Source organism: Scomber scombrus, chromosome 18 (assembly GCF_963691925.1).
Source record: "Scomber scombrus chromosome 18, fScoSco1.1, whole genome shotgun sequence".
NCBI classification, from domain to species: Eukaryota; Metazoa; Chordata; class Actinopteri; order Scombriformes; family Scombridae; genus Scomber; species Scomber scombrus.
In genome coordinates, this window is record NC_084987.1 from 8,191,308 (window position 1) to 8,328,920 (window position 137,613).

Here is a 137,613-nt window from a genome sequence, read left to right on the forward strand (position 1 = left end):
AAGTTGTAATTGAATACATTCTTTACTTTACCTGTTTTAGGTCTTTATTATTTGATTATAAATTAATTTAAATGTGGAATTATGTGATTTTAGTTCAGTTTTCGTCATACACCTGTTTCTCCTGTATGATCAATGACTGTGTTCGCTTGTTGCGTTTATAGTCTAGGTAGCCTGTAGAGTAAAAATGTAAACGAGCTAACATGAGTTTCCACATCATAAGAGTAATGAGAAACAGTGGAAACCTGATGGGTAACTTGGCCGACACTGCAGTTTTCAGGCTTTTGTGGAGGCCTGACTGCAGACTTTCTGTAGTTTCAGCTGCAGCCCGAGTGAATGCCTACCATCTAGTGGCCAGTTTAGAGAAAACATCAGAAACGCCAAAGAAAGACAATTCAACTGGTCGCATAACTTCCTTTAATAAACTGAACCGAGAAAACACATATTACAAAATATTCTTTTCTTTTTACAGACACGTGAAACTACTTTCTCCTCCCTTTTCTTTTCCAAAGAAAAAAAAAGAATGGAAACAGAATCATGGACCATCAATTTTTTTTTTTTAAGCGTGTATCATTTTCTTTATGTAGAAAATAACTGCACCAAAAAAAGAAAAAAAGCTTTTGATGCACAAGTCGGCAGGAAGGCGGAGGGGTGGGGTGGGGGGAGGGAGGGTAGACATGTTAGATGAAGCTTTCATAGCCCACCAGGAAGAGCCGGAAAAGTCTTGTTTCTTTGTGTATGTGTGTGTATATGTGTGTATGTATACTTCAACTAGCAGAATAGCGTGTGTATTATGGAGCAGTTGGGTCATTAAGTGGTGGTTTAATCCATATTTGAGAGACAGGAACATGAGCACTACAGGCTTAGGCTTGATACTACACAGAGGATTACTGTACTGTATGTAAAGGAAGTAAAACCTTCAAGTGGGCAGAGAACACATCGCAGTTCAGGTGGATTGTTGACTGCTAATATAATATGGAACCGCCTTTGAGTAAAATTAAAAAGAAAACAAAGAAAAACAACCCTGCCATCCAAAGCAGAAACTTTACCTACACTTCCCCCACTTAAGAGCTCATTCAGGGGTCGCTGGGGTCACAAGGAGGCATAAGGCTGAAAACAGGGGAGCTAGCCAGCGTTTAAAGTTCATCAGCAAACTTACAGTTCAACAGTGTTCTTATCAGTGCCTCAAATCTATCCATACACAACACCTTAGCCTCGCCATATCCTCCAGGGCTTTTCATCACAGAGTGGAGGATTTGATTTTCCAAAACACTGATAACCTTGTTAGAAGTGGGCACTGCAGTGGACATGACAATCATTTGTTTTGGGGAGGGAGAAAAAAAAAAAAAAAAAAGACAAATCACAGCTGCTTTCAAAGTTGAGTGTGAGTTGCATGGCGCTCAATTTGGAAGCCAACCTTCATTCAAGTCAAGGGCCTTCGGAGGACAGGAAAGAGTAAGGGAATGCAGGTGGCGAATGTCTTGTTTAAGGTCAGACCGACCAGTCTTAACACTGCCACCAAAGCAACACGTTACGGCTTGTTGAGAGTAGTGATGTTCATGACCATACCTGAAAAAGCCCTTAACCTCTTTCTTTTCAGTCCATCACAAAGTGACATTCATTTTCAAAATCTTTGATTCAACTTTCACTACCTGCTTATGGTCCAGTTAGTCATAATCTGTGGAAGTGCCTCTGCATTCTCCGTCTGCCTTTTCCATTCAGGCGAGGATTGCTGGAGCTGTCCCACGATACCCGGGTCTGTCTCACCAGGGGATCGAGGGGTCAGCGGGCAGCTCCGTGGGAAAAGCGTAGGTCCTGGTCCTTAGGGAACTGTACTGCGGAGGCAGGAGCAGCAGTCACCAGTCCTGCTGGAGCCTCAGCTGCAGCCGAAGACTTAGGCGGAGAGTCTGCCACCCAGGGTGGAGGGGGCTGTCCCCGGGCTGGAGTGTCCACAGACGGAGAGGGGTTTTTGCTGCGCTGAGAGGCCCCAGCTTCAGAGTCCTGCTGAGAGATGAGCTGGAGCAAAGCGGCTGCCACGGCAGGGCTGATGTCCTGGCTGGGTTGGACTTCTGACCCAGCCTGCTGGGCGTCTCCGAGAGCTGACGGAGGCGGCCCGGGGGGAGAGGGTGGACGCTGCTCACCAGATGGAGGCACCTGGTTGGCCCCAAGCTGTTTCCTTTTTGGCACTGCAACATCTGAAAGGGGCCAAACAGGACAAGGACTAGGTGTTAGATATGAAAACATGTATAACACAAAGCATTTCACTAGAAACATGGACATAAAGACAACATGTAATCTTATTTGTCATCTTCTACATCCACTTTGCAATTAAAGTAAATATACATTAACTGAAGCACCCTGCACCATGTTGACATTCCTACCTTCACCACAAGAGGGAGAGCACAGCACCTTAAGTTGCATCTTCACATCAAGTACAGAATCAGCACCATTTCAGTTCATCTGTACTTTTTGTATAGTTGTAATCACTTAACTTTATCGACCTACATAATTATGTAGATAATGTACAAATGCTTAAAATATTGAGACTTAAAACAAAATGTCTGATGTTTATCATGCATCTATTCAAGTATGTGAATCAAAGTTGATAATGGAAAAAAGTGCTGTTTTTGTACCTTTTAAGTGACTTATCACTGTCAAATAATTTTTATTAAACACAGTAAAACATTTTTTTTTCCACTGTATGTAGGTAAAACCAAATAATGTATATACACAACAGATGCTGCTGTATTTTCCCCTAAACAACCCCAAAAAATGAAAAGAATAATGCAGGAACTAGGTGAGAAAACATTAGGAAGGGCATGTACAGTTGGATGAACAGAGAGGGTGACTCTGAGTAGGAGGATTTTTAGTATTACAAAGGGCAGGAAAAGATTACTAAACCAGGTTGGTCTCTTTTTTGTTTTTGTATCCATTATAGGCAAGGCAATCCAGGCTACAAGTATTTGAGAGGCCTTGACAGCAGAAATAACCAGAAGAAAACAGGACTATTACCATTCCAGTGCCAGCAGCATAGTCAACTGTTTTATTCAAATAACTAATCACATTTTTTTGAACTAATATCTGAGTCAAAGTGAACAGTTAAAAACAAAAATAAAACAAAAAATAATGTGTGACAAACAAAAGTTAAAGGAAACACATGCAGGTGAGGTCTAAAGATTCAAAACATTTATTTTCACTTGATAATTTATTAGACTTTCTTCATAAAAAGGCTGACATTACAGACTGTTTAGAGCAACATATCTTCCTGTGAAGGATCCTCGACACCTGTTTTATGATGAAAATGAAGTGAGGAAGAAAAAACACGTGTGGAAATGGGACAGATACAGAAACAAAGACCGTGAGAAAAGAAACAAGGGAAGAGAAACGTAGGAAACGTGGAAGTGAACAATACAGTGTGAACCTTTCTTTTCAAAACAAATAACGTTATACTTCCTCCTGGTTTATTGAGTACACCATTGGGACACGTCCATGTACAACAAACCTTTTTGCCTGGTTATCCAGGGTCACATGACAACAAATGCTAGACAGGCATTTTGCCAGGGTTTTTTAAAATTATATATATATATATATATATATATATATATATATATATATATATTTATATATATGTGTGTGTGTAATGGGTGGTAAATGGGGACAATGGTTTATGTGAGTTTTAGGAATGTCAGGGATAAAGGAAGGGGTGGGGTGGGGAGGGGGGATGCATGATAGGCCTAATTGCCCAATTCATTTTCTTAATTGATCATTTTGTCGATTTCATCAGGTAGACTAAAGTAATTATTTAGATAATAGAAAGGAGTTTTGAGAATCAAAACTCAGTCAGCTTTTTTTTTTGTTCTCTTCTGCATTGCTCTCCTCATTCTTGCAGTCCCCAGTGACTTCCAACTGACCCTGGCTGCCTCTTTTTTTCAACTTCTAGAGACTAAACCCAGACTTGCCCTTGCGGTCAGTAGTAGAGGCGGACGAACCGCGTGTAAGTGCCTCCTCTGATTGGACGCCATTGCTCTCATCGCCTTGCTCCTCGGTTTGTGGCTTGATAATGTGGCCCAGAATGAGAGCCAGCAGGTTGGCCTGATCTTCCTGGATGTGGGGGGGTTCCCCTGATGTCGGCGATAGCTCCTGGGGTTCGGGAGGCTGGTCTGGGGGCTGAGGCCGGGCAGCAGACTGGGCCTGGTCCTCTGAAGACCCCTGGTGGTCAGAGGCCTCGCTGAGCGCAGACAGCGACTGGCTGAGAGCCTCAGGATTGGAGAGGTTAAGGAGCTGGGCCACCTGGGGCAGGCTGAGGTCCGTCTGTCCCTGGAGGAGGTTCAGCAGGACCGCCAACTCTGTCTGGTTCAACTGCTCTGCAGCAGCTCCCAGACCTGAACGCACACATTCAGACACCAGAATTAAAAAAAAAAAAAAGCATTGCTGTGTAGTCCATGGACATTTCTGCAAAATCATACTAAATGAGCTTTTTCTAGCAGGCAGTGCATACCTGGCAACACAATGTGGGTTTATGGATTCATTAGTAATAGGGACAACCAAAAAATATGAGTAAAATAAATATGACATTCCTTAATTGGGTGATCATTCCATCAGTGTTACCCACCAAAAGTAACAGTTTGCTTTGACTTGGAAATCAGAATATTATGTCAAAGTGCATTTCTGCTAAAATACTTGAGGCAGCTGTTACCTGACAACTCGCTCTCTGAGATGGCTGCCGCCGGTGGTTTTCCTGGTGGAGGAGGCGGGGCTCCAGCCGGGCTGGCTTGGGGCCGACTATTCTCTCCGCTCGAGGTCCCTGTCGCATCGTTACGGGGCCTTTTGGCTGCAGCTACATCCTCAGCCTGCCCGCTCTGACGTGCACGTCGCCTCTTCTTACTCCACAGCTCGTGGCAGTCCTGATGGTGAGGAAGACTGGAAACAAAGTGGGCATACATGGACAAAATTAGAAGAGATAAAAAGAATTATAGCACAGCACAGAAGTGCTGTACATTTTTTTTTTTTTTAAAGAACTCGAGCAACAAAATGGTATTCACAATGAACATGTACTCTACACACTATTGCTAACAAATGAGAGAAAAGGTCTAAATATGAGACTTCTTCAGGAGCTGTGAAGCATAATTTTAACATTCTGATACTGAGGAAGGTGAAATGGAGCTACTGACTCTGGCGGTGGCATCTTGCTGGGCTCCACGTCACACAGGAAGTCGCAGTGAAGAGCCTGCTCTGATGTGCAGCGCCGTGCAGGGTCAAGGGTCAGCATTCGGTCCAGCAGATCCAGGGCAGTAGCAGGTAAGCTGTGCAGAAGGGGAGACATTTTTCAACTGTAGAAACAGACCAAAACTTAATTCGCTGCAACTTTGAGGCAGTGCAGGACAGCTACATACAAAGAAAACTCCTCCCGCAGTCGCCGTCTGTACTGCTTCTTAGGCTTCATGGTGTTGAAGAGTGGAAGTTTAATGACGTCAGGCCAGGCTGCAGGGCAGGGGCTTCCGCACAGACGGCTGCAGGAAATGACAAGAGGGAGGCAAAGATGGGGTCAGTGGTGAGGACACATGAAGGTTGCAACAGAAGTTATTACTTGAGATGTTGTGTTCGAGCAAGGGCATCCTACCTGATGAGCTCCAGCTGTAGAAGCTCCTGGTTAGCCTGAAAGATGGGCTTCTTAGTGAAGAGTTCTCCCAGAATGCACCTGAGCCACAACACGCAACAGGTTAGAAAATATATTCTCCCAATACATATTTGCTGTTGTGCATATTAACAAAAAAAAACCCAAAAGCTAAAAACACAATGTTAAAATGTGAATGTCTGATCCCTGTCAGACCCGGTTATGACCGTGACCAATAAAGATTGTTTTTGAATGAAGATACATTTCCAATAGTGCGTATTAAGTTACATTAACATGAGTTAACACACCAAAGAGTGGCGAAAAGCGGCCTGTGGCGAGTTGCAATGCAATCTCTATGTAAAATCGCGGCGGACAGCGACAGTGGTGGCGAAGAGTTCGGCCACCACAAGTTTACATAGACATTGCATCGTCATGAAGTTTATTTTTGGCCTAAATACATACTACTAAAAAACAGGACTGATTTACATGAAATGGACTCCTGCTATGAACCAAGCTAGAAAATTTGGCAGCAGAGCACAAAGGCAAAGAGAACATCGGGTATCTCATGCCTGACTGGGTTAAATTCGCCTCTTGATGCCCCCGGTGTTTAAGGATGAAAAAACTAACAGACTCAGTGTGCTGCAAACATCCAGTCTGCTCATAATGTTGCAAACACATTTGCTTACATAGCATTAAAAAAAAAAGATACTTTCAATACATCTGTTATTTATTTAGTCCTGTGTCACGTTTAATCTGCTTCCATTCCATAAAAAAATATCACAATGCATATCTGCTTTGGTGCATTTACTATGGTGGGAGGGACACTTTCATCTAGTTAAAGGATACTGAACCAGCAGAGGTGCAGCTTTGAGGGTGTTTTTTTACTCCTCTGCTTATGGCCATATTAGGTATATTTGAGATGAAACAATGAGTCAAATTTGACTAATTTTCCATGATTGGGTTGGTGTTTTTGAGTCTTCATTTCCCTTATTAATCCACTGGCAATCAAAACCATTTGCTCAAAGTCTGTTTATACTATGTGAGGAAAAATGCAGAATGGATGAGAACAATAAAAAATGTGGATGAACAAAGAGAAGTTTATCATGATTTTCAGGGTCATACTCACCCACAACTCCATACGTCTATGGCAGGAGAGTATCTCTCCTCTCCCAATAGGAGCTCAGGGGGTCGGTACCATAGTGTGATTACTTTATTAGTGTAAGGCCGACTGAGGGAAAGGAAAGAGAGAGGATGGTGAGACTCAGCAAACATTCATAGAACATCTCTGCCCCCAAGTGTCCAAACAAATATTTCAGCTTTAAATAAATGGGATCCCTCAGCACCATCTAGTGGAGAATCATTGTTAATGAAGAGGAAAATCTAAACTCAGTGTGAGGTTTAATAACTGTCTCAATCATTATAAACACAGTCATACATGTAAATCAGATCTGATACTCATGAAACAGAGCACAAGCAAGAAGATGGGTTATTTTATATGCAGATAACACTCCTCTCCTCTTACCTTTCCTCTGAACTGTACAGCCGGGCCAAACCAAAGTCAGCCAGTTTGATTTGACCTCTGAACAAAGAAACGCATAACAAAAACAATCTGTGATTAGGAGCAACACCACCAAGTATGAGAAAAAATGCTCTGTCCAATTGAGAAGAAGTAACAAACTCTGACACACAAAATACAACTCAACTCATCTGCCTGAGCCAGACAGGTTATTTTGGATAAATCTTCAGGGGATATGTAAATCTATCTACTCTAATCTTTGTGTGATTCTGTTCACTAAAAACTGATACCATATAGAAGTGCACTACATGATGACTGAAAAATGTTGCACTTTGAGAAAGTAAATCAAACCAAATCAACATAATGATTAGCCAAACTCAGCAGTTCTATGGTGCAAATGTCCAAACTCCACCTCTATTTACAGTCAGTTGTACAATTGCATGGCAGTGACTAAGAGCAGACTAATGTGAGGCTCTTAACACTGCATTTCACAACAAAACCCACATTCTAACCTCTTTTTTTTATTAGAATCGTAGTTTTTACAACTCGTTTAACTTGTTTTTGCACCCGTCATGTAATGTTTGCAGACTGGATGCAGAACTTTACTGAGCAGCCATCTGTGAGGACTTGCTGTACTCCTTCATTGTGGTTATTTGAAGCGCCCAATTCAATTAGCAGTACTGGAATTAGCTTTGCTGCTGATGCGCCGCCAAACACTTAGATTGCGATCATTACAATTAGCATTCGACTGGTTCAGGTCTTGAGTCTACAATAGTTACAGACTGCAGCTGCATTTAAACAAACTTAAGAAAAGTTTAATGATGTGGATGATGAAATTTTAGCACATACATAAAAGACAGAGCTAACAACCTGAAACGGCTTCTAGTTTGCTACTCAGACTGGTTAACACCTAACTGCTACTGCAAATGAATCACACCTTATTCTTCTCATTACTACATCCCACTCCTGTAGTCTGTGTCCACTGTTTCTTACCTGTTGTTGAGCAGTATGTTGGAGCATTTGATGTCTCTGTGCAAGAAGTTGTTCTTATGGCAGTAGTCCAGACCCTCCATCAGCTGGCGCATGAAGCTGCGGACATGCTCGTGAGAGAACTGGACCAGGCCCGACTCCAGCAGGCCCATCAGGTCATGGTCCATGTACTCAAACACCAAGTAAAAAGCACCTGAACAGAAAGGGAAGATGTATTCAGAAAAAGTCACCAAAAAAATCCACAATTATACACACATAAGTCACAATTTCAGAGGTTAGAGAGGTGGGCATGAGGTGAGAAAGTCCCGATGTACTTTGACCGCCTTGGATATAATAATAAATCCTCTCTTGACTTGATGATTTCTTTGAGGGGTTAACAACGCACTGTTTCACATTAGGCTTCTTGGCAGCTTAGGGTACTCAAGCGATTTTACTCAAACAGTGGAACAGTTGTGTTCAGTTGCAAGTGCGTGACTAGCTACAGTACAATATAAATTTGTCAAAATTAGTAGGGCATAATTTTCATACAGCTCTGCTTTCTGTGGTTGGAAACTTTAGAGAAGCCAGTTAGACATGACTATAACCCCCATGAATTCACATGAGGCCAAATAACCAAACCAACTGCAATAATTGTATTCGTCCTGGTTTAAATTATTAGATGTGTATAAAGAGTGAGCTGAAATAATATTAAACCACTAAATGGTTTCTAAAGCTGCAAATAATTGGTTTGCATTCGTTATGTTTGTTTAAAAAGATAAGTACATAACAGGCCTATACTTTACATTTTCCACCCATTAGTCAATCTTATCAATTATGTGTAACTTTATGTCTATCCCTCTCAGAAATCAATATTCAATTCCTGTTTTCAAACACGGTCTGCGAGCTGAAACAGAGCGATTAAAAATTGATGGCATACAGAGCAATTTGCCTAAAATTCAATGTTATGAAGCCTAGGTTTAATGCAATTTGACATTCTAACTGTACATGAATATAATCTCTAACTTTGAGAGCCTGTAGCCAAATAAAACACGAAAAACAACTTCTAACAAAAGGCCCCCTAAAAATTTCTAGTGCTACATTAGCAGTAGTGATTTATGTGCAGTTGGGGTTGAGATGCACAGGAAACAAACACCTGGACAAGTTCTGGCATATTTCCACAGGTCTGTCATTTAATTGATAAATGAGTGAGTGTGTGTTTACTCATTTTCATGCAATAATTCCTCCTGTGTTTATTACTGCAGCCTCGAGTTTTGTGCACAACAAAAGAGAGAAAATCCACACCATGCTCTTAAATAATGCATTTTAATTTTTAACCCTCTTACCTTTGTCCTTTTTAAAGTCGAGTGCATCCTGCTTGTCAGTGACGATCTCCTTCATGTTGACAACACTGCGGTGTTTGAGCTGCCGCAAGATCTTGATCTCTCTGATGGCTGTGATGGGGAAACCCTCTTTTTCATTGTCTAAACGCACTTTCTTCAGAGCCACCAGTTCACCTGGCATGACAGAGAGAAAAATATTAGAATTACATATCTGACTGCTTTAATATAAAACTGATTAATCATGTGAGTGCAGATTTCATTCCCTTACCAGTGTCTTTGTCCTTGGCCTTATACACTTGGCCGTAAGTGCCTTCCCCTATGATGCCGATTATATCGAATTTATCTACACAGCGTTTACCCCAGTCACTCTGGGTTTGTTTGCGCTCACCATATCGGGGGCAGCAAATCCTAGAAACAACAAAATGACAAAAAAAACAATATGAATGAATAAATTAATCAATAAAACCAGAAAACACTACAAGCCTTTATATACCAGGGGCTGATTTTTTTCAGCGATTCATTTGCACATCAATATATTTTTTCCAACTATAGTTTTTGTAATGAGTACTTTAACACAGAATGCAAATATTATGTGGCAAAAAACAACTTTTTGTTTTTCTGAGCTTTTACACTGCAAATAAAGGCATCACATTGTGCAAAATGGAGGTCAGAACTCCTAATGCCAATGGTGAACCTGTTGACCGTGTTTGTTAGCACCCTGTATTGTATTAAAAAAGGACACAGCATCTTTTAATGCTCCAAGTCTGCCTAACATTTAGTCACATTTAGTGAAGTGTAATCTGCAGTTTAAATCACACAAATATCCTGCTGTATGGGTGTTTTGAACTTATTTAACATATCTACATGGATTAATCAAGGATCCCAGCATGTCTGTGAACGTGTCTGTTTGGCTAGGGACTTACAAATCAATGAATAAATAAATACAAACACTGTCTATTCCTTCCCATAGAGCCAACATGAAAACCGTTTTGATTCACTACATTTCTGCTGTCAGTCAGTCTGGTGAAGGCAGTTTGACTGGCCGCTGTCCTCTCAGCTGACAGACAGCTGTTTCTGCAGACAGAGACACTGAAAGTATGTCAGAGTGTGGACTGAACGGACAGAACTATCTCCTCTTTTGTCAAATGAGGAGGAGGACAGGATCATCATCACTGGATGATGTTGAATCCATCATTTTTGTTGCAAATGTGTGTTTCTGTCTTACACGCTTATATCGCTGCTGTTATGAATAGTTTAGATGCAAAATATTAGCAGGCAAGTATTTTGCATTTCCCTGTTGTTTACTCTTCATGTCCCCCAGTGTGTAAAGGCATTTATAATGGGGTTAAGTTCATAAAGACTGGAAGTGGGTGAGTGATGAAGGAAACTGACTTTGGTCTCTTCTTAAGGGCTTGCTGGAGTAGTGGAGGAACCTGGCGGATAGGTGACTGCGGGGGTGAAGAGTCAACTCCGTGCAGGGTGGGCGGTAGAGGGAGATCGATGAGTGATGGCCGGCTGCGAACTTCCTTCTCTTTCCTGGGAGGCCTCTGAGAATGGGTGGACTTCTTTGGACTGATGGTACAAAATACAGAGTTTTAGAAATAAAGAAGTGGCATTTATTGAAGAGACAGAAGATACTAAGCCATTAGATTTTTACTCTGAGGCAGGCTTTTTAATTGTGTAACCCCAATGTGTATTTTTGCCTAGTTCACTGTTCAAAGAAACAACTAGTATTTGGAGAAACGGGTGACTCAAGGGAAAGGGTTTAGAAGAGTGTGAGCAACAAGAGATTTGTACAAGTGATCATTTATAATAAATTTAATTGACAGAAATAACTTAAATATTCAAGTTATTTTCATTTCTCATGTAACAACGTATGTAAACTGCATTGAACTTCATCAAATGCCTTTAAATCTGTGTTTAGTTTGTCCACAGGGGCTTGCAATACAGGAATTAGGGGTACAGCAAGCCGTAAGGGACACTGAAGCAAATCACAGAATATAAACTGAAAAGAGACGATATTAACTCCCGTATAAAAAAGTGTGATACACTGTCATCATTCTTGTTTGGGACATAACAACCAAATCTCAAATAAGGCAGGTTAGGACTGTGGTTGATGCATTTATAGTTGCAGGAAAGTGAAAATGGTGCCCACGAATAAATTATGACTTGCATTAACAACCACAAAAGGTTATGACTTTAGTGGTGTGTTAATGTATCACACCAGTGAGCAGTGTCATATATGTGTGTCCATGTTGGGAGATCCTCACCTGTCCTGAGCGTTTCCCAGCAGTAGGGGTGGTAAAGGCAAAGGAGGCAGAGTCGACGTCTTGTGGAGCGCGGTCTGTCGGACGGGGCTGCGTGTAGGAAGCGGAGCTGGCGATTTGGCCTGGGATGAGGCTGAGGGTGGGGGAGGCTGAATATTTGAGTCTGCCTGAGGTGGCGGTGGTGGAACCAGCGTGGGTGGACCGGGTGGCACAGGAGGAGAAGGCTGAGGGGGAGGTGGTGCTGGAGAGGAGGTGGAAGAGGAAGGTGGAGGTGCAGTAACCTGATCTTCGCCGCCGGGAGCGTCCTGTGATAACTGCGCAGGCGGCGGGGGCTGAGTTTCTGCTGCTGTCGCTGAGTCTCTTTCTGACTGTGAAGCATCAGCTTTAGTTGATCGTGAGGAGGTGGAGGAACCTGTTGCTTTGCGTGCAGGTACACTAGGTGAAGCACCACTGCTGGCACGAGCAGCCGCCTCAGCAGCCTGTCGCTCCTTCTTCCTGCGGGTCAGCTCCGCTCCCAGGCTGGAGTTAAGTGGGAGGCGGGAGGGGCTGGGTGGTCGGCTGCTGTGGGAGCCGCCCCCTGCCCCAGCAGAAGAAGTATGCCTCTTGCTACGAGAACGAGAAGAAGAGCGACGAGAGGAGTAAAGCAAAGGGGAGCGACTCCTGGAGCGGCCTGACCGTCTGAAAAGCAAAAAAAAAGACAATGTGAGAAATATTTCCTAAAAATCTAAAAACATGACACAACATTTTAGGTTCCATTTTGAAAAGTTTTAAAAAGCAAACTGAGTGGGTAGTGAGTGAAACAACTTTTTTCCACCACAAGACAAACGGGTATGTCTGAATCAAATCATACTGAGAACAAAACCAACGGGGCTTTTAGATTTGGAAGTGAAATACAGTAAAATGAAGGTATAAAACCTGTTTGAGACTTCTGCTTTGACTCCATTCAACTCCCCAATATCAGAAACTGAAATTTTACATTCAGAGACATTTCCAAACTTCAAGACACGGCCATGCACTTTCAGCCAAAGGTGGCACCTGGAAATGATGTCTCTCTTGGGTGTGGGGAAAGTATTAAAACTTGATTATATGTTAAAAAAAGATAACTAAATACAATAACAGACACTAATAATATCTACTTTGATAATTTGTCTACTAAATGAGCAGGTAAATAGGTCATTCTGGGTTTGCCACTCCTGTTTAAATGAAATAATACTTTGTGGATCCTATCTTATTGTATGATAATTTTGCTGAAAAAAGGAAGGGAAAAGGATAGAAAAATCTTTGAGGAGTTTGGAAATGTCCTAAAAACAACGCTAAGGGCTCACACCATCTGACGCTTTATTTTTAAATGTGTATGTGCCTTTAAGGACGACCCTGTATCTACTTTATGACTCAAACATAATCCACAATGTAAAAGTTGCTGCTTCCAAACCCACCCCCCCGTCCCCCCAACATAACCACAGCTCAATGTTTCCTGACATCTTGCAGTGCAAAAAATAAAATGGCTGAATTGTGCCACTGCATGCCTGTCTTGACACCACCTCCATTAGTTTTTTTTCTCACTCTCAGGCCTTAGTCTGTGTTATGCAGGGGGGAAAACCTAAGCATTAAAAAACATCTACATCCTGACTCAGACTCATACAGTTGGCTTCCTTTAAACCGCAGTTTGCTAAATGGAGAAAAGCTCTTCAGGTTTGACAGGTCTGCCTTACTTTATATACACATACATAATTTACATAATGTAGGTTGCTTCTGTCTGATTAAATTAACAACCCAATATGTAGTTTCCTGGTCATGGTGTGTGTCAGGATGAAGCAAAAAAAAAAATACTACCAGATATGGCTTGATAAGGTGATTTGAACCTTTATACTAAGAAATATTTAACATATTTTGGTATTCTAAACCTCTCCTATGAACACGTGTGCCTGAGTTTAGGTGTCAGCTTTGGACCCTCTCAGATCACGTTTCCAGGGTTTTGTGGGGGGCATATATACTCATATATACACTCACCTAGACATGGGGCTGGTGCTGGAGGACCTGCGAGTACCATAGGGACTGATGGAACGTCTCCGTGAGTAGGGGCTGCTGTCTCTCTCAAAGCTGGAGGACCTGTGTCTGCTGCCATGGGGGCTGTCTGACCTCTGCCTGCTGCGGCGAGACATATCTCCATAAGGACTGGGGCTCTGTTGGGCCGTCCTGCGCCTGCCGTAGCTGTCATCCCCCTGCTGGCCATACCCACCGCCCAGTGGGCTCTCGCTGCCAGCCCCTCTTCTGGGACTGGGCGACAGAGCAGAGCTGGTGCCCTTCCTGCGAGGACTTCCCCTACTTGAAGACTTGCCTTTAGGGCTTGACTTGAGGCTCTTGGAGGACTTGCGGTGGCTCCTATCAGTCCTGCTTCTCTGTGAGGATGTGCGGCTGCCCTCCCCTCGACCTTCTCTCCTCTGCTGCTTGTCTTTGCGAGACTTCCCTGAGCGGCTGCTCTCCTTGCTGCGAGATGAAGATGTGGAGGAGGTGGTGCTGCCTACACTGGTTGCAGGTTGTACCTGGGAGGAGGGCATCAGCTCCCCTCGTTTAGACTCAGCCTCCAGCTGCACCTGGCGTTTGGATGAGGAGCTTGATGAAGATGATGCAGCCTTCTCCTTGCTCTTTCCAGAAGTCCCTTTCTCACGGTCTTTGCTGCTCTTTTTCTTGTAGCCACGCTCCCCATTACCAGGATCTTTAACTTTATTGGGGTCCTTGGACTTTTTTCGGGAGTGTCTATGCCCCTTGTTCTCTCTACCGTCAGCTGCTCCGCCGATATCGTCCCTGTCGTAGTCTGGTGATGGCTCGAGTCGGTCCCCGCCCCCCCTCTCAGAGGGCCTGGAGGACGGCGGGTCCGAGAAAGTGTCCGAGTCGGAGCTAATATCATCGTACTCCACCAGAGGCTTCACCGTGTTGACACCAGGAGGCGCAGTATCGCCGAGGGTAACATCGTCGGTTCCCGGTGCCGCCGAGCAATCCCGATTATGTTTGGTTGATTTATGTCGTTTGCGTTTGGCGGTGGAAGAGGACATTGGAGGTTTCAACTTGCCGTCTTTGCTAGTCATGTCTCCTGCAGAGGTATGAGACGAGGCCTGGGTCTGGTGTGGCGCACAGCTGATGCTTGGATCCGGCTTCTTCTTGGTCCCATGGTGTCGGTCCGACCCAGGCATCCCTCACGCCGGCGTCGGTACCTCTCCCGCGACTAGGCCTCGGTGCTGCAGGCAATGCATTCACGGGAGAACAGTGTTGCTAACTCCAAAAAAAAAAGCCAAATACTGAAGTGTTACTAAGCAGAAACAAGGAGGAGGGGGGGAAAGAAAATACACAAAATAAACACACACCAGGCCGCTCACGTCCAGTCCTCTTCAGCGCCGATTCATTCCTGTGAGATCGCCAACATTGCAGGAAAAATGCCAAGTTGATTTTCCAGTATTTACTTTGAATGAGTCAGTGAATAAAAGAAGATCCCAACCAAAGAGCGGAGCATTGTGCTGTCGTCTCCGTCTCAATTTTTTTTTTTTTAGCTAGCACCGCTGGCTAATGCTCGGCAGCTAGCGAGCCGACTCGTAAAAAAAAGGAGAAAAAAGTCCCTTTGTGAAAAGCTGCTGTCCTTGTCCGGTGCCAAGTTAAGTAAAGGTGTTTTTATTCCACAGATTTACGGTCTTAGCATTCAGAAACAAGCAAACGCCTTCATTAAAAGACGCTCGTTTCTCGAACAAAATGAAAACTTGACCAGGTTGGTACTGTTTACATGTTCCCTTTAATGTAAGTTTTATCCCCTATAAATTCAATATTGAATAGAAATCATAGTTTTTTCGTGTGCAGTAGATGTTCCAGTTTATTATCAATGGCTCTGGGAGTCAACCAGGCCTATATTTAGGGCGATGCTAGTGGATTTAATAACATCCACAGCCCTGTCTGAAGGAGACTACAAACGCCATTGTGGCTCCTGCGACCAGCAGCTTCTGCGCACAGAGGAACATACCGGAAGCCGGAACACTGTCAATCTTGGATGTATCTTAGCAACGGCCAATCACAAACAAATGGCCCGCCTACTGTGCTCGTCGTGGCGCGGCAGCGACGCAAAACTGATCACTTTGATCGATCAGTCTGTACAAGTAAAATGTTGTTTTGATCAGTGAATTATGAGGTTATTATTATGGATTTTCAGCTAATTCATTTCAGATTAATAATGGACACACACGGCTGCTTTTTCACAGTATCATGGCGATTTAAATTTAAACATGATAATAATAATACGCTTTATAGCCTAGCACCTTTTAAAAATGGGTTTACAAAGTGCTTCAGAAACATAAAAACAAAAATACATAATAATTTCACTACAATCAAGAAATAAATATAAGATAAGATACTCCTTTATTAGTCCCACCAAGGGGAAATTTACAGTATTGCAGCAGCAACGTGGACAGTAAATAGCTATAGAAGAGCATCAATTTAAAAAAAAAAAAAAGAATAAAGAACAATAAATATTAAGTACAAAAGCAACAAAAACAATAGTTGTAAAAAATATAATAAAATAATTGTGACATTATGTACAAAAGACAATGAATAAATTGACGTAAAGAACAATAATAAAAGCATAGGTTGGATATAACTCAATAGTTGAAAGCCAACCTATAAAAATAAGTATTTAGGAGAGTTTTAAAAGAGGACACTGAGGTAGCTTGTCTGATTTGCAATGTAAGTACATTCCATAATTGTGGAGCCATTACAGCAGATGCCCTACTTTCCTCTTTCTCAAGCCTTGTTCAGGGGTCCAAGGGCAACAGCTGGTCAGCAGATCTGAGAGTGTGACAAGTGTAAGGGGTGAGAGAAGGTCATTTATGTAGGATGGGGCAAGACCGTTTAGTGATTTAAAAACAAGCAGTAAAATGTTAAGATAAATCCTGAACACCACAGGTAACCAATGCAATGAGGCAAGAATAGGGGAGTTGTTATCATATGTTAACATTAAAGGAGGTAATATTTACTGATATGTTATTGGACACATGATTCCTAAAGCAAAAATCTGCTCTTTAGTCAGTCTTAAATCTCGAGACACACATCATATCTTTTGTCTAGTAGAAATTAGCTAGTTAAGTCAGACAGAGCACCAATACAACAAATTAAACACACATTAGCTACACACATGGTGAATTAGGGTAATGTGGAACACCTTTTGCTATTATGACTTGTTTACCATATTTAAAAATGAATCCAATACATAATATCAACATCAAATATCATGAAATCCCCAAGATGTTTCCTTGTTAAATCAGAAGGCAATTTTTAGATTTTGTACTCAGTCTTAAACATTGAGACATATGTCATGTCTTTGGTCTGGTAAAAAGACGGAGCACCAATAGCTAGTTAATGAATTAATAAACACACATTAGCTGCAAACATCCGTGTACACAAAGTAATATACAATAGCCAGCCAACAAAGCTTTGTGTCGATTTTCAAAGCTCAGAATATTCACACCCACAAACACAGACAGAAGTGCTATCCAACTAAAATTTAGATTTAGTGTAGGCATCGAATGCCCTGCCTCTTCAGAAGTCAGTGACGTCCTTCCTCCTCTACATCCCAACCTTTTTGGCTTGATACCCTTAGAGCAAATGAATGTCTACTTTTGATCTTTCATTACAAGTTTTAGCCTGTATGTGGACATGAATTGAAAGCAGCTCAACCAGGCAGGCTTTTCCTTCTCAAATGTGTTATTTCAGAAGCATGCAGAGGTAATAATATACAGTACTTTACAAGAAAAGGAAAACATTAGAAGATTTTGTGTCACCGAAGTTTTATTTTTGTGTCATCATGTTCCTTTAGTCACCTTGTGAGCCCCCAGATTTATCTCCTGACCCAGCTGGTGGGTATTAACCCCTGCAGGTCAGGAACCACTGCCCAAAATACTCAGAACAGTGAGTCAAGTGTCAAGTTAATACAATGGTGACTGGAGTCAAACTTGGGTTCAAATCATATGAAATTAAAGTTTTCACGCCTGTTCCTCTAACAATGGATATGTGTAGTTTCAACTTGGGCCATATATAACATAGACAAAAGTCATTTTTACACACAGTCTAGTGAAACTGACAGCTGCAGGAGATTTATCTTCATGATTTATTAAAAAGAAATATTCAACCATTAGATAGGTTGACAACACACTGGTTCATATTACACTGTTTGCATAGATTTTTTTTCTCTAACTCAGCATTTATCATCATTTCACATGCTGACAGTAATTACTTTAAGTAGGTTATCATCAAAAAGCATTTGAATTACACATCAGGCTTTCCAAAAGGCGAGAAAAGCGAGATGGGGATCACTGTGATTATCAGTTCTGCTTTGAAGTCTCAGTTATTCCAAATTTTAATCCAAGTTTAGTCTTATAAATGTTTGGTTTTATTTCATACTCTTTCATGCATATAGGAGAATAAAACGATTACTGTGGCACTTCGAACAACTTTGAACCATTGTCTCTCTCTCTCTCTCTCTCTCTCTCTCTCTCTCTCTCTCTCTCTCTCTCTCTCTCTCTCATTTTTTTTAATACACTGCCTTATTGAATCAAGTAGGCTGTACAACAGGTTTACAGTACTTGTGTCCTCAAATATGCCTGGGGGAATAAAGGTTGTAATAAAAAAAGTTAAATAAATATATTGTTAAGCTTTCAGCATTTATACATTTAAACTGCTTTTGTTTGTACATGCAGATAGTTGAAGAAATGTCTTGTTTGATATGGACAGGCAGCTCAATATAGCCTGCATTTTTTCCAGAGTAATATTAAGTGAGGGTAGATATGATCAGCAATAAATTGTGACAATTTACTCCATAGTTGTTTTGTATGAGGGCCAAAGACCAAAATAACTTTTAACCAACTTACATCAATATCTTATATTATATATTATGTATCTTATATTATATCTTATATTATCTTATATAATATCTGTAACATGTGACTCATTTTAAAGATATCTGTTTGACTTTGTTAGTCAAACAAAACTTATGTGGCAATAGCCAAACTCTTTCCCAACAAATATCTCCAACAAAAGTGGACCAATATGACATAGGTTTACCCATGATGTTTTGCTGAAAAAGCTGACAGATTACCGTATTTTTATTCAGATTTTGCCATGAAAAACAAGTTTTCCCAACTGTTGTTTTAGTTGCATCTATCATTACAGGGATTGCCATTGCCCTTAAAACCATTAAAAAGGGAAATAATGCCTGAGATGGCAGCATCAAAGATAACTGATTAATCCTTTGGTGAAACAGGGATTTCATAGTGCTGAATAGACATACCATAAATATAGAGATGACTTTGAATTGTTGCCTTTTTTCCCCTATTCTTTATTGAACAGAATATACAATAGAATACACACAAAAATACACAAGCAACCAGTCATTCCAATTGATAAATAAAACATAAATAGAAAAGATATAAATATGTTGTAATAAAAAGTAAAGGTATAAGTGACAAATATCTTCAATTTAAAAAATCTGAAGATTTTGATAATAGATGTACTTTTCTTATTTTCTTATACAATGTACAGACTCAAATTACTATTATTATTATTATTATTATTATTGTTGTTGTTGTTGTTGTAATATTAATTAATAATATATTATTTTGAATTGTTGTCTTATTTTATTTTATTTTACTTTGAATTGTTGTCAAGCGTGCGTGTTTGTCACCGTGTTGACGTAATATGACGCTCTGGACGGTGACTGGCTCTGCTGTCCCAGTGGGCGTGGTCGATGAGAAACCAGGAAGTGGTGCTTCGTTTCTGTAAAGATAATAACAAATAATTACTGTTACAAAGTCGGTTTGAGGAAAATAAATGTAATAGCACGGAGTTAATGCGCATTTAGGTAGATAAGTGTGTCATTAGTGGCCAAACCGGATGTTTATATGCTTAGTATAGCTGTATAGATCTCACTGTGACAAAATGTTGAAAACTTAAGCATTTGACAGTCTCTTTAAGTGGAAAATGATCATTAAACTTCCTCTTAATTGTTATTTTAGGTAGGCTATATGGAAAAAGCACACATATAAGTAGTCTTACAGACCCTAATTGGTCTCTTTTTGCTTTGTGTGGTGTCAAAGCTAGCATCATTTGGTGTAAAACTTTTTCTTTCTTTCTTTTTTTTGTAAATATGAGTGTTATATCTAGCCCTGACTCCTGTTGCAGTGTTACAAGCTGCCAAAAAAAGGTTGACACCCCACTTTATTTATCTTTTGCTCCTGAGCTTGTACTGCAAGCTCTAGTTAAAGGGCCAGACAACAAGTATAGGTGAGACAGTAGTTTTCAGTTTGTTTGTGTACATATATGCCTCATAATTTATAAGTTTTATTTATTATTTTTAACTGATGTAGGCGCAGTTTTAATCTGCAAAGGTCTTATTATTATTCCTGCTGGGCTATTGTGTAGATAGATGGATGGAAAGCTTTATAGAGGGGGGAGGAGGGGGAGACCTGTGAGGGCGAAGCGAGTAGATAAGGCTTATTTGCTGCTGCTGCTGGTGGTGGTGCTGCTGCTGCTGTCTATAGCCCATTGTTGTTTTTTTAAATCAGAAACTAGAGGTCTTGTCGTTTGTGTTACAGACCTAAAAAAACATCCGACATCGCACCCCTCCTGCAGAAGCTACCGAGAGGACGGTAGCATGATAGAAATAGTGGAGGGGAATCGGCAGGAAGAGGGCCCGTTTCTGCATTTCCCTGCGCCTGCACCGAGTTCACCGAGTCGGTATAACCAGCGTCCGACATGGGGAAGGAGGTAAACGGTGTTTCGCGGAGCCGGTTTGAGGTGAGCCCGAGCAATGTAAAAAAAACAAAAAAAACAGCTATTGACACACATTCAACACGAGGAAATATAGGGCCTACATGAGAACTGTCGCTGTGTTTTAGTGTATAATTACGCGTATGGTGAGGCAGCTATTGATGCAGCTTCCGCAGTCGGTGTGTTTGGGATTAGGTCAAAAACGCTTGTTGTTTTTGTCCGAGCAACAACAACATACAGCTAGGCCTGACATGGCATTTAGTTAAGGACACAATAGGTATTTTCCACTTAAGCTTGTCGTGGTGTTCATGCGTAAAATGAGTTTTTTGTTGTTGTTATTAAAGGTCTACAAATGCTTCGCTTTGAGCCGTCAAAACAAAGACAATGAGGCTGCTACATGGAGCACGCCGAGGACAGCCCCGAAACGCATTAACATATTATTCATAACGAGGCAGTTGTTGACTTTAGTTGACCGAGAACGTGTAGTCATGTTATAATTACCTTTCTACAGTACGCGTGTGTGCTTTTTTTACGACTTTAAGTGGCTTGCCTGACCAGCTGGATTGTTGTGCGTAATCGTGGCCGCTGCGGTTGTGGGGGCCTCGGGTTGTGACTGCTACATGAACCCCCATATTAGCATTGAAGTAACAACAAATAGGCCCCAGCTGTTTTCAGTGTGACACAGATCAGAAAGCTGTACTGATCTCAGGGGAGCCACCTGTACACACCTACACATGCTTACAGCGTTTGTTGTGTTGTTATATTTTAACCATAAACTTTTATGTCGCAGCCACGCAAGCGTCGCTGGATATTTTTTTTGGGTGAAAAACCTGAAACACAAATGTTACGTATCCGGCCGGTGACATTGGCCTGTGTAGCCTGAGCACTTGGTGTATGTTTAATCCCTCAGCTAGTGTGGGATTTGTGTGTGGTTTTATTTATTTTTAACGGTGCAACAGCTGACGACTCAGAAGACTCAGGCCGATACCTTCTGGCCCGACAGCTGCGGTCGAGCCGCTGCGTAAAGCTGGCTGAGGTTACAACAGGAGGAAGCTGGAAAGTGGTGCGACCTTACCTTCAAAGTAAACACTTGTAGTAATGATAATGATATTAGCTTTATTTATATAATACCTTTCATGCAATAAATGGAGCTCAAAGTGCTTTACGACAGAAAGATATGACATACACCAAGTGCTTCACATAAAAGAGATATAAAAGGAGCATAGAGCAATGTTTAAAAAAAAAGAGGAAATAAATGAAAACATTAATGTAATATAAGAATAACAATAAAAATAGTACATAGTCAAAGTAGCTAAAAAATAGAACAATATATAAAATAAAGTAAAACACAACTAATAAAAGAAGTGCAGTAGTGACTGATAGAAAAGCTAAGTAAAAGCTAAAGTGAAGAGAGAAGTTTTTAGCTGTTTCTTAAAAATAGTTAGTGAATATTTGTACACATTTTTGGTTACCAGAGCTCCTGTTGTAGGGAAGTGTGTTTCAGTCGTACTCTTTAAAAAAATAATGGGAGTAGCCTTGGTGACACCACCCATTGGTTTGTAGACTCTGGATGTATAAAGACAATGGATACGGTGTTGGCGGGGACCAATCTTTCCTATCAAAGTTGCCCGGTAGTGCGTGAAGTTGAGTTCTTGGTATAAAATTACCCAGATCTTCCATGATCGTGTGGCCCATAGATAAGGCGCACCAGATACTTCCACCAGCGGCTCAATTTAAAATAATTAGATCATGCAGCTCTTCTACCCTTTCCAAATGTTATTGGACAGAATAGAGAACATTCTGATAGTGAAACAAGTAATTTCACAGGGTTGTGAGACTCAAAATAATGTATCTGCTGATTTACAGACATCTGTTTCTCAATGTGGGAAGAAGTCTTTGTGGGTTAGTGTACATTGTGTGATGGATGTAGAACTCGTAATTACACAGTTTGGCCACTTTGTCAAATTGGCTTCATAGCCCAGTGTTCTTTCTAGGGCTTTGGCCAGAGGTGACCATATATTTAGATGAGAGGATGCAGCTACCCTTATGCTAGCCGCTAGCTTGGTTAGCGCTGTGAATTTACAGTCTAATTCTACTACTTATATAGGGTTAGGAAAAATTGTTTTAAAAGACCAGTGTGTAGGATTTAGTGTGATCCGTTGGCAGAAATGGAATATTTAAATCTGCAACCTCACTGCTAGATGCCACTAAATCCTGCTCATTAGTCCTTTAAAACATTGAACAGTGGATACCTTAGTGGGTCTTTTAGTGTAACCAAACACTAATGTTTTTGGCGACTAAAATGTTACAATTAACTTTCAGACCATGATTTACAAAATGAAAATCATGCTGTATTGAAGAGGACTTGAAACTAGCGATTGTGACCATAAAGTCATTGGGAAAATGTTTACTGAGGTAATAAATCAAGAGAGACATGCTTTCACACTTCCCCATTGGCTTCACATTCAGACTCCGAGATGGCTGCTTGGTTGCAGTCGATGGTTCAAATGGGAACGTTCACTATAGCAACTAATAATAATAGATAATGATAGATGTTTTATTTGAAACTGAATTTTTGTGTGTAAATTTCAATATCTCATATAGGTTTACAACGCTACAGCCCTCTCCGTGAGAGTATCTTATATAAACAGGTCCATTATCACGTAATGAAGTGTGTTATTTTGATTAGGCCTTGCTTTTTACAGCATTTTTTGCTTATTGTACTTGTTGATAAACTAAAGGCTATTAAAAAGCTAGCCCTGGAGGCTAATTATCACCTGTTGTCCCTTGTCAAAAGTTTTTTTTTTTTAAATAGTAAATGATTTGAATTATTGAAAACTGAGACTGAGGGCTCTAAGAAGCCTGAGACCAAAGAATTTTAACTCTAACTGTAGACAATAAAAAAACTCCATTGTCAAACATCATTGTCATGTTGTCTGACAATTAGAGTTTTATTCTGAAAGGCATGACAGGATATTTTCAGTCTTCCCTCACTGCTCTGCCTTAGTGATCTGTTGTATACCAGCCCCTAACAAAAGACTACAGCAGTCTGAAAAGTAGATGGGCACAATGCCAAAAAAAATAATTTCTCCATTTAAACAGAAAATATCAATAATAAGTGTGTGGTGAGTGACTTCACCATATATAAAAGTGGATGTGCTGGTGTAAACGCCTGCTGAAACAGTTTAAACTGTGGGATAGAAAGCAATCAGTTTATTGCTGACAGTTTATCTTTGACTCACATTATAAATCATTTGTCCTTTACTATAATTAGGGTGTTATGAAAGAAAAATGTAATATTAGTTTTGGTTTAGGCAATGATTAACCCAAAGCTTCATTGTACATCTAAATTACAAGTGTAAAACTAATCACAATTTAATCTGAGAATGGGGTCTTTTAAGAAAACTACATAAATAAAACTATTTCTCTAAAAATATGAATACTTTTTTGTTTTGCTGTGCAATGATCACTTCCTGGAGGTTACAGCTCACCCAGCTTTTTACATCCTGCCAGGCCCGCTTCACTGACTATAGCTGACCAGTGGAGAAAACATAATGCTCACATTCATGCAGCATCAGGTTCATTTTATGTTAGATTACAAAAGGGGACAGTGTATGCCCGTTGACCATGAGCATCTGGTCCTTTGGAAATGCCCATGGATTATTTGGCCAGAAAGTAGCGCTGGGGAAGGAGAGCTGTCAGATTCAATTTTCCCCATATCCAAAACGGGACATTGTCTGTCCCTTCTTACTCCCTCAAAATGTTAAATGTCTGCCGCCCCTGCATAGACATCTGTGTGTGTGTGTGTGTGTGTGTGTGTGTGCTTGTTGAGTGTGTACGTTTATCAGCGAGACATTGAGGCTTTGACCTAGAGCTGACTGGATTTTTAAAGGTCCAGTCATTAACTTCAACAGGCAGACCTGTCAGTTTGTTTTTGTGAACTGAAGAATACATTTTCTTAAGAGTGTAACGATCTCAAAATAACCTATTGTCAATGTGGTCTTAGGATATACACCCCATAATCAAAACAGCACTCGGTATACTCCTCTAGGGCCTATTACTCTTTCCTTATAAACACATTTAATTTATTTTTGGATCATGGATGGTTCATAAATAGTCGATATATTATTTTTCCACCATAAATCATCTCATGAAACCACAATAATCTTCCCCTGTTAAGGCTACAGAAGACCGATGTAAGAGCTTCTTTGAGTTTTCCAGAGCCAAGGTCAACAACTACCACTCTCTGATGTCCAGTTCTTCCTTTCTGCCGTCTCGTGTCATCAACCCTCTGTCTGGGAGTTCACCGTCTCAACTCCATTTTGCTGTCGTCAGGCAGAAACACATTTAGGAAATCCTCAGGAAGATGTACTTGTGGCCTGGACCCCATTCCCATAGAACTGCTCAAATCATACATCCTCTTTCACAGCCTCTTGATCACTCAACCTGTCAACCTCTTCCTTCAATCTAGTATTGTTCGATCTGTCACAGTCATTCACCCCCTCCTCAAGAAGCCCAAGCTCCTCTGCAGCCATGTCACACCTCAGTATCTGTCTTAAGGAGATATAGATGTGGATGATGACACATTTCCTCCACTTAATCAGCAGCAAAATGAATTCTCTCATTGTCCCCCCACACCAGATTCAGTCACACCCCATCCCTCATTTCACCTTTTACGTCCTTGTTTCCTTCTCAGTCACTAATCTGGGTGTAAGGATTAGCCCTCAACTGACTTTTGATTACCGTTCTACCATCTAGAAATCTCTCTGTGCCTTTCTAACCCTGTCAGATGCAGAGAAGCTTGTCCATGCCTTTATCTACTCAAGATTGGATTACTGAAATACACTCTTAACTGGGATCCCTGGCAGGAACATTCAGAAGCTCCAGTACATTCAGAACAACACTGCCAGGATCCCAAATCCCATAAAACAAATTCTGTTTTCCTGCCTCCCTACCTGCAGCAGCTACTCATACCACAAACTTCCACCTGCATCAAGCAGCACTGACCCCCTCTTTTTTTAAAAAGGCCTAAAAACGTAAAAAAAAGTTTCTATTCAGGAAGGCTTTTTTAATCATATTTCTTATTACCATTTTCTTTATGTTTAGTGCAAGTTTCACTGTGAGAAAAGTGAAAAGTGCAGTTTAAATTAAATGTATTATGTATACTTGTAAGGAGGTGCAAATAAGAACTTGCAAATTCCTTGTTGAACCTGTCACAGATGTTTGCCTCTTGTAAATAACGTGTTTTCCTGCACTTCTTATTTACACACCGAAGCCCCCCACCCCTCAATTACCTTGTCACTGGTTTAAATTTATCTTTCTAAATCTATGGAGGAAAATGGATTGGGCCAGATGTTGTTTCATTTGCATCGTTGTGACTGAGTGGATGCTCCCAGTCATTGTCTCAACATCTTGCATTTTACAGTCTAGTCGAATACGATCTCCCAAAAATTATGGGAACCCTGCAGTCTTCAGTTAGGGTGTATATGTGTTCGTGTATCTAAGTAGCTCGATCTTAATAAATGTAAATGCATTGTTTCTTTGTGTGGTGAGACCTTTTGTGTGGATTGTTGGCTAGCATTTGTGCTCACACAGCATGCAATTATTTGTGTGGAATTCCATTAGCTGTTTGCAGAGATGGGAGCTATTTCGTTAGTCAAAGAAGATGTATGTAACACATTTCAGTGCACATTCTCTGCATGTGCTGATGTGGAAACTCAACAGTGCAAACAATACAGGAAGTAAGGAGAGAAAATGCATGCAGAAAAGAAACATGAAAGCTGTCAGCTTTGCAGTCGACAGTACAAAGTTCTATCCTGCTGGTTTTGCTTAGAAGACACAAAATCCTCCGCTGCTTTATCTTCTGTCACCCTCCGTGTTTTCTAAGACATGACATTGAATCTATCTCAACTGATGAGATTACAATCATTTATCCTTGTTATGTGTGCTGGGGCTGTCCTTGAGTGAGTGGATGGAGGGGCCCCCGGCCATGTTGAAACAGGCTGCCGGGACTAATGTTATCTTCTGCACCTTTTTTTCAGATGTTCACAAACAGTGACGAGGCAGTCATCAATAAGAAGTTACCTAAGGAGCTGTTGCTACGGTGAGTGACATTTTGAAACACTTCAATCAGAGTCTCTGCAGGATTTTTGCAAGTAGAAATGGCATGTTGCATACCCAACACTCACCTCCTTGCCTTTTTACTCTCATCATACACAAAGGCACAACTGGCCTCTCACCACCCTCCTCCCTCTCCAAACACATGCACACATTGTGCATCTCACAATCATATACTGTATGCTCACTTGCCCTTTAGCAAATATTTCAACTAGACCAACCAAGCAACCAGCCACCAGGATGCAAATTTCTCCTCATTCCCCACCCTACTCTGCTCCCCCAATGCTAAAACTGTAATTAAAACCAGATGCTTGAGGCTATAAAACATTCAAATTGAATTCAGACAAAAAAAAAGAAAGAAAGAACTCAAGAGCCCCTGAGCAAACAGAAAATGAAGGCCATAACTCAAGCCTCGGCCTTGCCAGCCAAGCTGCCTGTGCTGCGGCTGCTGACTCTGTGCTGCTTGGCCAGGTGCAGCGCTGTGATTTGTGAGGCTGGCAGGCTGCGCTGGGACTCACTGCATCCTTGCTTCAACCCTTAACGGTGTTTTTGCTGCATTGAAGGATCTTATAGTAAGTTTCTGTTCCCTAGAAGCAGTTTGCCTATCCTCCTCCTCGCCATGACCCCACTCTGAGTAAACAAGTCTATCCTGCAAACAGGGTAAACACATCCATCGCGCTGACAGTCAAAGACAATATTAGCTGATTTACTCACACCCCTGTGCTGTGAGTGGAAGCAGACGCAGGGTTGAGGGCAGAGTCTAGTGTAAAGAGGAAGCTTCTGGCAGCGGGGATCAGGGTCTCTAAACCGTCCCTGTCTGTCTTCCAGAATCTTCTCCTTTCTGGATGTGGTGACACTCTGTCGCTGTGCCCAGGTCTCACGGGTGAGTCTGTGTTCACAAGGTGTGTGTGTGTGTGTATGCATGTTTGTGATTTAGCATTTTATTTGTGTGTCTGTGTGTGTTTATGTGTGTGTGTACATGGTACGTGTTAAGAGAAACCTTGACCCTAAATATCTGTTTTTCCCTCCCTGCTCTCAGTCCTGGAATGTTCTGGCTTTGGATGGCAGCAACTGGCAACGAATCGACCTCTTTGACTTTCAGAGGGACATTGAGGTGAGCTTGTTATGTTGATGTTGGTTGTCTACCCTTCATTTCACCCTGTTATCTGTCATTACTTTAAGATAAGGTAAAGTAGATGGAGATGCAGAAGGCTGGAGTTGCTGGATTGTGTTTGTTGCAGGGCCGCGTGGTGGAGAACATCTCAAAGCGATGTGGGGGATTCCTTAGAAAATTGAGCCTGCGGGGGTGCCTTGGTGTGGGTGACAGCGCCCTGAGGTGAGGATGACCCTGAGGAAAGAGAGAGACAGGCAAATTAAGTTTGACAGCCATTCCTTTAATGTTTTTTTCTTTTTTCTTTGTAGGACTTTCTCCCAGAACTGCAGGAACATTGAGCTGCTTAGTTTGAATGGCTGCACCAAGATCACTGACAGGTATGTGCATAGTTTCTCTAAAAGGGCTGCCAATGAATCGTAATGGACATTTTTCCTTCCAAACACTTATTGTCTTTTCTCTTCTGCAGCACGTGTAATAGCCTCAGCAAGTTCTGTCCAAAGTTGAAGCACCTGGACCTCGCTTCCTGTACCTCAATCACCAACTTGTCTCTCAAAGCTCTCAGGTGTGTAGGGCTGAGATTGTAATGTATACCTCACCAGTAATGCCACACCAACTTGTATGATTTATTCCTCTGTTAAATCTATATTGAAGACAGGATGTGTAGGTGAAGAGTGTCACAGTTTCACGGTTTGAAACGTTTTTTGCAGTTGACATGTGGGTTGCTTAAAAGATACTTTACCTTCCTCTTTTTCCTCCTCTCAGTGAGGGCTGTCCTCTGCTGGAGCAGCTTAACATCTCCTGGTGTGATCAGGTCACCAAGGATGGCATCCAAGCCCTGGTTCGTTCCTGCCCTGGACTCAAAGGCCTTTTTCTCAAGGGTTGCACACTGGTATGTATGGTTAAATGCTGAAAATTAGCTTGGGGTGCAGATTGGTGCTGATGATGTTGTTGTGTGGAGGTTTCCAAATGGTTTAATGCAACAGAAAACTCTGAAAGCACACTGGTTCGTAGCAACCTATGTTGAACCCATCAAGGATGACTTTGGTATTATGTCCTCATTGCTCAACAGTTAAGCTGGTTATGTTTTCTTGAACTTTCCCCTTAAAAGCGACTGTTACTTCTTGTGCTATCTACCAAGTTCCTTATTTTCATTCCAGATAAACCAGTTGCTGCTACCGCAAACATAATATACACACTTCCTGTGCAACTGAGAATGTTTCTGAGGAAATGCATTGTTTGCAGATGTACAAAAGTAAAAGCCCTAATATATAGTGCCATCCTGTTATATCAACAATACAGAGTGAAAAGACAACCGTGTGTGTCCATGAAAGTTTCACAGGTCATTCATTTCAAAAATGAAACAAATCGCAACATATATTTTGTCTTAAGTAGAAGTGGAAACCTATAACCTGGACTAAAAGAGGTGTGACAGATGGTAGATTGATTTCAGATGACTGTTTTCTCTTGCACAGCTAGAAGATGAGGCTCTGAAGCATATCGGGGCCAACTGTCCAGAGCTGGTCACACTCAACTTGCAGACATGTCCAGTAAGTACAGTTAACATGACTGAAAGATTAATCAAAATCAACAGAAAAACTGTATTTTATTTTTCAGTCACGCTTCATACCTATGTTTTATTATCTCATACTTCTTTGTAAACAGTGTTATAAAACCCCTCAATGATGAAGTGCTTTTGAGATTGAAGTACATGAAAGCTGTTGGTTGCTTCACAGTTTCAGGGAAAGGGATGACAGGGCACAAAGTACACGTTGTGCTTTTCAGCTCAAAGCACATTGTGGACTCACGACTTTGCCGTCCAACCCATATAACCAATAGTGTGTGATGCCAGCTCACATACTGTGGCTGTACCTGTCTCTAAAGTTTCCCTTCTTCATCAGCACCTGAACGCTCTCCCCCCTCCTTCTTCTCCTGATCTTCCTCTTGTATCTCCCTCTCATGTCACACCCCAGGAACTCAGCGTTTCATCTTGTGCCAGTTGTTCGCTCTCCTTTCTGCTCCGCTTTTCTCTCCTACACCTCCTCTGTCTCTCTCCTAGCTCACCTGTTCTCACTCTGTCTGATCTATACAGGGATTTTTCTTGAGCGATACGTGCAGGGGGAAAAAGAGATTGCTCTCATTAGCTGAGTGCTGAGGTGGTACATGAATATATGTTAAGTCTTGACATTGATTGCTGTTGATGCACAGCAACCAGTGAACACAGGAGAAGTTGGTATGTTGTCACATCACACAGTGTATGTGGATTTAAACGTTTCCCCTCCCCCCACATACACAATCACACTTTTCCTCTCTCTGTGAGCAGCAGATCACAGATGAAGGCCTCATCACAATTTGCCGGGGTTGTCACCGCCTGCAGTCTTTGTGTGTGTCGGGTTGTGCCAACATCACAGACGCCATCTTGCACGCCCTAGGACAGAATTGCCCTCGCCTCAGGTGAGTTTACTCACATCCATCTTTACTCTGAAGTCAACTGTGGACAATTTCCTAACTAAGCCATCTAGTCCTAAGGTGTAAGTAACTATCCCCTCACTGTGAGTATGAAGTGATTTCAGCTGTTTATACTGATTTCAAGAATAGTTTCTAATTGACTGACTTGATCCTGGGTGACTTATATTGTACCACAGTTTAAGAGATCTCTCTGGAATTGGTAAAACTTAGACTTTAGAACTTAGATTAGAAACACACATTTGATTGCTTTATAACAACATTGATGAATTGATGTCACTTGAGTCAGCATTGGTCGAGGCTGGAGACTACAAAATTTGAAAACTGGGGGCGTTGAGTTCGAAAGAAGTGAGGTAACCAGACCTCTTTGGCCGGCTTCTCATCTCTGCTCGAGGCTAGCAGCTCAAGGATACATTAGTCACTACTAGCTACTACATCTGAATCTTTGTTTGAACTGTTGGCAGTAACGTTCTGTGGTTCTGCTGAGTCAATTGTGATCCTCCTCTTAATAAAAACTGTCCAGCATGAGTCTGACAATGTAACGCTCTGTTCTGCAGTAAAGTTATCTCAGGTCCATTTGCTTTAAAGTCCCATCTACCCTCTGTGAGAGAGAGAGAGAGAGCGACTGACTATAAGTGTTGTTGCTATTGTGTAACCCTCTGCTCCCCTCTCTCTATCTCTCTCTCTCCTTTCAGAATATTAGAAGTGGCTCGCTGCTCTCAGCTTACAGACGTGGGTTTCACTACATTAGCGAGGGTGAGTTTGGCATCTGTCTCGTAGCTGCATACATAGACATAGAAACCAGATACTCTGAACTGAAATTCAAGTTGAGTTGAAAATGTGTTTTTACTCCAGAAAAGAAAGTATTTCAGGCATTTTTAGTTATTAAAATCTAAATGTACATTAACACCAGATGATATATTTGTGTTTAATGTCTTTCTACAGAATTGTCATGAACTTGAGAAGATGGATTTAGAAGAATGTGTGCAGGTAAAAAAAAACAACAACCAATATGAGCCACACAAACAGTCTTTCCTGTCATATGGAGCCTGCAGTTACAACATTTGTTTCTCTTTTACTTTTGCATCAGATCACAGATGGAACGCTCATCCAGCTGTCTATCTACTGCCCTCGTTTGCAAGTTCTGGTGAGCGTGCCTGCCAGTTAAACATATTTTAGTCCTGTATCATTTACAGTTAACAGTTGAGTAATGACAGTTGTACTGCTGTGTTCCTGTAGAGTTTGTCTCACTGCGAGCTGATCACAGACGACGGCATCAGACACCTCGGCAGCGGCCCCTGTGCTCACGACCGACTGGAAGTGATCGAGCTGGATAACTGCCCCCTGATCACAGACGCCTCACTGGAGCACCTGAAGAGCTGCCATAGTCTGGATCGCATCGAGCTCTACGACTGCCAGCAGATCACCCGCGCCGGCATCAAGAGACTAAGGGTGAGTTGTGTGGGCTGACAGCAGTGAGTAGTGAGGAGTCTGATTCATACAAAGAAAGTACCATAAACACCCGCACTGTGAACTCAACATATGTCATTTTAGTAAAGAATGAGTAATGAGAATAACAAATTTATACATTTTTAGTTAATGCTGAATGATGGTTATGTTGGTTTTGAACACTTACATGTAAAGCCACACCACCCTCAGCATTTCCCACTAGTTGGTGTGTTTATGTGTGATACCCTTTTGACAGCAAAGCAGTTCCTCAGTCATAGATAATTAGTAGAAGTGAACTCTGGTATACAGCTGCTGCTCTTCAGAAATGCCAACTTACCATGCTGTTCAAACTCAAAAGAATGTTAAAAATATAGACTTGCTGTAGGAAAGGTGAATTTCTTTCATTTTTGAGGCCGGGAGAGTCTAAATGAATAAAAACACAACTTGCTCAGGACTCTTAGTAATTTCCCTTTCATACAAAATTCAAGATGTTGCATCATTTCAGCAGCAATACACTTAGTGCTGCTGTTGTAGCAGCATAGACTGGTGCACTGCAGCTTTTGGCCACCATTGGCAGCTTTGAGTGTAACACTTCTGACCAGCATTACAGTCTCAAGCAAAAAGAAAGAGTCAGATTTGACCGTGATATGCAGAATTACAATCCTGGATCACAACTTTCACCAGAACATGTGCTTAAAGGATAGGTTCACAGTTTTTCAAATCTGTCATGAAGCAATAATCAGGTGCCCACATGAATATTTATTTGTTTTTCTTGCTGTAATGATTCATTCTGTTCATAATGAACTTTGTGATGGGATAAGTAAGGGTTTGGAAGCCCTCCTTTAGTGCAAACATGTATTTAAAAGTTTACTTAAAGCTGATATGAAGTTTCAGTCAAATTTATAAATTTGTCAAATGAGGTCAATATTTTAAGTTACTGTCTTTTTAGTGCCACATCCCCTCTTTTTGTAACTGTTCTTAGACTGCAGTTCAACAGGAAAACACCAAGAGGGAGTTTCAAACTAAAAGAGTGCAACTTTGGAAGATTGGCACAAATTCTAAATACATTTTTGCTCCAGATGAGGACTCTGTATTTTGTCCCCAATCACTTACATTATAAGTACATTTTTAATGGTCTGTATGAAGAGAATGAATAATTGCAGCAAGCAAAACCTGTTTCATTATTCATATGGGTACCTGAATATTGTTTCAAGACAGACTTAAAAAAAATGTAACTTTAAAACTAATGTGATGGAGATTTACTCTTATTTTGTCTTATTTGTCTCAATCAGGATGTAACAGAAGAATGAGATGCCATAGTTTCACACTTTTTCTTCAAGTTAAAGTCTGGTGTTGGTGTCACCGTTCCACCCACAAAAAGTGGTGAAACAAAACTAAAGTGTGAAATTCAAAGTGTCTACTTAAGAGGAACAGGAGAGCAGAGAAAGCTGGACTCATCATGTCTGTAATTTGATATAAATCTGGGTTGGCAAATCTGTTATTGATATGTGACAAGATTTCTGGGCAAGTTCAACATTTTCAGTATATATTTGTTGCAGCCACTGATGTAATAAGTTACCTAATCAAGCTTTTCAAGTATTTTTAAGAACCATTAACACATTTCTATCTGTTTGCCCTTCTTTCTCTCCACAGACCCATCTGCCTAACATCAAAGTGCATGCGTACTTCGCTCCCGTCACTCCACCTCCCTCTGTCGGGGGCAGCCGTCAGAGGTTTTGCCGCTGCTGTGTCCTGCTATGATGTAAAGACAACAACCCCCTTCCCTGTCCCCGAGTCCCTCGTACACGCTCCCCGCAGCCCGTCACTTGACCCCCCGACCTGCTGTCCCCCTCCCGGCCCCCTGTCAAAGAGTACATGCTGGTGTGTCCCCCCTTTTTGGAGCTGCAGAGAGAGGGAGAGAGCCAAAAAAACGCTACAGGGTCTTGGGTAACTTTCCCCCAAAACATTCCCGAATCTCCCCATCACACACACACACACACACACACACACACACGCACATGCACAGACACACGAGCTGATATGCAGACAGACTCACACACACAGATTAACTCTTAGAGAGGAATGTCAGAACATTCCTGGCCTGCGTTCAACGGACAAACCAGTATTACAAAGAGAGTAAATACGATCATGACTGTTAACAGGTTTAACAGAGAATAATGAGGCAAGATCTTAAAATCACAAACCATTGTTCTGTATTTGCGAGCAGACGCTCTTTACTTATTTAGCACTTTGAGACAGATTTGAGTGACAGCCTCTAACAAAAAAAAATTGAATAGGCTCAAAAGATCCCTCTTAATCTCACACACACACACACACAGACACACACACTTCCACACTTCCCTCGGTGTTGAAGGTTACTTAACAGCTACCTCTAGATAGAACTGCACTTGAGTATGACCTGTGTTAGCTTTGTTCTGCAGGCTCTCCGGTCCAAATAGATGTTTATTACAAAAAGGGGAAGCGTTGCAGCCGGTAAACCACCAACACTCCTCTTACTCATACATAGAAAGCAGGAGAAAGCCTATTTGTTGAATTTTAAAAAAGAAAAAAGAAAAAAACATATTTGCAGCCATTTGCACTTACAGTAAAGCAATGATGAGACACTTTACAAAGACAGGAATTTCCGAATTTTACTAACAAAAACACATTCAAATCCAAATCATCACTCACATGCATACACTGAGCTTGCTACCACTGTACCCTCGCCTCTCTCTGTCTCTGTTACAATCAGAAGCTTCAATATACTGAAGAAGAAGAAGAAAAAAAAAAAGACAAAGTTTAATATTTTTCTAAAAATGGACACCAATTAAGACTCACAAGTGGGGACTAAAGAAGATGCCAAATGTTGCATGTAACACCTCTAGTTTTTTAAAAGATCTAATTGTACATAAGTGAGGAATGTGGGAGTTCGAGAGTGGAAGCCAGCTAAACAACAGATAGGAGAGGATATGAGATGGGGCGGTGACCACTGTCAGTGGATCTCCCCGAGGAAATTACGGTGAAGCTCGCACATACTTGTCTGATGTGTGAGAACATGTGCTGGAACTTTGGAGAGTAAAAAAAAAAAGAGCCAGTACTCAATGTGGAAGAATTGATGCTGGTCTGCGAAAGATCATTTCAACAACAGAAAAGTATAAAGACATTCTTTTGACGGAAGGAAAAAAACAAATAAAACAAACGTCGGACATCACTACATGAATTCATGCGTTCAGACCAGGACATTGGAAAGAAAAAGCCAACTGAAAACAATCAAAGTACGTCTATTTTCAGTTAGTTTGATTTCATTTTAGTAGCTCTTTGTTTTCGCAATCGGCGCCGGTTCTGGTGACGAAAAACTGGTGAGTGTTGAGAGGACATCGAGGTGGCTTCGGTGACTCCTCAACTCCCATGAGGCCTTGCAGAGGATGGAGTAACGGCGTGTTACACCCTGCCACCTGTGACCCCCTCCCATCTGTCTGGGAACAGTGACGCTGCCAGAGGTTAAGACCGGATCAGACCAGTGGAGTCACTGCGAGAGGAAGTCGAATGAATCTTGAGCGCACAATTCTGGCCTGCTCAGAGCAGGCAGATATGATGGAATGATTCTGTCACAACGGAGGGCTATAACAGACTTCAACCCCCCCTCCCCTCCCCTCCTACCCCTCCCGCCCTTATGAAGTATTGAAGCCTTTTCTTATGGATTATCTTCTCCTGCACTCGCACCTGCTTTATTCTGCGTCTCTTTTGTTCCCATTTCATTTTATAATTGTCTTTTACTGCATTTCTTTTCTCTTTGACATGATTTCCTCTGGATCTCGACCTTTTTTTTTCTCTTTCTCTCTCTCTCACTCTCTCTATTTTTCTTTGCATTTCTGTTTTGGTTTGGTATGGATTGCGCCTGCGTTGTGTTTGAAGTCATGAGTTCAGTGTCTCCAAGTTGAGTTTGAGCCCTCTTCCAGTCCTCAGTTGTTTTTTTTTGATCTGATGGAGTTTGTGTTATTATTAAGAGTTTATTGTCACTAAATGTTGAGAGTGTAGCCTTTTGTCCGGGGAGGAAGTTTTGGCACCAGTGCAATTATGATAAATGTTAAATGTGAGTTGGGGTTTTTTTTATGAGTTAAGGAGGAGTTCATGATGACATGTATGTATGATGTAGGTTTTACTTATTGAATGTTTCCATCAAGAAGAAGTGTGCTTTCCTCTCTTTTTCTTAATTTGTATGCCTTGCTTTTCCAAATCCCCCCCCCCCCCTCCCTTTCCCTCCCCCCTCCCATATTGCACCCTGCCCCATCACTTCAAACAAGACAGATATTGGTAAACCCATTTTCAAAAATTGATAAATCTCAAATGTCCCCATTCCTGGTTTAAGATGCCCACTATCAGGCAAAATACTGAATGATGATTTTTATTCAGTTTGTGATTTGACAACTACGGTGGACAGGATAATGCAACCAAGAGATGAACCCAGTGTAATCCAGTCTGATCTGTTTTGTTTGAATGGGGGTTTTACGGGGGGGGGGGGGGGGGCGGATTAGGGAACAACCAAGAGTCAAAATGGTGGAAGTATCTAATGTACTTTCTCCCTGTGCTCCGGGGGGGGGGGGGGGGGCGTTAAGACAGCTGACTTGAGGAAAAAGGAAAAGTCGTAGGATTTAGAAAACAAGCCTGGTCGTAACACCTGCTTGCCCTCTTCATGCACTGTATGTGGTACAGGCTGAGTCATCAGTGCTAACAATACTCTGAATGGATTATAGGTAATAGTGCTCAACCGGCTCCTGAAGGTTTGTGTACAAAAGAAATAACCTGTCATCAGTCTTTTCACGGCGCAAAATACACTACAGGCTTCGCAAAACAAAACACCGGACTCGTTTTTTTTCCCTCACAGTATCAAACACTTTGTGTCCTTCTGTCAGACCTTCCACCAGTTTACATGGAGGACGAGCTACTTTGCTGTGGATCAGTTTGTTTCATGCACGTTCTGTCCCAAACACTGGAGTAAGGATGAGGATTAGGATAGAGGGCAAGAGGTGAATCTACAGTGTGTGTTCATGGTAGATTGACACAGGAGACATTTCAAAAACATATTTGACAATGACTGTAGTTCATATAATTACTGTAAATCTTTTCCTTTTTTTTCTTTTTTTCTTTCTTTTTTCTTTTTTTTGTACAATTAACCGATATAAATGAAAATGTACGTATGAATAAATATATACCTATATTATTAAGGCTTGTCTGTTTCTTTTCAGTGGTGTTGCACCTCACAGATAATAGATGTTTAGCATGACTGGAGCAGTAGGTGGCAGCAATGAGCCAGTTGTAATGATTCCTCTGGTTTCTGCCCTCAGCTGGTTGCAGGATTCAGGATATGATCAGCTATTCAACATGTCTAATTGATTTGCTTTAGTTAGAAGTATAAAAATGGATAAACCGCCGCTTCCCAGTCTGGAATTAATTGTTTTTCACATGTAAATGAGAAAGAAACATGGGGTTATTCTACAAGAGCCAAAACATTTTGAATTTTTGGACTGACACTGGAGCATTTGGCTATAAAACACCTGGATGATGCTCTACTTATGCAGTTTTCTGTCTTTGCAGTAAAAATTGCTGCATACCTCGATTTAGATGTGACAATTTCTTTGTTTTTCCTTAATGTAACCACATCTCATTGAGGTCCAAAATCTTTTTTCAAGGGAGAGCAGGTCAAGAAATCAGCATCAAACTACACTAACAGATATGCTACATGCTTTTTTTCTGGAAATGTAGATATTTGTTCATTGCAGTAGTGTAGGTGGAGCTACATGGGGTTTATTTATAGTGTTTTCTGAGCTTTGGCAAGCTTAAGAATCACATGGATGGATATATACACTGATTCACAACTACATCTAATCATTAAGAGCCTTATCAGATCAGGTTTAGAGTTTGACTCTTTCAGGGGTTTGTGATGTGATAGACTTCTGGAAATCATGTGACCTTGAAAGCAAAATCCAGTTTCTATATTTGTGTGCTTACGTCCACGTGAAGTGGAAGCATGGGCAAACAATCACTATCAATTTATCCCACTGGAACGAGCTGCAGTTCTGGTCCTGTGACTGCACCATGACGACCGCTGTCATGGCTGGGATCTGTCTTCCGCTGCATGGGAGTCATTTTGTTCCTCTCATCCTACTAATGTTTCCCCTTTCTCTAATTCACAGGGAGATCAATGTGTTGCCACTTCTGTTGTAATGTTCATTTTTAGCAGTAGTGTTCCGGCTCCCGGGGTGTCGCATGGAGGATGAAAAGTGGGTGGCTCAGAGGCAGAATTTTAAATATATGTGTGGTCGTGTTTCCCTCCTTCAGCAATTCCCTCAGCTGTTGTGCGTTTTCTGGGTTTGAACACAGACAGATCAGATCACAGCTCACTGCACACCCTTGCCACCAAGACAGTGTTTCTGTTTATTTTTGACAGCAAAGCCATTGTTTTAAACTAGAAAACTTTTGTTTTTGTACAGAGTGCTCCTTTCAGCAGTCACTCTGCCATCTACTGTGCCCTGGCTCTGAGTCAAGCAATAATTAATGTGGTAACAGAGGCTTTCTCACTTGGTCTTTCTTCTGTTTCTTTTCTTTAATACACCCACACCCAGTCTTTCTGACAGTTTAGAGCAAACTTTGATGTCAGGCTTAGGTAAAAATGATGTAGTGCAGACAGAAAAAACCCACTTCAATCACATTCAGAAGTCTTTCCTCCCTGCACCACCCTATGAAATGTGCCATATTAGTATAGACTGCCACAAAATACCACTCACTACCTTAAGTCTCTGTCTTTCAAGTTAATCAGGTTAATGCAAAAATCATTAGCTTTCTCGACAACCTTATTGCTTCATTGTATTTCATCTCAAATTTCTGTAAAGGGGGTAATCAATAGAAACCCACCCTGTGAGCCTGGTAAACCAGGTAAGAAATGAGCTACCAATCCACTGACTTTTTTGTAGTCGCTTCAAACGAATCACACCAACACTGATGAAGCATTAACTCAAACTCTGCGGGGTATTGCATGGCAGCCACCGTTTGGCTTTCTGTATTCTGTGCTTCAGAGGGCTGGTGGAAAATGACAGTAAATGACTGTGGTAGGTGAAAGGACAGCATCAAAGCATGGCTAAAAACTCTTCTCTCCCAACTGTTGGAGTGAAACTGAAAGTAGCCCAGTTCATCCCATATGGGTCATTTATCTGCTAGATGACTGCTGTGACTCACAGCTTCATCAAATAGGCTGCAGAAAGTTTTGTAACATCTTCCACCCACTTCTTCTTCACTTTTACATCCCTCTGGCATTGACTCACAATGACCTAATTAGATACGTGATTTTATTTTATATAATATTTTTATATGATATGGTATCACTACAATATTGCATTGTTTTTTACAGTTCTTTTAAAGCCATCTAGCCTCATGAACCAAATACAAATACAAGTCTTTATGAACACATCTGTATCTGTGGTGCCTGTAACTTTATATAATTGATGAATGGTATCACTTATTGACCTGTTGGAACTATTTCCAGTTATATAGATACAGTTATTTAAATGTTTTGGTTTACACCTGGGAACGCACAGAATTAAACAGGTGTGTTTTTCAGCTTTTGACACGCAAAAGAAAAAAGCAGGAGCTGAGCAGAAATATAAGGAAGGAACATCCTGTTTTTATGTTACACTCAGTACCTTGAAGAGAAAATCAGCTGTGTTGTTTCGTAGTTGTGACTGTCAGAGAGTTATTCTATATTTGGACTTAAATTAAGCCCCCGCCCACGGCCGTGAATCCTGACAGTCTAAATGAATCCTGGCAGAGTTGTAAAAATTGCCCCAATCATGCGCCTCAGACGCACGGGAAGGCGTGACTCGGATTGCGCTTAAATTTAAGTCTGTGCAGTGTCGGAGGGTACAGTCCGTTTTGGATTTACACCAAGCCAATGCCTTCCAGAGCACAAGCAGATGTTTATTTGGATCTTATTATACTAAGCTGACATTTTCACATCGGTGTTTAAGCCTTATTTGCAACTGGAGGACGGAATTGTGCCACATTGGAGCTGTCCGATGCGCGTCAAGGGACGATATAGTTACCCATACGCGAGGTTCAGCCTCTTCCTGAATGCTTGTCCCCGTATGGCATAGGCGAAATATAAACAGTCGGTGTGCGTAAATGTTTATGATTCCGTTAATCAACCGTACAGGCTCGCAGTTGGTGTGTGGAGAACAAATGGCCATAAGGCGTCCACCTCTTAGCGCGCACAAATCCATGTGATGTGGATCTGTCACACTTTGTCAAGCTTGTATATGGCTAAAGCTGGAGATTTTCTACTGGCAGCGCACAGTTTGAGGAGTTGAAAGTTTTTTTTTTAATTGTTCGTGTCTCGACGGACTCTTTCCATAGCCTACCAATGATGACTGAGAACAATGAGATGGAGAGCGACTCTCAGCTTCAGCGCTCTCCAAGCACCATGTCCATCCAACCCATGACGTCCAAGGCAAGTACCCACAGTTACGAGCTTTGTTCTGCACACAAGGTGCTCTCGTGTCTAATGACGAGTCCTGCAGTTCACACACCAATCTCTGTGTAGCCTCGTGTAATGAGGAGACATAACCCACCCAGATTCAACCAGTGAACTTTGTAGAGCAGTTTCCTTCACAGACTGACAGCAAAATGATTGCAGGCTGTAAATGGGGGCAGAGTATTTGATTTGTTTTTCAACCTGCAATTTGGTGTTTTTTTGTATTCTTCCATCTTCCGCCGGTTTATGTAATATTAATGTCAATACTTCACAATTGCAGTTGTATTCATCATGACTGCGTCATTAGGTGTAACATCATACGTAAGGTGTGATGTCACTGTCTCCCTCTTTCTGTCTATCCAGCTCCCACCCCCCCTTTCCCTGCACACACACGCACACTGAGGGGATTTTAAACTCATATTACGCATTTTGATGATGTGTATTAGAGGAAAGTAATTTACATAGAACAATGGTTGTGATGAACTCTTTCCAGAAATGATAGTTACTATTTAGTTATCATGACCTTTCAATCATTATTAACAAGTTCATAATTGAATTGTACACCACACTGCTGCAATCACAGTTTCTTATACAGTTTCCCATGTGCATTTTATGCCTAATATGCAGAAGTAGATTCTACTACTAGCTACAGTGAAGGGCCGCCTGAGCCTCAAGTGTCCTTACAAAGTGTCCTTATGATTCCATTTAATTTGTTGACTCCACTGTATAAACAGAGATTTCGAGGGCTGGCCTCCAAGAGCAGGAGCTGTGAAAGCTTTCTCAATGCCTGCTTTTAAATGCAAGGCGTTCAGGACACTTGATTCATTAAGCCCAGACACTTGATACAACTTTCCCTTAGCCAGGTCTTTGTCTCCACCTCATGTCTCCGCTCGCTGCCAACGCACAAACACACACGCACACGCTGCTGACATGTTTTGAAGCAAAGTGACACAGTCAGATAGGGTGAATTACAGCAATATCTGCCAAGCTAAGTTCACCTAAGCTCAAATGCATCTGTCTTTTTTTCTCTAACAAATGCTAGTGATTAAAACTGTTATCAAACTAAACCTGGGGTGTCATGTAAGTGAAATCATATGAGTCCACACATATGATGCCATAGACTGGGGCGTGGCAACCTTCCAACAGCAAATACCTTCCTATGAAGTCCAGTCAATGGTCAGTGACAAAGGATTTAGAGCAATTTAATGTTAGGAGTATACATTTGTCATAAATGAAGCAGTGTTACCAGTTGCTGTGGGTGTGTTTATTGACATACTTGTGCATCAAGATAAGCTATAATATGATGAAAACATGTTTCATATTTTTCATTTCAAATTTTCATTGTCCTACTTTAGAAAATGTGGTTTGAAATTTGGGACAGCTGGTTTTAGGTTGTGGGACAGTCGTATATGTTCTTAGTGAAATATGCATTTAAGAACATTAAATACCTATAGCTATTCAGGGGTTGTAGTCTTGTGGGCATCACCAAATGCGGGTGTGCACTTTCGCTTTGAGTGTTACTTACCAGAGAAGTTTTAATTTTATGAATTAAGGTGATTTAGACCTTTCAGCCTCCCAGTAAGTGTCTCAGATTTCAGCTGTCCCACGTTTGCACATAATCTGGGACAATTTGGGAAATATAAAAGTGTTCCTTTTATATTTGGGAACATTTTTATATATAAAGGGAACACTTTTATATTTGCAATTTCTTCTCTGTGTGTGATATTTGCTTTCTCTTTTCTGATATGATACAAAAAAAAAAACCTTAGGGGTTTCAAAATGATATTGGATGGGGATATAAGATATTGGCTTCATATCAAAATATATTGCTGAATTTCCCATTGCAGAAATTATCCCACATTACTCTAATTCACCCTACTTCAACAGCTGATTGCCTCTGTGCTCCATCTAAATATTTCATGTCACGAAATATGAAAGTCGGCATTGTTGCGAGCCCTTTTTTCACCACTCCGATGCAGTCGACTTCAATGCCTCGATCCTCACCACCTGCCGCCAAAGGGAAACTGGATGATAGTCTGTGTCAAGCAGGACTGATTGGTATTCACATGATTCACTGGCCGCTGCAGCTTCAACATATCACACCCATAAATACCAGAAACTCATCAGGCTGGCCATTCAATCACAAGCTTTCTTCCTTGTCTCTCCGTACTCTCCCAATCAATGAAGGCTGCATTGAATTCCAAGACTTTGTGTCAAATAGATTTCACTTTAACCTTTAGCCCTTGCGCTCCTGGCACAGCTTGCGGAGGGTTGATGCTCAGGTTGAAGGTTAATTATAACATCTTTTGTACTTCAGGATCAGGCTCAGGATTCAAAAGGTCCCTGCCACTGAACAGTCAATGTGAATTTGCAGCTATATAGGAGTCTGTTAAGAAATCTTGTAGGAGAATATTGGGGTTAATGTCATCTCAGCTCTGATAGGCAAAGCATGGTTTAGTCCAACAAAGACAGGTGTGGTCCCAAGAGATCTTAAAATAAAAAATTAGCTGCAGGGTCTAACTTTTTGAGGGAATCTAATCAGATGCATAACAATGTGTCCATGATGTTTTTAATTAATTAAGGATGACAGGAAGGGAGGGAGTGGCTCGTTCTGATAACAGACGCTCACCGAAATCCACCAGCAGAAAATCTTCCCACATACTGTAGATGGATATCAGAAATCAAGAACAGAGGAAAACAGTGCCAGGGGATTAAGCAGACAGGAAGCATGGTTTTTCTCCCTGACTCCCAACAATGTGCTGCGGTCTGCTGCCAAGGCTGGCAGAAATGTGAGTGGTGGAGCAGATGAGATGCCTGAGCAGCAATCATCAGCCAGTAGTGTCGCTCTTGGTTGAGAGCAGTTTGATCTCTGAGGGCTGATGATGATTCAGGAGCCTCTTCCGTGACAAGTGTACAGGTAAACCCTACAGACACGAATGTCCATGAGTGACTGAGTGACTAGCTGAGTGATGAAGGTACACCATTAGTTGGCCAAAGGTGGCTGAATAGTGGGAAAGCCACACAATACATTTTGTACAAACTGGCAATTGCAGAGATTTGGCTGATCCTAAATTCCATACAAACATGCTCTTTAGTAGGCTAAAACTAGTGTGTGAGCTTTGTTAGTATGTCGGAAACCTTAATATGAAACCAATAGTACATGAATTGCATACTATTTATGAGGAAATATCATAGTATGCAAGCACTGGACACTATACTGGCATACATATTCCACAATTCAATACAGTAGTGACAACAACAACAACAACTCCATAACAGACAATGGCTGACAGCGACCAGGGCAGCTCTGGCGTAACATCAATAATGATTCAATTTAAGTGTAAGGTTTCACTTTACTAGGCATAATATGTTTAAATTAGTAGTATGAATGCCGGTAGAGGTTAGGTCAGAGCAGGCTATTATGGTTATGTGTCTCCAACTGGCAAAGATGCTCTCAGGAAATGAGGCTATAATTACAGCAGTACATCCGAAAAGATGGTTACTACTGTTTATTTATGATAATATGCGCATTGGGTATGTGGTGCGTAGTATGTGATTTCAGTTGAGCCAGGCCAAAAGCTGTAAAGTAGCCTAATTTTCTTTGGTCACCATCTTCAGTCAAATATCCATCTCTTACAATACATCCATGGTCATGATGACTCCCCAGAAGTGAAGCCAAAACAATTCAATCGCCCCCTGGTGGCTGGCTGCAGAATAGGTAATAAATTCCACCCCCTCCACGTTAGCGTAAAATCAAAGTACAGGGCAAATACATTTTACCCAAAGATGATTTCAGTCATTTTAGGTAGTTCTTATCATGCTGATGTTTGTCCAACTGCTCATTTTTTCTGATAAGTTTATTTTTAATTAGTTAATTGAGGATAAAAAAGTGGGTGTGACATCATGATTGAAAGTTGTGATAGCCACTCTAAAACCTCCGTTAGGATGAGGGGATGTGTCCCAACTCTACTGCAAAGACTCTGGCTCCAAATGATGTCGCACAAGAAAGTTGGAAGGACTCTGAGCACAGACATAAAGACTTAGAAAAATACCTTGTAAATAAGCTTTAGCATTGGCCTGTCAGCTTGCCCATTCAGTGACAAAGACACATTCAAGATGTGCATTCAAGTCTCTTTGGATTTCTCCCCCAATTTTCTTTACCCTTCAGCGAAAACACAACCAGATGAGTGATAAAAGATGACTGAATGTGAAAGATGGAAAGGAGTTGGAACTGAACCAGGGAGGTTTCAACATGGTGTTTCAAATAAATGTGATCATTTACTGTGTTGATATGATCATACAATTACAAAATCCTGCTGATAAGATGAGTAATTTCACCCCAACTGTGTAGCAAAATGAGTATTGCTAGTCTTGTTTTACTGTACAGCAGCAATGTTTAGTCCACTAATCAATTTGTTAATTGACAGAAAATTAATTGCCAACTATTTTGATAGATTTGAGTCTTTTTTTCTTTTTCGTTTTTAAGAAAATTGGCAAAATGTTCTCGTTCTAGCTTCTTAAATTTTAATATTTTCTGATTTTCTGAACTATACACATTTAGAGAGTTTTATAAGTTTACACAGTTTTTTTACAGTTCCCCTAGCATGATACTTATCAATATCAGAACAAATAGTGACATTGTGATTTCTACATCTTATATCACTGTTTCATCAGGATGTCAAAGGTCAGTTCACAGCTATGACTTTACATTTGAAAAATGTGAGGAGCTCAGAGTCCCAAATGCAATATTTACCAAGTTATATCAAACTATTTTGACCTTTTGAAGTCTCTACTTATTCATTTTAAGATAAAGGGCAGGACCAGCTGACAAGAGCTTCAAATATAGAGATATGAAGTCTAGTAAGGCAGACAGATCGTTTATAATGAACGTTGTCAGATTTTATCATGCACACCTGTTCACACAGGACACACTGTTAATTACAGTCTACAGTCACTTAGCATAGTGAATGCTAAAGTAAACTGTTGCTAATGATCTGCAGGGTACACATGGATGATTTCTTGTGTCAACACTGTCATCTCTAAACTACAAAGTTTACCATGGAGTCAACATCTCTTTGAAGACCCACAAACACTTTTAAATTCACTTCACATCTCATTACCTGTCACCTCACTTTCCCTTCAGATATGGGAGAACGACACAGATTTGAATGATGCAAGCAGGGAAGTACGTCATAGAGGGAGGCTGAAGTGGGCCAAGGTTCTTATTAATTAATGTAACACCTTAACTACTGTGATCTTTATTGATGTGACACTCCAGGGGAAAGGTGTGAGCTGTTGAAATACTGTGCACTGGATGGTTACAAGAAGCTAGAAAAATCTGATGTGTATTTTGTGGATCTCTAACATGAGATTTTTGTTTGTCACCACCGATGCTCAATCAGAAATAGCATTTGTCTGAGACTGGCAGCCATTGTGTTGTGCTTGAGGTGTAATATGTGGACAGTGATTGGGTGAGTGAAAATGGGTGGATGATGAGTTGCCAGGGCAAAGCTGCACAGTGAGGTGTGCTTGGAATTGCACTCTGGAGAGAAAACCATTTGTAATCCACACTACTATTTTACTCCCCCCATTAAACAATAATTGTAAGGAAAAAGAGGAGAAAAGAAGTGTTTATCTGCGTGTGCAAGCAAGCATGTGACCGACTGTATGTGCTGTGTGCGCATATGTAATAGGAAAACGATGGAAGCAGCAGCAGCCTGTGATTATGCATCTCTTATCTCGTATTCAAAGCGGGAATCTGTCAGGCTGCCGTACATAATGACAATAATGGCTTCAGCCAAGCAGGGAAATGTTGGGACATGAAACTGGTTCACATACCCTGCATATGTATTGATAAAGACCAACCCTGCCTGCACACTTTTCTCAGAGAATTTATGATAATAATAGGGGGTTGCATCTCAATTTCGTTGTACAATGTACAATGACAATAAAGATCTATTCTATTCTATATATATATATATAAATATATATATATATTCTATATGTGTTCTATGTTGGGGTTTTTTAACTCTCCTTGTGATGTTAGATTTTTAGCTTATTTGTACTTCCAACCACTTATTCCTAACCACTTCAAACTATTTTCTGTCCTCCTTCCAGTTTTACATTTGAATCCACACAGTGAAGCTGTGAATAATCACATATCTAAATACATCATGTACCTGCTACTTGTAATTGAGAGTGATAATTTTCCCCTAAAACAACATAATCTGCTGATGACTTACAACTGAATTGAGCCAGGAAAGGTTGTACCAGTGTTATCCTTCTTAAAGCCCAGATGGCATTTGGCATGGCATGGCATGGCATGGCATGGCATTTTCGAGAATATCAAACTTCTGTATCGTGATGTATTTCAAAGTGAAACAGGATAGACAGGCGGGACGTAACATTGGGAGGAATTTGATTTAAACATGTCATAATGAATCTTAGCTCTCTCCCACTACAAGTTGAAGATTTATGGGAGGATGTCATGATATTATTGATTGAAATTGGTGGATTTAAGCCTTCATAAGCACATGTCATATTTTGTTTTATAGGAAGAAAACATAATTGGATTTTGACTTAAGAATAGAATTTGTTGGGATATATTGTTAAGTAGATGCACAATATGACCAGGGATGTCATCTGAAAGATGGGGAAAAAATACATTTTTCATTTCATCTAAATTTAAAATATGCTAAATATATATTTGCTAAAATATCCTCACTTCAAAAAAGGTTTTTTTTTTTTTTTTTAGAGCAGCTAGCCTCAAAGCAAAGGTGAGATATGAAGCTGGAGGATGGTTTTAAAGCTGAAATTACAGCCTGCAGAAAATAAAATACTGCACTTATAGGTGACATGTAGCTTGAAACTGTGGTGTACGGTATATCTCTTGCAGTAGCTGCTCAGAACTTGCACCCTCTGTTGCACACAACACAAAGGGGAATGGCACAGTTCAGGAGTGACACACAGATAGTGGCAGAAGAAAAACTATAACAGAAAATTTGGAGGAAAAATTTGCAATGAGATATCTGGTTTTATAACTTTTTCCTGGAAGGGTTGTGAATGTCAAACCTTTTCACTTTATTTCCAACTGTTAAAACTTTAGACAGAGTATAATTTGACTTTCACAGCCTCTAAAAGAAGGCACAGCTAGAGTTACTGGATTGGCTCTTCCATTTGAAATGCTCCGTAATGGGCCAATCATTAAAATCAGTCCACACTGAAGCATATTCTTGCCACAAGCTGCATTTATCCTGACGTTCCCAGTGGGATCAACCCTTTCTTGTTCAGTCTTGACCTCTGGGCTGGCTGTCACATCCCACATATATATTTCAGCCATTAAATTCTGACAGAGGGAGGAAGAGCCATGTATTTGGATGGAATAAAAGCTTTATCATTGAATTATGACCCTTCAAATTCTGCTGTCCCTCTATACAGGATTGATTTTCAACATTTATGTAGGGTACATGTGAGGATGGCTGTGGGATTGATCGAAGATGTGAGAATTATGGGCTTTTACAGGTCCTCTGAGACAGCCTGGCCAAATATGGTGTACAGCAGTGAGATTTGTGCTGCTTGACGAATATTGACTTTACAGGTGTGTGTAAATCTCAACAACTTTATGCATTTTGCATGCAGTTTGGAGTCATAGGTGAATCATAAATCATTTGTAGAGAGAGAAACATTGGCAAGTTAAACCCAAATGTGACTTTCAGGAAAGCATTTGCAGTTGAAAAGCATTTCTTAGTACTTGTCAGAAGTGCATTCAGTGTAGGGAAATGGAGGAGGACTGAAACAGATTCATCTTCACTCCACAGGCATTATCATGAAATTGCAGTGGATCAATAATATACACTATACTAGATCATGCATCATAACCAGGGTTTCATCTGGCAAAGGTCGCCTCTCTGACTCATCTTCATCGACATCGGCATCCAACCAGTCACAGAAATTCATGCGAGATGCCGCACATGAATAGAGACTATATGTGTTGATGACCTGAATTGAACGTGGTATCTCGCTGGCTTTGCCTCAGAAGAATGATGCTCTCAGCTAATGTTGAAATGGGAGCTAACGGGAATGCTTTTTAGGCTGACAGATGATTAGATTAGCTGTAATTGAGACATGTGCCCGAGCCGGAGCTGTTATGCCAGCACTCATCTGCTCTGATTGACTGAGGGAGGTTGACTTACCCTCCCTCAGTGAGGCTGCACAGAAAACGCAGAGACACGTGCATCAAAGCATCTTTATACCATTAACAAAACATTATTAAAAGGCAGTCTGTATGAAACATTTTCTAAGTTGTAAAAGTAAATCATTTACTAATGACTAGATCATCAATAGGAACATGTGTGTTGTCAGGTTGTGAATAATCCTTTTAGCTGATCTGCATCCTCCTCCGGCATAACTCCTCAATTCAATTCATTTCAATGGTTTATTGAAGAGGGAGAAATCTCCGACTGTTTACATATAATTATTTAACATTTACAACTGCAGAAGACCTATTTGATAAAGGCTTGAGTTTGAAGGCTTGATGGCTTATTAGAAAGTGAATAAGTCCTAAATGGCCATGAGATCATTAGAGGCTTATTACGACTCTATAAAAGTGAGACAGAACAATCGCACCACAAGGATCGTTAGCAGCTGTTCAGCTTTCAGTCGTATCTGTTATGAACACAGGAGGGACCGAAACGGGCACCGATAGGTTGGTGCGGTGAGTTTTTATAGAGGAGGATGAGGGGCTGATGGGAGTCCAGCAACAGCAGGGGTGAGTGAGTAATGGAGGAGTGTGGCAGGCGTATGTAGGAAGGAGTGAAGAGCAGCGTGGCTGGCAGAGGTAGCTTGGAGGTTAGGAGGTTGCTGGCAGACAGACAGACAAGCAGGAGGACAGGCCAGCGGGTGATGATCCTGGGGCAGGTTAGTACATGAAACGTGATGAAACTGAATCACTAAAAATTACAAGCTAAAGTTTGCCTTGCAGCGATACAGGGTAGATGTACTGCAAGTTGATGAGAGGCGGTTGAGAGGCAATGAGCCGAATGCAGGCAGGTGTGCAGGATGAGCAGAGGAGAACGAGGAAGGGAGACCACGCCCACACCAATACACACACACAAACAAAGTGAAGATGGAGAGAGAGAGACAGACACATGAGCACTGGGAACACAGGGAGGGGGAAACAGTAGTGAAACATCTGGGGACATGGCCACAGCTGTAATAGTATCACATAGTCCTGCTCAGGAGATGAAGTTTGCCCAATTTCTATTTTGATGCAAACTAAAGAACAAATTTAACTTGTTTTGTCAAGATCATTTGTTTTCAAGTTCAAAAATGAACTTTTAATTTGAACTAGTAACAACATAATAATGTCATACTTTATTGTTGCCATTGGTAAATTGTTTTGGATTTATTGTGCTGCTCTAACATATAAATAAATATGCAGTTCACACAAATTCAAGAACTATGAAAAAACACATGCATCCCTCCAATTCATATTAAAAATGCGTTCTCACAAGCAGCAGTGAAAACATATCACAGAACACTTGGATAGCCTGAAGGTAAAAACTGAAGAGAGGAGGATGAGTCACACTAACAATATTTTCTTGCCCTGTTTGTGTCATTAATGAATCCCTTAGTCACAGCTTATAAAGCCCTTACAAGGTACAAGATGCAGAGACCAACATTATTCTGTACACCAAGATCTGTAATAGCAATAGCTTGTCTTCATCAGGGTGATCTGATGAAGGGAAATTTCACGAATGTAGATTGACAGGAGGCATATGGACTCTAAAAAACTTACACTCAGTTAAACACATACAATGTTATTTCTCTTGCTCTACCTCCGTGTGTTGCTCTCTCTCCTACACACACACACTCACAGAACTCACATAGACAAACTGTTTTCATATCTTATTCCCAGACGCGCAGAGCTGTAAACAGCATGTCCCTGTAAAGTGATTATGTTTGGTGCTGAGCAAAACTAGCACAGACAGGCAGACAGACAGAGTGTGTGCACACAGAGTGTCAGTGGCCTACTGATTATCTGTCTGCTTGTCCGTCTGTGCTGATCCATTCTTCCCCTGTGACAAGGCCACGCCCTCACGCTGCTCTCTTGCTGTCACCACATGTCAGGGTGACAAATGGACACCTATCCTCCGGAAAACTAGCATCATCATCTGTACACAGAGCCGGAGGGAAATGTCAGAAAACGTGCGTTTATCAAGCCAATCAATGCGGTGTGGCTGCAGAGAGCAGAGCTCACAGGAGCTTAAGTTGCTCATGTGACGTTTTGTGGCTTTTTAAATGCAGCAACCATCCATCACATACAACTGTTTGGTCCATGCAGCTTATAAGATGCAAGCAAGACTGGTTAAGTCAATACGCCTTTGAGAGGACACATACAATTTGATACGGTTACATGTTGTAGGCATGTGAGCTTGGCCTTTTGAGCTCAGTGCAAACCTGTGGAGCAATCAATCGGGCCAATGAGCAGGCTCCATCAGATTAAGAGCCCTGAGGATAGGCTGTTGATAGACGATAAGGCTGTGTAAACTGTCTTATTTCGTTTCATCACAATAGCCCCCCTGCCACCACTACCAAGGAAATGCCACTTACACACAGCAGTCCTCAATGTATAGCCGTGGGTGTTCTCAAAGAGTGAAAGCTTATCTTGTTCAACCATGGGCTAAATTCACAAGCAGCAATTTGACTGTGCAAAGGTTTGCTTGGTTTCACTGTTGGCAACATACAGGTAGATCTTTTTAAATTGATGTCATATTTCTGTATGAGGTGATATTGCATTTCATGAGTCATACTCTTTCTCCATGGTGTACAAATCCAAGCCGAGTGTTGTGTTTATAGATGCCGGGATATTGTCTGTGCTTTCCTGAGGGTGTATTAGACATTGTTATTGCTCCCAAATGTGGCGCAGGATTCTTGCTTATCTTGTGTTTATTCTTCTTGTACCCTCTTTCTCTGTGTCTATGTCTACGTGTGTGTGTGTGTGTGTGTGTGTGTGTGTGTGTGTGTGTGTGTGTGTGTGTGTGTGTGCGTCTGTGTGTGTATGTGTGTGTGTGTTTGTGTTTGTGCAGCTCCAGAGACTAAAACGCTCGCTGTCTTTCAAGACCATGATGCGCAGCAAGAGTGTGGAGAACTTCTTCCAAAGGTCGTACAGCGATGCTCGCCTTCCCCCGGATTTCATCACAGACCCGCCGCCTCCCTCTCCTCCGCTGATGCCCGGCTCTCCTCTCATCGGCGACCGCTCACCGTCCATTTCACCGTCCCTCAGCCCCAACCCCTCCATCTCCTCCCACTCCCCTTCTCTCAGCCTTTCCCCATCTCTGTCCATCAAGCCTCCCGGACCTCAGATTACCCACTGTTTCCAGGACCATGTCTTTCGCAAGCCCACCAACTGCGAGCACTGCAAGCACATGATAGTGGGTAAGGTGCTCATTCTACTCCCAGGAACTCTCTTCCATGTTTTTGTTCAAATGGTTTCTAATCTAGTGCAAACTGAAGACCATTTTAAGTAAAGAACGTTGCCTATCATTATTATTATAAAGATGTTTATAATTGTCTTGTGACTCAAGCAGGACTGAAAGCTTAGTCATAAAGCTACTGTTGCTTGAACTTATTTGACAAAAAAACACATGAGAAAACTTTAAATGATCTCATCTCACTGGCAGATTTTTTATCTACTCCATTTAAGGAAAAATAGATACAAATTGGACAATCTGACTTCAGTGCAGCTCTCACAGTGTTTATAACTGTGAAGAAACTATTTGATTATTCACAGGAATTTCTGTGGTGCGAATGTGTGAGATGAGTGTGTTTATCCCTAATTTGCTGCGTGCATGAAATACTATCTGCTGCTAGTATTTCTGCTGAATCTACCTTCAGTCACCATGATTGATTACAGTGTCCAACCTGCTCCTCTGCATTTGTGCCTCTGCTTTTTTTCTTTTTCTTTTTTTTTGCACGCGTTGTGAATTTATTCATGTAGTGTATCACCTCGCTCCAGCTGTAACTAAAACACAGTCTGGCCTCTGATTCACTGTTAAGCTGATGAATCAATTTTTTCCTCTTAAAAGTAAAAAACAGTGTTTTCATTCTGCCGTCCAATTTGTTTGATTGTGGTTAATGCTCCATAACAGACTTGTCGATTTAATTCACATCTACTGTGTGACATATCCAGAAATGTATTATATTTGGTTTGTAGGGCACAAAATGACTCAACCATCACAAGAGGATTTTTCATTACCTAAAAAATGAGGAGAAATCACTGAAGCACCTGAAAACAGAGATGAAAAAGAGAAATGAGTCAATGGCGAATCGATTACAATTGAAAGACTACCTCCAGCTGGTTTCCAATCTCTCTGAGCTGTTCTGGAAGAGGTGCTGTTGATTATGAAGCTGTTAGTGACAGCTCTGTTAGCTGTGCCAGCTTGAAAAAAAAAACGGGGACAGCGCTTGATTACACTCTCTACCTGAGCAGAGTGAAACCTGCTCATATGATCTGAAAACCACTTTGTTTTTGTTAGCGCTCTGTAGCGAAACAGCCTGTTGTGTTTTTCTTTTTGTGGCTGCATCCATTTCCGTGTCCTCTGCTCTCATTCGCCTGTGTCTGTCCCTCTCTGCAGGAAACTCCAAACAAGCTTTGCGGTGTAAAACGTGTAAGATGGCTGCTCACCTGTGGTGCACCTCAGAACTATCGCAGCAGCCGTGTCATGGGAAGGTACGAATACACAGAAAATCATACTGGATTTTTCCCTTTGTGACTTGCATTTTTCCTAATATAGTCACTGCCTGAATGTCTTTGTTTGTTTAAGTTTTTATCTGTAATCAGTGAAGTGGCTTTCTCAAATTTGGTAACATTTTTGGTACTGAGCATTCACTGCTGTGTTGTTTTTGCACTGCACCGCACTTCAGACAGTGCGGTGCAGTGCATGATGTAATGATTGTGACTGAAACACCCCCATCAAGTCATGTCCTTAAAGTCCCCCCCTTCTCAAAATATGAGAGGAGGGTGCATTTTTGAGAGGATTTTCATTTCCAGTTTGATGTTTGAGCTTCACTGTGCAGAATGATGCATGAGAAGAGTTTGACACTATAAGGTTTTCACATTCATCTTCTCAAGGGGGAAAGTTTCTCTGTGCTCAGCTTAAAAGAAATATCCCAAAGAGGGGGAGGAATCTGAATAAAAATGAATAAAACAGTGTGTGCTCTGTGTTAGTAGGATTAGATGTTTCTTTCCAAAGGCCACTTTGACCTCCCTTTTCCAGATTTAATATCCACATTATAGAACACATCAGCAACAATAACAATTTGGATTGCAATCGTGATTTGAAACACTGTTACCATGGTAACGTTACCATAACCCTGTATTGGCTGGGTTACCTGTACTTTCAAATTCAATCTAATTGGATATGTTTTGTGGAAAAGCCTTGAGTTCAGTATCAAGGTAAAAAGAAAAATATAATTAACATTTCAATAGAAGTTTCAGGCAGCTGAGCACAGCAGAATAGAAAATTCACCTCATTCAACATCAGTTGAATCACTGTCATATGGACAGCAGCAATTTGTGTACTTAAATTAAAACGTCATTTTTTTTTTATTTTGAATTTGTGTAAAAACTACGTCACTGCACCCATCCATTGCATTAATATACAGACACACCAGCACAGGATCCCTCTTGACCTGACTCAGACTCACTCGGTATTCAAGCCATATTTGCAGATTAAGTTAAAATGCTGACAGTACACACGGACTCAAAGAGCAGAATGCTGTTTTTGCAGTCGATGTGAATTAATAGATGTGAGGTGCCAATGTGACAGACACAACATTTTTATCCCAATGCCTTCCATTGGGAGCCAAAAAAGTAAAGATATCCACATTCATAACTTGATCTTTAGCTCTATCTGGACTTGCTCTGTAGTTCACTACTGACACCTGCATGATAAAGTTAAACATTTACAGTGTGGGATTTCCATCAAAGGGTGATGTAGATGCTATGGATACTGCATTATTCATTTCATTGTGGAAATTTGTGCATTTTAAATTTGGACACCGGTTGAAGGGCAACTATGCAAGGTGAATATAGTCCACTAGGCAGAAAATTGGGGATGATTTCAGACGCTGCTTCTTTGTTTATCCTCAAGTGTGGAGAAGAGGATATTAGCATGCAGCGAGGGGCGAGACCTTCTGAGAGCCACTTGGAACATTTTTGATAGGACTGCGTTCAAAGCAGCTCAGTGCAGAGAGGAGCACCAAAGAAAATGAAGGAGAGGTTAGAGGAATGATGAGGGCAGCAAGCTGCAAAATATCAGACCAGAGGCTTGACATCTTTACAGGAACAAAGGTATCACTTATTGCCTTTGTCTGTACAGTGTCTCCTCAACATATTATGACCAAGTGAGTGGCCCATTTGCAAGTCAAGGCAAACTGATATCTCAGCTGAAACACTTACTGCGCTTAATTCAGTGTGAAATTGCAGTCGTGTGGACACACACACACAGAGAATCACATGTCCATGGATATGTGTAAGCCATGTGCACACAAGTAAGTGAATCATTGTTCTTAATTAGCAGCAGAGAAAGCCAACACTTCGCTTCAGTTTTTCTGACGCCGTAGCAGAGATCAGCGCCACTCTGTGTGTGCTCACATGTCTGTCAGTGCGTTTTGATGTGTTTCTGATTCAGTAATTTTAAAATGACCCCATTAATGTCCTGAACACAGAGCCATTTTCCCGTCAGCTCTGCCTATAAACAAGAAGTAAATGGAAACCGAAAAAAAATGAATCTGCTTTCTGCTATCCTCCATTAGTCTGGAGCGTTCAAGCGAAACTTCAGCTCGCCAATGCTTGTCAATGACCAACTAACCGTCGTCAAGGAAGTCCAGCCAAGCCAAGGTGAGCATAACTGAGTGTCTCTGTGTGTGTGTGTGTATGTGTGTGTGTGTATGTGTGTAAGAGTGAGTGCACATGTGCATTGTTTTGTTTCTGTCTCTCTCTGTGCTTTTGTTTTGTGATGCTGCTCTTGTCTGGCCTTTTTTTTTTTTTTGGTATACTTTATAGATTTTTGTGTGCTTGTGCGAGTACTGTAATAAAACCAGAAGTGTCTCCATCTCACCTGACATCCGAGGAGCATGAAGTGGAAAAAGATAAAGAGGAAGAACAAATTCAGCTTCTCTTGAAGGCTGACGGATGGCCCACACTCTGAAAGTATGTGATTAACATATTAAGCTCTAATATGTATGTTTTTATATATAATGCTTATGATTTGTACTGTTTATCCTTGGGTTGGCATGTTCTTTATGACTTTAAGACCCTACTTTTGTTGTGTAATACTGATTAACACTAATGCTGTGTTCACATCACATTATTCAAACCTTTATTTCAGTATGAGCACCCAAGTCAAAATGATTCATGTCAACTTCCAAATTGTTAATCCAAGTCTGAGACGTGCGAAAATATTTCCCACTCGATGAAAAGAATCAGTGGCAAAATGGCAGCAAGGCAACCATTGCTGGGAGTTGCATCTAACTTAAATCCAAAATAAACACCAATACAATTGATTCAGCTTATTAACCGCTAGAAATATGTAACACAGCAAAAGTAGCTAAGTTAGGCCACAAAATAGTGTGACTACAAGGCTAACCTGCAGAATGAATGCTAATTCCAGAAGTTCTTTGTGCTCTGCCAACATTGCGTGAATGCAGCATTAAACAAGCTGGTACAAGCGCTGACTGTTTTTACATCCACTGGCCTAAAAGTACCTGAATTTGTTCTTCCTTTTTACTTAATCTTTGATTAGGTGCTTATTTGCTTTCCATCAAAAGTAAAACATCACAAGTTTTCTCCAGTTCACCATCCTTTATTCACCAAGCATTTCTTTCTATCTCGCCTTCACCAGGGTGGGGAAAAAAGCCTTTCCATATACATTTGGATGAACATGTGTGTAGGTGATACAGCCCTTCATCTCACATACTGTTTGCCTCGCTGATTCAGGATTAGCACCTCATGCTGTCACTTCCTTGTACTATCCATGAATCAGGGTACAATTAACCTACAGCACCATCATCACCCCGAGCTCAGCTCCATGAGGCCTGGGACTCTGCCAGGGCCAGCTGAGAGTGTAACCTGCCAAACTCACAATCACATGTTGCAAAGTGTCCTCAGCATCATGCTAACAAAAGGCTTGGTAAAATACTGAGCTCATGTTTAGGCATGTTAGTATCAGACGCCAAATTTTCATGATGGATTTAGACTGTTATCTTCCATCCACTGTCTTTTGGCAAATCCGTTTATTGTTTTCATAATTACCTGGCAATGACACAGAAGTCTACAATGGTTTGTTTCTGTATTTGGACAAAAGCAAAAGCTGTAAGATTAATGAAGGATTTAGTTTTGGCTCAAAACCCAGTCTAAGGAATGTTTTTTATTGCTAAAATATTTGTCATTGATCAACTTTGTTGAAAATGGATGCACGTTTATTTGTTGACAGATTTCAAGCCGTACCACATGTAGAATTCAGCTTGCACTGAGAAGAAAACTGAAGGTCATAGACTGAGTGTAAAATGATTGTTTGTATAAAGAAGATGACTGAAGTCTTTGAGCACAGTTTTCTGCTGTTTGGTTTCTGCAAAGAGCAATTAATTGCTCTCTGCAGAAATGTATCCTTCATTCATGCTGCCATAACCAATTTAAAGCAGAGTGAGTTTATTGAATCCAAACACTCGGACTAGTCGTACCAAAGAAATTCTTGTTGCAGAAATTTTAGCATTCCTTTTTAATGTTTTATCTGTCTGGAAAGCACACAGGGGCTCAATATGAAACTGCAAATCACTTCATCCTGCACAGACACACACACACACACACACACACACACACACACACACACACACACACACACACACACACACACACACACACACACACACACACACACACACACACACAGCCCTACAGAAGAAATAATTCGGCCCTCCATTTGACTCGTGTGTTGAGTTGGACGGGAAAAGGAGCAGAAAATCTTATTCCTAACTTCTGAAATACTCTGATAGCACCAGGCACTGCCGTCTACATGAAATGTAGCAATGATGGCTTTCTGAGGATTTCCATATTTTAAATCACATCTCATATTCCGTTTCTACTATAGCTCCTCATATATCACAGCTATTAAAACTAACACACATCTCTTTTCAGTAAGTAATTATATAAATAAATCAATTAAATTGGAATGTCTTGATGTCTCCTTAACTTTTGGCTGCTGTCCTCTCTCAGATCTAAAGTGGGTCACTTTGGTCCAGGACTGATGGTTATATTTAGACCCACCGTTTCCTCCAGATTGGCACAAGCACAAAAGTGTAATCTCAGTGTGTAGCCTTAATTGTAGTGTGTGTGGAACTGTGTCTTTGCGTGAATAATTTGCATGTGTGTTTGTAAATGAACCGAGCGTGTATGTATGTGTGTGCGTGCGTGCGCGTGTGCGTGCACATGAGTCTTATCAATGTCTGTGTGGTTTCAGAAGCTGCGAGGATGCGTGTAGACCCTGTGTATGCCGCCTTGCGCTACGGGACGTCCTTGGCACAGATGAGCCGCTCCAGTTTTGGCAGTTTGTCAGAATCGCCAACACGCACCCTGGTATGACATCATCAGTCTGTGGCTAAGGGGTAGACGACAGCTGAATCCTGGGTGATAAAAAGTTTTGTCAATGTTGATTCATTGAGTACTTTACTTTGGGAAATATCGAAACCACAGAGCAGTGATATTTTGTGCAAACTGTTGCCAAAATTTTCTTGATAACATTAAAGACTTTATATTCAGCTTTAAAATAGTTTTCAAAAGTGAAGCCTGTTACATTTTTTCTCTCTTTTGAGGTCATGGTAGTCCTCGGCTCAAATCCAACTTGGTATCTGGTGTTACAGTTGAGCACCAGGGTATCATCTACAAAGAGTATAATGGATGACACTGGCCTCTGTGGTTCATCATTAATCATGTAGTTAAACCTGTGTGCATATCTCTCCAAAACAATTTGCATATATAAATAACAAGATAAAACAAAAGTGACTTATATCTACATTCAAGTCTTCATGAATATGTGTTTATCAGCAAATAGAAGATAGTAAATAGAAAAAACAGACATGCACACCTCTTTGCGGGTCCACTCTCAACAGTAAGAATTACTGATCTGTGTGGTATGCATTCTAAATAATTCAAAGCAGAACGAGTTTTACTCCCTATATCAAATACATCTTCTTTGACTTCCTGGTGCTAACTCATTTTTTTCCCATCTCTATTACCTTCTTTGATAAGGGGGAGGGAGATGAGGAGGACCAGGAAGGACAGTGCAGCATGGAAGAGGAGATTACTCAGGAGACAGGGGGTAAACACAGTGTGCTTGTGTTTCAATGTATCTGGATGTGCATATGTACCACGTGTGTCCGCGCCTATGTGTGTCCAATGCATATGTCGTGATTACCTGTGCATGTCCGTCTCCGTGTGAGAGAGATTTACTGTGTCTGGCTGTTGGAAATTACATGCCTGATTGCATATGTGTGGGTGTGGGCGTGTTTGGCACCTCCTAAGAACATTTCTCACCACCTCCAGACACGCCTGTCCCTGAAACAGAGATCAGCAAGGAGGAAGACGCAAGCAGTGGTCAAGCTCAGACGCCCGCAGAGGTTAGCAGTGTGTGCATACTGTCACCTTTTGTTCTTTTCCTCCTCACTCATGTATTTCTGTCTCACTGCCTCCCTTCACCCTTTCCCCTGCATCTCTCTGTGTCCAGGTGCCCAAGCGTATTGAAGTTCACTCCATCCACACTTATGTAGCGCTCTTCAAGTTTCTGCCTCAGGAACAGAACGACCTGGAACTGCAGTGAGTAAAAACAAAACAGACTGTGTACATGCAAACATTTCATAACCTTCAGAGTGCACATATTGCTCCACAATAGAGTTTTTGTTATTGAGTGCGCATGAGTGCATTTGCTTTTGTCTGTGTTTTTGTCCCGCTTTGTGTTTTGCCCCGGTCATTGTTCCTGCAGGACAAAAATGTCCCCACCATCTGCAGAGGACAGTGCCGGGGCGCCCTTAAGGACGACTAATTATAAACTTGGAGCTCATCACTGTCCCCACGTAGAACTAGCGACTGAGCTGTGTTCCCAGTAGGGGAGAGGATAAAGACACTGAGACAGTGAACAACTGAGAGATGAAAAAGCGGACAGACATGAGGGGAGACAGCATAGAGCTGAAGATTATCATAGGCAGAGAGGGAGGGAGAGAGAGAGAGAGAGAGAGAGAGAGAGAGAGAGAGAGAGAGAGGAAAGAGAAGAAAGGAAGGACATAGCAGTAAAATGAGGGCAAGATGTGTGTGTGTATGTGTGTGTGTGTGTGTGTGTGCATGATTGGGGGATAGCTATCACAAAGGTAGGTCCATGGGACTGTTATCAGCCATCTGTGCTTGGCTCTATGTGTGAGTGCACATTATATGAAGGCATCATGTGTTTCTGTGCTTCTGTCAAGGCTCTGACCACTGAAGCCAATGACTACACAATATATTTAAAAGAAGTCAAGAACAGGCAGTAGTTTGTGATGATGATAATTTAAAATTATACCATGTTTTTGTACCTGTTTGTTATTTCAGCTGACCAGCCCTGTTAAACAGTAGGAAAAGTCTTTATACATTAAAGGATAGGTTCACATTTTTCTTGTCTTAAAACAATAGTCACATACATTTCTTCATCTTTATTACTATCCGTCCACTGTGGCTTGGAATGTAAACACAAAAAAAGAGGACATTTTGCAATATAAACTGTAACTTTGGAAGACACTTTGAATAATTCAGACAGCTGAGGCCTCATATTATCCTCAGCTAAATTTAACCTTACGATGAAACTTTAATGTTTTCTATTCTTTCAAGAATTTTCATTTTCACAAAGAAAAGATGCACAATGTAGACCCTTCCATTATCAACTGGAGCTAGTGTACTGTTTCTGTTACTGTGCTGTTAGTAAACATAAACAGGACATGTCAGTTTCATGTCAGCCTCGCAATCTGAAATTAAATCTGAAAATAATGCGATGAGAAATATGTAAATTACAATATGCTGTTAGCTAATCTAGGTGTTGAAATTCTCTAACTTGGAGTAGGATTTTTTTATTTTTTAAGTATTATTTTGGAAAACTTAACCATGCGTTTACATTTTAAGAAGCTGTACTCCTGGGAGAAACTTCAAGCAAGCAGAATAATTAATATTTAATGAATATCAGCTCAGGTATATGGGTCTCACCCTAGTTGGTAAGTTTATGCTACTGTGTGCGAACTTATATGTGTGTGTGTGTGTTTGTGTGTGTGTTTGTGAGCGATGATCATATAGGGCAGTAGTGAGAGCAGACACCCCAAGAGATGCAACGTACAGAAGTGCAATTGGGACAGCAGTTTCTCCCTGTGTATCTAGGACAGTGGGTATGTGTATGTGTGTGTGTATGTGTGTGTGTGTGTGCTGGAGAGTCTCATCAAAAAACTGTTAGTATCATTAGCATGCAGCGCAGGTTGGCTGCAGATCAGGTCCAGACTTTACTGCTGCAGTAGGCGCTACAGGGTCATATTTCATGTAGACCTCATGACTTTGGTATCAGTTGCTCTGCAGAGGGACACAAAGGCTCGTCCACATTTTAACCACTGCAGCTCTGTAGCTGTGGCAGCTTGATAATGTTATCTTCAGGGCTCATGCTAAACTCTCTTTTCTTTCCGCTCTCCCTCTCTCAAACCCCTTCATCTCCCCATCATGTACCCCACTCTCGTCTCAACATCCCCTTTCCCTCTCCACCTCAATCACCTCCCCTTCACGCCCCCTCTTTTTTTCATCTCCTCTCGGGTCTTATCTCCTCCAGTCCTGGTGATCGGGTGCAGGTCACTGATGACTCTAATGAGGAGTGGTGGAAGGTGGGTAATAAATCATTTGCAAACATGCGTGTGTGTTTGTGTGTGTGCTTGCTGGTTTGTGTGGAGATGCGTACCCGTGTGAATAATGTGTATTTGAGTGTGCAGAAATGTGTGTGCGTGCATTTATTGCGTGTATGTGTTAATTCAAGTCTTTAAATCAAACCCTAAATGCATAACACCTGCTCCATTTTTTCCTGTCATAAACATGCAGGCAGCCACAGACAGAAATAGAACATCATTTCCTCCGAAAATTACAAAAAGAGTTTAACATAATGAACCTGACTAGTGTTGCAACCGCAAAGTGGTCTCTATTGAGTCTTTAATGAGCTTCACTCGCTCCCAATGGAAATAAATGTGCATCTGTGTTTGTGTGTGTGTGTGTGTGTGTGTGTGTGTGTGTGTGTGTGTGTGTGTGTGTGTGTGTGTGTGTGTGTGTGTGTGTGTGTGTGTGTGTGTATGTGTGCGTGCGTGTGTGCGTGTTTGTGTCTCAGTCAAAGAAAAAGGAAGATGCATCCAGTCTCAACTAAAGTCTGTTAATCTTCAGCGGGCCTGTATGTACCAGAATTGATGTGGCCTGAAGTAAAGCAGCAGTCAATAAACACCTTAAATCAACTGAGGAATCCTTAAATTATATATATTTGTGATATATGTGTTATGTATTCATTACCAATGCATAGTGCATGAGTCACATTACTAAACTCATCACGACCTGTTGCAGAGGATGATAAACAGTGAAATATGTTTGCATAATGAGGCTCACACAGACAGCCTTTCTTTAAATGTGTAGAAAACAATTCTATTTCATACGTGCTGCGTCCTCTAACAGGCATCGTTATTGGTTACCGTTACGTACTCCATCTAGGCACCTGACAAAAGATCTTTGCACTCATCACTGAGGTAAATGGACTGTACTTATATGGCGCTTTTCCAGTCTTTTTGACCACTCGAAAGTGCTTTTGAAGTGCTTTTACATGTCACATTCAACCATTCACACACATTCAATACACTGATGGCAGGGGCTACCACGTAGGCTGCCAATCGGCTCATCAGGAGGAAACTAACTATTCATACACATTCATAACGCTGGAATAGCCAGGAATCAAACCACCAATCTTCCGATAGGTGGACAACCACTCTACCTCCTGAGCCACAGCTGACCATGCAGCATCCTCCCACTATAAGACCCTAGGATATCTATGCTTCTTGTCTCTGTTTGAAAGCTCAGTTTCTCCATCCGGTGTTGCAGAGAAAAGATGTCTTCCAACAAGTCTTGCACTTCTTGTGCCTCGCCTATGCCGCTGGGAGATTCTTGTGAATCCTGCTTCTGTTGTCTGGGTTGGTGGCATCAGATTTAGGGTTGATCCCATCCGGCCTGCCTCACGCTCAACTAGCCTTCTGCTACCCTCTGGACGACTTGTATAGCCTGTTCGCCTCTGCTGCCTAGAGGATGACGACCCTGCTGCTTCACCTCTGACCTCCTCACCCAGCCACGTGTTCCTGCATTTATCAGTACACACAGTGCCAGTGGGACACTCCACTGTCTGCCAAGCCCCCAGTGGTGGTCTACAGGCTGTAGCCCTAGCAATTTTTTTCTGCCTTTTTGGCTGGGGCTCCCTTGTGCTCCTTCTGGCGGGACACTCCCTGCGTCCTTTCAGCATCCTTCAGACCACTGACTCCATCCCCACTGAGGCTTCTTTTTCCTGTACTTTCTGGTTCATGAGAAATCAGGGGCATGAGACTAATATTATACCTGTGCATCCTGAACAGCCACACTACACAGAGACCATTCTGCATGTTGACAGCGACTGGATGATATTGATCTGTCCAAGGTTTGCTTGCACGTTTCCATACTGCCGCGCCGCAGGAAGTACCTGTGTATCACATTGGGAAAACGAACCTTTTGAAATCACTTATCAAATACATATCAATGAAAAATAATCTGCCTCCCTTAAAAAAACAACTGATTATGACTTAATCTGGAATTCATTTATCTGTACACCAAATTCTTAATTTCTGCATCATGTCATTCATCACCTCTTTTTGCCATCATTAAGACACACATATCTGCCATTACGCACACACACCGCGATGCCTAAAGTTTTTTAATCTGACATACCCTTTCACACACAAAGGCATCACACACATACACCAAACAAACCCGCACACACTTACCCCCCCCCACCAACACCCCTCTCCCCACTCCCAGCTCCCTCTAATCTATCCCTCCCTCCATTATTTTCTCCTCTTACTCTTTCCCTCTAAACTGCTCCTGCGAAGCATCATTATTATGACTACGTGTACTTACTTCTTAGCTCAATTTTCTCTAATGCACACATTTCCCTACACTGTTTAACTTTTATTACTCTCTTCTCTCTTCCCTTTCTTTCTCCTCGTATTTCTTATTTGTATTCTATTCGTATTTCTTCTCTCATTGTCATGAATGCAATTACACAGACTGGTAGGATGAGGATTAGGATGGGATTATTGTTATTAAACAAATGCTATTAGCAGTATTGCGCAATTTATAAGACAATGATTATAATGCTGATTCATATTATTATTGAATAGATGATTATTAGTTTGTTGAGATTGAGGACGATGATGATGATGGTGGTGATGAGTAATATTATGCTTAAAATGTTTCCACTGATTATTTCTAATAGAATGATGAAGCCCAGCAGGCCCTAGTCATTTGTAGCGAGCAGCGTGGATGCTGGGGTCTTTTAGTGGAACGATAGTGTGCGTTTGCCTCCTGAATGGGTGCAAAGATCTTTTCTCAGGTGCCTAGGTGGAGTAAGAGGGCTCTGCAAATGCTCACAGACATCCAGGTAACCGCTATATCTGGCAGTAGCAATTATTACCTTCATTTCTGTGATGCCGGTGCTGTGTTTTGGTTTTATTTTATCACTGCACAGACAGAAATGTGACTAAGAGTTTGGAAGTGTTTGTTTTTCTGTCATTGCTATTCATAACAGAGATTGTTTAAACAAAAACACCTTTTTGTTTTAACTAAACGCTAAATTGATGATAACAAGTCTGAACGTTCAGCCTCTGTGGAACTCTGCTTGTCAAAACAAACACATTGTACATCTGGTGGAAATAGACTCATCATCATCTTTATATATATATATATATATATATATATATATATATATATATATAAAAAAAACAAACCAACTGAAACATTATCCAAAACAAATATGAAGGGACAGAAACAAGTGCTGCTGCGACCGAAGAATAAAACAAGCTTTGAATGAGAGAACTGAGAGCTTGTTGTGGATGCTGCAGCATGTACAATTATAGTCTCGATGGCACCCAGATAAATTCCAAACGTTAATAAATGTACTGTGCACTTTTCTTCTTCAGGGTAAAAGCGGTGACAGAGTCGGCTTCTTCCCTGCCAACTTTGTGCAGAGGGTCCGCCCAGGAGAGAGAGTGTGGCGGGTCGTCCAGGGCTCTACCGGCAACCGAGAAAGAGGACACATGGCCGTGAGGGAATCCCAGGTACCAGAATATTATCACGCTGATCTTTTTTGTTTTCATTTTTTTTCATTTTGGGAAACGTAAGTCCCCTCTACTCAGTATGTCATGACAGGATTTCATCCATCTATCTATTTCCTGTGCCTGCTTCTGCAAGGTTGCAGGGGGCTGAAGCTAATCCCAGCACACATAGGGAGAGAGGAGGAGCACATCCTGAACAGGTTGCCTGATCAAACGTTTGGCACCGAAATCATCTTAGTGTCTCTGTTTTGACGTTTTACATAAGCCTCCATTTTTTAAGACTTTCACTGAAAAAAACAGATTGTACGCAGAAGGATCATGTCACTTTCACTGAATTTTCAGAATATGTTGCTGTGCACCCAACGCTTAATGTTATTGCTTAAAGAGGACACACTGTAGTTAACATTAAGACTTTATCTTGCAATAATTAAGTCAGAAAAGCTTCTGATAATAGAAAATTGAGAGGAAATGATGAAGCTGCTGATTGTGTCCCTCTAAAATCTATTTTCACCCAAATATTGTATCATTAGGGCTCGAGCACTGACCAGTGCGAGGCCCTATTGTATCTGTCCTGATTATTATTATAGTTCCTATAAAACAAACGCCTTTTTGACAGCCTAAACATGCCCCAAAACTCACCAAAACTTGCAATCATGTCCGATCCGGCGAAAAATTTGATATTTTAAGGATCACTGAGATGGGCGATGCAAAATGGATCAATAGCGCCCCCTAGAAAATTTTAAAAAACCGAGCCCCTCGACTCAGATTGACGTAGACAAACAAAATTCAGTAAACACATGTATCGTGTAAAGCCGCACTAAAAAGTCTCTTGGACTCATGACGTCACTCCAACAGGAAGTCGGCCATTTTGAAAAATATGTGCAATTTTGCCGAACAAACTTGTCCTAGGGATTTCATCCGACCGACTTCAAATTCACTCAGAATAATCTTGAGACATTGGAGATGAAATGTTCAAAAACACGTTCTGATTAGGGATTCGGTTTGGGCGTGGCGGTGCCTTCGCCATTCCATCCTTCACCAAAAAGCAGGAAATCCTTATAACTCCTACAGACATCGTCCAATCTACACCAAATTAATCACGCGTGTAGAGGGTCCCGCCCTGAACACGTCTATGCATCAATACTGTGTCATATACACAGCACCACCTACTGGACACAGGAAGTCAGCCTCATATGACAAACATTATCCGATTTATATGAAATTTACAGGATGTGTTCTCCACGTCACATACTACAACATGACATATAATTGGTGGGTGATCTCTAGCGCCAGGCAGTGATATTTCACCACATCATGCGACGTCAAATAAAAGCCTGCGAATGAAGACGTCTACCTGTGCGCCCTCCGACCACGTCACAGCCCGACATGCATGGGGGGGCGAGGGCCCGTTCATCGCTGCTTGCAGCTTTAATTTTTATTTTTTTTGCTTTTTTACTGATTTCCACATCTTTTTTAAATATTAAAAATAAATTCTAATACATTACCTTAGAATAGAATAAAAATGGCAATATTTTTGCATACTTTTCTGAGAAAATTGATTGGTAAATCCCTGTTTATGTTCTTTAAGACCTGTTTAAGTGTTGAAATCCTTAAATTTAGATATCACTTTTGACAGGTAAAACAGGCTTTATATATTACAAAAAAGAGCAAGTCAGCTTCTTTCTCTCTGCCTCTTAGATCTGTGTGGGGAAGCGAGAAGACGGTGAGGTGTTTCTGAAGCTGAGCAGCGGGAAGAAGAGAGGGCTGGTCCCAGCTGACTCCATCGAGGAGATCTGAGCCTCTGCGTGCACATCATCATCTTTCCTCTTCCACTTTCCCCTGGGACGCACCCATGTTCAAACTATTAGCATCACCCCTCCGCCTACCCTTCCCTCTCCAGACAGTCCTGACTGACTTAACCCAGACACAGATAAACTGGACAAACATCTGAAAAGAGCTGGAACCACATCCCAGTTGGGTTCCCCCTATGAACATTGCGATTTCCAGTTGCATTGATTTACTGTAAGTCTTCAATAGAGTGTACAGTAATGCAGTAGTCCTGCTCTTAGAAGGGAGCTGTTTTTCTGCAGCCTAGTTTAACTGTAGGTTTATCTCAAATACAAAAATCTATGTTTCTATTTAAGTCGAAAATGCTCTAAATATGTTTGCTGGATGCCGGTTCAGATTTTGTTTTTCCTCATCAAAAGGATGTCTTGTCTACCAATGTGGGAGTAGGCTCAGCCCTGTCACGATAACTTGATGCTTCTGTCAGTATCCTTTTCTTGTTTCTACCCACTCCGTATGTCTCATACCTATCTGCTCATGTCAGGGATTCTGTCCCAGGGACTGATATCAGCTCTGTGCAGACATGAGGCACTCGCCAAGTACAACCACTGCAAGCCAGAGAAAGCGACAGCGGTTCAGAAACACAAGAGAATCAGATGAAAGACGTCCGCACGCAATCCGAAAATCCTCAGCAGTGTCAGGCTGAGTAACAACTGCATGCGCCAACTTTAGAGTGCAGAAATAAGAAGATTTCAAAGGAACATTGGAGGCTGTGAGTCTTTTTTTCACAGGAAACTCCAAACCTTTTTTTCTCTCTGACTTTTTCAGTATGAAATAACAATGAAAATATGGAACAAAACATGCATCAACATCTTTTCATTTGTGGTAAGAATGAGCAAATCAACTGGTGGAAAATTTTCCCTTTTGTTTGGTTAACGACATATTCATAGCTTAATAAATGTTGTTGTAATTCAAATTGTTGACTGCTCAGCAAAAGCAGTACTTGTCAAGGGTCTATATTTTGTTGTCTTACTGTTTAAAGCAAAGATGAAAAAACTAGTCTGTCTAGGAATACTCGGAGGGTGGTCCTCCCTGGTGTGGCTGATTTTCGCGAGCATGGAGCAAAAACAAAGTGTCAACATCTTCTAAGCGTAGCAGTTACAAGAGGCAGGAGCTGTTTCCCTGTAGTCACATGAAGGAGTTAAAACGGTCGGCCACAGCAGAGACCTGTTGAAGAACCGCAGCGGGTGTTGCAAGCCTTGCGCAGCATTTTAACATGCTGTCCCTAGTGCTCCAACAGCTGAATATAAACCGCGGCCAGTCTGCCAGAAAAACAACACGATGGGGGATCTTTCTGTCCATGACAAGGATTCTGAGTTTCACTGACAGCTTAGAGGAGGACACAGGGAAGCAGAGGGAGGAGGAGGAGGAGGTGCAGTGAGACGGAGAAGAGAGAGGAATGACAAGACTGCTGAACTGTTATGAGTCAGTGTGTGCGTGCAGGTAGTGTTGTACCCATGGGTGCACGAGTCATCATTGATCAAATGTCAGCCTGTCTTCATCTCTCTCCATCTTCCGCACCCGGTTTGGCCTCTCTTGTCTTCTGTTATTGATGTGACTGGTCGGTTCTGACATAAGATGAAGCCACTTTTTTTTCTTGTACGTAGGTACACTTTTGATTGTTTGGACTTCCATCGATTCATATGTTCATTACTTATTTAATAAAGGTGATGCGTCCGATGTGTCTCTTTTAAAGAGAGAAGAGGAGATCACAAACATAACAAACATGTAGAAATGAAGGACAGAATGCAGCAGTAAAATTGCGGGACTGCAAAATGATGAAATACTTCAACTCATGTTTCATAGCAGAGAGATCAAGCTAATATAATCACTCTTTAGTCTACATTTCAATATATGTGAAAGCCTTTAGAGACTGTGACAAATAAGCTTTGTGTCATAACAAAAGTAGCACTTCATTTTGTGTCATTCCGAATGAATTGTCCTTTTTATTGAAGTATCTCCTTCATACATGTAGTGATTGCTGTCATATTCAAATACACTTAACCTGTAACTTCGCTTCACTTCACCATGGAGCTCTTCAGATGTTCTTGAAGTAAAAACAAAAGAATAGAAAGACAACTGAGAATAACATAGCAGCATTAACAATATGACAGACCTGGAAAAAAAATGGTATCTGAACAGAACTGGATTTATGATTTTACCCATGTAAACACTTTGTTATCTTGCCTTGCGTCTGGTTTTATGCCACATGTTCACACCTTTCAGATTTCAAAGTATGTTACGGTTTCAAAGTATGTGTTTGGATGTCCAGAGTCATTGGTTGGCCACATACCTCAATAAAAAATCTTTACAAAACATTATCTGCTTTTCACGTATATCCAGCCTGTCACATTGTGCACATTAAAGATACTCCTAAGAGAAAATAGTGCATGTGTGGATGCTGCTCATGTATATCTGTGTAACAGGAGGCCTGCAGCTTTTGGTTTTGTCCTGTCTGTCTGTAATCATATTCTCACAGCCTGCTTGGCCCAAACATGGCAGGGAGTGCCTAAGCAAGGCCGCTTTAATGCCGAGTTTCAGTGGCGTCCATGCATAATGCACCATCCATCCACAGACACACTGCTGCGCACAGAGGATTGCCAAAACACGGTATCAAAACAAAAAGCTTGTAACAGCACTGCTGCAGAGAGAGTAATTGTGATCTTTATGTTTAATTGCGCACAGCTACATAAACCAGAGGCAAAGGAGTGACAACCGATAAAGAAAAACAAATCCACACCGCTGCAGCTTTTCTCTATAGCCAAACAAATGAAGAAATGTTATATTTCCTCTATACACCATGTAGCATGAGTCATGGATTTTTGTTTAAAGTAGCACTAATCTGTATTTTTTTTATTGTGTAAGGTGTTACTTATAAAACCACACTACCTACCTTGCACCAAGCAGATAGAGTTAGCAACCACCTGATGAACATGGTGAAGCATTTAGTGATTAAACAGCACTAAATGCTAAGAGCTTAAATAAGAGTGAATACTGGAGTTGCATTCATAAGGTAAAAATGGTGAATGGACTGCACTTATGTAGTGCCTTTCTAGTCTTCTAATCACTCAAAGCACTTTACACTGCATGCCAACATTTACCCATACACACACACATCTATACACTGATGGCAGGGACTACCATACAAGTTGCCAACCTGCTCATCAGTAGGAAAATCTAATGCATTCAAACACATCCTCACACATCGACTGAACAGCCATTCTTAGGATAAGTGGAAAACCTGCTCTACCTCTGAGCCACAGCCGCCCCCAACATGACTCCAAGCAAAATGTTGTTTCATACCTGCAGCGTAAAAGTGCAATTATTTACTAACACATTGAACAAGGCGATATGTTGTGTGTATGGGTTTATCCAGAGCCTGAGGAAGTTACGAAAATCACCCAAGGCTGACTTTTCCACAAGCTGTTTGCAAAAACCTACTTGAACTCTGTCTTTGTTCTCTGTCGACAAAAAAATTACGACTCCACTCCATTTTCACGTGAAGTCATCACATAAACTGGAACTGAATTAAAACAAGACTTACAAGTCTCTCTATCAATGTTAGTTTCAAAAAGGTTTCTGCACATGTTGTGTGGTCACTTGTGTTTTTGTTAAAATGTACATGTGTCTTTACTTTTTGAAATGCTTTAATGCTTTTTTAGCAGCTACTACATGATGTAGTGAAGAACTACAGCAAACTTGGCTTCAAGATACTGATGATTCTGTTGTTGACTGGTGTTGAGCCCAGTGATTGTTTTGTGGACTTTTTGAGGTGTACTTAATTTGCTGGTGTTCTGACACAGTAGATAAACACTTCGATTTTTGGCTGAAATGTTCACTTTCAACGCCGATCCTTGTGTTCAACGGCTGACACCAGCTAACAAAACAATAGCTGTGCACTGACAAAAGGGATCTTGAGTTGGAGCAGTTGAGATTCAGCATCAAAGTGGCTGCTACATACCTCTATTAACACTTAACAGTGCAGCCCATCTGCTGTGACTCAGAGCACTGCTAGTCCTCTCAAGCTGATGAAACTTTGCCAGTGTGGGAGAGCGTTATTGAACATTCACATCTTTCGCTCCCTCGTCTAATCTTCTCATTTCATTTTTCTGGCTCGGTCTGCCTCTCTCGATCACTCCCTGTCTCCCTCCTTACAGTCACTATACAGACGATGATGCAGACCCTCACGCTCCCCTATGTCTTTTACCGTCTCTCTTAATCTTTTCGCTCAGGCTCTGTCCTTCTCTCTCCTATCACTTTCTGTTGATGGCTCCCCACTGATCACTCTCTTTCTTTCATCAGTCTGGCTTTGACTTACACCAACAACAAAAAAAGGGAACAACAGTCTATTTCCTTTCCTCTTTTTCCAGCTCCTGTTTTGACATTACCTATGATTAAAGTTATTGTAAAGAGGCTACACTGGTGGCACCTAATTGGGTTATGGAAAAAAATCTAAGGAGGTGGGGAAGCTTCTGAAAATGAAATTGCCTGTTAATAATGCCTGCTTTCTGCTGGCTGCACCTACTTGGCCTTAACAGCGACTTTCTGAGGTAGTAAAGCGGCAGGAGGGTGACAATTAAGGCCTGGTGTAAATGTGGTTATTTCTGAAATCTGGCACAGTGTCATATCCAGCCGACCCTGCACAGACCCTGCAGGGGTTTGCTTGTGCTCCTGTATAATAAATGTCCACTATCATTATTCAGAATGTCCCCCACTGTTATTATTACGTCTCATGACCTTTCATGGTGCCTCCAAGCAAGTGTCAGGACTAACAGCCTGTGTGCCTTCTGTCCTGGTCCAGGTGAACAGAGAGGCATCACATCAATAGAGTCAGACAGAGGAAGACAATGAGAGAGAAAGAGAGAGCGAGAGAGAGAGAGAGAGAGAGAGAGAGAGAGAGAGAGAGAGAGAGAGAGAGAGAGAGAGAGAGAGAGAGAGAGAGAGAGAGAGAGAAAAGAGAAGGGTAGAAAGAGCATCAGCTGCTGCACTGCACATTGTGTTCCTTGTCTTTTATCTCTCAGCCATGTGGTTCTTTGTAGACAACATGAACATCAGACTGTTTTTTTCTTTTTTCTTTTTTCTTTTCTTTTTACGTTCATCGCAATTGTTGAAGCTATGTGACTGAGCTGTTTGTTCTGAAGCTTCCAGAGAGGTTTGGGTATGGACTAGAATCACAATATGAGAAACAAGAACAAACTAGACTTAGTTTTGCTTGACAGCTGTGAGCCAATAGCTCACCAGAGCTGAACACTGTGAGCTTGACAGTTCAGATTGATTTTCAGTTGTATTTTTCAGTTGATTTCAATTGTATCCTCAGAATACACGTCAGGTTTTTTTCATGTACATTATATTGAATAAAATGTGTCATAAGCAGGTGGCAAAAATCTTGCAGCCTTGAATTGAGAGTAAATAGAAAAAAAACACTTACTTCACAGCTATAGACGCTCAAGGTGACGCAGACAATCTCAAACTGTCACTTTTGACAAGTCTTGTCAACCTTGTTTTCCTTGTATTTCACAGGTTTCATTACATTAAGCTACATACAGGACAGAACTACAGCACTGACCCTGACATATTCAGCCTTTTCTCGGTTCACAGCGGCTGAGAATCTCTGGCTGTACACGAAATGAATGAACTTTAAAGGGACTTCACCTCCTGAACACCTGGTTACTTCACAGTTCTCACTATGAAATATTTATTAACACAAATGACATAATATGAGGCAGCAGTGGTCCTTTTAGCAAAGCTCAACATTTGAACTGAGTATTCATTTCATAACAGCTTCTGAATTGAAAATGGAGATTTGTTTAATCGGTTCACAATTTTTCAAGGCTGTGCTAAACAATAGTCATGAGCCCATATGAATAGTGAAGCTTTTCTTGCTGTAATCATTCCTCCTGTTCATATTTGCTACAAAGAGATCCCTTCATAATGCACTTACAATATCAGTGATGGGGGACAAAATCTTCCTTCTGTGCAAGAATGTATTTAAAAGCTTAGTTGAAGCTAGTATGAGGCTTCAGTCATCCAAATTAGTCAAATCAAGTCAATATCTTTTAAAGTTACAGTTTTTTTATGCCAAATTCTCTCTTTTTGTTACAATAACTTCCACTTCAGCTGAACAGGAAAACAGGAATGTTATAGTACAAAGACTGTAACCGTAGTTGCAGTCTTTGTACTGTAACTGATATCCACTTTATTTGGACTAACATTTAAAAGTGTGGCTAAGCTAAGAGAATGAAACGTGATCACTGCATCCACACAAATAACTTAATGATACTACATATAAAATATACTGTACCTCATCATCTGTTACCAATGATGGTGTTTGTGCTGGTCTAAAACTGCTGAATTGTTTTGTCTTAGAAAATGTGGAATGAATCAGAATCAAATTTGGTAAAAGCTGGATTTAATAAGAATTAACAACAGTGCCAGAATTTCAGACTCTTGCTTTCTACAGTATCTGTATCATGAGCAGGAGGTTTTCAATGATACCAGAATATAATCCTTCATTTGCACTAATAACAGTAATTTAGTGACAAAAGAGTGCTGTCCTCATGTGTTATAGCCACATACAATATATACATTCACCATTTCCCTCCTTGAATCCTGAGCAAAACACATTTCATTCAACCTGGATCAGCCCCCACCCATACACACACACACACACACACATGGAGGCTCTCTTCCCCTGTGTTTCTTTTTATAAGTATGCAATTTTCACATTTTCTGAGGGAGGAAGCGAGCGATTATCGAAGCGCAGCAAATAATGACAAAAGCAGCTGTCAGGGGAATCCAATTGCAAAAAATAGAGCTGATTAAATAATTAGTTGCTCTAAGAATAGCAGGTAATGACAGGTTGCTAAAACACACATGCACTCACACACATGGACCTGTCACTGATACTGGCTGACAGAAGCATGAAGAATTATTTCTTCAACTGTGAGTACAACATACCATTACCCCTTCCACTTCACCCACACAGGAACAAATACAGTGAGATAATCTGTCTTCAACATCAGGCGACCACGCACACACACACATAAATATACAGTATAAGCAGACAGAGAGAGAGAAATGGAGACAAAAAGCAATTTATAATGCTGTCACATGTTGTTTACAAATGGCAAAGAGGTGGGGTTGAGGTTTATCATCTTGTTCCTGTTTTATATTCTCCATTATTCCAGCTCATAAAAGAGAGAGTAATGCATGACTGTCTTATTCTTCTTAGAGACATACACAAGCTCAAGGCTGCAGTGCATTGATGAACACACAGTCCAAAAAAGAAGCAAAATAGGCAACCTTAACCGCTGGGAAGCAATGACTGTCTTTTCATCTCACTCGCCACTTCAAAACAAAGCATGGAGGAGACATGATACAGCTACATGAGCCTCTAAATCAGGGATTAAGGAGTGACAAAGTGACAGAGAGACATCAGAAGGATAAACCATGTTTTGGGGGAGATTGGACCACTGGTCAACTTTGCTTTTAAGAGAGAAAGAGAACATAAACACCATCATTCATGTGTGCGGTGGATTGTCTTCTCCGCTGCTCACAGTGTTTACAGATGAGCATACATCATACAGAAAAACTGTCTCTAAAGCTCAATGATAAGACAACATTGCATGTCTGTTATTTTATTCTGCACAAACACTTCAAGTAGCAAGATGCTCGCTCACTAAACTGGAGGGTTGGCTTGGACATTTTCGGGGTCATGCACCTAGTTAGATTGAATATTTTATAGACTAATACAAGTCTAAAATGCAAACAAGCTGACGCATTTTCTAAGACTAATGATAACATTTGGAACATATAACAATAACCAACTGCTAAGAAGCTGAGAGATTACATCAAGATAAATGAATGTTTTGTGGTTTGCTGCATGCTGACCAAAAATGAAGTACACTACAGTATATTTCAAGGAATTTATTCTACTGAAATACACTTATGTTGCAAAATCTTGTCTGTTCATTCATGTATTCACAAATTCAAGTTCTCTTAAGAATGTGTATGCAAATGTTAGGTATGTAGCACTGATATGCTAGACTTCTGTGCCTTTTTATCACACAACAGGTATGCTTAGTGATGGATCACTTTTCTACAAACTTGATTTATTCTTGTGTGACTGTTTGTCAGCTGCAGGAAAAGACTCAACAGTAAGTTCTGCATGCAGAGAGACAGGATGGAGAGATGGGGAATAATACTAAGAGACGTTGGTCTGACTGTGATTCAGCATTCATTCTGTAATGACGACCGATGCTTCAAACAGGCTACTGACTCATCAGTCTTCTTCAGTGTCTCTTGCCATTAGCAGGGATCAGCTCGCCCAGTGTGCTCTGCCCCTGATCAGCACTGATTAGAGGTAGATTAACATGGATGCTACGCTCCTGTGAATCAGTGATTGTCCTACATTTGTTTAACACGTTCCCCCTTCTAATTAAAGTCAACTGTGACCCTACGTCCCCCCATGCGCGCGCACACACAAATACATACACACACATACACACAGCATGATATGCTCTATTAATGAAACATGAGCTTCACCCCCCCACTCAGCCCTCTCTCCCTCTCCCTCTATCTTTTTCTCGTTGCTCTCCTCTATCTTTCCAAGAGAGTTTGCAGCCAGAGGCATCGCTGGTGGGGAAGCGCTGGTCTGTGAGCTGCTGCAGCACACACACACACACACACACACACACACACACACACACACACACACACACACACACACACACACACACACACACACACACACACACACACACACACAAACACACAGACAGACAGACAAGCTGTTATAGTGAACAACTCACGTCATCGTTCTCTCCACAGCTGACCTTTACTTTAGTCAACAAATAGATGAAATGAAACTCTGAGCGCCTGGTGGTGAAGAAAAGGAAGCAGTCTCTCTGTTTCTCAGAGGCTGGATCTCAGTCTTGAAATACATATTTCCTTTCTTATGTATCCACATAATTAAAATGTCTTTATTTATAACATCAAATACTTCACATTTACAGCGTAAGTCCATATTTAGGTGAAAGTGTTAGTAGGCCATTTCACTTTCAAATTTCTATGTTGAAGTTGTTCAACTTTGGGGTCTGAGCAGGATGCTGGAACTACATTAATATTTTCGTAAAATAGTTTGAAAATATACATTTGCAAGAGTTGAATGAGAAAATCAATATCACTGTCCTAGCAGACAGTGGTATCAATCTTCTCATTTAATTGTCGATGAGTAAGAAGAGTAATTCCCAATTTTGCAAATGATTTCTTCACAAATTTCATCCCCTGCTTGTGCACATTTTGTCTGCAATAATGTCAAAATATATACCTCTTGTGTCTCATCTTTACACCACTTCTGCACAACACTAAACAGATTCAAAGTGCCATTTAGCAAGATCTAAACACAATGCATCACATTTATTGGCAGAATTTTCTTTGGCAAAACACACATTTTCAACTCTTTATTTTTATATTCTGGGACAATGAAAACAATGCCATAATGCTGGAGTGGAGCAATGTACTCACATGCTGTGCGTGAAGCACACGACTATATAAAGAAATCCGTCATGAGTTGGCATTGACTCAGGCTAAAAGTAGAAAAAAACATTGGAAACCGGTTGTTCAGAGCAGTTTGAAGCCAGTGATTTTTGCTCACAGAGATTACTTCTACATATGTTTAACTCATTATTTGACACTTTGGCCACACTTGATATGAACATCTGACATTATAACATTATGTATATGACTTAAAATCATGAAAAGCATAATAGATCACCTTTATGAAAAATCAATAACTCACTTGGTTAAACTGTCAGATCATTGTGATCACACAATGGCACCCCAATGTCTGTTCTTTACATGTTGAAACACTCTCAGGGATTCTTGAAGCACTTTCTCTGAAACCATTAAGACTTGTAGCCAATGCATTTACCATGTGTGACAAACTGAATTATCTGCTTTTTGCAAAACTGTAAACATTGGTCTCTGCATTACTACACTATTTTGCCAATTGCCTTTCCACTTTTACACATGTGAAAACATTTTAAAATCACGAGTTCACTTACAAATCAAAGCTTGAAGTCTACATATGGGACACATATTTGATTGGGACAACAATGGAAGCATATATTTTACAGAGAGTAAGAGGGGTAAGAACTAGAGCAGGACGAGAAGGATGAGAAGGATGAGGATTATAAGGCGAAGATGTAAGATGAACTGGGGGATGTGTAGAAAGGAACACATGAAGTAGGATGGGGTAGAAGGAGATGCCGGGAAGAGGAAGAAAAAAAGGGTATTCAGGAACACAATAACTGATGAAATCAGAGAGACCATGTGGTTGACCATGTTGTCAACCATGGAAAGTGAAGTATGTACTGTATTTACAAAATGAGAGGGATCTATCATTAAAACCATTCAAATGTTTTTTACAGAGCTGCCAGAAAACCAGTATCTGGTGGTCGACAAAAGAGGTCGAATGTTCACCTCAGAGCAGGAGACCCACATTGTAAATAGTCATTGCAAATAACTCGGACTCAGAGAGCTGCACGACCACATAATGGCAGATAACACCATATTCCAAAAGGTCAACAGAGTGAGTCTCTCTGTACTGTCTCATCTACTGAAACACAATACACGTTAGAAGCAGCAGCACAGCGTCCCTTTTGAAAGAAACTCAGGCCTGTGTAAAACAACTGAAATATGAATATGTGCAGGTAAGCCATACTATCCCAACATCATAATGGATCTGGAGGTTTATGATATATTGACTGACCCCTGTGCTGCATTGTTTTGTCTTGTCTCATGCAGTGCATCATAAGCTAATGTAGTATGTGGACAAGGCAGGTTTCAACCTTGCATAAACAAGGAGCTACAGACAATGTATCATGGGACACTGTACCATCATCGACATCTCAGGACAATGTGGTGACAACATAACAATGTGAGCAGCGATTAGTCAAAACGGCGTCCTTCACCATCATGCAATGTTAGGCCCATACAACACTGCACACATTATGTCATTTCTGGACACCTTCTACAATAGACTAATTCATAATGACAAAGGCCAGAGCAGCCCAAGTACGTTATCATCTTTAACAATGGGCCTCATGCAAAAAGCCACATGCAAACAAACTTCCTCTTATTTTCATTCATATGCAAGAGATAAGGTTTTGTGGGTAGTGTATAATGTTTTGCAAAAAATAGCCTATAGTTTCAAAGATAGTGCCTAAGCAATTAGAAAAAAACTAATAAATATTAAATTTGTGGACTAAATTGGCCGATTGATTCCAATTAGGACTATAATAAGTTTATTTAGCAGTAGGTCAATTTCATTAATGCTAAAGTTCATCTTCTTCTTGCTACCGTGTTTTGGTGGCGTCTCTCTGATTCCTGGATATATGCCAGAGTATTTGCAAACAGCACAACACTTGCCATTACATAGTGTTTAGGGGGCTTCACCTAATAACAATCAGCCACATGCATCAAATTTAAGATCAAGTGGGATTCATCATTCAGCACAACTGGGTAAGAGAAGATTTAGGTGCTTAAGAGCATTTGGTGCATTGACTTTTCTTATTTTTCTTCTTAACAGAAATTTAAGAAGAATATTACTTTATGTTGCTTCTCATCGGGCTGCATTGGTCTGAAACTGGTTAAAAGGTCACTCACGTTTCCTTCAGTGTCTCTGATCTCAAATCCTATTGAAGAATTCTTCTGTGCATGGCGTTTAGAAGGTGTATCAACAGCCTATGAATGCATACCCCTCCTACAGGCAATGGAGAAGGCCTGTGGAGACATCGATCAGGGATCATGCCAGGCCTGGTTACAGCACTCCAGGTGTTACTTTCCATGCTGTCTATTTCAAGACAACATTGCATGCGATGTGGATGAAATCCAATGGCCAGACCTACAAATAAGGCAAGATTTAGCCTAATTTGTTCTGCTCTTTTTTTAACACAATTGTTTTCTTCTACTGCACATCCATACTTTACACATTTGGATACTGGTGTGTATGTGTGTTTACTTTATTGCAAACTGCCCTGCACACAGAAAAAGCAAAAAGCCACAAGTGTTTTTCATTTATACAATCAGTGCATAGTTGCTGCTTAGTGTGCTTGTTCAAATGATGGATTCTGTGTACTGTACTGATGCAAAAACACAATTTAAAAAAAAATGTTTAAAGAGTTTTTTAAGACTTGTTTGCTTTTGCAAGAGATTTATAATGTTTTTCTGGTTCTGTATACGTTTCTGTGGTTAGTGTGTAGAGTTTTGCAAAAAATGGGCTGTAGTTTTAAAGATAGTGCCTAAACAATACGGAAAAAAACTAAATTCAATGCGGCAGTGGACTATAAATGTGTTTCACAATATGATGTTCCTTTAATGTTTGTAAAGTGACATTCTCTATACAATCTAGCCAAAGCCATAAACAAAAACAGCTACATTTAAGATTTTGACATTGATATTAGTGCAAGCACGTTGTTACAGAACTCATCATTTCACTGCACCCACTGAGCTCACTTTAGTTCCTGGCTTCCTAAAGTTTGCTGCATTACTGCAACAGTATCGCTCTGCCTGATTTACTGTAGCTTCTCCATCTGATAACCAGTAAAGGAGGACAAGAGCGACAATACCATCTATCATCTGAATTACTGACCTAATGACTGTCTCAGTATAGGAGAGCACGATAGTCTTATTACTAGACACAGAAACACAGGCTGCATGTAAACTGTTACTTGTTGAGCTTGACAATTTACTCTTGTCATGTCATATAACAATTTTTTGACTGACATGATTAATCCGGGAACTAAAAATGAACTCTTCAGCCTCAAAAGGTTGAGAAAACCTGAGATTATGTCTTTGTATTCTGCGTCTTTGTTATATCTCTTCTTCTATTCTGTGTTTCTGTATTCATGCTCTGTGCTTAGCTCCCACTTCATTTGATCCCTGCTGTATTACTTTTGCTTCTTTGTGAAAAAAACTCAATTTCCCCACAGGGATCAATAAAGTTTCTTTAATACAAAAGACACAGGCATCATCTGTCAGACTACTGCTTTATGTCAGTGTAACCTTTTCTTTCACTCCTGCTGCTGAGCTGATATAAACTAATCATCCAAGATTACATGGCTGTTAATTGAGCGCTGGTTGTGTATTTTGCTTTACAATGACTAAGCAGCAGGTTAAAATCAATCTTTCTCTGCTTACTCTCTCACACATAGATGCAACACAGGCGTAAGCACACAGACACACAAACATCTGATTTAAAAATAAATGAAACCGGGATAGAGATATGGAGTACGACGAGGTCATTTTAATCAGGTCCTCACTATTTGGCAGCCTTGATAAATGAATAAAATGACCAGAATTTTTGGCCGATCATTCGAAGATGCTGTAAAACAAGTTATCTTTCATTTTCTGATTGCTCTCTTGCAGCACTTTTAATTACTGGTGGAGCTTGACTGATGTACAAGGCACTTATTGGAAGCTGGGGTTTGATTGATGGAGCAGCAAACACGTTGAATATGAGGAAATAAGGATAACGCTGGATGTTGTGATGTGTATGTCAACAAAAGGAAGTGTAATCAACATTGGATTGTCATCTCTGGTAATCAAGTCCCATCTCAAGCAACACAGATCAGTTCAATCTCATCTAATCTGATCAAAATAACTCTGACAGTCTGCCAAGATAAATCCTGTCAGGGTTTCATTTTGAGAGTTTCTTTTTGGCGTTCATGACTGTATTATGCAAATCAGGTTGTCACACTGGAGGAACAATATGGGTTTTCTTAACCTGCACCATCAATCCATTGTCAGCCTGTGGACATGTGACTCATTGCAATTCAGTCCAGCTTTAATCTGGTGTTGCAGAACTAACTGCGGTACACTATATAATCTGCACCATACCAAGACACAAAGCGATTTGTCATGCAAAAGGAAAAATCATTATTGTCACTGCCTCTGCCTGAGACATTAATACACTCACCTTATTATGCCCTCCTCATGGATTCATGTTTGCTTTATTTTTCATGAAGGGACACTGCAAGGTTCACAAATTGCAAAAGCAAAGACAGAGGAAGCGCTAGAAAATTTGCAAATGAATATTTTGTAATACAAAATGACCTCAAGCAGTAGACAAAGAACGGCCATGAAGACAAACAGCAGAGAGGGAAAGGAAAGCTTTGATGTAGGACGTGACATGATTTAATGATCAAGAAAAGATGATAAACAGTCTGCTGTTGATGGTAGGTCATAGAGGGATGTTCACAATTAGACGATGAGAGCAAAAACAAGGGTATAAGAGCTATTCCGTCATGCCAATAGACTAAATGTGCCGACAGAAAAGCTTGCTCTCTGAATTCACAACTCCTCACACAATGTTAAGAGAGTCTTAAAACAAACACCATCAATCTGCCCCTTTCTGGATGACTTTCAGCATCTTGGACACTGCTGTGCTTGCTCCAGTTTCCTAGGAACTAGGACCACCTGCTCGGATAGCCAATTTTGTGGACCAGATTAATTTGTGTAGGCAAATTTTGCCGACATAAATGAAAATACACTGTGTCACACTGAAGCCTCTCTGCTGCCATTTGTTCAGTAGTTGATTTATATGTATGTGTTGTGGATTTACAGAATTATGAAGTTTGATTACAGGCAGGAAAGCAACAAGGCTGGGGGCAAAACTGCCCCTTTTAGACTGTTCAATCATTCATGAAGGAACACACAATCATCCAGAGTAAAAGCAAAGCGAGGTGAGATGTGATTGCTTCAGCACACTCAAATGCTTTAAAGGACGTGTTCACAATTGTTAAAAGTCTTTCATAAAACAAAAGTCAGGTGAACAATGAAATAGGTTTTTCTTGTCATAATCATTCCTCCTGTTCATACTGTTCATTAAAAGATCCATTCATAATGCACTTACAAAGTAAGTGATGGGGGGAAAAGTCCACAATCCTTCTGTGCAGATTAGTCAAATCATTAGATATCTTTCAACGTTGCAGTCTTTTTAGTTAAAGGCCTTCTTTCTGTTATTATACTTCCACCGCAGCTCAACAGGGAAACACTGTTGGAGAAAAAAAAACATGGAACGAATTTGATGTTAAGAAGTTTTAAATGTGACAGATATCCACTTGTGACTACTTGTGACTGAGGAATTTATTACAGCAAAGAAAATCTCTTTTAGTGTTAATTTGGGCAGCTGGCTGTTGTTTTAAAGGACCAGTGTGTAAGATTTAGTGATAGCTTGTGGTGAGATTGCCAACTGCAACAAACTTAATACCCGTCTTCCTTCCCTTCCAGGAGAGTAGGAGAACACACAGTGGCAACAAAACTCACGAAAACTGTGAAAGGCCCTCACTAAAGCCGTTGTTTGGTTCCATGAATGAGCACCTGCTCTCTATGTAGATATAAAAGGCTCACTCTCAATTCTTATTTTCACTAATTAAAACATACAAGTAGTCAACAAGTCTGTTCTGCTAGATGCCACTAAATACTACACACTGCACCTTTAAGACGGACCTGAAAAATGGTGAACTTATCCTTTACGTCTGCGAAGAGGTCAGTGATGAGGAGTGTGGAAAGCATAGGGTTAATTTAAGGTCATGTTGGTCTCTCTCACAGAGAGTTTGCAGGTCCTTATAGAATAATTCAACAGGTTGTTGGTGTTGATTTTCACTGGATCAATTTCACTGTTTAAATAAAAGGCCTCAGCTGTGTGTGTGTGTGTGTGTGTGTGTGTGTGAGAAAAGCCTCTTGGTTGTATTTTGTATTTTACTGATAGGGTATTTTTGACATATGATTATGCAACACTTTCAAACCACTTCTAGGAAAAATTACATATAAACTCCAGTCATACAATTTTAGATATTACCATGAAGCGGTGGCTCTAAGAGCAACATAAACCACATTTCAAAACCTAATTTAAAGTTGTTTAAAGAAAATAAGAAATCATGTTGTCTTGCACGACCTTGTCACTTAGAGCATCAGGTGCCCACTAGTAAGTGACACATTGCTTTTCTCTATGTGTTTTTAATTTAAGTTTGGCCAGTGTTGTTTAACCCTCCTTGTATGGTGTATTGTAAATTGCTGTGGCAGGCAGAGGAGCAGACTATATTTAGACTATGTTTTATTTTATGGTTATTTTGTTAATCCTGTCAGTTTAGAAGGCTTGTAGTTTTGTTACAGCTGTGAAAAGCTCTCCTCGAACAGGGCCATGGGAAAAGGAGGAGAAGGGAGGGGAGAAGAGGTTTTGGGTCATCTATTCTGGAGGAAGCAGGCTAAATCAGGGCATGACGGCTGTATGGTTAACCTACTTCAGTTTATCACCTTGTTTCTGGATTTTCTCAGGCAACGTTTTTTCTCTTTCTGTGACTGCTTCCCTTTTTTTCTCCTGTATAATCTGTGAGTAAGACTGGGAAAGGAGGATGTGGGTTACTACTCAAGTTAAAAAATCATTTCCTGTGTGGAATACAAAATAGAGTTTATTAATAGAAATAAAATCTTCAAAATAGTAGTATTTATTGTAGAGCTACTATAAATCATGTTATTGTATCTGCATGTACTCTAAATATGCTCTTAGCTGTTTATAGGAGGGATGCACTTACAATTTCTGATTAAATCTAGCTATTATCTGGACAGCAGCATCTAACATGACTGTAATATAATAATGTTAAATAACTATTTGCATAACACTACAAAGCACCAAACACCTACAGATATGTAAAAGTATTTGTTATGTTGGAGGTAAAATGTTAAAAGTTTACACATTAGTTGAATCATTTTTGTTGCCCGTCAAGCCACTCAGTGAGCACTTGTTCCTGCAGGTCGAGGCAAATTTTATCCAGAAGCTGTCGTCATGGCGAAAAAATGATTCACGAGGGGATCACATTTTTTGTTCATGGGTTTTTGCCATGAGTGGGAAAAAAAGCGTCATAGGAATGTACAACACCTGCAAATAAAACTCTAAAGTTAGAATGATCTAGATAGACTTTTTTTTTTATGAGTCACAAACTGATTATGCAGCAGAGAATAGGCAAGGTAAGTTTGTTTGTGAAGCACATTGCATACACAAAGGCAATTCAAGGTGGGTTACACAAGGCAAAAAGGACATTTAAAGGCATAAAAAACAACAAATGAAATTTAAAAAAAAAAGAAACATAAAGTAAAATATGCAAAGGAAAGATAAAAACCAATGTGCAAATAAAACCTCTGTCTACTTAATAATACTCAATGGTTCACAACTTAAATTCAGCACTCACCATGTTGCAGTTGAGAACATAAACGTTTTTAGTCTGGATTTAAAAGTAATTTGGTTGGGTTAGGTTTCTTTGATTTTCAGGAAGTTTGCTCCAACAATGAGCAGCGTGATAACTAAACGCTGTTAGTGGACCAGTCCTGGAAGACCTTCATAGAGTGAAGGCAAGAGATGTAACTGGGCCCCAAACCAAACTAGTAGCAACATTTTAAGGTCTGTGACTCAGTGGAAGCCAGTGTAAGGAGTTTGATATGTTCATCTTATTTTAGTTTTAGTTAGAACTTCGCAGCTGCATTTTGAATGAGCTGAAGCTCTCTGATATCTTTTTTGGGGAGACCCATAAAAAGAACGTTACAGCAGTCTAACCTGCTGAAGATAGAGGCATGATGATGAGTTTTTCTAGGTCTTGTTTGACATGAATCATCTAATTCTGGCTTATGCTTTTGAAATGGTAGAAGGCTGACTACTGTGACTATTATGGTTTAAGTCTGACTCCACCAAGATTTCTGTCTTGACTTTTAGCCTTTTTTTCCCTTTACACTAAAGTATCTCTGTTATGTTTTATTTAGTTATAAGAAGATTTGGTACATCCAATTACTGATATCTTCAAAGCACTGCGTCAGTGAATCTAGTAGACAATAGTCTCTTGGTGAGAGAGCTTTGTTAATTTGGGTGACATCTGCATAACTGCGGTAAGAGATTTAGTGTTTTTAATAAGTTGGCCTGAGGATAGGTTGAATAGGAGGGGCCCAAGGATCAATCACAGTGTTATGCATGAATGTGTTAGTTACCAGAAGGTATTCTCTTTGTTGAAGATAACATCTGAACCAATTTAGGACCCAGACTGAGAGGCCAACACAGCTTTCCAGTCTGTCAATCACTGTTGTATGGTCCAAAATGTCAAAGACTGCACTAAGATCCAGCAGCACCAGGAATGAGATTTTGCAGAATGTCGTATAAAAACGTATAAAATGTTGTCTCTCTGCTGTACTAGGGGCGAAACCCAAATTGGATGTTATTAAAGTAATCATTTGTGGTAAGGAAGTTACCAAGTTGTTGCAAGGCCACTTTTTGGTTTTATTTATGAAGGGAAGATTTGCTATAGGCCTGTAATTGGAAATTACAGAGGGATCTAAGTCTTTAGCCGGGTACTTTTATGTAGTTGTAATGGTGACATAACTGTTCAGTTTGACGTGGCGTTATTAATAGCTTGTCTGGTGCTCTGAATTTTATCACTAAAAAAGGCAGCAAACTCCTTGCATTTATTGGAAGAGAATAGTTTGGGGGATATTTGTGCCGGGGGGTTTGTCAGTCCATCAACAGTAGCATGTTTTTATGGATGATGTAAGAGAAAAATGCTTTAAAGTTGTTCAAGTCTCTCTTTAAAGATGTCAAAGTGAATCTGGATATTTGTTTTTCTCCATTTGTGATCAGCTTTCTGGCTTTTGTGTGGGTTTTTACAGATGTAGATGATACAGATGTTTTAATCCTAACAGGTGCTATGGCATCGACAATAGTGTCCCATCCCCACAGATTCACCTAAATTGTTGAAATGAAATCTCTTCTTTTTTGGGGGCTGATAAATGAACAATCAAATGCTGTATAAATTGCCAACATTAGCAGTCAAAACATATTAGTATGGGTTTGGATATGGATCAACAACCTCTCAGCCCTGTCAAAAAGTCAGTTATTAGAACATTCAATGACACAGAAGCTAATTAGACCTCATACATTTTATTAGAAATGTGAGGTTAGTGTAATTTGTTCCACATGTAGGACTTTTATAGGCTGGGATCACCAAGGTTTAGTCCAGCATGATTAAAATGTGTTCAGTTATTGCTAACATGTATAAAATATGTGAATTGATTTTCTCTGAATAAAATTTACACCTAATAAATGTTTCTTGGAGTTTGTGAAAAATATGAATGTGGATTTTTTTTTGTGTCCCAGTCTCCCTTGCTCTGATAATGGTTAATTTTCCCTTCACGCTGCTCTATGATGCACATGTTGCAAAAATCAAGCTCAGCACATCACACCAAAGGTCATTCTCAGTATGTGGATAATTGCCATGGCCTTTCCAGAGAGTGAGAGTGTGATGGCAAGGGTGTGGTTAACCTTGCGTTTCTCCCTCGGCCCTTACGACACCAGGCAGCGTCATTGGGGGACTTTTTGGCACCAGTGAAAAACAATTATCAACTCTGCAGTCAACAAGGAAAAATCGAATCACTGGAGTACTTTCTACACCGGCTGAACACCTGCAAACATAGACCTATTTGTTCTACAAACCCCACTGACAAGAAGAGGAACGTAACAAAGATTTAAGAAAACCTTGTTTACTGTGTACATCACCATAAAGATAAGACCATCCTTTCAAATTCCTGCTGGAGAACTGTTGACTCTGAAAGCTAGTCTAAGAGGCACTCAGTGTCTGATTGATGTTTTTATCTGCCCTTTGTAAATGTCATTTTTACAAAGGATCAAGATGCACAATAACCACAGTAAAGATGCCTGTGTATGTAACAGTGTCAGCTGCTGTGGCATTCATTTGTATCATGTGAAGCCCCTACAACTTGACAGAGCGTGTAGGTCAGTAGTTGTAGGATAGTTTAATGTATGCAACCTAAAGAGGAGGAGCAGCAGCTAGTGAAGGGAGGGAGGTAGCCTGAGGCTGCGAAGCAAAGAGAATGACCTTCAGCAGAGTCAAGAAAAGCAGAGCAGTGAAGACACCATCTGAACTCAAAGTGACAGGCTGTTAGTTTAGCAGAAGCTTGAAATGGAGTCCGTCTCGCTCCACTGGACCAACAATAAAAGGAATTGTTTAACATAAAAAGTGAACTGTTTAACAGAGCCCAAATATTAACTTTAAGTTTGGAACCATTGAATTTAAAATATACATTAAATGTTCCTCCATCGGCTTCTTTTAAATGGCAGTGAGATGTTCCTAGCTGCAAACAATAATAAATGAATCATTAAAATTTTTAAGCAAAAATTCTAGCTTCTCTGTGATGATTTGTAGATTTCCTCTTTTAGATCATTGCAAACATAATATTTTTGGGTTTTAGACTGTTGGTCTGTTCAAAACATGACATTTGAAGGAGTCATACTCTGGGAAACTGAACCTTTCACTATTTTTGGAATTTTATTGACTATCCGTTTAGAAACCCAGAATAACGAATACTGAAAATTGTTAGTTCCACTTCTACTGCATACTTAGAGGACCTATTCGATTAAGTGGTCTTTTTTATTGAAATGAACTCTCTGTGACCCATGTGACCATGAAGGTTTTTGAAAGACTCATCTTATCCCACCTAAAATCAATTACTGACCCCTTAATTGGCCACATGCAGTTCATATACTAGACTATCAGATGGGTGGATGACACAGTCAACCCAGGCCTGCACTTCATCCTCCATTGTCCAGACAGTCAGTGATCCTTTGCCAGGATCCTAATTGTTGACTTCAGCTCAGCATTTAACATTATTGTGCCAGATCCCTTCGACTCTAACTTCCTGACAGACAGGAAGCATGTGCGATGTCAGGGAAAGCACACCTCCACCCCTCTGACCATTAGCACCGGAGCTTCCTCTCCTCTGTTGTCTGTATAAAAATGACTACACCTCCCACAAGCTCCTTTGTAAAACTCCTCAAGTTGGCAGATGACTTTACAGTCATTAGTCTGATCCAGGACAGGGACGAGTCGGCATATAGACAGGAAGTGGTGTGGCTAACATCGTTGTGCTAAAAATCCTTAAGACAGTAGAATTGGCAATAGACCTTAGTAGAGCCCCCCTACCCCTCCTTCAACTCACCATCAACATCACCACAGTTGCACCCGTGGAGTCATTTAAGTTCCTTGGCACCACCATCTCCAGAGATCTTAAATGGGGCATCAACACAAGCTGAATAACCAAGAAGGCCCAATAGAGGTAGCTGAAGCTCAACTTGTCACAGGCAGTGCTGATCCAGTTCTACACTGCCGTCGCCGAGTCCATCCTCACATCATCCATCACTGTTTGATTCAGTGCAGCAAACAAACAGGACATTCAGGGGCTGCAGCGTATCATTCACTTAGCTGAGATCATCCACTGTAAAATCCCCCCCACTGATCAGCTGCAGTCCCCAGGGCCGGGCAGCGTACAAGCAAGATCATCCTTGACATCCTTGACCCTATCCCACCTTAGACACAGACTCTTTGAACTTCTTCCCTCAGGAAAAAGACTGAGATCCATAAAAACCTCCACCAGCAGATACTGAAGCTGCTGCCCTGCTAAACAGTTGAAGTGTACTGTTATCAAACTGGACTTTAAAGTTCACATCCCTCATTTACTCTCTGCACTAGTCCCTTTGATATATTTCATCAAACTGGATTTAACTTTGTACATTGCATTCAATCTCATCTCTTATTTATTGCACATCACATTAAATTTTTGCACCTTCATATATTTCACACGCTTATTTGTTTGCAGCACACTATATTTCCTTTGTAGTGAGTATTTCATTAAGCTATCGCACTTCAAAACTATTGTCGACAAATTTAATTTTTCATTTTAGTATTTTGTCTTGTCCTTTTATTCTGTTGCATCTATGGGAACAAAAGCTAAGCTTGTCTTCTCCAGATTTTAATTCTTAAATTACACTATGTCAATGTTCCTGGGTGTTAATCTAAACAATGGCATCATAATTTCAGTCGAACAGATTTGACAGCTGAGACTCATTCACCTTGTGTTCAAAGTCTCATCCGCCCCCAAAGTGACATGCTTTCTGTGACTCAGCTCTTACTCATGTGCAGTCCTTTGTTCATATTTAATGAGCTCCAACATGTTCAGCAAATGTCATCCGATACGTGCAGCCAAAGCAAGCGCAGGCTATAGATGCTGCATGAGAACAGCTGTTTGACAGTGCAAACAATGAGAAGCTCCTTATTACAGTTAAATGAGACTGAACAAACAAATCAAGTCCAGATGACACCACTCGCCAGCAGCTGCTACTAATGGGCAGACCTCCAGCATGGTTTAAACAGTAAAAACGGAATGGTAAATGGCATTAAAAGAATACTTTGAGCAGAATGTAACTCATTTTATTGGGTAAACAGGTATTACAACAAAAACATTTAAATGAAGGCACATCTTCACCAAAAAGAAGAAATCATTTGATCTTCAATCTTTCAAATAACTTATACTTAGATTTAACTTAAATAATAAATATTTTAATGTATGCCAGCTACATTTTTTTTTTTTTTTTTTTTTAAACTAACCAAGGAGACCCAATTTCTTGCAGAGAAAAAACAAAGTCCAAATTTGAATGCTAAAAAGATTTCAAAGAAGTTCAAACTCATAAGTCAAAATGCACACCAGTCTTGATGCATGTTCATTTAATCTTTTAGTGGTGTGACCTCAGGTTTTTCCTCTAAAGGACGAGGCCGTTTGATACCAAAAAGGTTGCGGAGGTTGACTTCTGGGTCAACATAATGAGGGATCTTTCGTTCGTTGAAGAGGCCTGAGAGGTTGGTTTCCACTTTGGTACGCCGGGAGAGCCGCATGCGCAGTGCAAAGAGGTTTCGCAGGTTTTCCTCCACAAGGGGAAGGTGGTGTCCATCCAGACGTTTCTGCCAGGATTTCTTGGGACGCTGATGTTTCTGTTGGGGTAAAACAACAAAAAACAGTTTCAGAGAGACGTTTCAGACAATATTCAGGTTTTCTACAGTTTGAGTCCTCAATACCGACTGTATAGCAACAGTCTTTGAAAACACTTCAAAAGGAATTGTATATTTTTGGAAATGAAATCATGTTAAGCCCAACTCCCTCAAGCATACTGTTCCCTTCAGTTGGCCGGAAGCAAAGAGAAGTCAGCTTTCAACAGGTTGAAAGCTCAAGTCAAAAGAAATACAAAATCAATAGTCCTCTGGTCAAATAGCTTTGACTCACTGCTGTGTGGTGGCTTTAGTCCCAAATGCATTGTGGGATACTGACGTCACTCTTACCTTCAGAATGCTGGCGCTCGGGTCATGGCGAAGCAGGTGTCTTGTCAAACTCTCCTGTGGATAAGAACAGAGAGTCCAATACACAAGTCTCTAGAAAGTGCATTAAAATGTTAAGAAATCATGTAATGCATCTATGTTGCTGACTAAATCTCAAGACACCCCCCACCCAAGTAACCAGTGACCAGTAACAGAAGACATGTTACTTACCCGCATAGCAAACGTGCGTGGGCACTCAGGGAAGGAGCATTTGTATTTGAGGAGCTTAAGGTGCACCTTGCGGATGTGGTGCTGCAGATTGAAGGTTGTAGAGAAGTAAGCCTGGCAGTCATCCCTGGGACAAACCAGCACAGGTTTATGGGAAGCGTGAATCCGTTTGTGGCGCCGCAGAGCATCTGCTTTCTTAAACACCTTCTTGCACACTTGGCATTCAAATGTGGCTTTAAGAAAAATAAGCAAAATGATTAACCAGTAGTTCTTTGCCACCATACATCGAGGTCCTCCCTCTCCTTTAACACTTGTGATGGATTATAGATGAATGCAACATAACCACAATATATTTACCTGAGTGTTTAGCCATGTGCTTCTTAAGTTTCCCCCAGGTGTGTTCAATTACCTGGCAGTCATCATGAGGACAGCGGTAACCTGCAGGGACCAAACAACAAGTGTCACTACCAACTGGCTCCCTTCTGGGCCTCTGAGTAACAATACACCATGCATGTCATTTGTCCTGAAAGACCTCTTACATGCAAGAAAAGGTTAAATACAAATACAACGCATTTTTAAATTAAGAAATTTTGCAGGGATGGAAGATGAAAGGACCCCCTACTAATACTGAAATAGACCAACCTGCGTGCTTGTTCTCATGGGCTTTGCGGGCGATATGGCAGTCGAACGTTGCAGTGCATCCGTCCTTTGAACACCTAAGTACCCCGCAGAGGATAGACAGAGGTAAAAATAACATTTAACAGTCACTAGGGCCACACCCACTCAGCATGCAACCATTCATTCATCTCCTGATGGAGCCTGTACTCCAGGCATCAAAGACATCATTAATTAAAATGGAAAGTGCATAATCTTTAACCTTAGACTAATCTGGATTACATATCAGGCATTTCATTATCTCAAATCAGGTTTTACACTGCAGCAAAAATCATGTCCTGTCCCCCCCCCCCTCAAACTAAATGTTGTATACAGACATACTTGAATTTAGCAGCCACTTGATGCTTCTGTAAGTGCAGCTTATACATTTTGCGCTTTTTGAAAGTCAAGGAGCACTTTGGCTGGTTACACTGCAGAGGAAAAAACAGATATGTCACAAAGGGCTCGAAAATTGGTTATTCGTCAAAAAAAAAAATGCTTGTGCTTAAAATGCAACGTTTTGGCACCATCTAGTGGATATATTTGTTTTATTTTTTTGTTTAGTAATACAAACCTTGAAGTACTTATTTTTATCTCCGTGGGCGTAGCGCACATGTCTTCTCAGCTTGCCCCCGTTGAAGAAACTCTTCGTGCAGGTCGCAAATTTGCATCTGAGTAAAACAAAGATAAAGTGAGGTGGTGACTGAGAGGAGCAACTGGAAAATGTGGCACAGGTAACTCACTGGAACTGCTTCACTCCTCTGTGCTGAAGCATGTGGCCGCGAAGGTGAGATTTTCTTGAGAAACGACGACCACAGCCCGCAATTGTGCACAGACACGGACGCTGTGGACATTTTAATTCCGTGAATTCAAAGTTTTAAAAATAACTCAGACCAACTTTAAAATGCAGACTTTTGTTGCAAGCTTCAAGTCTCCTTCATACCGCTCCGGTGTGCACCGTCTCATGCTCTTTCAGCCTCCACTGCCTGGTGAAGGTCGCTCCACAGTCAGTGTGGGCGCAGTTGAACAGCTGCAGCGGGGGACCACCATCAGATTTCACACTTTGCACACTATTCATTTTACCTCAGATGTCTAAACACTTATCCAGCTGAAATGTGTAGATAATGGAAATGCCGGCGCTTTTGTAAGCCTTTCTTATAGTCTCTTGAGCGCGCTTAATTGGTTTTAATTGGCAGTGCCAGGTGACCAGCTGAGTCAGACAATGTTCACTGATTCAAATCGTTGCAATTCTCAAGAAGTAAATCTGAAACTAATTAACCTAATTGCCCTGTTAAGCTCAGCCTTGCGCAAACAAACGTGAAACAGGGCAAGTCAGGACATGGAAAGCGAGACAGCTGTTGCCATCAGTGTTAAATAAGACCATAGCACCTTATAGACCTTTCAGGGAAATGATACAGTGTAAAATAGGCTAGTTTATAATAGGACAATTAAAAGTGACGTAAATGAAAATCAGTACAAAACGAAACTGCAGCTACAATTTTAGTAATAAACGTTGCACGTTAAACGTTGGGTATCCACTCAGCAGGCCTTCGTCACACACAGCCTTTCTATTATTTTCCAAAAATGACTAGTTGTTCGCTTATGTTGGCAAAATGGACCATATTTAAGATTTGTGCTTTTTCTGTCTAACTTGATCAGGGCTGCAACTAACACTTATTTTCACTATCTATTAATATGTCTATAATTTTCTCTAATGATTCGATTAGTTGTTTGGTCTATGAAATGTCAGCAAATTGGGGAAAATGCTGTATAGTGTTTGTTTTGTCATGACCAACAGTCCACAACCCCAAGATATTCAGTTCACTGTCACTGAAGACTAAAGCATCCAGAAAATGTTCACATTAAAGAGGCTGGAAACACAGAATTTTAGCTTTTTTTTTCTTCTTTAAAAAGTGACAAAAATGGATTAATTGATTATCGATGTAGTTCTGGCAACTGACTAATCAACTAATCATTGCAGCTCTGGACTTGATGCAGCTGCAAATAACTGCTGTAAGTGTGATACAGATACTTGCACAGCAGAGGGCACTGTGTCTCTATCACACAAGGCTGATGGCATTTACGTTCACACACAGACTGTCGAGATATTCAGCTTTTCGCATTTATTTCATAAAAAAATATCCCATGGTTGGTGTGGCTGTGCCTCCGGAGGTAGAGCATGACGTCCACTAACCGGAAGATTGGTGGTTTAATCCCCGTCTCCTCCAGTATTCTTGGACAAAATACTGAACCCCAGATTGCAAAGGCTGTGCGAGTGTGTATGAATGTGTATTAGATTTGAAGACACCTTGCATGGCAGTCTCTGTCATCAGTGTGTGAATGGATTAACGTGGTGTGTAATATGAAGTACTTATAATGTAAGACTAGAAAGGCAATAAATGCAGTCCATTTAAGACTAATTGTGTCTTTTGTCAATCTGCAGCAATACAACTTTTACATAGTATATCAGTCTAATTTTAAATATGAGAATAAGTAGGGACATTTTCTAATGTACGCACAGACTCCTCGCAGCTCTCATTGCAGAATTACTTAGCTTTACTACGTCTGAATACTTTATTGACTGCATAGGCACTGTGTGATCAGATGTAACCATTCTCAGATTAAAGCAGTGATGTCCTAAAGAGCAATGGCAGCTGATAACCACAACATTGTTACCTGTCTGCATCTTCACTGGCCACGAAAAAGAAAAAAAAGCCCAACAGACTACAGTCACACTGCTTATCATACTACATGGTGCTGGACTTAAAAGTGCAGTGGATATGTTCAATCTATACTTAATAAAGGCTGGGCACTAAGTTGCAAGGTTTCTCTGAGTTTATATAGGCACTGTGTGAGCACATATTTGGCCCTTGATGCTTCACTCACTCCTGCTGCTCTCCTCTCTGTCTTTCCCCCACCATATCTCGCTCTCTGTTAGTCTCAAAGGGGGGGTGGATGAAATATTCAGAGGGGGCTGTCAGTTCACAATGTGCCTCCATTAGCAGAATGTGTTGCAGGACGTTTGCTTGGAAGACTTCACTGCATCAAGGAAGCCAACCCTGTAGGTCACAGAGTTAAAACAGGCAGCACGTAGAGTGCTGCTGCAGGTCTCTGGATTCACGGTTTGATTAATCTCCATTCATGGTTACTAAAACATCATCTCCACATTTCTGCATTCACTCAAGGAAAGGACTCGGAGCGCAACATGTAACTGGAATTCATTTTGCAAAGACATGTCTTATCCTTGCATTTTTCAACAGGTTCCATGGAGGCTTTAAAGCTATATTTGACACTTTTGCCTGAAGTGAAAACCTGTTTTAGCAAATATCAAAAGGGGACATTTTCTTTTTATAGTCAGGAAAAGTTTTAGAGGTGCAACTAGGGCAATCTTAACTTTTGCAAGGAATGGATACCTGATTATTCAAGTTCTAATGAGTTTGATATAAGTGTTGCTACTGTCATCATCATCATAATAGACTTTTTCAAGCCGGTAAGTGATAAGTGTAGTTTATTCGATGATTGGCTTTATTTCATATCTCAGAGAAGGCAACAAGTTATACAGCAAAATCCCTGTGAGAACATCAAGTTTTATCACAAAATATGAATGACAACACTGATTGAGGAGTCTATCGCAAAAACAGAGTCCATGTTAAAACATAATGAACATTCAGGGCCTCTGATGTGTTGGTCAGGGACACACCTTTATCCTCTGCATAGCCATAGTCTTCATGTAACTACAAATCTGGGATACCATTCATACCCATACACTGAAAAAAATGAATGAATATTAATCCCTGATCTCTTTCATGGTTTTTCTTCGGCCGTACACCTCAGCAGCTGGAGCTGTCGCATCCTTTCCCTGCGCAGAGCTGCATGGCAACGGGAGGAGGAGACTGCTCGGGATAAGGGAGGGTACCACGGTCCCACGTGTCCTCCTCACCGCAGACCCTGAGCATCTCACTTCGCTTTCCCATCCTCCGTTTCTGCATACCGCAGATTCGCATATATGCACACACAATCGTACAACATCATCCATGCACCCATACGCACTCTCCCGCTCTTCATAATTCCTCACCGATCAGTATTTAAGCCTGTATTGATCATCTCCGCCATAAGCCTAGGCTATGATCCATTTTTCATCGCACTGATATGCAAATCCTAATTCTCCATATCTGTGTTGACCGGAGCTGAGAGTGGTTAGAGAGAGAGAGAGAGAGAGAGAGAGAGAGAGAGAGAGAGAGAGAGAGAGAGAGAGAGAGAGAGAGAGAGAGAGAGAGGAGGGGAGAGATGAGAAGACGTGCATCATCAGATGTTTAGGAGATTCACTTTGGATCCTCGCCATCATTTCTTGCTGTTTGGTTTTTGCTCTTTTTCCTCTACTCCACCGGCCGGGTTCGTGACATCTTGCGGCTCTCGATGTTGTAATCCCGGGGAATATGTGAAGATCATGCTGTCGGTGTGGTGCTTCATGGTCTTTGCTGCAGTGGGCGAGAGGCTTGCAGTCTCAGGTAAGCGAGAGATGAGGGAGAGAGAGAGAGAGCGCGCGAGAGAGAGGGAGAGGGAGAGTGAAGGGGGTTTGGATGGAGAGCGGGAGCACCCTTTTCCTTTCCTTTGCATCCACATTTTTTTCCCCTTGTACCAGCACTTTTCTAGCCCTGGTTGTAGGCTGAGATTTTATTGTATTGGGATCGCCGTTCCAAGAAGCCTACTGGCCTAAAAAAGCGCTCTCTGATGCCGTAGATTTGCTGCATCAACACATTTCCATCGCAGCCTCATAACCTATATTCAACGTACCCATAAACATTTCCAACGAGGTTTTATCCATTAATCATCTAAAGTCAATACATCATAACTTGTCAAACACCATAGCAGTGTGTTTTTCAACCTGATTGATAATTAATTGGATTTTAAGTTATATAGGCCAGATGTGCCTAAATGGGCGTCAGTCTAATAAAGACCATTATTTATTTTCCATCAAAGCCTTAAAACCCGATGTTAATTAAATTTCTTGTAGACAAATGGCTGAAGAAACTTATTTCAGTCAGTGTGATAAATTAGGTCACTGACCATGAGTTTACAGGGAACACTGATCTGAATGTTCTCTCAATATGTGTGACTTGTTTAATATACTGCTTATGACATTTAAATCTACCATATTTTGCTTTGCTTCTAAAATCACTGCCAGATCAATTTTTAGCCTTGCCCAGGCTCAGGTGTGTCACTTTACCTTTCCAAGCCCACTGCACACCTGTAAGTGTCCCTGTTGTACTGTACTACCTGCAGGTGTGGACAGGAGCCCGGTGCAGGATGGAGATGGAGGCATCTGGGACTGGTTCACCCCATCCGGGCGGCCAAATGGCGAGGACGCCACAACTGAGGTTACCTATCCAAAGCGGCTGGTGCAGCAGACTCGGTCGGAGGAGGAAATGGCTCATGACTTCTTGGATACCAGGGTGAAGAACGATACCGGGGACACTTTGGTAAGTTAGTAATAACCCCCCCCCCCCCCTTCTCCCATTTCTCTCTTATGTCCACGTTCTGTTTATTTTCATGCTGAAGTGAGAAGATGCTGTGAATTCTCAACTCATTGGTCTTTAAGTGGGGCCCAGAAATACTCATGGGTCCTTAACAGGGTTTCAGCAGTCTTCAAGCAAAATGAAGAGTAGATTAATCTGAATATGATTTGATTAAAAAGAAAGTATCCCAGTTGGAGAATGTTTGGGGATGTTTTTTGTGATCAGAGAAGTTAATCTCACATACAGGTGGATCTTTTTTCTGTTCCTGCAGCTTGACACATTGGTCAGTAAACTCAAAATGTTTGAGAATCCAAAGTCTAGTCACCCTTACTTAAAAAAGATTCAGTATTTGTGGCTTTGCAGCAAGTCTGTATGGACAAATATGGGTGTGACAGCACCAAGACAGACATGTCATTCCTCTGATGGGAACCTCATTTTCCCCATTGTCTGTAAAACAGTGCAGCACTTAGCTCTCTGCTGCTCATGCGTCTCCTGCTACACAGGGATGACAGTGCAGGGTGGTGTCTTGCAGCAGTCTTCGCTCCTTGTTATTTTGACCCAGTTAGTCACTGAAAATCCCTTTGAATGTCCACGGTGAAGTGACAGCAGCGGGAGTAAACCAAGACCGACAATTATCCCTATATCTTAACTCTGCTTCTCCAGCTGCAACATCTGGCAACAAGTTCTCAAAACAAAACCTTCTGACCTGCTTTGCATGTTGAGCAGGCACAGTTTTATCAAAGAGCCACTTAAATGTTTGCATGCATGTATATAATGGCCATCAGATCTGCATGACAAAGCTCAGCCTCTCCGGCAATATTCAGTCGTCACAGCCGATCATCCGGCTGCCGTGTTGAGGCCTTCGACTTCTTCATTATTCAGTGGTGTGTTGAAGTATGTCCCCATTAATTATGAAACAGGCCTGTGTGAGAAGTGCTGCATGGTCCAAGAGTCTTCTTGAGCACTCACCCCATCCCTGCTCCTCTCTCTCTCTCTCTCTCTCTCTCTCTCTCTCTCTCTCTCTCTCTCTCTCTCTCTCTCTCTCTCTCTCTCTCTCTCTCTCTCTCTCTCTCTCTCTCTCTTATTATCATCATAAATCGATGAAGAAAAACATCCACTGAGAGCAGTTATCACATAAATCTTTTTTTTTTTTTTTATATTTAAGAAATCAGCCTCAGTTTCTAGCATTATGTGACAATGTATATTAATTGTATACTCAATAATTAGTAATTCACATAAAAATTTCCATTGTGGCTTAAAAAGACAGTGTAGCTGCTGCTTTAATCCATCAAAGAGGAAATGGATGATGTCATATGATGGAAAGCTCCAGAGCCACCTAAAAGGACTTAGGTGAGATTGTTTTTCCCATAATGAACTTTCAATCTCATCTATTCAGCAACAATGGATGAAAAGTCGTTAAAATGATTTTGATTTATTTTATTTTATTAATTCACTCTTGTAGTATAGTATACTGAAAAACAACAGAATGTTACATCAGTAAACATTAAAAACAGAGAGAAAACATAAAATAGACACTTTGTACATGGACACAAGCCAAAATAAAAGTGTGTTTATATACAACATTACAAACCGTGCTCAGAAGAGTTGAATTTTGAACATTTACGACTCCATCAGCTGAGGAAGATTGTGTGATATAGTCGAAAGCACCAGAACAGCTTCTAAATGGATCTAAATAATGATCAGAACACAAATCCATTGAATGTAGAGCAGAGAGACAATGTTATTGTACAGAGTTGGAGCGCTGATGGTCACAATGCTTCAGCCTCTCCAAGACAGTAGTAAGAAATCGGGTGTCCGTACTCACTGGAGGGAACAATTCCTGGATAGTGATGCATTTTATTGTAAAAGCCCAATGATTCACTGGAGCCTGGTTCCTCCAGACTGAGATCAAAGCCATGCTGGCACAGTCAGAGCAGCTGAAGAGACACACTGTTTAGTCTGCAGTAGATCTCTCTCTCTCTCTCTCTCTCTCTCTCTCTCTCTCTCTCTCTCTCTCCCTCTCTCTCTCTCTCTCTCTCTCTCTCTCTCTCTCTCTCTCTCTCTCTCTGGCCATGCTGTCTCCTCACCTCCTTAGCTCTGGCAGGTGTCCATTAGGGACATTGGCACAGCGCGGCTGAATATAGACGACACCAGAAGTAAAGTTTTCTCCTCCTTCTCCCCTCCTTCTGTCAAGCCACACTCTATCCATCTCTATCACGAAACTCCAGCTCCTCTCTTAAACAGCAATAGCTCTCCGCAGTCAAATCAGCCTGAATGTGGCCAGCCAACATTGATCAATGAGGACTTTATCGATCATAGTATTTCATCTGTTGAGATGCTTTTAGAGTGTACACACTATTGATTGCCTTGAATTATTCATGGGACTTTTTCAAAAACCTTCTTTGGCTACTGCGGGGGGGCAAACTTAACCAGAATTGTTTTATTACACTTTGATTTTATGATTTATCAACAACCAAATCTGTCTCTGTCCCTTTTTTCTCATTTGCAGCCCGTCCACTTGGCCCAGAGCTGTTTCCAAGTGGAAGCTTTTGGACTCACTTTCACTCTGGACCTGGAGTTAAACCAGTTAGTATCACCGTCACTATACAGACTCATCTGATCTACTCACATTAGCATTTCTCCGCACTTAGGCAAATGCACTTTGCGCTCTCTATTATGTTACGTGACAAGATTGGGGAATACCAAAGTAGCACACAGCTGACACACACAGCTTGATGCTTATGAGGTTGCACTGATTTTATTAGCAATTCTGATTCATGGTTATCCTGTTGATATATTCACATATTGTTTGTGACATACATTTTGAGATAAGAGAGCAAATTTTGAATTCAGGATGATGAAGATAATGATGTTAGAAATATTCATAGCATCTCTCCTCTTTTTTTGCAGTCATCTCCTGTCTTCAGAATATGTGGAACGGCACTTTAACCAGGATGGCAGACCCTCACAGTCTGTGGTAAGGCTGTTTTGCGTGGGATGTGGATGTGTACTAATGGGAAGAAATATTGAATGTCGTAAGTGAACCTGTCTTTTGGTTTGCAGAAGGCAGAATATTAATGAGATGAGTGGCAGTGCAGCACTCGGTTATTTGGCAACTCATTTAAAGTTTTTTTTATCATACGCATTGACTTTAAGGCTGCAACTGCAATACAAATTATTTTGTTGTTTAGTTTTAAACATCAGAAAACTGTGAAAAATGTCCATCCTAGTTTCCCAGACTTCAAATGTCTTGCCCAACCGTCAAAGAAATTCAGTTAACCATCATGTTAAGTCAAGAAGAAGCATCAAAGTCTCACATTTGAGAACAAAGAATCATTGAATTTTTGACCTTGTGGCTTGAAAAATGACTGAAATGATGAATCCATTATCAAACCTGATTGTTATAAGTTTAAATGCTTTACATAATCTGGAGCTCATTATATAACATAATGTTGCATTAATATTCTAAGGTCATCTAATGCTGATCAGTTTAGAGACAGAAGATGTGCTTTTTGTTTGTTTTTATCTTTAAAGGCTGACTTTAAACATTTAATTTCAGATTCTACAGTTTGATGTAATCCTCCTGTTTTATCTATTTTCGGCAAATGCGTTGTGTGCCCTCTGCTTCAAAAGTAGGCGGCTACGTAACCGTTGTTACACCTGTGCATGTTGCGGTTCTGTACATACGTGGGTTTGCCTGTCAGCGGCGCGTGTGTGCGTGCCTCTCTGCCGTGGCCTTTCTCAGACAGCCGAGGAGAAAAGGCAGTGGGTGCCTGTGGTGTAAAAACCACGAGTTCGGAGAGAGAGAACCGTCTAGAGATAACGGGAAATAGATGAAAGCCCTGACATCTAATGTGATGCCTGCTTGTCAGACAGAACAGAGGAATGTCACTGCATTCTGCTAGCCAGGAGGGATGAGTTATATATATATATATTTTTTTTTTTGTACAAATGTGGCACTCATTGCCCCCCACCACCACCACCCTATCACCCACCCGCCAACCCAGCACTGCATGTCCCCACCCACAATGGTTCCAAACTCTCCCTCAGTCCTCCTGACCAATCCTGAGCCTGTTTCCATAGCAACGAGTTAGCTCAGCAGTGTCATTAAGTTCTTGGCAGCAAAGAGAATGAAAGAATACTGAGAGGGAGGGAAGAGCGGAGCTAGCGAGAGAAGAGGAGGAGGAGGGGAAAATGGGAGTAAAATGCCAGTTAATACAAAGGCAAGATTAGCTTTGGCTTTGCGAGGAGTCATGTTGAGGGTGCATGTGGGTTCATAGACAATTGGTTTGTGTGCAGAGTGGCGGGAGGGAGAGGAGGCTTGCAGGGTTGGGGATAGAGGCCTGTAGTCAGGCCAGATTGTCGCTCAGCTGGATGGAGGCCTCACGTGATGCCTCTGCTGCTGCTGGACATGGCAGGCGTGATGCATCCATGGCGGCGCGTCACCAGTCCGCTCTCTGTAGTCAAAACGCTTACATTTCCATTTGAAAAGCACCGAGGTGTCCTTTGCCTGAGCCGTCGTGGCGATGCTGCAACACCCCGCTGAACTCAATTTGATCCAAGTGAACCAGTGTTTCTCACTTTTCTCATCTTTCCCGCTGGTTCGACTTTACCGCTGTGACCTTGTGAATCAGCGCTCCCACTTCTGAGGGGGTGTTAGCTGGAGATGAAAGATAGAGCTGTGATGGGGGAGTCAAGGTTTTTAAAGGACAGGAAAAAGAAGACTTCCTATTGCTCTCATATGGTGTCTTTCAGGCACTACGTCAGAAAGCATCCTTCCTAGTGTGGCAGTATCCCATATTAAACTCTCATATCTATCCGTGTGGGTGTTAATTTATTGACGAGATCCTTGTCTATTGTCAGTGGAGTAGAGTGGAGTAGAGCACATGGCACAAGTAGGTCACAAACTGTGCCATAACGCCATAGTGGGGAAGATGGGGGGGAGATGTTGGAGTTGTGAGAGGTTTTCTCCTCATCGCTGGCCTATCACGATAACCAATGAAGTATGAAAATGTACATGTAAAGCTCAAGTGTGTCAGTAGTGGTTGTTTCATTGTGTCCACAGGGAGGGGAGCACTGCTACTACCAGGGAAGGTTAAGAGGTTTATCAGAGTCCTGGGCAGCTGTCTCCACCTGTCATGGCTTGTGGTGAGCCTGATAATAAACCTTTACTTATTAGAGGCTTGTTTCTTTTCTACTTTTCTGACCCTCCCTGTTGTACTTCTCACCATGATTCTCTTGTTGTTTGTTTCTTAGCGGCATGTTCTCTGATGGCTTCTTCTCTTATGGGATTGAACCAATTCACAATGGGAGCAATCAGGTAAATAGTTTGGAGATAGTAGCTGTTAAGAGCAGCAGGTTAAGATTCTGGGTGCTGATGCTCATGTTTTTAGGTTCTGATGTTTCTAATTTCATCCATCTGTATTCTGTTATAGGATAATGGCGCTCACTTAATCCGCAGGATGCCTGATATCAGACTTTCCCCACACTGCCCAGGTACAGAAGCACATTTATAGCATATTTGACGCATATTTGACATATTTATTTTATCACATGAGTATAATTTATACATTTTCTTATTTTGATTACATTGAAATATAACCACCCTGTCTTCAGTTAGATAAATAAAACCAAACCCATTGTAAATACTTATTATTCCCATGGGAACTGTGTGTATTATTTTCCAATGAAACTCGAAAACCTAACAATGCATTCTCTCCCACTTACAAATATTGGAATAGCTTGATTGTTTTTTCTCAGTGGAATAAAACGAAGTAAGAATACTTTGACCCAGAGAGTGAGCAGCTTAGAGACAATTCAAACAAAAGAGAAGTGATAAAGTTAATTTAGGCATTTTTTTTTTATCAGGATCTGTGATGAATTTGAGATAGTAATGTGTCCCACTGCACCTCGCGGTACTTAATATTACTCTAAGTGCCTGCAACTCTGCTTCTCTGTGTGTCCAGACTGTACAGAGGATAGCGAGTGGAATAGCAGAGGAGGTGACGGTGATGACAACACACCAGATCAAATGAGTGAGCAGCAGGTGTCTGGGGGGCTGAGGCGATCCAAGCGATTTGTTCGCAAGCCCTCCGTCCAGACTGAGACCAAATACATTGAGCTGATGGTGGTCAACGACAATGACATGGTCAGTATGGTAATTATTCTGCTAATTATGTGCATGTCCAATGTGCACAGGTGATCTCTGTAGTCTAGGAACATTGGAAATTAATTTATTTGCCTGGTGGTTGCTTAACATGATTTTGCATGTCTGACAATAACTACATCATGATGCCAATTTGTAAAAAGTCTGAATTCATGCTCGACACGTCTTTTGACATTTTTGAAATGTTTGTCTTCTGAATGGAGTTCACATTGATCGGGGCTATGCTGACATTCAGATTACACTCAAATTAACATCATCTAAAGGAATAAATATGGCAGCAACGTTATTGTTTATACACATAGATATCGACATACCGTGTAACTTTAAAATGATATCAGCTCACCAGATTTAAAGATGTTTATTGCTGATGACAGCAGCTGAGGTGGTCTTTGACTCTGGTATTAACTCCAGTTATGCTGAGAAGCGAGTTTGAAAATAGATCCACTTAATCCCAAAAGTGCCCAAACAGCTCTGGATCAGAGCAGAATCGGGTGTTTATTCCTCCGGAGGTGGCTGGCACTCAGCAGCCATCTGTCAACAAGCAGCTCTGTCTGTCCTTTCATCCAGCCCCATGATACATGCAAATGTTTCGCCCTTAGCTTCACTTAATTCAGCTCAGTTTAGCTAATCCTGGCCAGCGTTTGCAAAAAAATAAAGAACAGTGCAGACCGCAGGAACTTCAGTGGGTGGAAACTAAGATACAGGCATGGAAGATCAAATCCAAATAGGTTGTGGAATTACAAAAGTACAGAGCAAGCCGGCCCAAACTAAATTGACTGGGTTGTCTTTCACAGTTTGTGTGTTAGTCCGTGAATCAGACACCCAAATGCATACGCACAAGTATTGAAAAAGTAAAGGGTTTTCATAATAAGGCCTTTTTAATGGTTCAAACTCACTAAATGGACTTGAGACAGTCAGTCGAGTGTTTTTCAGTAATATTTATTCTCTCAGCACTGAACAGATTAAAGTGTCAGTTTCTTTTTCATTAAATCAACAGTTGTCTCTGTATGCCAGTACAAGACATGAACAGCTACAACAGAATAAGATAGCTGTTAGCTGGTAGCTGTTTTATGATGTCCCAGGTTCCTCCATTATTTAGTGTGTATCGCTGAGTTAAATCCTATTTTCTGGTAAAGACCAAATTAATTCAGAAGGGGCTCTTACATATGGTGATGGATACTCATTTTCAACAAGGTTAGCATTGTACAACATTAGAGGAAAGAAACATGATTTAGTGATTCCACAAAATCAGTGAAACATCCATTTAAACATATAACTTATGGCAATGAAAAATGTCTGTGCGTATTTATGTGTTTGGTGTGTGTGTGTGTGTGTGTGTGTGAATGTCATCCATCTCTTACATCATCTGTGTATCTTTGTCTCTACACAGATTGTACAGCTGCGTCGCTCTGGCAGCCAAACCAAGAACTTTGCCAAAGCGGTGGTCAACATGGCAGATGCGGTATGAGCTTTGTTTCTTAGATTATAAATCTCCTTCTCCTAAACTCTGAATACACATACACACGCACACACACACACACACACCACCGCCACCTGTCAAGACATGCATGTAGGCTTATTGCCACATCTAAAAATCATTTATCAATAACAGTGCACAGTTTTAGACACACGGGCTGTCACACCAGCAAAGCAGTGGATTGATTGACATGTTTGGTCCCCAGATCTACAAGGAACAGCTGAACACACGAATTGTGTTGGTTGCCATGGAGACCTGGACGTCTAAAAATATGATGCCAGTAGTGGAAGACCCATTGATAACGCTACAGAACTTCATGAAGTACAGAAAAGACAACATCAAAGAGCAGAGTGACGTCGTCCATCTTTTCTCGTAAGAGAACTGAACCAAAAAAAAAAAAATCTAATATTTAAAGAATTAAGTTTTGATTGATAATTCAGTATTTATTTGTAAATAATATGTTTCTTGTGCACTCCAGAGGGCGTACGTTTCAAAGTAGCCGCAGTGGGACGGCGTACACAGGAGGAGTGTGCTCTCTAACGAGGGGAGGAGGTATCAACGAGGTGAGGCTAATCTGGAAAGGTTAAATCTGACGTTGCACCAGGATGAGATTCATTTTGACTCGGATTAGGATTAATCAGAGTTTAGCTAAAAGCAGCTTCAAATGGTTGAGCCAAATTTAAATTTTAATTCATCTTTGTTGCACAATTTAAAACAAATCCTAGATTAGAAAAAATATTATGTTTAATGATTTTTAAACCAAAGTTGAATATTAATTTAGATGATCTCACATGTCACTTTATATTTGACATCAGAGATTCAATTTAAAAGTCTGGAGCAAAATGAGAGATTTTAATTTTGAGCGAATTAAACTGAGATTTAAAGAAAAACCTGTTAAGCTTAAAACAATATTTGAAGAATCGGTGCAACAGAATTGTAAGAAAAACCATGATTTAATCCTGTTTAGCGCAACACACCATAACTATCTGATTTGATATATTAATGTCTCATGTGTGGATATGTATATTTGTTTCAGTATGGGAATGTAGGTGCAATGGCCATCACTTTGTGCCAGAGCCTTGGCCAGAACATTGGGATGAGGTGGAACAACGCACGCAACTCTGCAGGTAAAAGACAACCGGAAGATCTTGATAATAGAGAGAAAGGTTCAGAAAGATCATTGTTGGTAGGGTGAAGGCAAAGGACACTAGTGATGGAGAGGATTGATAGCAGTGTGTGTGTGTGTGGGAAGGGGGGTCATGTCCCTGTCCAGCAGGTCTCTTCTGTAATTAGACTTCTCCATTAGGTGATTAGTCACCTGTGTCGAAGAAGGAGGGGGTGGTGGTTAGAGAATGGCTGCCACTGAACAATGGGATTTGTGATTTATGTCGAAGAATCATTAGATCCATTATTCAATGCCAGGACAAGAGCTCAGTGCACATGTGATAGGCCCAGTACCTCTGTCACTAATGTGTTGGAAAATTATGAGCCAGGATTGGCTTCTTCAACCTTTTTCTTCCTTGTTGATTATAGATCTGTTTCTAAGGCATGTCACTGGTAGGGTTGTAAATGCTGATCACTGTGTATTTGATCTATTCCCCCAGGAGACTGCAGATGCCCGGACACATGGCTGGGCTGCATCATGGAAGACACGGGGTAAGAATAAGATCCAAACCAGTAAAACACCTCTCCTCTCCCTTTGGCGACATGATTTAACAGCAGACAGCGGGACTGTTTTCTTGCGGCACTTGATCTAAGCTGTGATTTGTTCACTCAATTAAACAATTAAACACCTGTAACAGATGGATGCTTTGACTTTTGTTCAGCTCTCAATGAGCCAAAGTGGTGATTAGCGTGCCGACGACCAAGAAAGAATCACAAATGATAAATTAAAAGTATTTACCACATGAGTGATTTAACTTTGGCTCTCGATACCAGATGGAACAATACAGATTTCAGTTATTCATTTGAGTAATATATTATTACAGATGGTTACATTTCTGTCAGATTGCAAAGTGATGGCACAGACACCCACATCGGATCTGGCGTTGCTTACTGGCAGAAAAACGCTGTGCTGATTTGTTTATTGTGTCAGTTTTTTAACACGTCCTGGTCTCAATTTGTGTGTGTGTGTGTGTGTGTGTGTGTGTGTGTGTGTGTGTGTGTGCGTTTGCGTGTGTGTGTGTGTGTGTGTGTGTGTGTGTGTGTGTGTTTGTGAACATAGATACTACCTGCCCAGAAAGTTTTCTCGCTGCAGTGTTGACGAGTACATCCAGTTCTTGCTCCAGGGGGGTGGGAGCTGCCTCTTCAACAAGCCCAACAAGGTGAGGGCCATGTGGGCATGTAGGATGTGAGAGGGGCAGCCTTTGAGAATAATGAATTGCCCTTACAGTGTCATTTCCATCACGTCATGTATTTTATTATTTACTGACTGGACTGTAGTATATAATGTGTTTTCTTCCTTTAAGTAATGCCCTCTTTACTTCCAGCCAACAATCTCTTATATTACTGACACATTTCATCTCTCCCCCATCTGTCAGTCACTTATATATGTGCTCATACAGTATATTTGTCTCTCTGTCTCTCTGTCTCTCTCAGCTGCTGGACCCTCCAGAGTGTGGGAATGGCTTTGTGGAGCCAGGGGAAGAGTGTGATTGTGGATCCCAGGTGGTGAGTACCCATTTTTACATCATCTCTGTGCAGGATATTCTTCTTTTTTTTCACTTCTCTAGATGGGTAGCAATGCCACGATCTATCTCCATATGAGCACCGGAGGGGTGCAGTGTTTGCTGGAGCAGAGCTGAAGGCTTGGTTTTTTGTGTCTGTCCCTGCAGGAGTGCGCCCGTAGTGGAGGAGCCTGCTGCAAAAAGTGCACACTTACTCATGACGCCATGTGTAGTAATGGACTGTGCTGCAGTGGGTGCAAGGTGAGTTGACCTTTGAGTCAAATTTAACCCAAATGAACCTAAAATGAACAATAATTTCTGCTAAATAAGTGATTTTTTTTTTTTGGACTAGCAACACATTTAGCATTCAGCTTTTCCAGTTTGGATCATCAATCTGGCAGAAATTAAAAATAACTTATAGACTTATATACATAAGTGTGTGTATGTATGTTTTTGACCATCAAATACCTTATTTCCAGCCCAATACAGGTCATAAATCTATTTAAATATAGTTAAAGTGCAGAAAGTCTAAAGCTTAAACCAGGGCAGAAACAAGAATGAGAAAACTGTTTTTTGCCTTAAATCTGCATTACCATACAGCATGTATGACACTCTAACATGCATGAGAAATCATCTTTCTGATAACTATTAAGACCTTTTGTTGTTGTGTCTTAGTATGAACGGAGAGGCGTGGTGTGTCGAGATGCTGTGAATGACTGTGATATCCCAGAGACCTGCACCGGAGACTCCAGCCAGGTAGCTTTGACTGTATAACACTATTAAAAAAAAACACATTAACCAGACTATCAGGTACATTCTGTAATTTTCTTTTTTTGCAGTGCCCTCATAATGTCCACAAGTTGGATGGCTACATATGTGATAATACTCAGGGTCGGTGTTACGGCGGACGATGCAGGACTCGTGATGGGCAGTGTAAGGGACTCTGGGGTTACAGTAAGTGTTAAACTCATTCACAGCACAATCATCCTCTTGCACCTGGGCAGTATGATTTATAGGCATAACATAATTCTCCTGCTTGGCTTTGTAGTGTTATTCTCCATGCTATATTTATGACACTACATTTCTTTTTCCTCCCAGATTCAGCAGACAGGTTTTGTTATGAGAAGCTTAACGCTGAGGGGACAGAGAAAGGCAACTGTGGTCCGGGCCTTGGCGGTCAGGGCTGGCTACAGTGCAACAAGCCGTGAGTCACGTTATATTATTCACTTTTTGTAGTAGTAATATCTCAAATCCATTTTGTGTAAATATTGCTTGGATCAGACTGGCTTTATTTGACCATTTTCAACTAATAAGTGTCGAGCCAAAGCATAAACATTGTGCTCCATTTAAATGACATATTCCTTCATATAATGTTGGAGTATAGGGGGCATGAAATACTTTTTTTGTAACTGGACCACCTGTTTTGAAAACCAAAAGAAGTAAATAGCATGAGCAGCCCAAGTTTTATGTGCGTTGTTCACTTTTTCCTGTTTCAGGGATGTGTTATGCGGCTTCCTGTTCTGTGTCAACATAACCATGAAGCCAAAGTTCGGAGACCTGCAAGGTGAGGTGACCAGCTTCACCATCTACCACCAAAACAAGTACCTGGACTGCCGGTGAGTGGGACGCATCCATCTGATATGCAACAACTAAGAGAGTATTAATGTTATGACTAATTCTATTCCTCCTCTCCTCACCTATATGACATGTTTTTTTGATGCTTCGCTCAGAGGTGGCCATGCTCTGCTAGAAGACGGCTCAGACCTGGGCTATGTGGAAGATGGCACTCCCTGTGGTCCCAACATGATGTGTTTGGAGCGACGCTGCCTCCCTGTGGCAGCCTTCAACCTTAGCAGCTGTGCAGGATCCAACTTTGGACGCATCTGTTCCGACCACGGGGTAAAAAAACCTGAGTTTTCAACGGTCCAGTAAACATTGATTTAGTGATTTGCAGGCGTACGATTTTAAAGTAAATCTGGACTACATTTAATTGAAAAGTTTATGTTTTTTTTAGATGTCTAAGTTACATGCTTCACATTGAGATATAGGCATTAAGATCCTTCTAATGCTTAGATGTCCATTACATGTCTAAATAACTTTCGCTTTACAATCAAATTCAGCCCAATTTTAACATAAATTCACAGAAGCACCAAATCCATATCTCATGCAACATGTTTTTTTTAGCACCTCGCTGTGCTAGTTTCTTTCTCTTAGCAACTATTTCACTTAATGTCATCTGTCTCTCTTGTAGACCTGCAGTAATGAGGTGAAGTGTATCTGTGACAGGGACTACACAGGGAAGGACTGCAGTGTGTTTGATCCTATCCCTGAGCCTACGGTCCCGACGGGCCCAGAGAAGAAAGGTCCATAGCGCCTCTCAAGCTGATCACGTCTCTCTTTCTGTCTGCCTCTCATATCCCCCTCATAGTCTCTGCCCATCATCATCGTAGCTTCTAAATGTACTAAAGTGGAGCGCAATACCCTGCCCTCAAACACAGTGGGCAGTTCACCTGATTACTGTGAGAGAGTTAACATCAATATTTACACCACACAGTGTTTTCCTTCCTGCTGCGTCCTGGTTTTCAGTGTTGGGAGAGCGTGTGGGTGTTTGTTGAGCCATGTTTATTCATTAGAGAATATGTGCATGTATGTCAGTGTATGTGTGTGTGTGTGTGTGTGTGTGTGTGTGCGTGTGTATGGTGAAACTGTATGTCTTGCAGGCACTGCCATCTTCAAGTGTCTTCCTTACTTTCTTGCAGTCTGCCAATGACACAGAGCAATTGAGCAGTTGCTCTCATAGGGCCAAAAAATCCACCCTGAGCAAGAGGGTGTCCAGCTGAAAGAGCAGGAGAGGGGGAATGAGAACAAAGTAATAAAGCACTCTCTCTCCTTTTTGTTTTTGTAACTGTTGTCTCCCTGACCTCCCTCGCTCACCCGCCCGTTCTCCCACCTCCACCCCACGTGCTGGTTTCCTTCTCTTTCCCTCCATCTCTCTGTCTCTGTCTGCAGGTATCTTACCATCTGCCTCTCTCTCTTTCTCTCTCTTTCTGGTTGATGTTGTTGATGTACAGTGCTGATGCTGTCCTCTGACGTGTGTTTTTTAGTGGTGTTGTTTTGTTTCTGCCCTTCCTCTTCCTCCTCCTCCTCCTCCTCCGCACCCTTCCTCCCCCCTCCTTCCTCTGCGCAGGTCCCAGTGGCACCAATATCATAATAGGGTCCATCGCAGGTGCTATTCTCCTGGCAGCTATAGTCCTAGGGGGAACAGGATGGGGATTTAAGTAAGAGTTCTGGCATGCCTTTGTATACCTGTCTGCTTCTACCTCAAAGGATCCCCCGCCCCTCCCACTCTCACCCCTCTGATATACAGTAGACGCCCGTTTGCAAGTCATCACCCAACCCAAGGAGGGGAAATAGGGATTCGTCTGAGACGTGTTATTGAACAGCTTTTGGCATTAAACTCCACAACTTCACAGCGATTCTTCAACCCTGAGCTCCGTCCTGCACCTTTCCTTCCCCTCCCTCCTCTACAAGCCCAGCCTTTATAGTAATAATAGGACAGGAGAGGTATTAATCTGCCAGGAACCACTACTGCAATTCTCTGAAGTCCACTACAACTGATCCCACTTACTCTACTGGTGCCACATCTGAAAGTTCCCCCTATTTGCAGTATTCCCTGAATCCATCTCCTAATTGTCTCCATGTAGTGAAGAAAATGTGTAATGTTACAGTGGATTAACTCAATCTTTTCTTTAAAAAGATAATGTACCTATGGTGCTATTTTAGCCTGCATTATCCTGCTCTTCTCCTATAGGCAGCACCCTAACCCCTAAACGCCTTTGCTGAAGTGCATCTTCTGCACTGTCCCACCTGTGCATGCTTGCTACTGTTCACTCCTTATACTCTGACCTAAAAGGACTGCTCTTACTTTACTCATACTTAGACAGTTGCAACAGATGAAAAGCTATTTTAAACATTTAAAACACTTTAAGCATGTAACATGCTGTTAACAGTCCCTTTTGGGTCAGAGGTAAGTATCTGTGCATGTTTGCATGTGCTGTTAGCAAGACATTTTCTCTTCCTAGTCAGCCCTCTGGCTTAGAGGGTGGGTGTAGTCATTTCTGTTGAAGCGCCCTGTCAGATCCAAACCTTCTGGGACTGAGAGGGTGTCATTACTACTATTTTGGGAAAAAAGATTTTGGAGAGGATTGGTAGATGAATAATGGATTGAATGACAGGCTGAGTCATTGATTGCTTCATTTTTATCCTAAAATCTGACAGCGCTGTGGGTAAATTTCAACAGAGTATAGCCAGTGAAAGAAAATTATTCTAACATTGATGCGATTTTATATCCACATGTGTTATAAAATCCTGTGTATGTGAGGTTTTAACAATTATAACTATAAATCTGTTCATGTCTTCTTGTCCAGTTATACTGTTAATTTTTACTTATCCTTTAAATGTCATGCTAGTTTAAATGCAAGTTGATCAGCTTTATAACATGCTTCTAAAAAGTTAAGCTTGTTAGTCATTATTTTGTAATTTTTCCTATTGACACTGATATGTCTTGACATTTTGTCTTTTCTCTCGTGTGCTCATTGGATGCAGGAACATTCGACGAGGAAGGTATAACTTTGCAGGGTGTTGTCCGTGGAGCATCATCCCAAAACATCCCAACACATCCCAGATCCCCCCAGCATGGCTCTTAATTCTTTCATCCACCCTCTGAGGATCATCCCTTGGCTCATTCCTACAGAGCATCATGCAGTCTGGTTGTCCTCTGTGGCTTTTAGTTTCATCTCACTGCTCCTCTTTCATGAATGATTCATTCCATTTACATAATCACAGAAAAAACTCCCCATCCCTGTTCCCCGATCCTATAAAATTATAATAAAGCATAACTGCTTTTTCCATTTTCTACCATTATCTCCTGTCGCCTATGCAACTAAAGTATTTATTTTAACAATCTGTTTTTTACTTGTCTTTCAGATCTGGTGGGGGATAAGATGTCAGTTTGTCTTTCTGTCTATGTGTCCTGTCTACTCCTGTCTTCCTCCTCGCACTGTGTCGTATCCACATTGGAGAAGAGGGGAATAAAAAAAAGTCTTCCACTCCTGTCCTAAATATCTCCCAACCTCTTCCGATTATCGTCTCCTCCACGTCCCTGTCTGCTCCTTTCGTCTGTCCTCCTGCCTGGCTCTGCTGCCCTCCAGGCCTGTGGAGCTCTTCTTACCATACCAGCCAAATCATACTTGTGTGGCTGCTTCCAGCAGGGCACTGAGGATTTTGTCTGGGCCACATCTAGAGCGAGCAGGTGGAGACACCACCAGGACGGTGGCTCTAAGAAAGGTGCTTTGGTATCTGTGTAGCCCCTTTCCTCACATCTCGGACAGTCTGATAGAGAACATATCAACGGTGGACCAATTTAATATGAGACATGTCTTTCCAATGCCTGCCTGCCTGCACACAAACTCAACCTGGCCACCAACCGAGTCCACATTTTAATGCTGGACTAGCAAATATACTGGTCATCTAATAGACTATTATGATGCTGGAATGTAACAGGAGTTGAATAGTTTCTTTCTTTCTTAAAGAAGATGGACCCGAGGCACAGTTCCTCCAAAGCCAGTCCATGACTGGGTGCATCTCAAATGGACACAGACGTGTTTTAATCTAAAATGTTGGCAACATGGAAATAACTGAAAAGAAAACTAACACTGGACTGTCATTAGCATGTTTTCCAAAGAGAGGCTGAGAAAGGACCAATGATCATATAGGATGACGGTTCGAAAACCAGTCAACCATTAGCCAGAGCCAAGACTGATAACTTAACTTTATGTTCATTATTTGTTCTTTTAACTTGAGGCGTCCTACCTGCCCCCCCTCACACAAGTGTTCAGGTACAAAAAGGGAAGCTAGGTGTTAAGGTTTTGGGATCATTTTAAAACATTGAAACTTTGAAGCAGCAGAGACCGTAACTGAGTGTTTTCAACCACAACATACATTCCACAAAATGTGTCTATCTGTGTGTGTGCTCACCACTTTCAGGCCCAAAGTTTGTACGCTTCAGAGGTTTAATCTGTGTGTTTGTTCATGAGTGAATGTACGAGTGCAAGGGATTTTTAAAAAGAAGAGAAGAATGTATGTGTGTTTACATTAGTGTTTGGGGCAGTTGTGTCCATGTACACTTTAACACTCCTCCTATCACAGGTAGATAGGCAGGTTTTTACCTCTAGAATATCATCTCTTTCTACAGCCTGTTGTGCGCTGCAGCCATGGCACCATAAAGGCAGCACATTAATAAAGAATACAACTGTTTTTACTGTATGTCATGTATCTACAGAAAATGAGCACTAGCCAACTGTATGCACACCTATTTGTAAATATGTGCAAGATATACTGAATGTTAAATGCACTGTATGAAAAAAAAAAATTTAAAAGCTAGTTTTATCTGTTTCAGCAAACGTATAGTTATCGGTCTCTTGACACGATTCGCATCTCTCTCCTGAAGTTGACGCTGTCCACGCATTTTTCAATGTGGCCTAAAAGCTTAGCTAGCCGTCTCGCCATCTCTCTTATCATTCCAGCTATCACAGAAATGTCATGAATCTTTTGTACATTTTGTCGATAGCCCTGAGCCCTGGGTGAAAGCCACAGCCCAGAGACTTTGTAATGATCCCCACTGTACATGAGATTTAAAAAGGTCTAGCCCGGGGTTGAGAAGGCAGCTTGTCTGATTATGTATGCGTGTATGAGGTCAGTTTGGTTCGTTTGAGCTTTGCACTGTGGCAGATGCACTATTGTTATTATTACAATATGTACAGAGTTGGTATCAAATACAATTGGTTTGATCATTTTGAAATTTTAAGGGGGAAAAAAGAGAAAATGAGATGCATCGTATCCCATATTTTTAGACACTAACTTTTTTGAATTGAAACTAAAGAAAGATATGAACTAAGGCTTGTAGATGGATTGAAATTAAGGGAAAATAAAAAACTAAAACATGAAACCACACCTCCCACTCTCACATCTTGCTGCCTTTCTGTCTTGGTATTTGATGATTTTAATTAACGGTTAGACTTGAGAGTCTTACGCTTCAGTTTTCTGCTTATTTTAAATATTATAATCATCTTAATCTCATCATAATCTTGCTCTTAAATTATAGTGAGTATGGGATAAACAATAAGTGAAGATGTAAAGTGTAAAATCTGTTTTTACATGTAATCTAGGGCTGAAAGTAGCATTTTAATAAAATCCATTAATATTATTTGATATGATTAATCATTTAGTCCATGAAATCAAATAATAGCATCTTGATGCATGTTTAGCGACAAAACAACACAATATATATTAAAATATTACTTTTAATTATGAGCACATTGTCTGCAGCTAATGCCTAATTCAACAACAACCCACTCTGTGGTTGACAAATTGTTCAGCGCAAGAAAAGCCCCCTCACCATCCTTTTTCATCTGCAGAACATTAAATAAAAACTAGAAAAGTCATTAACCAGTACACTATACTGCAGGCTTACAGGCTACTGACTTATTACAAAAGTAACAGTTATAAAAGGCTGATGACAGCCAATACAGAGCACGTCAATCTGTGATCTTGATCAACATAAGTTCATTTGAATGTGCACAACTGTGTTTAAGTTGTGCCTTTTCTGCTAAATACTGTTGGGGTCGTAGGCCTGTCTGCAGGGACGTCAATGTTCTTTGGTATGTCGTCATGAGAGGTGAGACAGAGCTGTACGAGGAAGCGTTCTTCACAGAGGACGAGGACGAACATCAGTCTGCAACCTCTCCAGTGTCCCATTTAGTTTTGGGTTCCTGCCACCACTCAGCCAGGAAGGACTCCTCGTAGTCTCCCATACCCTCAAACTCTGCGTCCGGCTGCTCAGAGGTGACCGCTTCTTCTGGACTTACTTCATCCTAAAATAAGAAACACTCACAGTCAACATCAAGCAAGCATTCCTCTCTTACTTTCACTCCATCTGGTAATTTTGATTCCTTTCATTGTCTATAAATCTGTCAGTTGTGATCTCTGTAATTCAGCCTAAACTGTCTCACAGTCCTCCCCCTCTACCCCCCCTCTCTCAGGTCCAGGCAGTGTGTTGAAGCTGGGAGGAGCTGACCTGAGTTAAATGGATGTGGCACAGCCTCCGTGGCCAACACCTCCCAGCCACATACCACACGCTGCTGGCGGACAGCACAGACTCCCCCCCCCCTGCGCGCGCCTTCCTTCCGCAGCTTTCATCCCCTCTTTCTCTCTTTTTTACAACCCTGTTCATAACCTCAACAGCAACCTGCATTAAGTCTACTCCTCCACACTAAAGAACTAACAAGGTAAAAGTTTAAATTACAAAACTTTTATATTACACTTTTTTTTAAAGAATGAAAATACGAATTTGTTAACTTCGGAAACTTGTAAACCTACTTAGGCTTAGAGGTCTAGTCTAGTCATGTAGATAGTTTGTGTTTTATGAGATGTTTGTCTCTGCTGGAATTTCTTTGTACTGTTAAAAATAATCTTGGCGTTGGATATCTGAAAACCTCATCAGATAAAATCATGCACATTTCCAGGTCTATACCTTTATCCTAGAGCTTTACTCAGATATCTTTGCATTATTTACAGTAAAAAACTAAACTCATTAGTGCCACGGGTGCTACGCTCCGAGGCACTCCCCTCAGCAGTAATACTGCAGAGGGGAGTGCCTCGGGGCGAAGCCCCGAGGCATCTCTTAATATTGCTCATACTTATTAGTGCCACGGGTGCTACGCTCCGAGGCACTCCCCTCAGCAGTAATACTGCAGAGGGGAGTGCCTCGGGGCGAAGCCCCGAGGCATCTCTTAATATTGCTCAAACTTATTATTATTCTTTTTCTTCCGCCAAATTTCGGCGCGTAACTCCTCCCACAGCTTTGAGAAAACCCCGACAATATATACATCAAAACGTGCGGCTCGATCGGGAGATGGGTGCTATTATTCAGAATGTCCAGAATCCAATTTTTCCCAGAGTTATTCCCAAAATACCGGGAAATTTCTCCATTGAAAATGAATGGGAATTTTTTTTTAAAACCACAAAATTTCACCTTTTTTCAGAGTCACCTTGCTCTCTCATACCTGCACATAGAAATGTGATTCAAACTTTAAAACGGAGGAAAACTTGTGCTCTCTCCAAAACACCAAACAGTTTTTACATAACATGTAAACTTTTCAAACTATGAGCAGTCAAACGAGGAGTGGAAATCACTTTTTCTTCAAAGTTAGAGTGGAAGCGTCAGTTAGCTTGAGTGTGAGAAGCAGTAAAATATGCACTTAATTTTTATTTTTATCTCGAGCTCACGGCCAAACCGTGAAAAGGAGACAAATAATTTTTTGTCAAAATGTAGACATAGGTGTTGGGATTCATAAAATGTGACATTGATAGGCGGGGTCTGCACAAAATTTAAACGGGGGGGCAGAGACCGGCGGCAATACCTGTCTTGCTCCCCATTGACTGTAATGTAATCGTCTTTTTTTTTTCAAATGAATCTCACTCTGTCTTCGCACTGAGCCTACGCGCTCATTTTAAGGAGTATCTGAATAAAATAAACACTTTCAGAATCTGCCAGCTTCTGTGTCTCTCACGGTGTTTTCGGTTTTTGGACAGGAGTTACGGTTTTCTCACAGTTTGCAATTGTTCGGGACCTTGTCAGAAGCCAAATTCTGAGGCATTTTGAGAATTTTTTCCAAGCAGATTCTCAAATCACCGTAGCAACCGTAGAACCTCTGCTGTCCTTGACAGCCTGTTGCTGGGCGGAAACTGACCTTCTTTTCTGTGATTGGCTGATTCCTGTCTGTCTATTTTGTCAGTTAACCAAGCAAGCTCTCAGCAATAGCATCCATGTTTAGGGTAGAGGTGGTGACTTTGATTAACAGTTGACACTCTGTAGGGGGCGGGGCTTCAGCGGACTCGGCGGGAACGCCCACAGAGGTGGTGACTTTGATTGACAGGTGACACTCCATAGGGGGCGGGGCTTCATCGATTTTGGCGGGAACGCCCACAGAGACAGAGGCGGATTTTTACACAACTTTGAAGCCTAATTTCACATATTTAGCCATTTTTTAATCATTCACATTTGGCAAGGTGGTTAACAACACACTTTTCTGTGGTATGTCAAACTCAGAACACATATTTATTCTTACTTTACAGGGACTTTAATTAGTTTAAATAAATATTATTTATGCTTAAATATGATGAACATTTACTTAATATTTTCAGGGATGTTAAGTTGAGAATGAAGTACATTACACTTGATACTGACTAGTAAGATGTACTTAATACTCGAAACTAAATATGCAGGGTGACTTTTTAACCGGGATGAGTACATGATTTATTTCCAGTCAATTTCCAAGCAGATTTCCAGTCATAAAAATTATAATAAAATCTTGCTCCCCATTGACTGTAATGTAATCGTCTGTTTTTTTTCAAAAGAATCTCACTCTGTCTTCACACTGAGCTTACGCGCTCATTTTAAGGAATATCTGAATAAAATAAACACTGTCAGAATCTGCCAGCTTCTGTGTCTCTCACGGTGTTTTCGGTTTTTGGACAGGAGTTATGGTTTTCTCACAGTTTGCAATTGTTCGGGACCTTGTCAGAAGCCAAATTCTGAGGCATTTTGAGAATCTTTTCCAAGCAGATTCTCAAATCACCATAGCAACCGTAGAACCTCTGCTGTCCTTGACAGCCTGTTGCTGGGCGGAAACTGACCTACTTTTCTGTGATTGGCTGATTCTTTACTGTCTATTTTGTCAGTTAACCAAGCTAACTCTCAGCAATAGCATCCATGATAAGGGTAGAGGTGGTGACTTTGATTAACAGTTGACACTCTGTAGGGGGCGGGGCTTCCGCAGACTCAGCGGTAATGCCCACAGAGGTGGTGACTTTGATTGACAGGTGACACTGGGTAGTGGGCGGGGCTTCCGCGGCTGATTTTTACACAACTTTGAAGCCCAATTTCACATATTTGGCAATTTTTTTAGTCATTCACATTTGGCAGGGTGGTTAACAACACACTCTTCTGTGGCATGTCAAACTCAGAACACATATTTATTCTTTCTTTACAGGGACTTTAATTAGTTTAAATAAATATTATTTATGCTTAAATATGATTACCTGGAATATTGGAATTGAAATATTGGAATATTTCCAGTCAATTTCCAAGAAGAATTCCAGTCATAAAGAACTATAATAAAATCTAATCTCTTAATGATAAGATTTACTTATTAATTTCATAACAGTGATGTTCCTGTCTGTGAAAAAAATGAAGTAGACTTTAATTAATTAGTTTAAATAAGTATTATTTATGCTTAAATATGATTAACATTTACTTAATATTTTCAGGTATGTTAAGTTGAGAATAAAGTACATTACACTTGATACTGACTAGTAAGATGTACTTAATACTCGAAACCAGAATATGATCAGGGTGACTTTTGAACACTGGAATTAAATCGTGTACTCGTTCCCTTTTTATTCTTCCGCCAAATTTCGGCGCGTAACTCCTCCCACAGCTTTGAGAAAACCCCTACAATATATACATCAAAACGTGCGGCTCGATCGGGAGATGGGTGCTATTATTCAGAATGTCCAGAATCCAATTTTTCCCAGAGTTATTCCCAAAATACCGGGAAATTTCTCCATTGAAAATGAATGGGAATTTTTTTTTAAAACCACAAATTTTCACCTTTTTTCAGAGTCACCTAGCTCTCTCATATCTCCACGTAGAAATGTGATTCAAACTTTAAAACGGAGGAAAACTTGTGCTCTCTCCAAAACACCAAACAGTTTTTACATAACATGTAAACTTTTCAAACTATGAGCAGTCAAACGAGGAGTGGAAATCACTTTTTCTTCAAAGTTAGAGTGGAAGCGTCAGTTAGCTTGAGTGTGAGAAGCAGTAAAATATGAACTTAATTTTTATTTTTAACTCGAGCTCACGGCCAAACCGTGAAAAGGAGACAAATAATTTTTTGGCAAAATGTAGACATGGGTGTTGGGACTCATAAAATGTGACGTTGACAGGCGGGGTCTGCACAAAATTTAAACGGGGGGGCCGAGTCCGGCGGCAATACCTGTCTTGCTCCCCATTGACTGTAATGTAATCGTCTGTTTTTTTTCAAAAGAATCTCACTCTGTCTTCGCACTGAGCTTACGCACTCATTTTAAGGAATATTTGAATAAAATAAACACTGTCAGAATCTGCCGGCTTCTGCGTCTCTCACAGTGTTTTCGGTTTTTGGACAGGAGTTACGGTTTTCTCACAGTTTGGAATTGTTCGGGACCTTGTCAGAAGCCAAATTCTGAGGCATTTTGAGAATTTTTTCCAAGCAGATTCTCAAATCACCGTAGCAACCGTAGAACCTCTGCTGTCCTTGACAGCCTGTTGCTGGGCGGAAACTGACCTACTTTTCTGTGATTGGCTGATTCCTGTCTGTCTATTTTGTCAGTTAACCAAGCTGGCTCTCAGCAATAGCATCCATGTTTAGGGTAGAGGTGGTGACTTTGACTGACAGGTGACACTTTGTAGGGGGCGGGGCTTCAGCGAACTCGGCGGGAACGCCCACAGAGGTGGTGACTTTGATTGACAGGTGACACTGGGTAGGGGGCGGGGCTTCAGCGAATTTGGCGGGAACGCCCACAGAGACAGAGGCGGATTTTTACACAACTTTGAGGCCTAATTTCACATATTTAGCCATCTATTTAATCATTCACATTTGGCTGGGTGGTTAACAACACACTCTTCTGTGGCATGTCAAACTCAGAACATATATTTATTCTTTCTTTACAGGGACTTTAATTACTTTAAATAAATATTATTTATGCTTAAATATGATTAACTGGAATATTGGAATTGAAATACTGGAATATTTCCAGTCAATTTCCAAGAAGAATTCCAGTCATAAAAAACTATAATAAAATCTACTCTCTTAATGATAAGATTTACTTATTAATTTCATAACAGTGATGTTCCTGTCTGTGAAAAAAATGAAGTAGACTTTAATTAATTAGTTTAAATACATATTATTTATGCTTAAATATGATGAACATTTACTTAATATTTTCAGGTATGTTAAGTTGAGAATAAAGTACATTACACTTGATACTGACTAGTAAGATGTACTTAATACTCGAAACCAGAATATGATCAGGGTGACTTTTGAACACTGGAAATAAATCGTGTACTCGTTCCGGCAGCAGTCCCGTGGCACTCAAAATTTCCCTGGAATTTTCTAGTTCTTTTTATTCTTCCGCCAAATTTCGGCGCGTAACTCCTCCCACAGCTTTGAGAAAACCCGAACAATATATACATCAAAACGTGCGGCTCGATCGGGAGATGGGTGCTATTATTCAGAATGTCCAGAATCCAGTTTTTCCCAGAGTTATTCCCAAAATACCGGGAAATTTCTCCATTGAAAATGAATGGGAATTTTTTTTTAAAACCACAAAATTTCACCTTTTTTCAGAGTCACCTAGCTCTCTCATACCTGCACGTAGAAATGTGATTCAAACTTTAAAACGGAGGAAAACTTGTGCTCTCTCCAAAACACCAAACAGTTTTTACATAACATGTAAACTTTTCAAACTATGAGCAGTCAAACGAGGAGTGGAAATCACTTTTTCTTCAAAGTTAGAGTGGAAGCGTCAGTTAGCTTGAGTGTGAGAAGCAGTAAAATATGAACTTAATTTTTATTTTTAACTCGAGCTCACGGCCAAACCGTGAAAAGGAGACAAATAATTTTTTGGCAAAATGTAGACATAGGTGTTGGGATTCATAAAATGTGACATTGACAGGCGAGGTCTGCACAAAATTTAAACGGGGGGGCCGAGACCGGCGGCAATACCTGTCTAGCTCCCCATTGACTGTAATGTAATCGTCTGTTTTTTTTCAAAAGAATCTCACTCTGTCTTCGCACTGAGCTTACGCGCTCATCTTAAGGAGTATCTGAATAAAATAAACACTGTCAGAATCTGCCGGATTCTGTGTCTCTCACAGTGTTTTCGGTTTTTGGACAGGAGTTACGGTTTTCTCACAGTTTGCAATTGTTCGGGACCTTGTCAGAAGCCAAATTCTGAGGCATTTTGAGAATTTTTTCCAAGCAGATTCTCAAATCACCGTAGCAACCGTAGAACCTCTGCTGTCCTTGACAGCCTGTTGCTGGGCGGAAACTGACCTACTTTTCTGTGATTGGCTGATTCCTGTCTGTCTATTTTGTCAGTTAACCAAGCTAGCTCTCAGCAATAGCATCCATGTTTAGGGTAGAGGTGGTGACTTTGATTAACAGTTGACACTCTGTAGGGGGCGGGGCTTCCGCAGACTCGGTGGGAACGCCCACAGAGGTGGTGACTTTGATTGACAGGTGACACTGGTTAGTGGGCGGGGCTTCCATGGCTGATTTTTACACAACTTTGAAGCCCAATTTCACATATTTGGCAATTTTTTTAATCATTCACATTTGGCAGGGTGGTTAACAACACACTCTACTGTGGCATGTCAAACTCAGAACACATATTCATTCTTTCTTTACAGGGACTTTAATTAGTTTAAATAAATATTATTTATGCATAAATATGATTAACTGGAATATTGGAATTGAAATACTGGAATATTTCCAGTCAATTTCCAAGAAGAATTCCAGTCATAAAAAAACTATAATATCTACTCTCTTCATTATAAGATTTACTTATTAATTTCATAACAGTGATGTTCCTGTCTGTGAAAAAAATTAAAGTAGACTTTTATTAATTAGTTTAAATAAATATTATTTATGTTTAAATATGATGAACATTTACTTAATATTTCCGGGATGTTAAGTTGACAATAAAGTACATTACACCTGATACTGACTAGTAAGATGTACTTAATACTCGAAACCAGAATATGATCAGGGTGACTTTTGAACACTGGAAATAAATCATGTACTCGTTCCGGCAGCAGTCCCGTGGCACTCAAAATTTCCCTGGAATTTTCTAGTTAGTGCCACGGGTGCTACGCTCCGAGGCACTCCCCTCAGCAGTAATACTGCAGAGGGGAGTGCCTCGGGGCGAAGCCCCGAGGCATCTCTTAATATTGCTCAAACTTAATTAGTGCCACGGGTGCTACGCTCCGAGGCACTCCCCTCAGCAGTAATACTGCAGAGGGGAGTGCCTCGGGGCGAAGCCCCGAGGCATCTATTAATCTTCACCATACTTATTCTTATTCTTTTTATTCTTCCGCCAAATTTCGGCGCGTAACTCCTCCCACAGCTTTGATAAAACCCCGACAATATATACATCAAAACGTGCGGCTCGATCGGGGGATGGGTGCTATTATTCAGAATGTCCAGAATCCAATTTTTCCCAGAGTTATTCCCAAAATACCGGGAAATTTCTCCATTGAAAATGAATGGGAATTTTTTTTTAAAACCACCAAATTTCACCTTTTTTCAGAGTCACCTAGCTCTCTCATACCTGCACGTAGAAATGTGATTCAAACTTTAAAACGGAGGAAAACTTGTGCTCTCTCAAAAACACCAAACTGTTTTTACATAACATGTAAACTTTTCAAACTATGAGCAGTCAAACGAGGAGTGGAAATCACTTTTTCTTCAAAGTTAGAGTGGAAGCGTCAGTTAGCTTGAGTGTGAGAAGCAGTAAAATATGAACTTAATTTTTATTTTTAACTCGAGCTCACGGCCAAACCGTGAAAAGGAGACAAATAATTTTTTGTCAAAATGTAGACATAGGTGTTGGGATTCATAAAATGTGACATTGACAGGCGGGGTCTGCACAAAATTTAAACGGGGGGGCCGAGTCCGGCGGCAATACCTGTCTCGCTCCCCATTGACTGTAATGTAATCGTCTGTTTTTTTTCAAAAGAATCTCACTCTGTCTTCGCACTGAGCTTACGCGCTCATTTTAAGGAGTATCTGAATAAAATAAACACTGTCAGAATCTGCCGGCTTCTGTGTCTCTCACGGTGTTTTCGGTTTTTGGGCAGGAGTTACGGTTTTCTCACAGTATGCAATTGTTCGGGACCTTGTCAGAGGCCAAATTCTGAGGCATTTTGAGAATTTTTTCCAAGCAGATTCTCAAATCACCATAGCAACCGTAGAACCTTTGCTGTCCTTGACAGCCTGTTGCTGGGCGGAAACTGACCTACTTTTCTGTGATTGGCTGATTCCTGTCTGTGTATTTTGTCAGTTAACCAAGCTGGCTCTCAGCAATAGCATCCATGTTTAGGGTAGAGGTGGTGACTTTGACTGACAGGTGACACTTTGTAGGGGGCGGGGCTTCAGCGAACTCGGCGGGAACGCCCACAGAGGTGGTGACTTTGATTGACAGGTGACATTGGGTAGGGGGCGGGGCTTCAGCGAATTTGGCGGGAACGCCCACAGAGACAGAGGCGGATTTTTACACAACTTTGAGGCCTAATTTCACATATTTAGCCATCTATTTAATCATTCACATTTGGCAGGGTGGTTAACAACACACTCTTCTGTGGCATGTCAAACTCAGAACATATATTTATTCTTTCTTTACAGGGACTTTAATTACTTTAAATAAATATTATTTATGCTTAAATATGATTAACTGGAATATTGGAATTGAAATACTGGAATATTTCCAGTCAATTTCCAAGAAGAATTCCAGTCATAAAAAACTATAATAAAATCTACTCTCTTCATGATAAGATTTACTTATTCATTTCATAACAGTGATGTTCCTGTCTGTGAAAAAAATTAAAGTAGACTTTTATTAATTAGTTTAAATAAATATTATTTATGCTTAAATATGATTAACATTTACTTAATATTTTCAGGTATGTTAAGTTGAGAATAAAGTACATTACACTTGATACTGACTAGTAAGATGTACTTAATACTCGAAACCAGAATATGATCAGGGTGACTTTTGAACACTGGAAATAAATCGTGTACTCGTTCCGGCAGCAGTCCCGTGGCACTCAAAATTTCCCTGGAATTTTCTAGTATTATTATTATTCTTCCGCCAAATTTCGGCGCGTAACTCCTCCCACAGCTTTGAGAAAACCCCTACAATATATACATCAAAACGTGCGGCTCGATCGGGAAAGGGGTGCTATTATTCAGAATGTCCAGAATCCAATTTTTCCCAGAGTTATTCCCAAAATACCGGGAAATTTCTCCATTGAAAATGAATGGGAATTTTTTTTTAAAACCACAAAATTTCTCCTTTTTTCAGAGTCACCTAGCTCTCTCATACCTGTACGTAGAAATGTGATTCAAACTTTAAAACGGAGGAAAACTTGTGCTCTCTCCAAAACACCAAACAGTTTTTACATAACATGTACACTTTTCAAACTATGAGCAGTCAAACGAGGAGTGGAAATCACTTTTTCTTCAAAGTTAGAGTGGAAGCGTCAGTTAGCTTGAGTGTGAGAAGCAGTAAAATATGAACTTAATTTTTATTTCTAACTCGAGCTCACGGCCAAACCGTGAAAAGGAGACAAATAATTTTTTGGCAAAATGTAGACATAGGTGTTGGGACTCATAAAATGTGACGTTGACAGGCGGGGTCTGCACAAAATTTAAACGGGGGGGCCGAGTCCAGCGGCAATACCTGTCTTGCTCCCCATTGACTGTAATGTAATCGTCTGTTTTTTTTCAAAAGAATCTCACTCTGTCATCGCACTGAGCTTACGCGCTCATTTTAAGGAATATTTGAATAAAATAAACACTGTCAGAATCTGCCGGCTTCTGTGTCTCTCACAGTGTTTTCGGTTTTTGGACAGGAGTTACGGTTTTCTCATAGTTTGGAATTGTTCGGGACCTTGTCAGAAGCCAAATTCTGAGGCATTTTGAGAATTTTTTCCAAGCAGATTCTCAAATCACCGTAGCAACCGTAGAACCTCTGCTGTCCTTGACAGCCTGTTGCTGGGCGGAAACTGACCTACTTTTCTGTGATTGGCTGATTCCTGTCTGTCTATTTTGTCAGTTAACCAAGCTGGCTCTCAGCAATAGCATCCATGTTTAGGGTAGAGGTGGTGACTTTGACTGACAGGTGACACTTTGTAGGGGGCGGGGCTTCAGCGAACTCGGCGGGAACGCCCACAGAGGTGGTGACTTTGATTGACAGGTGACACTGGGTAGGGGGCGGGGCTTCAGCGAATTTGGCGGGAACGCCCACAGCGTTTGGGACAGAGACCAGAGGCTGATTTTTACACCACTTTGAAGCCTAACTTCACATGTTTGGCGATTTTTTTCATCATTCACATTTGGCAGGGTGGTTAACAACACACTTTTCTGTGGTATGTCAAACTCAGAACACATATTTATTCTTACTTTACAGGGACTTTAATTAGTCTAAATAAATATTATTTATGCTTAAATATGATGAACATTTACTTAATATTTTCAGGGATGTTAAGTTGAGAATGAAGTACATTACACCTGATACTGACTAGTAAGATGTACTTAATACTCGAAACTAAATATGCAGGGTGACTTTTGAACCGGGATGAGTACATGATTTATTTCCAGTCAATTTCCAAGCAGAATTCCAGTCATAAAAAAGTATAATAAAATCTACTCTCTTCATGATAAGATTTACTTAATAATTTCATAACAGTGATGTTCCTGTCTGTGAAAAAAATTAAAGTACACTTTTATTAATTAGTTTAAATAAATATTATTTATGCTTAAATATGATTAACATTTACTTAATATTTCCGGGATGTTAAGTTGAGAATAAAGTACATTACACTTGATACTGACTAGTAAGATGTACTTAATACTCGAAACCAGAATATGATCAGGGTGACTTTTGAACACTGGAAATAAATCGTGTACTCGTTCCGGCAGCAGTCCCGTGGCACTCAAAATTTCCCTGGAATTTTCTAGTTCATCTTATTCTGGCTCTTTATGCAGCCCTTCCCTTCAACCTGAAACAGGCCATTTTACCTCCTGTCTCTTTAAGGCCCCCACTCCCAATAAGCCCACTCTGTTCTAATTAGTTTACATACTTCTAACTGTTCAGGATTCCATGTAAGCTAACAAAATAAATATAATTTCACTTATTTGTCCTGTTCTTTACTCCTATTCCTAATATGGAAATTTCTCAAATACATCCATAGATATTCGGGCTGAAATATGATCTGAAATATGGAGTGGACAATCCGAATAACCCGTGAAACAACTTTAGCAACGTTTTTAGCAACAATACGGATGTCAGTTTGTATAGGGACTGTAACTTTGCAAACAGTCGTGTCTAGATGGTAACACTAGATTTTCGTAACTCACATGAGATATGTAAGGATGTAGTAATTTAGCTGTAACTAGTACTAACCCACACCACATTATAAGTGATCATTTTAACCCAAACCGTGATATTTTCCTTACCTTAAGTGTAAGTAAGTACCTAAGTGTTCTTTGTGCCTAAACCTAAACATACCTTAACTTTGGTCATGTCACATCAGTAAACAGCGAGACAATTATATTTTGAAGCAGCTCGTGAGGGTTTCACAAATCTAGGGTTACCATCTAGACAGCCTTTGCAAACAGAGCAATAAAGCAGGATAAAGCCCTGGTTTTTGACTTGCAGGGAGCATTTTTATATACATTTACCTCAAGTTTACATGTCTACATGTTTAAATGTAGACATCCGACATTATAAAAGCATACAAATAACAGAAAAAGCATGATATGTCCCCTTTAAGTGTGGTTGCTGTGCTCAAAATGCCATTCTGCTGTACAAAAATAATTCTTTCCTGTATATTTGCAACCATCTCTTCGTTGCAAAAAAGGACAGAAACATACCTCGTCATCTGTTTGTAAGTAGTTCAGTGCAAACTCCAGCATCTCTTTCTGCTTGGTTGTCTGGTTAAAATACGTCAAGGCCTCCTGGAAAAACAAACGTCACATCAGCTGTTGTGTTGACTGAAGCAGCAGGCGAGAACAAATCGACTTCCAACTGTTTTATGGCTCATAAATCTGGCTTTGTTTTCTATCTTCTTTATACTAAGTCAGCTCAGCTACTGGTTAAATCACCAAATCCCTGGAAGTACAGATGGATCAAACTATGAAATCGTTGTTCCACTCACAGGCCGAGGTTCAAAATCCTTGTCCTCCAGCCCCCACTGCTCCCGGTAGAAGCGATAGTATGCTACATTTTGCATCATCACCTGGTCTTTAGAGTCGAACAGCATATAACTGGCTGCACACGGAGCAGCGTTCTTTACATCATTCACTGTGAAGAAGCACAAAAATAATACACCTTTAGAGAAATGCATAACACAAAATGCTCTCAAAAAGCAGAGTCTGTGTCACAGTTCTTACATTTATAATAGGAAAACTGGAGGTAGTGATACATGGTGGCTACGAACTTCTCCACAAAGAAGCCTCCGACGTTGGGTGTTAGGAACTCCTCACATTTTATCTTACATTTCAGCACATCGGTGTAGAGATCTGAGGGAAGCAGGATGGGAGAAATCATTGTCTTGTCTCAAAGATACTGAGCTGCAGCGGCAACAAATTGCTCTTTACTCACCTGCTAGGGTGGGATAGAAATCTTTGTACTCTAATATCTCATACGAGCCCTCGCAGCCTGCTGAACAGAGGTTATATCCTTCAAAATACTGCGTGATGGCCTGTTCCATGTTTCGGGCGCTGTTGCTGAAGTCTCCGCTGTTGTAGAGCACCACACTCTTCAAAAACACACTCTGGAGAACAAAGAGATGCATTTATAGAGGTGGAAGTTGAATAGTATGAATTTAATTGGTGCAATGTAGCAATTTAAGCTACGTACTTCATACGGCTGCTCCTCGTGGTCGATGAGATATTCATCAACATCAAACAGCGTCTTGTAGTATTTCATATTCTTGGTCAAATAGGGATCATCTGGGTTCTTCTTCAGGAAGGTGTGGGCAGCTGCTACGGCCTTCTCCAAGTTGTTGAGCTGACAAAAATGACACAGTTTCAGTTGTTTTCAAGATTTCTAAAATATGAAACACTCTATTACCATTGCTGGATAACATGACCTTTGACCCCTTTGAACCATCAACTACTAACACAGATAGATAGATAGATCACCACCAAGTCAGACCACATAGTTTCTTGTTTCTCTCAACTCACTTTTTTTGTCTTGGGATGCATCTAACGATTATTTCCATTATTGATTAATCTGCTGACTATTTCCTCAATTCATCAATTGGTCATTTGGTCTGTTAGATGTCTAAAAAATGTTGATCACAGTTTCCAAAAGCCCGAGATGCAACTTAAAATGTCTTGTTTTGTATACAACCCAAAAATATGCTGTTTCCTTTCATAGACGACTAAATAAACATTACATTCGAGAAGCTGTAACATGATAATTTTAGCATTTTTGCTTAAAAATGTCTAAAAAACAATGAATTGATTATTAAAATAGTTGACGATTCATCTTCTATCAACCAACTAATTGATTTTATGATTAATCACTGCAGCTCTTCTACTTCCCTCGAGGAATAGAGCTCATCCACCTTTTGGCCCAGTGTTATAATACAACTATATAAAGTAATATCATAGCCATGTTATTCATATGTGGCTGCTGTTTGACCACCAACTGCAGAGCTTGGATTCACCTTTCAATTCACACTTATAGACCTTCTCTGTGATGACAGCAGATGGAGTTAAAGGGTTCCTGAATGAATGCTGTCTATAATAACCTGTAGATCATTAGACACTTAATAGGGGGGGGGGGGGGGGGGGGGTAGTTTTAAACAAATATGTAAGACAGTCTGCAGTAAATCAGCCTTTTTGCATCGTAAGCAAACTTTGTCCACCTCACTCTACATCACCATGTGTCTGGCAGAGACGAATAATATGGGGATTGTTTCAGGGGAACACTGGAAGAGACGTGGCACATGCTCAAATGCTTCTTGGTCGGCAGGAGGGCGCAACAAAAGCAGCAGGGAAACTCTACTGAACATCTCGCCGTCTAGAAATTTCCTCTCGGTGAGTGAAACCGAGTGGATCTGCCCCGATGAAGCTACTGCACACTACTTTTGTTTAGTTTGGCGATTCCGTTACGCACCGTTATATCAACAATAGTAAACACATATGATCCTGTGGTGCACTCTCACACTCAAAAGGAGTTTATATCAGCCAAATCCTCCTAATATGTCCGGTAGAAACTTTCCATTCTGAGCTCATAAAGTGTATCAGGACTTTACGCTCACAAGGTTGCATTAATAGGCTGCTGTTAAAGTACTTAATGTAACTCCAGGCTTGTTCAAGGCCGGGCATCCAGTCTAGGTCACCCCATTTATCACAAGCCTTTGGTCTCACCTGGTAGTACGCATACTGGATATACCGATACGGTATCCTTTGCTCGAAACTTTCCAATAAATCCCTCTTTGGGTATGCGAGTGTAAACACGGGAAAGTCCGCCTTGCACTTTTTAAGGCACGCAGCTCTCAGCAGAATGTGGTGCACTACTCGGAGGGTGTTGTCGGAGAAGAGGGTGTCGTTGTCCCGGCTGACGGAGCTACAGCTGCTGCTGCAGAAAGCCTCGCTGTCCCGCAGGAGCCGGTGGAGCCGCAGGCTGAGCTCCAGAAACTTGATGCTCTCTGCCCAGTTCTGCGCTGCGTACTGCTCCAACGCGTAACCGTACGTAGTGTCTAGGGGCATGATGTCCTTCTGGGGGAAACTTTTAAAACTGTACTTCTCATACTGAGCGTCGACCAGGACCAGGAGGAGAAAGGTCACACACAAGCCTCTCAGTAGCATCATCAACTTCACCGGCTCCGGCAGGAGACTTCTTGTTTTGAATGGACCAGCAGGGAAACTTCCTCTTTCTTTACCAGGGAATGCTCATGTCTGTCTGCACGTAGGCTGAGAGAGAGCCGTCGACCTACAGTCAGGAAACATGAACATCCGGTAAGATCCTTCAAGATAAAAGCCGCACCGAGTTATGCCTTATACCACAAGTCAACAATATTGGTACGGTGGGGTTTAAAATTGGGGAATTTTTGAGTCCATGTTGTCTGTGTGTTAATGTTTTGTCTGATGTGAGTCATATCTATGTGATGTTATGTTAATTTTGTTGTTGAAATCTGTTCTTGTCTTATCTTTGATGACAAACCTGGTTAAATAAAGGCTAAATTATACAAAAAAATAAAACATCTTTGGCATATTGTAAGTGCGACATCTTTCATTTACAAACATAATGCAACATTATAAGGAAAATGAATCCGTTGTGCAAGTTAACTGTTAGTTGCTCCCCTGCAGCTGACAAACTCTTGACAATTAACTTGAAGGCAGAAGTCTGCACTTCCGGTAAAAAAGCTGCTAACTGTGTCTTGCTTGACACAAAGTTCACAGTCTGAGTTTGGACCTCAAAGAAGGCGTCAGGGTCCAGTTTTCCTCAGTGTTTTCCAGGTCCCAAACACCCAAGAGACCCATGAACTGAAATTAAACATTTATACAAGGATATTATTCATTATAATTATTATAAATGTTATTATTGGCTTTCATTTTGTAAGCAGATATTGTATTAATAAAGAAACACATTTTCATTATTTAAAAAAAAGTCTTTTTCAGCCTATATGGTTATAAGCATCATCTACCTACATTCCTAGCAAACTGACAAGCTGAGACATGGACTGATGAGCAGGAAATCCTTTTACATAGTTGACACATCAGTAGTAGGCACGTCTAACTTTTGTCTGCACTACCTGAGGGATTTTTCACTCCTAATTTTAAGGAGCATCACAGACTGGTTAGGTAGTTAGGTGGTTGTTAGGACCCAGAGGACATGACAGCAAACAGATGTGCTCATAAGCAGTTCTGAATGTGATGATTTCTCAAAGTGTAGAAGCATATAAAAAAAATATAAAAAAAATAAACCGGCCACAGTTAACTGTAACACCACATTGAATTTAAGATTATAGGGACGTACGTTATAATTTTGGGTTCATCTCATACGTGAGTGAAATCATGGGGCCAGGCCTCCAGGACGGGCATTACACGTTTGCAGAATTCCATTAAAAAGTGGGCGGGGGCCTGCAGGGGCCACTCCTCCTGCTCGCTGGAGTAAGACCCCCAGATGTGTTAAGAGGGACAAAAAGTGACCGAACAAGGCCGGAAGTTTGGTTGATTTCCCACAAAGTAAAAGAACAGTATTTTAAATGATAGAAATGTATTATTTAAATGGTAATATTGTTTCCTTTATTGGACTGTTTCCTTTATTGAAGTAATATATCCTTGTACACTATGCTGACTTTTCTCAAGCTATAATTCATTATTTTGTATTCTTTGTATTTGTTCGATCTACAGTATTTTTTTTCCCAAGAGCTTCATCATCCAGAAAATTGTTCAAGTGCCTGCCTATTCCACTCTAATTTAGCAGTTCTCAACCTGTGGTTCAGGGACTCCCAAGGAACCATGAGGAGGTTCCAGTGGGTCCCAGAAATATGTAATCTAATGGGGATCACTGAGACTACATCTTATCAAATACGGGTCGTCAGTCTGATGTGTATCAACTTGTCTGTGACCCCAAAAGGGTTGAGCACCACTGCTCTAATTCATGATAACTTTATGTCGAAAAATTATTTGTATTTAGCTGTTAACACTTCCACCTGCAAACACAATTCACAACTTTCCTGTGTCCCCCTCTTTTTTTTGAGTTCATAAATACATGGCAAACATATTTTTGCCTCCATACACTTTCAAGTTACTTATTTATGCAGATTTTCAGAATTGAGTACCTATTTATTTAAGGTTTTCATGCTTATGTTCATACATGTTCATAATGTTCATAACATGTATAGTATTGCATTAATTATAGTCATTTTAAAGAGGTAGCCTACTTCTATACTTTATGTTCTTGCACTGCTGGAATCAATAAAGCTGATTATATTTTATTATACATTTACCAGAAAAGGGTGAAAAATCATTTTCATCATTCTGAATTTCTACACCTGCAACTTTCTCCCTCAGTGGAGTAATCCAATATTGTCATTTTTTAGCAGTCCTCAATGTGGACCTACCAGAGTCAAAAACAACAAAAATGCATTTAACAAAACATCGAAATGTAAAACTGTAAATCGTTTTATGTATTCTGTGTATGATCACTTTTGTTTGGGTTTTTTTAAATCTTATTTTTATGTTTAATGTTCATTTCATGCCTTTTTTCATAAAAAAAGGTGCTTTTTTTTTTTTTGTAAAACACTTTGAGCAGCATTTCTTGTATGAAAGGGGCTATACAAATAAAGTTTCTTATCATTATTTTATGTTGTTATAGAAAGCTGTTATTTTATCATTCATCCTAACCGGACGTGGTGCATCTTATTCCAGCTGGCTTCACACAGTCGGATTCTTGCAGACTTCTTGCGGTGCTCCTCCGCTTCTTGAACCGCATCACCCCGCTGGCAGGCAGTACGAGCTCCCTCTACTCTGCAAACTTCCGCACTCATTGTCAAAACTCCCAGAAAATGGACCTGATCGTATCCTTGGTGTTTCTTGTCCTGCATGTTGTAAACTGCAGCCCCGGGCCTTTAGTGGACGTGGTCGTGGATCGGTACGACATCCCGAAACTTTGTCCCCGGGAGGTGCAAACGGAGGATTTCATCCGGTATCACTTTAACGGCAGCTTCCATGAAGACGGGAAAATATTTGACTCCAGGTGAAGTTATCCAGCCAAATACTTATTGATCTCATTCGTGGCATAAATAAACTGTGTCCACATCATGAATATTTGGTTTTATGTTTAAAATAAAGCTTTTAGCATGTAATGTTTTTAGTCATTTTTCAGAGATGTTATTATGTTACTATTTCAAGTAAGATAGTAAGATTGCATTATCCTTTCATTAAGTTTTGAGCATCACCTGAATAAGTACAGAAACCACAACATCCTGCAGCAGTTTTCATCTGATTGATTTAAGCTGACAGGCAATTATCTGCAGCTAAAATGAGAACTGCAGATGTGTCAATCACATATTTAGCCCTCTTAACTGTTTAGCAACGTAATTGCCTAAATACAACACTGAAAACCTAAACAGACTCTATTGCTATGTTATTAGGGTGTTCTATTTTCATCATTGCATATTCATTTAGCATCCAAAAAATGTATTGTAGACACAGATTTGCAAAATTATAATAAAATAAAAAAGCCACAAAGATAATAAAATCCTTTTAAATAATGCTGCTGCACCATAAAATGTGCAAAGTAACATGTCTCGAGCCCTCTAAACACATTATAAAGTGTCTGTTACTCAGATTACCTATAATTTTCATAATATCCACCAACATTTCTACCTTTGATGGACTGATTACACACTCTGATCCACTTCTCCCTTTCTCTCCACAGTTATAAGCGAGGCAAAGCCTTCATCAGTCAGGTCGGCCTCGGCAGACTCATCACAGGGATGGACCGGGGTCTTCAGGGCATGTGTGTCAATGAACGCAGGAAGGTCATAGTCCCACCACACCTGGCCTATGGAAGCATAGGAACAGGTGCAGTAACAGCACTTTGTCGGTGGCAGTATTTGTGTTGGTTTATGCTAATCTATGTATGTGTTCTTAGGGAGAATTTTGTTTGTCTATGGTTAATCTCAGCAGTGGAGAAAATGCCCAGGAGCCCAGGATGTCTTACTCTGAAAATGTTTATTGGAGCTTGGCCAAGAAGAATCAAAGTATTATCAATACACCTGTCTGATGCATGATGCCACCACGATTCTGAGGAAACTGTCCTCCGTGGATAGTCTTCACAGATATTACCACAGACACTCAATGCCCACAAACAGGCAAACTCAATGCATCTACAGTAATGGAATTAGCTCATTGGTTTGTTATTCTACAAACAAGGAAACACACTTACCGATCTGTTAGTTTAGGGAGTCAAATAAATCTGACCTTGCCACAGAAATGTTGAGCCATGTTGTTATCAAAGTGACTCTACATTCCCCAAAACACCACAGACAGTTGCCTTCACCGTCTCAAGGAGAGAAACAGTATGTCTCCCTGCAAAGATGATAGCGTGGCCCTTACTGGGACCTCAAGGCCCGTGCTTGGCCCTAAACATGGAAAATTCTCTTTCTTTTTATTAATCTGACAGGTGGTGTTATTCCTCCTGACGCTGTGTTGGTGTATGATGTCCTCCTACTGGACATCTGGAACACTGAGGATAAGGTGCAGATCCGCACAATCAGCAAGCCACCGAGCTGCAACCGCACCACCGTGGCATCAGATTTTTTGCGTTACCACTATAACGGCACCCTGCTGAATGGTGAAGCCTTCGACTCCAGGTGAGACAGCTGCATTTTTATTACAGTGTTGTCGAGTGTTTGGAATTCGAAGTCACTTTTCCTTTTTTTGTGCTTTTTAAGAAGCATTTTGACCTGTGTTTAATCTAGTTACTCGAGGAATAGAACCTATGACACCTACTTGGGGAAGGACCACATCATCAAAGGCATGGAAGAAGGTCTTCTGGGCATGTGTGTTGGAGAGAGGCGGATCGTCATCGTCCCACCCTTCCTGGCATATGGAGAAAACGGATACGGTACTAACTAATACTAATACTAACACATGGCTTGCTGTATTACTTGGTGGATTTCAGCCACCTGTAGATCAGTGGAGTATGAAACCAGTGGCAGGATTGTGTTTCACATCACCCGTGTACACGTGTGTCCTTATGTGCGTGTGTGGTCCAAACAAAACAGGAACCCACTCATTAAAAAAAACTGCTCCGTAGCCTCTTCATAGTCTCATTAATAGCCTCATTAAGGAAGCGTAATGAGTTAGTTTTGCAGAATGTTAGCAGAATAATCTCAAGTTGCATATCATTTTCATTACTGCAGGCCATTATCCAAAGCACACTATAAGCTTTTAGTATGATTTACTATATTGGAGGGTTGGGTCCATTTGATTTCAGAAAATGAAAATGATCCTGCACATTTGCCAGCAAATACCTGTAATCAAGTACATTAGGTAGGTCTTCTATAGTCAGCATTTTATCTGTTGGCTGAAAACCGAGACTGAGGTGTGTTTTTGTATCAGACTGACATATCAGACTCAACTGCTGGCATTCTCCTTCTCTCAGTGTCCATGTTTATTACTCTTTACCCTCTGGGTGCACGAGTTGTTCTTGCATTGTTATTGCTAATGACACGTAAGCCTCTCTGCCTCTGCAAGTCACTGCAAGAAGGGTCTCAGGGCAAGAAAGGACAACAGGTCTGCCTGGAAAGTGAAAAGAAAAAATGTAGAGTATGCTTTGACTTTAACACTTGGCTGATCTTACTTTTTTCCAACAGGAACTCAGGTCCCTCCTCAGGCTACGCTGGTGTTTGAAGTGCTGATGGTTGATGTGTTCAACCCTAAAGATGATCTGATCATGGAGGTGAAACATATGCCTGAAATCTGCACCCGCAAGACGGAGACCGGAGATTACATCCGCTACCACTACAACGGCACCTTCCAGGATGGTACTCCCTTCGACACAAGGTAAAAACTGAGATTTAGCTTTTTCCAGAAGTGCAATACAGTGTAAGCAGAATGACTTAAAGAAGACTGTCACTCTTGCTTTGACAGCTACCAGCGAAATACCACCTACAACACTTACATTGGCATGGGATATGTCATTAGAGGGATGGATAAAGCTCTGCATGGGTTGTGCATAGGAGAGAAGAAGAGGATTATTGTGCCTCCTCACTTAGCGTATGGTGAAGATGGAGTTGGTGAGTTTGACACGTGAAAAGACACTGGGAATGGTGCAAAAAAAAAAAAAAAACAGCCACTGAATGCCTTATTTATGTTTTCAACACTGCCCTGTTTATTTTTATATTCCCTGACTTTAGGAGAACTCATTCCTGGCTCTGCTGTGCTGGTCTTTGACATCCACGTCATTGATTTCCACAACCCCAGAGATCCAGTGGAGATTAAAGTGACCCACAAGCCACAGGAATGCAAAATGACAAGCGCGGCCGATGATTTGATTCAGTATCGTTATAATTGCTCCTTGATGGACGGCACCCTTCTGTACTCCTCGTGAGCTCCCTCTGCTGTTCAATCTACTACACTGCATCCTCCTGCTGATTTCGCTGCATGTAATCATTGCTGGCTCCTTGTCTGACAGATTTCTGTGGGCCTGGAATTGCAGATATCATACCATTTACATATCCATGACAACAGCACGTACGCCTGCATGGCCCGAGGTTTTGATACACAGAAAAGTCTTAATTAGCTTGGATTATTTTATTTTTAAAACATTTTGTCTCTTTAGAGTGATAACAAGCTGTGTGCTCGTTTTCAGGGATCACTATAGCTCACCTTCCACCACGACTCTTGGAGCAAACAACGTGATCCTGGGTCTGGAGAAAGGTTTGAGTGGCATGTGTGTTGGTGAGAGGAGAGAGGCGGTTGTTCCACCTCACTGGGGCCATGGAGAAAATGGAGGTGACTCCTTGGAAATGCTTAGATCACTCTACATATATTATTATTATCTGCACACACTTCCCTATTTCATGTTCTATCTCTGTGTCTTCAGCTGGAGAAGTCCCGCAAAGTGCGGTGCTCTTCTTTGAGCTGGAGTTGGTGGATCTGCAGAAGGGTGTGCCAGAAGGCTATGTGTTTCTGTGGCTGGAAGATGACCCAGATCCTCTCTTTCCTGCTATGGATCTTAATGGTAACAAAGAGGTCCCTCTAGAGGAGGTAAGAAGCACACAGTCTGAGCCTAACCAAATCTAATTTTTCCCTCTAAAAGTGTCTTTTTTAAAGCAGAACAATCTTAGAATAATTAGTAGAAAGTCTTTTTAACAGTACAACTCCATCTCCTCTTTTTCTCCAGTTTTCCACCTTCATCATGCTCCAGGTTAAAGAGGGCAAAGGTCGTCTTCGGCCAGGCGTCGATGCCAACAGAATTATTAAGGAAATGTTCGACAACCAGGACCGTAACAAAGACGGGAAGATTGTAGAAGATGAACTGAAAGTTAACGATGATGAGTCTGAACAAGCGGCACGAGATGAGTTGTAAAGAGGACACAATTTGAGTGACTGTCAAGAACAAGCATGCAGTGGCTAAGGCTGCACTGTCACCTTAGCAACACTGTCGTGCAAATATTTAAAATGTTTTTCAGATACTGAAACACTGGTGAGCCTCTGTTGAAGGCAATTAGGCTGTTTGGTTTCATAGGTTGTGGGGAATATATCAAACCCTTCAAATGAAGCTTCACAACACTGACTACGTTTACATGCACACTAATATGCCACTATTATTCCGAATTTGATACGGGTCACGTAAACAGCATATTATGTTTGAATATTCCAAATTAGTTATTTCTAATCTAACCTTTCCTGATTAAGACACGATATATATTATGTTATTATTCAGGTTTTGGGAGCGTTCTTTGTACACGTTTACAGCACATCCAGAATACACATCTCATTTGGGGTTTTTACCACAGTTTGTGACACACAGCCTCTTGCCTGTTTATGGTTGGCTCTGTGCCTTGTGAACAAACCAACTAGGCTGAAATATAGATGCATGGCTGGGTGGTTGTGCACAGGCAAAATGACATACTGGAGCAGGAAGGCAGACAGAGGAGAGTGGAGAGCTGTTCAGGGCTGGTTTGGAAAAACAGAGCGTGTCTTCTGCTCAACAGGAACTGATGGGATTTATTATCCTGACTTGCAGCCATAGATTGGAAATTGGGCTTCTGCAGGGGGATTCTCTGTGGAGTGCTAAACCTAAAATCCAGTAATAATCTTCCAAAAATGTGAAAAAGTAGCACATCTCAAATTTCCGAGTCAAAGAGGACAAAGTAACTAACATTTCAATTTGTGTTGTGAGCCAGATAAATGTTAAATGTTAGTATTTTGTCCTCTGAGATGTGCTACCTTTTCACATTTTTGCAGCAAATCCGTTTTTCACCTTGCTGGTTTAGTTCACTCCCTGCAGAGATCTTGTGAGTCCCATTCCCACTGGAGCAGAGGAAAACCATTAAAACCCTCTGCATGTAAACAGGAATATTAGTGGAATATTTATTTTCAATAGCCATGTTAACAACTTAGTAGGAATATGGTCCTTTTTGGAATAAAGGCCAAAAACTGAATATTTTGTGCATGTAAACGTAGCCACTGACAGCAAAAGAAAACATATATATTTGAGGGTCAGTATGTCGGGTACGAGAAATAGGTGTTTAAAAATGTGAAAGAAAGAAAAGATGTCTGTTGTTCTGTTGATTAAAAAAATGCATAGACTTTTGAAATGGGAGTATT

The 137,613-nt window shown here is 40.9% G+C and overlaps 8 protein-coding genes across 11 annotated transcripts; 4 read left to right on the top strand and 4 right to left on the bottom strand.

Annotated features, from left to right (window-relative positions):
* Nucleotides 1–405: 405 nt before the first annotated feature.
* LOC133999894 (uncharacterized) lies at nt 406–3,028 on the bottom strand. The gene has a single exon (XM_062439237.1). The coding sequence runs from the start codon at nt 2,275–2,277 to the stop codon at nt 1,780–1,782; it is 498 nt and encodes a 165-aa protein (XP_062295221.1). The 5' UTR covers nt 2,278–3,028; the 3' UTR covers nt 406–1,779.
* Nucleotides 3,029–3,615: 587 nt separating this feature from the next.
* cdk12 (cyclin dependent kinase 12) lies at nt 3,616–15,185 on the bottom strand. Of its 2 annotated transcripts, none has more exons than XM_062439234.1 (14): nt 15,066–15,185; nt 13,714–14,939; nt 11,707–12,381; nt 10,829–11,008; nt 9,705–9,844; nt 9,440–9,610; nt 8,121–8,310; nt 7,134–7,190; nt 6,738–6,839; nt 5,618–5,695; nt 5,391–5,507; nt 5,169–5,300; nt 4,694–4,917; nt 3,616–4,379 (listed from the first exon to the last, which is right to left on the bottom strand). In XM_062439234.1, the coding sequence occupies exons 2-14, from the start codon at nt 14,892–14,894 to the stop codon at nt 3,934–3,936; spliced, it is 3,693 nt and encodes a 1,230-aa protein (XP_062295218.1). In that variant the 5' UTR covers nt 14,895–14,939; nt 15,066–15,185; the 3' UTR covers nt 3,616–3,933. The 2 variants fall into 2 exon arrangements, with proteins under 2 accessions (XP_062295218.1, XP_062295220.1); XM_062439236.1 differs by having other exon boundaries at nt 13,714–14,973; nt 15,066–15,171.
* Nucleotides 15,186–20,003: 4,818 nt separating this feature from the next.
* On the top strand, nt 20,004–36,870 carry fbxl20 (F-box and leucine-rich repeat protein 20). 3 transcript variants are annotated; one of them, XM_062439238.1, is made up of 16 exons: nt 20,004–20,016; nt 20,328–20,529; nt 26,544–26,605; nt 27,448–27,502; nt 27,659–27,733; nt 27,861–27,955; nt 28,042–28,110; nt 28,200–28,295; nt 28,496–28,622; nt 29,206–29,280; nt 30,054–30,184; nt 30,892–30,952; nt 31,142–31,186; nt 31,287–31,343; nt 31,436–31,648; nt 33,299–36,870. In XM_062439238.1, the coding sequence occupies exons 2-16, from the start codon at nt 20,488–20,490 to the stop codon at nt 33,404–33,406; spliced, it is 1,311 nt and encodes a 436-aa protein (XP_062295222.1). In that variant the 5' UTR covers nt 20,004–20,016; nt 20,328–20,487; the 3' UTR covers nt 33,407–36,870. The 3 variants fall into 3 exon arrangements, 2 of the variants coding, with proteins under 2 accessions (XP_062295222.1, XP_062295223.1); XR_009927393.1 differs by lacking the exon at nt 20,004–20,016 and having other exon boundaries at nt 20,069–20,529; nt 33,299–36,078; nt 36,266–36,870; XM_062439239.1 differs by lacking the exons at nt 20,004–20,016; nt 20,328–20,529; nt 26,544–26,605 and having other exon boundaries at nt 27,480–27,521; nt 27,659–27,955.
* A 3,188-nt stretch (nt 36,871–40,058) lies between these two features.
* On the top strand, nt 40,059–66,404 carry LOC133999896 (SH3 and cysteine-rich domain-containing protein 2-like). The gene is made up of 11 exons (XM_062439240.1): nt 40,059–40,145; nt 51,257–51,605; nt 52,805–52,899; nt 54,987–55,071; nt 57,689–57,804; nt 58,477–58,546; nt 58,750–58,853; nt 58,952–59,040; nt 61,055–61,106; nt 64,473–64,610; nt 66,306–66,404. The coding sequence occupies exons 1-11, from the start codon at nt 40,059–40,061 to the stop codon at nt 66,402–66,404; spliced, it is 1,284 nt and encodes a 427-aa protein (XP_062295224.1).
* Nucleotides 66,405–89,068: 22,664 nt separating this feature from the next.
* Nucleotides 89,069–91,613, bottom strand: 42sp43 (P43 5S RNA-binding protein). The gene is made up of 9 exons (XM_062438511.1): nt 91,479–91,613; nt 91,279–91,379; nt 91,110–91,206; nt 90,878–90,966; nt 90,524–90,597; nt 90,239–90,319; nt 89,885–90,114; nt 89,678–89,731; nt 89,069–89,332 (listed from the first exon to the last, which is right to left on the bottom strand). The coding sequence occupies exons 1-9, from the start codon at nt 91,611–91,613 to the stop codon at nt 89,069–89,071; spliced, it is 1,125 nt and encodes a 374-aa protein (XP_062294495.1).
* Nucleotides 91,614–94,973: 3,360 nt separating this feature from the next.
* LOC133999320 (disintegrin and metalloproteinase domain-containing protein 11-like) lies at nt 94,974–111,086 on the top strand. The gene is made up of 24 exons (XM_062438512.1): nt 94,974–95,043; nt 95,819–96,015; nt 98,561–98,637; nt 98,962–99,028; nt 101,117–101,199; nt 101,308–101,371; nt 101,487–101,547; nt 102,018–102,199; nt 103,608–103,679; nt 103,900–104,066; nt 104,173–104,257; nt 104,731–104,821; nt 105,299–105,350; nt 105,919–106,018; nt 106,293–106,364; nt 106,529–106,621; nt 107,036–107,116; nt 107,200–107,314; nt 107,459–107,564; nt 107,857–107,976; nt 108,091–108,259; nt 108,612–108,723; nt 109,548–109,638; nt 110,966–111,086. Exons 1-24 carry the CDS (start codon nt 94,983–94,985, stop codon nt 111,084–111,086), a joined length of 2,439 nt encoding a protein of 812 aa, XP_062294496.1. The 5' UTR covers nt 94,974–94,982.
* Nucleotides 111,087–113,720: 2,634 nt separating this feature from the next.
* p3h4 (prolyl 3-hydroxylase family member 4 (inactive)) lies at nt 113,721–129,132 on the bottom strand. Its single transcript, XM_062439029.1, has 7 exons — nt 128,689–129,132; nt 127,169–127,318; nt 126,911–127,082; nt 126,700–126,828; nt 126,465–126,610; nt 126,181–126,264; nt 113,721–114,291 (listed from the first exon to the last, which is right to left on the bottom strand). Exons 1-7 carry the CDS (start codon nt 129,130–129,132, stop codon nt 114,148–114,150), a joined length of 1,269 nt encoding a protein of 422 aa, XP_062295013.1. The 3' UTR covers nt 113,721–114,147.
* A 2,592-nt stretch (nt 129,133–131,724) lies between these two features.
* Nucleotides 131,725–136,373, top strand: fkbp10a (FKBP prolyl isomerase 10a). Its single transcript, XM_062438687.1, has 10 exons — nt 131,725–132,025; nt 132,710–132,855; nt 133,457–133,646; nt 133,755–133,900; nt 134,652–134,841; nt 134,929–135,074; nt 135,195–135,384; nt 135,650–135,792; nt 135,884–136,047; nt 136,184–136,373. The coding sequence occupies exons 1-10, from the start codon at nt 131,835–131,837 to the stop codon at nt 136,367–136,369; spliced, it is 1,692 nt and encodes a 563-aa protein (XP_062294671.1). The 5' UTR covers nt 131,725–131,834; the 3' UTR covers nt 136,370–136,373.
* The last annotated feature ends 1,240 nt before the right edge of the window (nt 136,374–137,613 follow it).

Bases quoted from the DNA above. Each gene is read 5' to 3' on its own strand.
- 42sp43 (XM_062438511.1), bottom strand. From the start codon at position 91,613: ATGAATAGTGTGCAAAGTGTGAAATCTGATGGTGGTCCCCCGCTGCAG. The intron at 90,598-90,877 runs GTATGTCTGTAT...CGGGGTACTTAG, and splicing joins CAAGTGGCTGCTAAATTCAA to GTGTTCAAAGGACGGATGCA. The intron at 90,320-90,523 runs GTTGGTCTATTT...TGGTCCCTGCAG, and splicing joins CCATGAGAACAAGCACGCAG to GTTACCGCTGTCCTCATGAT.
- fbxl20 (XM_062439238.1), top strand. From the start codon at position 20,488: ATGGGGAAGGAGGTAAACGGTGTTTCGCGGAGCCGGTTTGAG. The intron at 27,503-27,658 runs GTGAGTCTGTGT...CCCTGCTCTCAG, and splicing joins GCTGTGCCCAGGTCTCACGG to TCCTGGAATGTTCTGGCTTT. The intron at 27,956-28,041 runs GTGAGGATGACC...TTTTCTTTGTAG, and splicing joins GTGGGTGACAGCGCCCTGAG to GACTTTCTCCCAGAACTGCA.
- cdk12 (XM_062439234.1), bottom strand. From the start codon at position 14,894: ATGCCTGGGTCGGACCGACACCATGGGACCAAGAAGAAGCCGGATCCA. The intron at 11,009-11,706 runs GTGAGGATCTCC...TTGTACCATCAG, and splicing joins CTGGGAAACGCTCAGGACAG to TCCAAAGAAGTCCACCCATT. The intron at 4,918-5,168 runs GTCAGTAGCTCC...CTTTGTTTCCAG, and splicing joins AGCAAGATGCCACCGCCAGA to TCTTCCTCACCATCAGGACT.
- fkbp10a (XM_062438687.1), top strand. From the start codon at position 131,835: ATGGACCTGATCGTATCCTTGGTGTTTCTTGTCCTGCATGTTGTAAAC. The intron at 132,026-132,709 runs GTGAAGTTATCC...TTCTCTCCACAG, and splicing joins GGGAAAATATTTGACTCCAG to TTATAAGCGAGGCAAAGCCT. The intron at 132,856-133,456 runs GTGCAGTAACAG...TTAATCTGACAG, and splicing joins CTATGGAAGCATAGGAACAG to GTGGTGTTATTCCTCCTGAC.
- LOC133999896 (XM_062439240.1), top strand. From the start codon at position 40,059: ATGATGACTGAGAACAATGAGATGGAGAGCGACTCTCAGCTTCAGCGC. The intron at 57,805-58,476 runs GTATGACATCAT...TTCTTTGATAAG, and splicing joins AATCGCCAACACGCACCCTG to GGGGAGGGAGATGAGGAGGA. The intron at 58,854-58,951 runs GTGTGCATACTG...CTCTGTGTCCAG, and splicing joins CGCCCGCAGAGGTTAGCAGT to GTGCCCAAGCGTATTGAAGT.
- p3h4 (XM_062439029.1), bottom strand. From the start codon at position 129,132: ATGATGCTACTGAGAGGCTTGTGTGTGACCTTTCTCCTCCTGGTCCTG. The intron at 127,319-128,688 runs GTGAGACCAAAG...CATTTTTGTCAG, and splicing joins TCCAGTATGCGTACTACCAG to CTCAACAACTTGGAGAAGGC. The intron at 114,292-126,180 runs GTATGTTTCTGT...TTCTTATTTTAG, and splicing joins ACTTACAAACAGATGACGAG to GATGAAGTAAGTCCAGAAGA.
- LOC133999320 (XM_062438512.1), top strand. From the start codon at position 94,983: ATGCTGTCGGTGTGGTGCTTCATGGTCTTTGCTGCAGTGGGCGAGAGG. The intron at 101,200-101,307 runs GTGAGCCTGATA...TTTGTTTCTTAG, and splicing joins TCCACCTGTCATGGCTTGTG to CGGCATGTTCTCTGATGGCT. The intron at 106,019-106,292 runs GTGAGGGCCATG...TGTCTCTCTCAG, and splicing joins TCTTCAACAAGCCCAACAAG to CTGCTGGACCCTCCAGAGTG.
- LOC133999894 (XM_062439237.1), bottom strand. From the start codon at position 2,277: ATGTCCATGTTTCTAGTGAAATGCTTTGTGTTATACATGTTTTCATAT.